The sequence below is a fragment of the Nymphalis io genome, chromosome 23 (assembly GCF_905147045.1).
Source record: "Nymphalis io chromosome 23, ilAglIoxx1.1, whole genome shotgun sequence".
Taxonomy (NCBI): domain Eukaryota; kingdom Metazoa; phylum Arthropoda; class Insecta; order Lepidoptera; family Nymphalidae; genus Nymphalis; species Nymphalis io.
This window is the reverse complement of record NC_065910.1, coordinates 5374567-5503375: the sequence shown is the minus strand read 5'-3', so window position 1 is coordinate 5503375 and position 128809 is coordinate 5374567. Positions and strand designations below refer to the sequence as shown.

Sequence of the window (128809 nt, the reverse complement as noted above, 5' to 3'; positions counted from 1 at the left end):
CTTTTTTGTACCAATTAAAATGTTATCTTTACAAAAATGAATAGTATATAATAATTGCCCACTTAAGACTCGTTTGACTTTTTTGTTCACAGCGATTTGACATACATATAAACATATTAAATCAATTGCTATTGATTGATTTGTTAAAACAAAGAATCGACATTTGTTGTACAGAAAAAATTCACAAGAGACAATTCCATGATATTTTATGTCGAAAATTTGGTAAAATATACGACTATCGCATTGCGTATGTCCGTGGTCTCTTTTGTTTCATATTGTTCTTAGGAAATAATACATTTTATGATCTCTACAAGAGGACGTTACGATTTACGATTGATTCGTATAAAATTTAATGTCACGATTTACCTCATTTTTTAGCATAACTACTTAACTTTAACATAAAGATTTAGAAGAATAATATTATTCTAAAGCATTATTAATACATATAATAAAGCAGTAGAAACAGCGTGTACTGTACATTGAATAAAATTATCAAAAAACGAATGTAAGCGACATAAAAATATCGCAATAAAACCGACATTCACGCGCACAAAGTCTCGTTCACTAACTTATCATTGTTATAAACATAGCGACGAACTTCCGAAAAAGGTATTTTTTTGTTCTTGTTTGTGTTGAGTGAAATAACGTTCGTTTATAAAATAAACTATGTTCGCTAAATAAAATAAATTATGTTCGCAGCTTAAAGGTAGCCTAAGGGCGAATCCCATTTCAACCTACCGTGAACAAATAATATGCCTTTTAACTTTACACAAACAGAAAATTAGACTGAATTATAGCACATATGTTTGTTATGGCATTAAAAATAGAATACATGCATGTTTTTCTTCACCGAACATAATTTAAAGAAAGTGCATGAAAATTAATTTGTACTTATTACTAAACAAGTACAAATTAATAAAAAAAAAATAAAACATTATGTAACATATATTATAATAGCTTTGTGGTTAGGACTAATTAAATTCAAAATATTGAGTATTGAAAGAATAAATTTGGATAACAATTTTTAAAATGCTATCTATAGCCTATTCCAATGTCAGAAGCAATACAGCAGTACTTGATATTGTTGTGTTCCGGCTTGAAGGGTGAGTGAGCCAATGTAATTACAGGCACAAGGGACATCAAATCTTGGTTCCCAAGGTTGGTGGAGTATTGGCTATGTAAGCGATGGTTGTAATGTCTAAGGACGTTGGTGACCACTTACCATCACCACATGATGCCAGCTGATGGTAAGTGGTATATGCTCGTCCGCCTTCCTATTCTATAAAAAAAGACCACACCGTTAATTAAGCATTCATAATTAAATCTAGGATTCTTAATTAAACAATTTGGTTTGACTTTATGTAAAGATAGGACGGTTGCTAAATGACTGTTCTCGTTATTGAGCTCTGTTTAATAAATTAGGTTTTTAGCATTAATGTTTCAATAGTATGTTTTTACATTCACTGTTAATTTTGAAATAAATATAATGGAATTAATGTAATGTTTTGATAAATACATTGAACAAAAACCACTCAAAGTCAAATTAAGCTCTAAAGGCATTATTCAAGGATGCGTGCAGGAACATGTATGTTTGTCCTAATTTGTAATTATCTATATACGTATGTATTTACAAAAACAAAGTAGTATATGTAGAATATCAGTTGTCTGGTTTCCATAGCACAAACTCTGCTTAATTTGGGATCAGATGGACGTGTGTGAATAATGTACCAAAAACTATTATTATTATTAGGATCAAAGAATATCTTTTTATTAATATAAAAATATAAATATACGTGTGGTATATAAATATTGCATTATACGAAATTTAAAAAATTGAAAGGCATAATTTTAAAATACAATTTATATTTGTTGATAAAAAATAATTTTCGTTTTCGTATATTAAGGTTGAAGATAAATTTATTTGAAAAATAAAAATTATAATATATTTATATTAAAACAGTCAATATTATTTAAAAAGAATTCGACGTGGTGATTGTGGCTTTGTAACAATGTACACTTGAAATACGAGATCAGAAAATCGAAGATCAAATTAAATTTCGGTCGACAAATCAACGAGGGTCTAAAATACAGTAACAGTAACAGCCTGTCAACATTCCACAACGCTTTTCTAATGCGGGTTAGTGGAATACATATGTGACAGTATTTCAGATGTTTTCCTTCATCGTCAAACACGAGATGAATTATAATCAGAAATTAAGCACATGAAAATTCAGTGGTGCTTGCCAGGGTTTGAACTCACGATCATTGGTTAAGATAAACATACAATACAATAAGCGCCTTAAATCATAGTGATCGATTGGCGTTTCTTATTTAAATTAATATTAAAAAATATATACCATATACAAACAGCAACCCATTACAGTTAACATCACATAGATGAAACATTCATAGTGTCTGCGTAGTTTCACAAAGTGACATAACGTGTAATGTAGCTCTTGAGACTTAGGCCGCAGCCTCGACGACAGCGGGTTGTGGAGTGCGCACAGTTATAATTATAGCTTCACAGTGTACAACCACACTGTGAAGCTATAATTATGACAAGCCAGCTCTCCTTAAAAATAAACATTTGAACCAACATCTAAAACATTAGCTAAAAGCAGCACTATATACTACATACATATATACTAGCTTCGTTCCGACCCATTTCACACTCATCATCATGTTAAGGGTAAATTAAAATTTCCAAAAATACTTCCTTAGTTACGTTTTTAAATACTTCTGCTTAGTCAGAACAAACAATTTTAATAGTATATCTATTTATAATAATCCGATATATATATATATATATTTTTTTTTTTTTTTAATTGTATAGTGTGTGTAGTTAACCTGAATAATAATAATATCGAGTCCAATTCAAAAATAATAATCAAGATCGGTTCATACATTTTACATTGTTTTCAATCTAAAAGCGTAAGAACAACCTTCAAACGTATCTGGATTTGTGTAAATTTAATGGAATTGCTGCCCAACGTCATGTCATCCATTAAGTCAATAACTCGGTCACGTCCATAATCTCTTCACAGCTGCTAGTTGGTTTTCTTTGGCTGGTTTAATAATTGTTTCATGTTTTGATTAGATCCAATTAGAGCTTTATCAGGCCAAAACTGCCCAGACGATTATCTTATATATTCGTATCTATATAGTTATACCTTTATAAGCAGGTATACCTAGATATAAATGCTATCTCCAATGATAAAAGGTTGATTATTTTTCAGAGATACTGATTTTCAATGCAACGGAGATGTTGATAAATATCGAAATATTTACGAAAAAGCGTTTTTTCGTGTATTGTGATTTTGTAAATGAATTTTTGATATACGAGATATTAGAGATGATAACCGAATGATGATGATGTCCTCCTGACTGACTTCGGCCATGGTGGCCAATCTTATGAGAGATTAACCAACTGCGCAAGACATTATTCGTATAGTGCACAAGTGTTTGCGTTCCGAAGCATTCCTGAGGTTTTTATCGGCACGACCTGGGGCTTGAATCTAGGACAGCGGGCTCCGTGGCCTTATATCTAGCCACTACAGCAACGAGGCAGTCAAATAAAAAACAGAACGGTTTTAAAAGAAGCGATGGTATTCCATGGAGCGGGAATTTTGTAATGACAATATTATTTTTGAATGGCTTATATAAGCCAACCTCTGTGAGTTTGCGGAAATATTAGATTACTAAAACAAAGCCACTTCTAAAAATACACCTATCTAAAAATATTGGTGTGGTATTCTGGCTGTTGTTTTCTTAAATATATGTAATATTTTAGAAATGTTACAAAATTAAACAAAAAATGTTATACAGAAATAAACCGATACAATATATAGTATCGGTTTATTTCTGGCATATCCTGGTTATATATATAGATCTAGAGGTTGTCAGTAGTGGTCACTAGCACCCATAGACATTGATGATATAATAAATAAATTTTAACCATTCTTTAGACCAACAATGCGCGACATGCATTGGGAACTAAAACGTTATGTTTCTTGAGCCTATAGTCTCACTCACTCGCCCTTCCAATAGCTCCACAACAACCCTAAGCTGTTTCGCGGTAGAGTATGTAATAAGTGGGTGTTACCTACCCAGACGGACTTAAAAGGCCCTACTATCAAGTAAACTAAGTATAGATATTATAAATATGTGGAAGTGTTTGATTATTCTTTTTATTTATTGAATAGATAGGCGGTTCATTAAGAGGAATTTTGAACATCGCATTTAAACTTTTTCACAATTTCTTAGCAGTTACTTTATAATTGTAGTAAGTATTCCATTTTAGTAATCCTTTTTTCTGAATAGGAAGGCGGACGAGGCCAGGTACAAACGCCCATAGACAATGCATTGTAAGAAATGTCAACCATCGCTTACATCGCCAATGCGCCACCAACCTTGGGAACTACGATGTTATGTCCTATGTGCCTGTAATTACACTGGCTCACTCACCCTTTAAGGCGGAATACAACAATGCCAAGTACTGCTATTTTGCGGTAGAATATCTGATGAGGGCGTAGTACCTACCCAGACAAGCTTGCACAAAGCCCTTTCACCATTTTGTTTTACTTTCATGTCTCAACTACACAAGCGATTATCATGAAATTTGTATATATGTTGTATCACACAGGTACAGAAAAGGACATAGACATAACACCTTCCCCCCACCGCAAAACGCGGGAACTAGTGGCTGATATTTCTCACAGTGCCAATGTCAAAGGTGAGTCTATCAGGTGTTTTTTCCGGTCTCCGTAAAAACATCAGCTCTTTGATACATAAATATGTATTTGAAAGAGCAAAGGCATGCAAAATACGTTTATGTTATCAAACGATCCCAAAGGAGTTTGTATTAAGTAAACTACCCTGTTGTCCTATTACTTACATATTTACGATAGCCCTCTGGCGATATTTGGTGGAAAATTTGGTTTGCAAACATTTATAGCATATCCCAAAACTACCCTCCAGTGCGAATATAAAAAAACCTGTATATTTTGTATAAGCAATATCTATAATCTTATCTGGTTATTTAAGTTAGAAACGATTTTTTCCGAATAATATATATTCTTTTGTCAACAATAATATTGCCATTCATATAGAACGTCTATGAGTAAAGTAAATTACACATATGCACCGATTTTTTCTCTTTCTGTAATTAGTATTTTGACATTAGAATAAAACTGTAAACAGCGTTTAGTTGACTAATAGTTTAGTTGATTCGAAAAAATACAGATGATTCAAAGTTGGATCGGAATTGAATCGGAAACGTATCGTAATCGTCATAAATTAGTAGAATTCGGCCCCTGGGCCTCTAACCAACTTCATCCTCGTTAAATTTGGATTATACCCTCTGTTACATACTTGTCATATTTATGTTTTGTTATTAATTTAGCTTGTAACCTTCGTAACAAATGAGCTATAGATTCCGAAAATATTTTTTTATTGAAAAATATATGTATTTTGTTGGTTGGTTGGTTTGGTTGTTCGTCTTGGGTCCTAGTGTGATATTATACAGTCTATATCCTAATAAATGAGCTATCTACTGCAAAAAGTTTATAAATAATTTCATAAAAACAAAGAATATTATTCGCGAAGAAAAAAAGAATATTCTATATAATTATAATACCTTGGAACCTTCCAGTTGACCCCATAAGTTTAAAAAAACGATGATGATGATGCACTGCACATGTGCCGGAAGCATATATGACTATAATTCCAATATATATACATATTATGTATAAAGATTTTATGGATTTATTTGCAGTAGTTCACAAGCCCGTTTTATGGAGCTAGATACTTACCGACATATCGGACACGGCGGTGTTACATTTTGTAACATTACTTGAAAAATATAAATAAATAAATTGTTGTTATTGACGAATACTCAGCTATAAGTAGCCTGAGATATTTGACTGGACCCAGAGCACGAAATCTCATTAAAAGTTAAGTTATCAGCGCCGGTTAAGTTGTCAGTGCGAATATGCACACGATAAGAAATTCATATTGCAGATTACAGTCATTTCAATTAAAACCTTCATAACCTACATACAACATGGACGTAAGAATATAATAAACTTTAAATTATATCAAACCCATGAATTTATTACATTATATAATTTATATATACCTGAGTGAATGATCAAGAATGCAATATGTAATTTGACGTTGACACAAGTAATTCTAAGAAAGAAATGTATGTAAATGTATTTCATAAAATAAATTTATAAAGCTAGGCCAGTAGCAAGGGTAATAGTCAAATCATGGTGAATGATATATGGGTCCGTCATATTGAATTTTGAGTTTTATTTTTCTGAACGAACCCTTTCATTTGATACTCTTATTATTATGGTGTATATAAAAATAAATTAAACATTTTCCAAAGAAATCAGTTAAAGATTTGACCTAAAAAAATGAACACACATACAAACATTGCAAAGTAAATAAAACCTTATAAAAACAGCTATATTGAGCAGTATTAGTTAATGATGAAACTTTCTACGCTATTGGTAGAAAGAAAATAAAATTTTAAAATACTGGAACGGTATTTTCGATCTAAGATTCTTTCAATGTTGTTTAGTATTAATAACTTCATTAACATGTTTGATGAAACGTTTTGTTATATTTCTACTAGAATATTTGTAATCCATTCCATATTTCAAATACATTTTCTCGACTCCAGGCGTTTTAAATGTTGAAAGCGCTCCGCCAGAAAAGCGTCTACCTGATTTATGTCTCTAAATAGACTTAAAATAAATATTTTCACAAAAGCCTTCTATAGGTTAAAGCGAAATCTTGGTTTCAGAGTTAATAGTTCAAGACAAGGTCGGACTTAGGGGAGAACAATGGTAGTCTCCAACGGGAATCCTCCGCTATATAATTTTTTTTTTTAGTTTAGTAAAATAAAATAAAATTCTGGTCTGAATAAAAAAATCGAAAAGTTTTTTTTTTTATTTTTATTTTTACCAAGCTAAAGGTCTTCCTTGATAATTTAATTTTCATGTGCTTATATTTGTTGTTAATTTATCACATGATCAGAGGTGGAGGAAAGCATTGTGAGAATATAAAATCTACCTAATGTATGATACGGCGTATTGGAATGGTAGAACGTATATATATATATACAATATATATATTGTATGTATATATATATACAATATATATATATATGTTTATATATGTCTATATATATATATATATATATATATATAATATTACTCTTAAACGAATTGCAATTCGTTAAAAATTATTTTATATACAAAACATAATAAATAGAGATGATACTAAAAATCTCTAAACGTTTTCCGCATCAAGAAAAATATATGAAAGATTACGACCCAATGGAAAGGGACATCGTTAGTACGTTGAAGGGATCAGTCGAACCTCTTTTTATAATATTGAATCTGACTTCATCAATCATGGACAGTTTAAATTGCCTGTAGTGTAATACATGAGCCATTATAACCTTTATAACTTTACGATAGGATTTACAATCGCTTGCACCTAAATTCAAAATAAGAAACGGCATTATGTCATTTTCATAAATCGGTGCGTTTGAGTGATTTATATAACATTTACTCATATGATAGACTCATAAGCAGTATCGTAAGGGAACCACTTTACGTTTATCAATTTCTGAAAATTACAGATTAACTTTCTGTCTGTCCTTTGCGCTTTTACTTCTAACCACTGAACCAATTTTGATGAAATTTCGCATGAAGTATGGATCGTCTTGCTCACGGACGAAAACTAGTCCTTTATAAAACATATCTTATTTAGTACAGCAATTCAATAATGCACATAAACTACAGGTAATAATTTTTAATAATACCTCCGAAGATTCTACTTACTAAATTTCTTCCACAAAATCACCACAAAAGTATCTTGCACTCTTTTTTATTGACGTTCGCATCAAAGGCGACGACCAGTCAAATATTTAAGTAGGCCAATCATCATCGGTTTGCGCTATAATTTACCTGACCTCTTACGTCACAATGCTAACGAAAATATCACTTAAACTTAAAAATAATTACTTTCAATAACTAAATACAATTTAATTTAAGCGTTTTAACGAAAAACCGATAATATGATTAGTCTGAATGGCTTGTATCTGAATATATTTGGTTAGATATCTATCGAAAGTTTCAAAATATTTCATTATTTAAATAGTTTTAATTGATACATTATTAATACAATTTTACAATAAAATCAATTTATAATTAGACTTTTACCATACGAATATTCATAACTGTAAAAAAAATTAAAAGATTGGATTAAACTGATAATGCTAGTGATAGTGACATGGAAAATCTAATAAACATAATTAAATAAAAAATATTAAGACATTTCTATTCACTTTACACGCACACTCACACACACGATCAGTTTTTTTTTAATTTTTATAATTAAGTACTTAACCTTTTTATTTCATTATTTTGTTTTTTTTTTTTTTTAATTATTACTAATATTAAAAAATTGTTTGTAATCAAATCTGCTGATTTTCCCAATGCTAGGCAAAGGCCACGTCTCCTCTTGAGAAAGCTTAAGGCTTACTCGCACATTGACATAATGCGTGCAATAAATATATGATGGATGTGACAGAATTTCATACGATACTTGCAGGTTTTCTCGCGATTTTATCCTTTACCAGTGATCACGACATGAATTACAAATTTGTAATAATTCCGCCTTCGCATACAAACATACGTGACGTGATAGCGTAACAAACGAAGAAACATCTTCACTCGTAAGTGAAGTGGAAGTGCCCCGACTTCGTCCGAGTTGAAGATATATCTTTTGACGTACCAATAATTACTTTTACACGAAAAAAATTGATACCTTTGTTTACATTATTGCAATTTTCGCAGATTTCTAATATTTTTTTAAATGAATCGTGGCCTTTGTTGTTCGCTGATAATATATCTTTCAAAGGTGGAAGAAATTAAAAAATCAGTTAAGTACATTTTGAGTTTCTCCATTACAAACAAACATACAAAAAAAAAACAAATCGTTTCTCTTTATAATATATACATGATTTAATGTATATATAATTCATATATATATATATATATATAAACAAGAGATAATCCGTGATAAAGACAAAACTATTGAGTGGTAAAACTCTCGCTGTATTTTTAAAACAAGTACTGTTTCCATAATAAGATTTATTATCGCTTTTTACGACGAGTTTTTTTACAATAGAACCTCATTTGTTTTTTTTTTTATTTTTTATTGTTCTGCCCATTTGATCGGAGCCTTATGTAAATATATATTTTTAAACTATAGTTATTATTCTCGTATATATATAATATCTAAATCTAACTGTGGAACTAATCCATAAAATAACATTTCGCTTTGAGCTGACTTAGTAATAAGATTAAGAAACTAGAACACCTGCGCGATCAAGCGAAGTGACAGGCGCGATGTTGAGTCTTGTAATGCAACGGTCACATATTTGCATTTATTGTATAGTTATATATCTCAATTTTAGACACATGTCGTAATGAATGATGACTCCATCACTCATTACGTCACGTGTCCGCTCCGCATCGCAGTTGTTTTTTTCTTTCTGTCATAGTTATTTACTACGAAAAACAATACGCTTACTAAGAACGAAAGTATCTTGTGACCGGTGTTGTGACAGTTCGAGAGTTTTGCAAATGCAAACGATTATACGACTTACAAATTCATAACAATATAAAAAAAAGAACTATTATGAAGGTATAAGCCATGCTTATCCGTTGATCTGCTGAGTACTTTATTACTTTAACATCACAACGGTAATTACGCGAGTAGATTATAAATATATTATATACTTCTTTTATGTATATCATATATTATATTTATCGCAACTTACGTTATAAAAAGGCTTATTGAAACGAACTCCACGTAAACCGGTTCTTTAAGCCACTAGAGTTACGAGGAGTTTTAGTGCTTACATGATGATACTTTTTTTATTAGGTAGGCAGACTAAGGAGTTAGCCCCCTGATGCTTAGTGGTCACAACTACCCATATATTATATTAGACTATAACTAAGAAATATCAACCACCCATTACATCGCCAATGGGAACCTTGGGAACTAAGATGTTACACTGAATCACTCACTCTTCAAAACAGAACACACTACTAGGTATTGCTGCTTAGCGGTAGAATATATGTGTCGTTGGTATTCTACCCAGTCGGGTTTCACGAGTTCTAGCTACTGAGACATGCCAGCTCTTATTTTAAAGTTAGCTTTAAATTAGTTTGAAATAGTTACGTTCTAAGGCAAGATGTCAAAGAGTGATTAACATGTAGTGCATGTTTTCCTCCGTAAACTACTCTCAAAGCTAGGTAAGAAGTATAAGTTAAATTAAAAAAGCCGATGTATAACAGATATATATTCCACTCGATCCACATTCCATTCGATCGAGGAAACTGTTGACTTACTATTTGAATGTCAACTCATCGTCAAGTCGTTATTCAACCCTCAACTCTACAATCTTGCATTTGATACCGCAGCACTGGCTTCACTTAATCACCTATATCTGTTTACCACTGATTTCATTCAACTCTAAGCTTTTCATGTCTTTAAAAGTAACGGCTTTACTAATAAATGTTGCTAAGGAAATAATTAGTTAAACAATGCTACAGTCCTTTTCTTTCGAATGTCAAATCAATTATGACAGAAAGAGAGATCAATGTTCCATGACTAAATTATTCATAAATTATTTTTAGTATCCGATTTCCGACATATACGACTTATTTTTTCTTTAGGATAATATTGAATATGGCTTGTAGCTTAAATGTGTTTAATTTCGAAAATTTATCGTAACCTTGTGACACCACCAAATCTCAGTATTATATTTATCTACCAATTATTTATTTTACGATTATTACTTATTACGCATTTTTTTCCACTTGAATCATACTATGTTCTTTTATTTTTTTATATTAAGACAAATGAAATAGACAAATGTTTTTTTATGAAACTAAATTTTAAATTTTAAGCAAATTTAGGATTAACAAACCTTCTTAAAATGAAAGAAGGCCTTAGCCCAGCGGTGGGATATTGACTGGGTTTTAGTATGTGAAGTCTAGAGTAAATAGTATCATATTAACATTGAATTGATCTAAACTTCAAATTTATTTGTATTGGATACAAAATTGCAATCGATATAACCCAAACCAGAACTATATCAACTAATTTCAAATAAGTTTTAAAGTTAAAGCAACTTGACGAACAATGAGCTTAATATTGTAGCTTTAAAGACTTGTTAAAGTTACTTGTAAATACTCGTATTTTAAACTATATTTGAGGGCGATGCTTAGGCCGGCCTGCAAGTTCTGGGGGGTTGCAGATGTCCATGGGCGTTTGACCCCTCTTTCATAAAGAAAAAGTTACTTACGCAGCCTAATGATAAAATTTGATTGTTATGCTGCCAAGCAATAAATATATGCGCCACATCAAACCACCAAGTTTAAACTGATAGAATGATTCACCAAAGGAACGGACAACACGTCTGTGACCACAAGACAATATAAAAGAATTCGCAGTACACCGTCCCTTTTCTTTAATGATTAATATTATACTGAAACGTCATGGGTAGCTTCGTTTTGACGAGACGCCAAACTTTCTACTTTGGTAAATAACATTTTCGTCAGATAAAGAATATATTTACGGTGATTGTTTTAATTTTGTTACTATTAGATTGTTTAAATTAATCTTGGGATAATTCAAGTACCTTTTCGCCCGACGAAAAGAGATGAAGATGAGCTAGTCTTATTAGAGGCGCTACCAACTACAACAGCTATATCAGGATTCGTTAATATTTCTTACAGCGCCAATATCTATGGGTGGTGTTCATCAGGTTCATTTCATTTACAAGATGAGACGAAATAAATAAAAATATATACTAAATATTCTCACTAAAAACACGGATGAAAAAAGAGCCAAATATATTTTTTGTATTTTTTTTTCTAAATTTAATTTACTAGCATAATATATAGGCAATTGCATATAAACATGTAGTGTGTTAATTCATCAAGCCATCTGGTTTCGCAGACAGATAACAAAGTCAGAGGAAACTGCCTGAAACATGTCAATTCAACTAAGACTATTACATAATGACGGAAATTTATCCTGAACTTTGTTATTACTCTGTTCAGACAAGTACATAACGAGATTAATTTAAACTTATCTACCTTGGGTCTAGTGATTCGATTATAAGGCTTCAGAGCCCGAGATTCTGGTCTAAAGGAATAAAACAGTTATTCTCAGTAGAAAACTCATACACACTGATGAGTTGGCAGGGTTTACAATTCAGCGCGAATAGCACGTAAAGCAGTCGGTCCTGCACCTCTCTCCGGTCATTTAGGGTTGTCGTAAGGATTATGAGAGTAATGACATAGACAAGGAAGTTGTGCTTGCACATACACTTGTGCACTTTAATATGTCCTGGGCAATGGGTTTATCGTCATTTTGATGGTCACTGTTCGTTAATTCTTACACAATAGCTGGTTAGAATAGTGAGTTAGCCAGTGGTATTACAAGCACAAAGGACATAACATTCTGGTTTCTAGAGATATCAGCTGACCCACATTTGTCTTTCAATTTCATATTAAAAGAACCAGTGTAATTACAGGCTCCCATGTGCCATATCATCTTAGATCTCAAGGTCATCAGTGGTACATTGGCGATGTAAGGAATGGTTAATTTTTATTGTGCGAATAGTTGATTTTATGGATAATGACTATTTACCATCAGGAGGTCCATTTGCTCGTCCACCTACCTAATTTATAAAAAAAGTCAACGAAATACAAATAACTTTATAACTCCTTGTCCTGGCGTAAAAGGTTTTTCTTGTGAGTGTAAAACGTGAAACGTGAATGTCTAGACGTATTCATCCACAAGAAATAACAAATCGAAAGTCAAAAAAATTGAGTTCTTCGTACCTTTTACTAAATTTAAAATGTAACTAAATTTATTGTAATTAGTTCTTAATTCAATTAGTAATGGGCTTGAGTGAGGCTTTTTGTAATTTTCATTTTAAACCATTTAATTGTTAGTTGTTCTAACGCCAAATTATTTTTCTTTATTCAGATTAAATAGTTAGTCAGCCAGTACAAATAAAAAGAGAAGAATTAAGCTTTACAGTCGAGTAGAGTAAAACATTATAAAAAATCTTGAGAATTTAGCGATAAATATCATATTTGTAATCATTGCGTGGAAGGCTATACAGATGATAAAACAATATATTACAACGAAGTATATAGTATACATGACACACTCACACAAAGGAGCAATGTCCCTCTGCTGGGAAAATGTATCCTCTCCTTTTTTTAGGTAGGTTTGGAGCTTATTCCACCACGCTGCTCCAATGCGGGTTGGTGGAATACACATGTGGCAGAATTTCAGTGAAATTAAACACATACCACATAGGTTTCCTTACGATTTTTTTTCTTCGCCATCAAGCGTGAATTATAAAAACAAATGAAGCACATGAAAATTCGGTGGTATTTGTCCGACTTTGAACTTACGATCATCAATTAAGATTCGCGTTCTAACCACTGGACCATATTGGCTTTGACATTGAGATCGCAATACTTAAAGATCATTTACATTACATTACAAGAATGACTACACAACTATATGTATATGTGACTGACATGACCTACAATTGCAAACAGCAAATACAAATAGGGAAACTAAATTTCCTAGATTCGATTGTTAACAACGAACAAGTGTTTGGTGGAACACACCTCGTGTTTATTGACAAATACCGAACAAAGAGCTCAGTATATAGCAATCTGATAATGCAGGTTGAAATAAATTTAAGAACAATCCCCAGAGTTAGATTACGCAGGCATTGGACTAAGCCTATATTATAAAAGATATTAAGTGGTATTTAAGAGCCGAGATTTCTAACTGGCTGCATTAAATGATTTTCAATTTATTTATTTTTTATAGTATTAATAGACGGACGAGTATATGGGCCGCCTGTATTATATTAAATACCCATCTTTATTATTATAAATCTTTATTCTTAGATTAATTTATCCTATGAATTTCTATACATCCTCTTAAATTTGTAAGAGCTTACCGACATGAAGGTTTGTCAACTTGACTTGTTAATTTTAGTTTTATATTAATTCCTGTTCAATACAGGATATGAAATAAAATATATAATTTATATTTCTAGCATCATTTTAAGAAGCTAAGCTCTGGTATTGCACCGATAAAAAACCCGGCTACCAAACTTTATCAAGATCGTTAGAGTACTTTTTTAAATAGCATAGGATTTAGTAGCATTACTTAGAATACTAAATTATGCCCGTGGTTCTAGTCGTTCACCTACCTAGAGTTTTTTTCATGAAGGAGACTTTATTTCTCATTTATTCATATAAGTATGTCTTCAATTTGTAAGTTATAGAATTATCATGGACAAATTTTGAGCTTTTAAAGATAAAAAAATACTAAAATTAGCTCAATAATTTTGTGGTGCTCAAATAAACAGACTATTTACTGTTCCTTAAAAACAAAAGTCTGCAAATAGTATTTCTTTGAACCGCAAAACTAAAATAGCTTGAACGAATAAAATAATTATTCATTTGTACTTTTCAAGAACAAAGTCGAAGGAATGTTTAATTTTAATCTAGAACAATGCGCAAAACCCCTACAAAGAATGTAGTTTAATGCATTTGGTTGAACTAGAGTCCATTTGTACGTACTGATTTCTCAAGAACCTATTTTTTGGGTTAAGTTACAACAATGTAGATGAATTCAAATAGTTGTATTGAAGTCATCACCGATTCTTTTTTCTCTGCATTAATTCCTGCTTTTTTGGGAAATTAAAATATAATTAATTTAATTACATAATAATTTTTAGTTTTATTTTCGTGGATTATTCGTGTTTATTGATATCGTTAGTTTATAGATTATTAAATAATAAACCGTTTTTGAATGTATATTATAACGCGACGCTTTCTATAAACATTTATAATTTTAAAATTCAAAATTAAATTTCATAATTAATTTGATTTTATCCCTATCAAGCCTGAAAGTTTCTCCAACATCGTTGCCCCTTATATTATATATCGTAACTTAATACAAACTAATGCGAAATTGAAATTGATAACATCCGTTCTCCGTATAATGTATATTGAAACCTATCCTCAATATTTTGGTCACGAACCTGTAGACGGAGGTAATTTTACCCATAAATAATATTTCTGAAATTTAATATACTTCAAAATATTCATTGTATAATTAAAATTTTGTATTTTAATAATAAAGTATATTATATATACAATATCGTATATACAATATCGTCATAGCACTCAGTAAAATTATAAGTTATTTTATTTAATCGAGAAGTAATTGTATCGTAATTTATAAGTTTATATTTTAGTTTACTTTAAGAAACAAGTGAAGGTCAAGATAGAATGAAGGCGTCATTTCCTGCTGGTGGTAATTCTTTGTGCAAGCTCGTCTGGGTAGGTTACCTCACAATATAATATGTCCTTAGCAGTATGCTAATCTCTCTTAAGATTAGCTGCCGTGGCCACGCCGAAATCGGTCCGGAGGACATAACTATTATTATGTGGCTACTAATAAAAATAATCTAAAACTTTCTCCTTATTCCTTTTTTGCTTAAAACTATATATTTCCCACTATAAAAAATACTGTTAGTGCGCCCATACAAAAATAATTTGTTTAACTGCCAAGTTCTTTATTGACGTTGACAATGATATAAATTCAATATTAACGACCTCGAACGCTGAGGTTTTAACAAATGGTGTTTTAAAAATATTAACCTCAAAATTGTTTGTTACAAATTTTTTTGCTGTCATCGACGTATTCAATAATAAAATTAAAAATGGGAATAATTGTGGGGAGATAACCAATCCAAACTCTATCTGATTGAAACACCATTAGGTTTTTTCTGTTAGTAAGAAGGCACAGGAAAATAGACTTATGATAACCTCTTCCAAAATTTTGTAATTTAAGGAAGGTCGAAGAATAAACAGTGCGCTTGTTTTTGCGCCCACACATATTTGCAAAATATAAACATTTGACGAGTCGGTTGGCATGGTTGGTAGATACTTGCCTTTCACGCCGAAAGTTGTGGGTTCGATTCCCACCCAGGACAGACAGTTGTGTGCATGAACATATCTGTTTGTCCTGAGTCTGGGTGTAATTATTTATATAAGTATGTATTTATAAAAGAAAATAAGTATATGTAGTATATCAGTTGTCTGGTTTCCATAGCACAAGCTCTGTACAAGCTTAATTTGAGATCATATGGCCGTGTGTGAAAAATGTCTCAGGATATTATTATTATTATTATATCTAGCTAGTCTCCCTTAGAAATGTCATGACTGAAACCAGTCAGAAAATCATCATTGTAATAATGATATTATATATCAAATTCTTAAAATTCTAATTTCGCATTTACTATAATATCTTAAACGAAGATAAGAAAAATATTTTTGAAGATACTTTTGTAGCTTTAACAACAATGAACTGCTCACTCTTGAAACACAGGCAATACTAATTAAGGTAGAATTAAAATAAGTGGTAAGTACCTACCCAGACGGGCGTTAGCAAAATGGCACAATTTTTTCCAGTTGAATTTTATATTATAACTAGTGTGTTCGTTCATAAAAACTCACAATATTAAATACGCTTTGTTATGCTTTGTTTTTTGAGAGATCCCAGTGTACAATTTTTCATTTTTTATTATATATTTTTTATGTATTTGTGGTTTTAATATACATCTTTGGTTTGTCTGCGCTTAAACAGCACCTAAAAAAGCTAACAAGGCCTATAATAGCCAAGAATAAAAATAAATATTAATATTTTGTGGATTGGTTAAATAAAGAAACATCTCATCGTATAACGAATGGAATAAAATCAATTTATAGGTATTTAAATAAATAAATTTAAAAAACAATTCTATGTAAGGTATTACTCACTTAAAACTTGATCTAAGGTCAAAACTATACTAATTTTTACAACTCGATGTCATAATTTTTTTGCGCTAAATTATTATTAGTCCATTTTAAGAAGATCAGCACATATTATATTTTAAGAATTCAAAATAGCTATATACCTATACCAACAATAGACACAAGTTCCCACACTTTTAATGTCTAAAGAAAGAAATGTTATGCTATTGATACAATGAAATGATCATTTATTATTTTGCATCAATATGTATATACTAACAAATACTAATATTTGTATCGTTAATGTTTTATATATTGTTATACTAGTTTAAATTGATATTTTCCATGCTATTCTGGTGTATGCATCAGTAATTAGAGGAAAATATAAACACTATCCACTAAACTCGTATTTTTGTATGTATTTCTTTTGAATTTATTTTTTATAAACTAAATGAAATAAGACGCACAAATTCAAATTCACTTATGTTTTGTTTTTTGACGAAATTTGTGACCAATGGAACAGTTTTGATTTAAAACTTGGTTATACATACATCGGGCAATATTTATCTGCTATTTTTAAATATTTGTGTGCCGTGTGTTTCCTTGATATACTTGTATATATATTATGTAAGTCTAAGCTAAGCCACAAACAACAGTTAAGCCTTTCCTTGTTTCTAAACAGAAATTAAAGTCGCATTTTCCGGGACTAAGCAAACTTTTCTGTAGTGGTATGTTACGATGTATAGGGTAACAATAATTTATACCACATTTTGCATTCATTGTTTTTTTTTTTCATTTGTTAATTAGGATTTTAAATTTTTTGTTCTGCATTAGAGCCAAAATGGTCCAATTTACAAATTAAGCGGATAAAGTTACATAAACAGACAGATTAGCAAATTAGCCATATAATAATAAGTGATCACTATTTACCATTATATTAATCAAGCCGGAACACAACAATAGTAAATATTGCTGTTTGGCGGTAGAGTATGTGTAGGTGCGGGCCCACAAACACAAATACAGACTACGATGGGCATGTTTTGGAAAAAATTCTGACTTAGACAGTACTCTGTCAATAAAGATTGAACGTTCCTAACACGATCTTAGTAGAATACAAGAATATGCAGATTTTCTCACTTTTTTTCGTAGAAGCACTTACCTAGAATATTTTCCTTATAGTTGGGATTTACACTACAATATCTACATAAGGTATTGGACCTTATGTAAATATTGGCTTAATTAGGTATTAAGCTGTCAAAATACATTTTGACGGTATAGCTTTAGATGTATAAATATATTTAAATATTATGTATTTAATATCCTGCAGGCTGTTGATGTATATATATATTTTTTATTTCAATTCTTAAGTTTTAAGAACAAAGCAAAAGAAGTGCTACTGATATTTTACTGACTCACAGATAAAGTAAAAAATCATATCACCAGCATATTCTTGTCAAAAAGAACTTTGTCACAGAAAGAGTTCTGTCACATTTATATCTGACATGCACTGGGGAAACTTAGAGAGATTACGCTTTAATACTTCCTTCTAATGAGAAGATTTCTAGAAGAAGGCTCAGCGGGACATTTATGTATCATTACACACATCGTAAATAATTAAAAATATTTTAATTTAATTTTAATAAGAAAACAAAAACAAATGTCTCCATTCCTTGACGTAGCTTGTGCCCTCTATTGTGGGCTTCAGCGCTCATCAGCCGTTTCAACATAGTACTAGTTGGTCGGGGGTCTCCGCCTGGGCAGTTTGCGTACATCATGTTACGGTCACAGTCCTAAGGATATAGGATTAGAACATTAGGGTTTAAACTTACAACAAAGACGAAATGTGTATGAATAGTCCTTTTAACTTGGATAGTTTACAAATGGTATTTACCTACAGTACATATCGTACACTAAGTATAGTAGCTGCTTTATTTTCGTCGCAAAAGCGTCACTTTATGCGCAGATTTACTTTAATCTAAAAAGCTATGATGAATTTATTCGAAATGGCTGTATGAGGAACTCGCTTAATCATTTGATGTTTTTAAATGATACTGCTCGCTTTTCTGCGATGTTAAAATGTATGATTAATTGTATACAGACTTTTTAATAATTATGGTAAAATTTGGCACTCACAGATAAATTACGAGTACTGTAAATAATAATTTATCTTTAGTTATATTCCATTTCAAATTAGATCATTGTGAATATTTGTTTTTGTAATACGTAGATACACAACTTTAAGCAGAATTACAGTCGTTGCACATTCCCCGTCTAGATGGGTACAACTTGGGCATGTTGTTGACGTGAAACAATTATTTGGCGCGCCTTGGACGTAAGACCGACTATTTAGTCGGTTACTAAGTAAGGGCTTAAGACGACAAACGGCATGACGCTCCCTCCTACCTTGTCCATCAGTGGAGCGTATACTACATACATATTTATTTTATTAACGATACTCTGTTTTTATTTATTTTATTCCATATTTATTCATTGGCTTTCTATTATTATTTTAAACTAATTTAATTAGGTAGGCAGACTAGCAGATAGGCCGCCTATTTGGGCTACGTTATCTCAACTGACCATAGGCATTGGATTTGTAAGAATCTTAACCATTACTTACATCGCCAATGCCACCAGCCATGAGAGTTAAGATGTTATGTCCCTCGTACACTCTCACTCATTTCAAACTGACACATAACAATAGAGGTATTACTATTTGGTGGCAGAATATATGATGAGTGGGTAGGTACACAGACAAGCTTGCAGAAAATCCTACTACCAAGTAACACGCCAAGTAATTATTTCACTCTCACAAAGTAACCATTAATGTCAATGTTTCACATGGTTGCTGCTTGGAGTCCCGTGACGGCCACATATTTTTTTCTACCTTCACACATCAATTCATTGCATTGCTTGCATTATTACAGGCAAAAGCAACATAATGTTTTTGATACTCGCAGTAATATTATTTATAGACAATCCATGATGTGAACAGTTCTGCTTTTCTAACATAAGTAAAAAATAATAATGTGTACTTTTTAAATTGTATCCATTGGTATATTGTTATAGTTCTAATAACTATTATATTATTCCCATATCTTATTATATTTTACATTTATCAATTTTTTTTAAACATCCGATCATTTGACATATTCAAACAAATTACAATTTTGGGTATAGACCTTTTGAAAAAATAAATATTGTGATTTTTCAAAACAAATCAAGGCATGATCTGTTAATTAGTGCATAATCTAGTTTTATCAAGCATTACTTCCCACGCTGGCGTAAATTTGGTTTTTTGAAAGACAACATTTAAAAAAAAATCTACTTCTTAGAGATATTATCAGTGGCTGTCTGTGTGCGTAGTTGTATGAGTATATGTGTATATGTACACATATAGTGTGCATATAGTATGGGAATATCATGAAGCAGATATATAGATATAATTGTCTTATGTTATATTATAATAGGAAATTCTATGATGACTTTATTGAGGTAGGAAGAGAGATGTGAAAGTCAGAAATAAGACGACAATGACAGAAACTACCGTAACAGCCTGTGAATGTCCCACTGCTGGGCTAAAGGCCTCCTCTCCTCTTTTTTGAGGAGAAGGTTTGGAGCTTATTCCACCACGCTGCTCCAATGCGGGTTGGTAGAATTCACATGTGGCAGAATTTCAGTGAAATTAGACACATGCAGGTTTCCTCACGATGTTTTCCTTCACCGACAGAAACTAAGTTTGTTATAAATAATAGTCACCTGATAAACTCCTCCTTCGGATACAATAACTGAGAACTTCTGGAGTGTGGCCGCTTGTTCTTGTGTACATTGAGTTGGCTTAATGAAAAGCGATTCCAGAGTGCAGCGGCGGAATCGAGATCTTGCGCTAAAATAAACAAGAACTAATTACAATATATAAAAAAAAGTTGTGTAAGTACAATTACAGGCACAAGGAACATAACATCATAGCTCCCAAGGTTGGTGGCGTAAGTAGAAGTTAATATTTCTTACAATGATTATATTTATAGACGGTAGTGACCACTTACCAGTCTAAGTACCTAATACAATAAAAAATTGTTAGTATATATAAGTATGGTCCTTGGTTTTTATCAGCAAGAGATGGTTAAAGAAGTTTGCCAAAACATTTTTTTTATAACAACGAACTGTAGAACAGCAATCTTGATTTAAGGCCTTTGTTTTACCTTTTTAATAAAAATAATTTAGTAACCCGAAAAATATTTACCACGTCAAAGATTATTTATATATATATATATATTATTATTTTTTTTTTTTTTTTTTTTTTTTTTTTTTTTTTTTTTTTTTTTTTTTTTTTTTTTTTAGGAAGGAGGACGAGCATATGGGCCACCTGATGGTAAGTGGTCACCAACCGCCCTTAGACATTGGCATTGTAAGAAATGTCAACCATCGCTTATAGCCAATGCGCCACCAACCTTGGGAACTAAGATTTTATGTCCCTTGTGCCTGTAATTACACTGGCTCACTCACCCTTCAAACCGGAACACAACAATATCAAGTATTGCTGTTTTGCGGTAGAATATCTGATGAGTGGGTGGTACCTACCCAGACGAGCTTGCACAAAGCCCTACCACCAGTAACGAGTAAGTACGAGTAAGTAAGCACGGTTCATATTTATTCCACTCCTAAGTGCTGAACAAGTGACAGTATTTTATTAGACACAGATGTTTCCATAATTTTGTTTCCTTTTGCAGCCTTGTACGAGATAAAGTATAAATAAAAATTAACCACGTGATAACTCAGTGGTACTTGATCGCTGCATTTGAATCCACTATCAACGACTAAGATCCACCATGTGTTACTCTATTATTATAAAAATATATATTTCAACAAATTTTAAATTCCGCTGTTTTAAAATTCAACAAGCTTTACTGTAATTTAACATCATACCAAAGGCCTCATGTTTTATTCAATGCCGGTATTGGTTTTTACTAAAGAGAATTTTGTAGTTTGTCAATACTGTTAGCTTGGATATCGAGCATTTTGACACTACCAACTAAATTCACAGTATATAAAAGAGATTATATATACTTCATTATGAGCTTATACCCATGAAATATCTAGAATAGAATAGAATAGAATATGCTTTATTTTACACCAAAAGAGTTACAAAACCATTTTAAACACAAACACAAAAGAAACGAAAACTATTTTGTACAAAAGGCGGTCTTATCGCTAAAAGAGCGATCTCTTCCAGACAACCTTTGGGTGAAGGACATGAAATAAATAAAAAAAAATAAAGTGCGGCAGATAATAAAACAACACTCTCTGATAATTATAAAGATAAATAATATGCCTTGAGTCGAATTTTAAATGTGTTAATAGTTTGAGATTGTCTTAAGTGGAGTGGTAAAGAATTCCATAGGCGAACTGCTTGGACAGAGAAAGAATTGGTATAAAAAGAAGAAGAGTGAGAAGGAATTTTAAGAATTAGATATCTAGAATATCTACATATATGATAACTGACGGGGATGATATCTATCTTTGGAACTTGGTATTTCGCATTTCTGAATTATGACGCAAGCGAAGACGAAAACTGATATTTTTAAAATGGATATAGGAAATTTTGATAAAATGTACCATCCAATAGTTATAAGGTTAAATTATCATTAACATTCAATAAATTGACACTCTAAGAACTAACTATTCCTATTCCATTGGCAGTGCATAAACAATTGTGCATCGAATTACACTGGCACCTTTATACTTAACGTTTATGAAACAACAGCATATGCTACATTTTTCGCTGGTTCAAGCCCGTTCTTGCTTTACCGTCAAACAACACACACAACTGTATCAAGTGTGTAACTGTATCAAGGGAAATAACATTTTAGGTTAGCATCGCATTGATAGCCATGTAAAAACATTTAATATTTCTTACAGTTCCAACGTCTATTGGCAGTGGTTGCCACTTATCATCAGGTAGCCCACTTACCAGTCTCCGTACCTAATACAATAAAAAAAGGAAAAATATAAAGGTAAAAAGTTAAATAACTAAATAAATAAATAGTGCTGCTCGGTAGATAAGTAACTTCCAATGTGTGTATGTGTGTGTGTTTAAAGTATGTATTTACAGCAACTCTCTATCACCACGTTAAATATCCTTTATAAGCCAAATTAACTATTATTATAAGCATAAATAGACAGATCAACAATATTATAAGAACATATATCTTAAAAAGAATGGCCATAACGTAAATACAAAGAATACCAATTTTAAACAAACAAATAACTTTTGTACTAATGAAATGTTTTAAGTTAAAAAATAATTCACCGGAATTTGTTAAAACGATAATTATTGTTGAAACAATGTGATGTTTTCTCTGGTCGGGTCAATTTTAATTTTTAAATTTATACCTGGACCGATAATGAGAAATCCTTCACAAAAAATGTATAACCTATAGCCCAACCTGGAGATTCACCCAGGACCAATCATTCACTCATGATTTGCAGCAATACACTTATTAGTTCTAGCCACTAACAAAATGAGTAACTCATATATACTGCTCTATTTTTAACATTATTTCATCTAAGTCACGTAAACTATCCTTTAACAGAACACGATGCCAACCAATGGGATCACTACTAACTCAACAATACTTCTAACACGCAGACAGAACTACATAATAGCCAATAAAAGCCAAAATTAAAACATTTATCTTACCAACATAGCTTAAAATGTACTTCATAATGTGTCCATTCTTGGCTAGTATTCTTATACTCTTCAACCGAATTCTTGAAATTAATGTAACAGGTTTCCCAAGAATCTGTTGAACTTTCAACGCAGAGCGCAATCTCATCGTATCCTGAAATGTTGTAGTATTAGCAAATTAAAAACAGAATCACAAATATAACAATGTCATAGAACTTAGGTTTTCATTGTTTTGAAGCCATTTTGCTGGAAGTTAATTTAAGATCTTGTTGATTTGCTAGTAAGAATTGGAGAAAGGCCATGATATTATGATAATGGTGACGGTATTTGAAGCAACAGATATAATAATAATAATGATAGATAACTATTTAGTTATAAGCAAAATAGCAATTAGAATTACCAGGTTAACTTAATTACTACTTTTTTATTGAATCCAAATTAAACTAACTAGAAAAATACAGATAAATCTAATCAACCATAGCAAATAAGAGCAGATTAAATATCTAAACTTGTGGACCTAAATTCGAGCATGTTCGATTTTAGATAGTTAAGCATGGATTAAAATAATCCATACGGCTTATATTAGTTAATACATATTCAGAGATTTCAATTAATGTTTAGAATGTTTGAGCGTGGAGTTTCTGTCTTCTTATTCTTATTTTTATAATAGGCAATGGTTTTTTTCATACAGTAGTATTTTGCCCATAACTAGAATATGTATAAAGTTTATTAGCCCATATTAAAAAGGTGGTTGAAAGTTGAAAAATTCCGAAAAAATTGCGTAAATTAAAGTTGAAATTGAAGTAACATTTTGAATTATTTGCAGCGATTATAAATGATTAACTTTTTTTATTTCATTAAACGTTTCATTTAAAGGAAACAACTACAATCAGGTGAATTGGCAATTAGGAGAAAAAAATCCCTTTTTGCCGGCTTTTAATTTGACATATTTTTCGTAAAAATAAGACTGCTGACTCGTGGATCGTGACGGTACCAATGCCTAAATGTCAATCAAATAAATTAAGGGAAAATTAAGGGAACCGAAATCCTGAATTACCGGAAATTATTTTTGACTATGCAAAAATATTGAACATTCTTTCATAAAAATACACAGTTTATTATGAAAACGGAGTTCAAATTGAAATGTTTTTATTAGAGCCTAGGTATTAATATTGAGGGCACAGTCTTGTAATATGTTGTATGATCTATAAAAATAATCATAATCAAAATTTAAAAATGGTCCCTAATTAGATATATGATTTTGATAGCTGCTAACATGACAAAGAAGATAGCAACAAACAATAAAATCGAGATCAAGGAGTTTATAACTAATTTATTAGATTCATAAGGTTTGACAGTAACAGCCTGTAAATGTCCCACTGGGATAAGGCCTCCTTTTTTGAGGAGAAGGTTTAGAGCTTATTCCACCACGTTGCTCCAATGCGGGTTGGTACAATAAATATTGACATAATTTCAAAGAAATTAGACACATGCAGGTTTCCTCACGATGTTTTCCTTCACCGTCAAGCACAAGATGGATTATAATCACAAATTAAGTACATGAAAATTCAGGGGTGCTTGCCCGGGTTTGAACTCACGATCATCGGTTAAGATTCACGCGTTCTAACCACTAGGCCATCTCGGCTTCATAAGGTTTACTTGATTTAAAACTAAATATTTTTGCAGTATTAGATAAATCAATAAAATCAAACCTACTTATGAGAAACCATTCATCATCACAAATATTGTTGACGACGTGGATGTGGCCTTTGATACTTTCATCGTTAAAATGACTGTCAGTAGCGTCTTTGCAATCTGTGTTCCAATTGATAGCACAATTTGTTAGGTGTCTTATAGCTCTGAGGAAATAAATAAAGGTATTACATATTGACTGCGCCATTCAATAAATAAATAAAATTAAATAATAAATAATAAACAGTAATGAATAATAAGTGCCTATAAATAATAGATATAACGCATAAAATTTACATTGATAATACTCGTACGCATATTACTATTATATACGCACACAAACGATAGGTTCAATCCTTGTTCCTATCTGCTTTATATACGTTTAGTTCCCGAATTTTTCATAAAAATTACTACAATTAGTGAACAGACAATTACTACAAACTATAACTAACTAAAGTGCGTGTGTGCTGTGTAACCTTAAAATTAACTACTGTTGGTGGGTAATGACCGCGAAACCACGCCGTGGAAAACCTCTGCTCGTCTTCTGCTATCGAAGAAAAATCCACTGTTTTAACCACACCCAAAAAACAATATTGTTACAAGTAAATATATAGCATAAATATTAATGTTATTTACTAAATAACACGTATACAAATATTTATTTATCTAAATAATTAAATGAATATATGTTCAATGAAACAATTACTTTTTGGAAAAAACTTAAGTTCTTAAAGGATGATGATAATGAACAAAACGATTGAAAAAAATGGAAAAAAAAATAAAAGATTTGAAACAATAAACGCATATGGAATTTGAATATAAAACAAATATATACGGTTGCAAACGGATTAAAACTTGAAATTGACATATCAGATAAGCGAATTTTTGTGCCTCGAGCGAGAGAGTATTAACAGAGTTACGGTCCTTATATAATATTCATATGTAAAATGTACGCTTACCTTGCGAAGGATATGTACGGTATACATTCTTACACTAGCTTAAAGGTCAAAGAAAAATAAATGATAACTAACCGGCACCAGTCGCTAACTTTCGCAGGGTAAGGTGGAGACATTCTACTTGAATTATAAATTAAAGCAGCTTCAGCTGTACAGTTGACGGCATATTGTGTAAAGTCATCACAGTTTAAATTATAAGGAATAATTTCTGAATCTTTAGATGGAACTGTAACAGGTTCGAATTCATCATCTCCGGATTCTCTTACGGATCTACTTATTGATTTATCATCATAATTTAAATCTAAAACTGAAATTATACTTGTTTAATTAAATAGTATTTACATAATATTAGTAAAAATACGTAAATGACAACAAAACAAATAGAATTAAAAACAGGGCCTACTACACAAAAAACCGAAATATAATTAAATATACTTCATATTTCTGTTTTTTATGTCGCACTTATAAAGTTGCAAATGATGTCCCTGGTTCGAATCAATGCTGGTCAATAAACGATATTGGGTTTTTCTGTCACAAAATTATCATCAGCAATCTTAGCAAGTTGACTGTATAACATTTCCGTGTCTAATGAAGCAAGTCAGCTGTTGCTCTGCGATTGATCTCTATTCATTCGTTTCGATGTCTTTTAATGGGACAGTAAGTAATGGGATATAGAACTGTGGTTACGTACACAATTAGACAAAATAGTATTTCGTAGGTTTGAGTAAATTAATTAGTTGCAATGAATTAAATTCGGGCCAGGCGATCGTAGTTTATTAATAAACATAGGACAACACTTACGCAAGGCACTTATATGATCAAAAAATACTACGATAAGTATTAGAATTTTGATTGTATACATTTATAAGCATTTTATGTATAATACATAGCTTTCTCTCAAATTTGAGATTGTCAATATGATAGATGTCATTTATTTGCATCATATCCTACATAAAAGATATAAAATATGCCAGACAGTTAATGTCGTTACATCTATTTTATAAAATACCTCGCTATTTTAAACTGAATATATATGATTTTTGTTAATAAAAATTAATAATTTGTTGTGAATTGTTATTGTTAATAAAAAGGCAAAACGTATTCGAAAATGTAGATTTTTATTAATTATTTTATTTCATTTAATTTACATAAATTATAAAAACAAACATTATTTTAGTATAGTCTTAAAGGTGGCGCTGCTAACAGAATTCAAATAAAATATTACTTATTGCAAAAAATAATTTAATTTGATTCAGAATAATGATATAAATTCTAGCAGATTTTATTTTGAATATTTTCACAGTAAATTAAATATTTTAATAATAAATTAAACATAAAAAATTATTTAAAAGCTTCTAACGTTTAAATCAGTCTACTATAAATAAATATTAATACCGTCATAAATAATTGTCTATTATTTCAGAAGTAAACAGAAAGTATTGATGTTTCGGTTTTTTTTTTTTTTTTATTTTTTTTTTTTTTTTTTTTTTTTTTTTTTTTTTTTTTTTTTTTTTTTTCGGGGAGGAAAGGCATTTACGCCTGCCGCCGGTCCGGGGGGACCGGGACGGGTATGTGGGACTCACGGGGCAGAAGGCCCCGTCCTACCCACTAAAACCTCCCCGGATTTCCGCCTCTCCGCAAGGCGGCGGGGTCACGGGAACGTTGTGACTTACAACCGCAACCCCGCCAGCGGTCATCGCCATAAGGCGACCCATCTCGAGAGCGCGCCAGGATGTTAGGGCGCGCCTCCCTCCTCTCTGTGCCTCCGTCCTGTTACGTGACGGACTCCCCCGAGTCCGCCACTGGAGGCTGGGCGTCAGGGCTTCAAGCCCCGCGGCGGATCAACAGACTGACTCCGCCGCCAACCACACCTTAACTCTGCGGCAGCGTCCGGCCTGCGAAGGCACGTCGCCGTCGAAGAGGTCTCCTTCTTCGTTGCGGGAGCGAGTCCACGTCGTCCTCCCGCTCCCGCTCTGCCTCCTCCTTTTGCGACATGACGCATGCGCTGAACCGGGACACTGCCGCCCAGATCTCTTCGCTTCCGGCCATCTTCTCGACGACGGCCGGAAGCGACAGGTCTCCACCTACGGCCGTGGATAGGACCGCGCGAGGCTCCGCCCAAGCCGGGCACTCTACGCGCGTGTGTTCCGCCGTATCCACGGCTCCTCCGCCACAATGATGGCACTCCACCGTCGGCTCCCTACCGACCACCTCAATGGTATGGACCACCTATATCTACCACTTATTTGTATTAAATAGATTAGTTATTAAGTATTAAATTATTTAATTGGTCTAAAAACTTTGAATTCTTTATTCCATTTATTTTTAGCAGACTATGGAAGTATTTTTATTTATATTAAAGCCTTAAATAAATACAAATAAAAACTAAAAATAGTTACTGTGTTCCATAAATGTAAGCTTCGATGATCGAACAACCTCATAGCCTTTTTTGTTGGCAAATGTTTTTTGCCAAATGTAAGTCATAATAATTCTAAATTAGTTCCTTGTATTTACATTTGCAAGTCTAAGTGGGTGACTTTACTAGTAAGGCTCAAATAAACGTAATTAAAACAGGATATTATCATATTTTTTATAAGGCTCAAAATAACCAAGAGAGTTAGGGCAGCTAAAGCCACAGAGGTAAATCTCATTACCTGCCGCTTCTTAGCCCAGCTATTTTTCTTAAAATAAATAATTAAAAATGTATACATTTACAATTTAGTTATAGAAATCTTTATCTCTACGGATACTTTAACTTTAAATGTACAAGTTTCAAACATCATTTGATCATTATTTATTATAAATATAGAAAAGTGCTAGCATAAGAAACATCAACGTATTGTTGGCCCAGAGCAAATGTGTCGCATAGCATATGAAAAATATTGCTAAGTTTCAGACAGTTTTCAGCTAGAGGTATTCACAACAAGGTAACGAGATTTTATATGAGATTGGACTTGTGCACATGAAAATATCTGTCAATTATATATATTTGTTTGACATTTAAGCTGTATAGATAGGCCGTCTTTTTCTCTGTTTACGGCACCGTACAATATCCGCGCTCAACTCTCACCGCTATAACTCTCTGTGACCATCGCAAGCGATCCATGTTTGGAAGGATAGCAGATGCCTCATCTGGAGCTTAATCACCGTCCTTCAGATGGTGAAACACGCTCCATAAGTGGGGCCCCAGCGTGGACCGTGTAATAAGAGGACCTCCGTTTTTGATGAAGACTCTCAAGCCCAACATTTATATCCGGTATAGTTCAGTGTCGTCTACTATATATAGGCCATACCTGGTGTTGGAACCCAGGACTTGGATTTGTAATCTAATGGCTGGTCAAATTGTAAATCGTCTCATATGCTGATACTGTCACTCGTCTTCAAGTGATAAATTTGATTGTAACTTCCTTCCAAATGCGAAAAAAAATCCCTCATTAAACTAAATAATCAGATTTATCATAACTAAAGACCGTGGGTTTAAATCCAGGAAGCACCAGTTAGTTTTCATGAGCTTAATTAGTATTTATATAACAATTATTCGGCAGCAAAAAACAAACGGTGTCTTGCTCAGTATTGGACCATTTATTTAATAAATGTTAACTGTGTCTTTCCTTTTAATTGTTATCATTATTATAAACAATAATAGAAACAAACAATACTTAGTATTGTTGTATTCCGGTTTTAATGGTGACCGAGCCGGTGTAACTACAGACACAAAGGACAAATGACATGTTAGTTCTATAGGTTGGTGACGTATTAACGTTGCAAGAAACGGTTAATATTTCTTAAAGTGCCAATATCTATGGACGTTTGTAGACCATTTGCCACATAGGCTGACTGCAGCCTAAATACTTTTAACATTTTTGTTGTAGAACATGTCTCATTTATATGAATATACCTACAATCATCAAAAATAATTACTTCAACCAAAACAATATCTCAACTAAATTTACTCTGAATAATTTTGTCGCTAGAGGGAATGCGTCAGGTAACCGGTCACAGAGTATTTACTGAAAATTCGTTCTCATTGAATTGAAACTTTCCTCGTGTTAATGGATGAGTTAATACGAAGTATGATGATAATAACTCAAATAATGAACATGTATATAAAATTTATGGACTTAAAAATTATAATATTAAAGGACTTCTTTATTTCAAAGTCCTTCTTCAGATTTGCCATTTATTTATTTATCAAAATGAACAAGTAGTAATAGTAAGCGGACCTTATCACTGAAATACACTTAAACCTTTTATCCGTGCAGTGACGGAGAAAGAATACATTTCACTGCCCCTCTCTTTCCCATGGGTGTCGTAAGAGGCGACTAAGGGATATCTGAGCGACCATCTGCTCATCTGGTGGTAGGATGCTAACATCCGCCTGGCTTGTTACCACCGTACGCATGGTGAAAAACTCGTGAAGTGGCTTGCAGCCGCGTTTCGAGGTCAGCCAGCGTACAGCCAGTGCCCGAGCGAGTATTGCCGCGATGGGTGTTGGTCCAGTGGAGACGGCTGTTGAACCAATGCCGGGGGAAACTGTATTGACCTGCCGGACAGGGAGACCCGAAGAAACGGCTGTTCCGCTGGCCGCCCGTGGCATAGTACAGGGGCCCGAGCGTGCCTAACCAGCTCACGAGGCTGCCCCACCAGGCCACGCATAATCTCGGGATGGACCGTCGTGCCGGTTGGTGACCGGAAGGTGGGGTCCCGGCGGCCACTTCCGGGGGGGTTCGGGGGCCCTTCCGTCCGGCGGATCAGTATATTTTCCCTTTTGGCAATCATTTGGGGAAACATGCCTCTATACTTTGCCTACCCCTATCGTGGCAATACGTCGCTCGCTTCACGCCTCTTTTTCATTGATGGGCAAACGCCTTCTCTACTAGATCTTCTGCTGACTTCTCACCCGGTGGAATATCAGGTTGTGGTTCAAGCTCCACTTGGTTCTTCCGATCACGGCCTTATATCTACCAAAGTGCCACAGACCAAGCTGCCGCCATCAGCCGTATGCAAACGTCGTGTTTGGCACTATAAGTCGGCAGATTGGGACGATAATTATTTTATTTATTTATTTTGAACTAATTATACATATCTTAAACAATAAATACTATAGGAACTACATTAGTATAAAACTGTGTCGTAGCTACTATCGCCCTCCAATTCGACAGCACATTTGTTTATTATTTGTTCATTATAAACATAACAATCAAATATCATTTAATTTAACAAAATATACTATATAAATATATACATCTAAATATATATACTATAAGGAAGGGATGGGGAAGGAAGAAAGAATAGGTTAGGTCAATGTTATATTGATCGTATTAGTAATGATTCAGTCTCATCATAGCCCAAATTGAGAAGCCAGTTTGTCATTTGAATTTTACACTTGTAAGTCGTAAGTGAGAAAATATTGTTCTTCTTATTTATTCTATTATATAAAATTCAGCTCTAATAATTGTATTGGTGACTTGCCATCGCTGATTTAAATGGAATGGTCTGGCAAACCCTATCACTTCTGCGTTTGTTAGATACAAACTTATTATAGGGAATATTTTTATACTTCCGAAGAATTGTTTGCAGTATATACAGTTGACGCACTGTGAGAACTTTACAAGATTTATATAGTTCAATTGTAGGGAAAAGGATAGGCTGAGAGATCATAAGTTTTAATAAAAGTCTTTGTGCTCTCTCTAATCGAAGTATATTGATCTTAACAGCACCTCCCCACGATGTGATACAGTAAGTGATATTAGATTGCACAAGTGCGTAATATACAGTTTTTAAAGTCTGGAAACAAACAGATGCACTAAGATATCTAAATACATACATTATTTTCCTTATACGTGAAATTACAGATTGAATGTGATCATTCCAATTTAGCCTTTCATCTATTGTTACTCCGAGATACTTAATGGTCTTAGTGCAAGAGATGTTATTACAGTTGCAAGGAACCTGGTATTCAGAACAATTATGAGCGACTACAGGAAATGACGTAGCCGGTAAAGTATAGCTGGAGCCAAAAGTCATATAATGCGTTTTATCTATATTAAGAGTCAATAAGTTACAGGACAGCCAGTTCATTACGATAGCAAGAGCCAATTCTGCCTTATTTCGAGCATCTGACCAATTCTTACCATAGACAATTAGTGAGGTGTCGTCGGCATATGTTACGATTTTGCAGTTTGGTAATTTAAGCTTGCACAGATCATTAATGTAGACCAGGAATAAAGTCGGCCCTAGAACGTTGCCTTGAGGAACACCATTGAAAAGATCTTCCTCATCACTTACTTGATTATTTATAGAGACATATTGAGTCCGTTCGCTAAGATAACTTTCGAAGATACTTAAGGCCAATCCTCTGACACCAATTCTATCCAATTTCTGTAGTAATAAAGGTATAGAAACGGTGTCGAATGCTTTCGACAAGTCCAGAAAAATGCCAATGGTGTTCTTATTATTATAAATGTTTTGGACCGTGTCGTTAATCATACTCATTACGGCATCTTCCGTGGTTCTGCTAGTTCTGAACCCGTATTGATTATTAGCCAATATGCCGAAATTGTTTAAATAAGAGATAAGCCTACGATTAAGGATCTTTTCCAGTACTTTGGTGTACAGTTTGGTGTCCAGTACAGAAAAAGTGGTCAGGAATGAAATGGGTCTGTAGTTATTGACATTGTCCTTCGCTCCATTCTTATGAATAGGGTGGACGATGTGTGGTATGCGCGATTACTATGCGTCGGTCCCTTAAAAGGAACGTTGCTTCAGTGGGAATGACCCGATAGCTAGTGCCGCTGCTGTTGCTGATGAGATCATGTTAGGAATGGAATACTACATTCCTAGCTCAGATCTCATCAGTAGGGGTACGCGTAACCGTTGGTTCACTCGTGAATGTGCTGACGCTGTATCATCTAAGCAGGCGGCATATCGCGCGTGGATCAACGGCTGCGTTAGCGGGGCATCTAACACTGACTCACTCAAAGCAAACTACAATAAAAATTCCAAGTCCTGTAGGAAGGCATACACGAGAGCGGATGCACAGCGCATTGTACAGATTGGTCATGACCTTATTTCGCATCCTAGGGGCTCCCGTAGCTTCTGGCGTCTGACCAAGTCTGTGCAAAACAATTTCTGCCAACCTTCGCTGCCACCGCTCAGAAATCCGGACGGATCGCTAGCTCACAGTCCGCAGGAGAAAGCCGATCTCCTGGCTAAACTCTTTGCCGACAACTCCGTGATTGATGATTGGAGTGCGCTGCCACCAACAATACCTTCATGTGGCCAGACGATGCCTGACATCAAAATCAGGCAACGTGATGTGCGTGCGGAGCTGCAATTACTTGATATACGGAAAGCTAGCGGTCCCGATGGAATACCAGCCATAGTGCTGAAGAAGTGCGCGGCGGAGCTGTCTCCTGTGTTAACGCGCCTGTTCTAACTTTCTCTCTCTTCAGGATGTGTGCTGGAAGCTTGGAGAAGAGCTAATGTGCAAGCGGTTCCCAAAAAAGGGGATCGGTCTGATCCGGCATCATTATCGACCAATAGCTATCACCTCGGTACTTTGTAAGGTGATGGAACGGATTCTAAACAACCAACTGATCCATTACCTAGAAGATCACTATTTCATTAATTATCGTCAGTACGGATTTCGACCAAAACGGTCCACAGGTGATCTTCTAGCGTACGTAACACACCCCTGGGGTGAGCTATCGACAAGCATGGAGAATCGTTGGCTGTCAGCCTCGATATCTCCAAGGCTTTCGACAGGGTCTGGCACAGAAGTCTTCTCTCCAAGCTGCCGACATATGGTCTGCCTGCTCAGCTATGCACCTGGATTGCCAGCTTCCTACACAAGCGTAGCCTTCGTGTTTTAGTAGATGGTTGCGCTTCACAATTCTATGTAGTGAATGCTGGGGTCCCACAGGGATCTGTGCTATCTCCCACACTCTTTCTTTTGCATATCAATGATATTCTCTCTCTTGGGAACATACATTGCTATGCAGACGATAGTACAGTGTATGGTGGATACCACGGACGCGCAGTGGCTGGGCGGGCGGAAACTGAGGAGAGGCGGGAGAATCTTGTCATTGAACTCGATAGGACGTTAGAGCTAATCGCCAAATGGGATCTGATAATCTTGTCGAGTTTAATGCCAAGAAAACACAGGTATGCGCTCTCACAGCGAAAAAGTCACCATTTTCCCCTCTTCCCTCCCTCTGTGGTACTCCGCTGGTGATGCAAAGCAAAATCGCCATGCTGGGGATTGACGTTCGCTGCGACCTTAGTCCAAGGGATTACATCGAGGCTGTTATAAAAACAGCTTCACGGAAACTCGGAGTTCTGAACAAGGTGCGGCATTTTTTCACGCCACAACAACTGTGCCTGTTAAACAAAACACAGGTACGGTCTTGCGTTGAATATTGCTCGCACCTTTGGGATGGCTCCGCTAAGTACCTACTGGATGCCTTGGACCGGTTGCAGCGACGTGCAGTACGCATTATTGGTGACGTAAAGGTCACAAACACCCTTGAACCTTTACAATTGCGTCGCGAGATAGCAGCACTGAGCGCTTTCTATCGACTGTATCACGACGAGTGCTCTGAGGAATTATTCTCTCTAATTCCTGCTTCCCCCTTCCTTCTTAAGTCCACGCGAGCTGGTTCTCGATGTCACCGCCTAACTGTGACATCAATTCCATCGCGAACAAAGAAATTTGGCCACTCCTTTCTTTGTCGCACTTCCAAAAACTGGAATTCCTTACCAGCTCACGTGTTCCCCTCCTCTTACAACCCGGGTTCCTTCAAATGAGGCGTGAACAGGCATCTTGCGGGCCGGCAAGGCGAAGGCGGCTAGTGCAGAACGTTTTTCCCACCTGTACTGGCCGTCGTCGCGTTTGGACTCTACTACCACTTACTATCAGGTGGAGTAGATTCATTTGCCATCCCGGCGCATATAAAAAAAAACAGATTTTGTCCAATACCTCATACCCTCTATGAGACTTGAAACTTATTTATATTTCATAGTAATTTATATTATAAATATAATTATATGCTTGCAATGCTTTCAGTTGATTAACTACCATCATATGAATGAGTTTCACCGGTCTTTGTGCAAGCTCGTCTGGGTAGGCACTCACCCACTCATCAGATAACATCAGTGTAATTACAGGCACAAGGAACATAACATCTTAGTTCCCAAGGTTGGTGGCGCATTGGCGATGTATGCGATGGTTAAAATTTCTTACAATGTTAATGTCTATGGGCGTTGGTGACCTCTTACCATCAGGTGGCCCTAATGTTCGTCCACCTACCTATACTTTAAAAAAAAATAGTTGGCACTTACAACACCCAAAAAAAACCTTTAACAACAAATAATTAGAATTTTATCATATTTGCCAATTGAAACTGTGATACTACGTGACAAATAATTTTTACAGACACACATTTAAGCATAAGCGAAATTATTTCCAGAAATTATTTCATATCAACAGTTAAAATCAAAACTATTAATATTTTCTACTCGTATATAAAGCGACAATGTTTACATGCAAGAAAATTTCGTGTTGCTTGTAACTTTCAAAGAGGATCAAACGCAGTCACCGTTGGAGTGACATTTGGTAAGCAATGCACGTGTTACAAGAGGCTGGAGTTAAACCTCTTTGAACTTCTAGCGACGTCACTTTACAGCACAACTTTGGAGTTTACTTTTACAGAGATTATTTCTAATAAACTGTTTATTGCTGTTTCAAAAAGTAAAGTGACAGCTGACAGTAAGCACTCCTCTCCTTTAGAGGAGAAGTTTATTTATACCTTATTTAAGGTAATTGATATTGTTTATTTTTCCGATGTATGTAACAATCATAGTAAGATGACCGTTAGTGTTCCCGTTAAATCGATACTCTAGTCAAATATGAAAAAAAAACTTTAGAAATACATAAAATTAAATATTACCTATATTGTTTTTTTATTCAGATATGCACTGGTTTCTTTATAAAGTATCTTAGCTAAATATAGTGAATTTAAATCCGAACATGCATCCATTTATTTTTGCCTTCAAATCTAACGTCCAAAATAATAGGTCATTTGATACTATTCTGCACCCTTAGACACTGTAAAAAGTTCAACCAAAATCATTTTTACAAAAATCATACAACGAACATTGATGTCTAACAATAGATACATTTTAAATTCTATTTCAATGTTAAAAATATTTAAAAATAGAATCATATATATATCAACTGTACGTTTTTAATTCTTAAAAATAGTGAAAGACGATTGAGAAATCTATTTCCTTTTGAAATAAAAGAAACATATTTGAAAAGGCTTTCGAAAGAGTAACAAAGGATTAATGATCTCTATTCCGACCACGTATCTTAATAGACTCAAATACTCCCCGTAACTCGAAGCGAGAATATTTAACAAATAGACGATATAAATATTTCCAAATTGTAATTTGCTAGTGAATAAGTTTATTGTAAAGAAAATGTGTACAACATCGTAAAGTAAAGGCCTGTAGGAGCATTGCATATGCCTTGTAGGAGCGACTTGTATGCCGTGACGGCAAAAGAATAAAAGAAAACTTTTGGCATGACGTTCTCTCATGCCGTTATACTCGATCTATGCCACCGTCCTCTATTTTATTGTACGTTCGATGGAGTAGAGAACGTGGCGCATGTACTGTATAATCTATGTAATCGTAATAATAAGAAAAGGAAAACATATTTTTTTATATTTCTTTATAATTAATTATATTTTTTTCAACACTCATCTATTTCGCTGTCCCACAACTGTCATTTTTTTTAGGAAGGTATTGGTGCAAATGCTATACAAGTAAGGGGATTGGTCACATAGACAAGCACTGATCATTGGTCATATTTATAAGCGGTAGCTGCTAAGCCCTATCATTTATTCTCTATTACTACAGATACTTATAGTTTGTAAGTAACAGCCTGTAAATGTCTAACTGCTGGGCTAAGGCCTCTACTCCTTTTTTGAGAATGTTTGGAGCTTATTCCACCACGCTACTCCAATGCGGGTTAGTGGAACACATGTGGCAGAATTTCAATGAAATCAGACAAATTCTTCACGATGTTTTCCTTCACCGTCAAGCACGAGATAACTTATAATATAAACACAAATTAAGCACATAAAAATTCAGTGGTCCTTGCCCAGATTTGAACCCACTATCATCAGTTAAGATTCACGCGTTCTAACCTATTTATAATATGAATCATTATACTTAAAATTGTAGAAAAAATTATTTAAGTTAGTTAAACGACACAAGACACTCGAACGAATTTGAATAATTCAACTTCGCAAGTTCTTTGATTTCAAAATTTTTATTCACAACAACAAACGAATCACTCAAAGAAAAATAATATTTATATGCGTATCCTTTAGCAAATCTTACTTCATTTTTACACATTCTATCTAAAATATTCCACACGCTTTCGTCAGCAAACTCACTTAAATCCGAAATCCGGTTCGGTAAATTTGCGTCCATCAGGGAGGCAGAATTGATTTGATGGTAAAAATATATCACAATCTACGCTGAGGTGTACCCCTCACGAGATAATATAAGCAATTGGCATCTTTTATATTACTAAGTATTAACACAAAATAACTAACAATATTGAAAAAAAAATGTTCGGGTTTTTATATTAATTGTATAGTGCGAATAATGTTTCTTAATAAATGTATTTAAAAAATTTAAAAGTTCCAATATAGTTAACACTAATTGGAATTGCGATTCATTCGAGAAACGATATGAGCATTATTGCTTCGCTCCACAATTCGGTGCATAATTATTTCTTATAGCGCATCTACATTACGATGTGAAACTCGCCTCCAAATTCAAATCTTTAAGTATTATAGTTTACTTTATGTGTTAAAATATTAAATACATCGTAAAACAAATTCTTATTTAAATATACATAATAAACACCTGTTTGTGAAGCGCTCCAACACGCAACCACGATGAATCCTGAAACAGAATAAGACCTTTGTAAATGAAACAAATATATATATAGAAGAAGTCGAAGTGTATATAATACTATTTCCGGTCATGATTTGTACAGTGGCTATTTTTCATTTTGTAGAAATGGTACTTTTGTGACATCATAATATTTAAAAAAGAGTTAATGGATTTTTTATATGGAACAAACTACGAATACAAGTTTAAAAGCTAGTGACGACGATCTAGGCACCTCTGTACAAAATACAGATCTATTAAATTATGTAAAGGAAGCGAGAACGCGATTATTTTGCTCGGAGACTTGAGAAATTTATACAGCGGACGACTTGTCGAGAAACATTAACATAAAACCAGTGTTTAAATAAACACTATATTAAATTTCAGACAGCGCAGAAATTTGAAACACGTAAAGCCGTTGGTCCTGCGCTTGAACGGTGAACGGAGTCGATCGTGTTGGATTGCCGTCCCATCGGATTATGAGAGCTAGGGAACAGAGCGCACCTGTGTTCGCGCACACACTTGTGCACTGTTCATACAGTTGACTAATCTCTTGAGATTGGCCGCCGTGGCTGACATCGGTCTGGAGGACATTATTATATTAAATTTAAATAAATATTTTTATTCTAATACATTCTTGTTTTATAAGCATATATTTTTACATTACTGTAGAATTATGGAAGAGTGCACTTATACTTATATTAAAAAATGCATATTTACTTGATTTTAGTATATACTACTTTTTATAGCTAGAAGCTTACCTGTTAGAAAATGAAAACCACCGCTCATAATATGCATAACGGAGAGAAAGCATAAGCTTCTTGAAGTTTTCCAAATCATATCGATTAGGAAAAATAATCAGTGACATCTGGTTCAACAGAGATTTCAAAAGGCAGACCTTTTTTTTTATATAGAATAGGAAGGTGGACGAGCATATGGGCCACCTGATGGTCATCTGGTGGTAGGATGCTAACATCCGCCTGGCTTGTTACCACCGTACGCATGGTGAAAAACTCGTGAGGTGGCTTGCAGCCGCGTTTCGAGGTCAGCCAGCGTACAACCAGAGCCCGAGCGAGTATTGCCGCGATGGGTGTTGGTCCAATTGGAGACGGGTGTTGAACCAATGCCGGGGGAAACTGTATTGACCTGCCGGTCAGGGAGACCCGAAGAAACGGCTGTTCCGCTGGCCACCCGTGGCATAGTACAGGGGCCCGAGCGTCCCTAACCAGCTCATGAGGCTGCCCCACCAGGCCACGCATAATCTCGGGGTGGACCGTCGTGCCGGTTGGTGACCGGTAGGTGGGGTCCCGGCGGCCACTTCCGGGGGGGTTCGGAGGCCCTTCCGTCCGGCGGGTCAGTGTATTTTTCCTTTTGGCAACCACTTGGGGAAACACGCCTCCACACTTTGCCCATCCCTATCGTGGCAATACATCGCTCGCTTCACGTCTCTTTTCCATTTCATTTTTCCCAAATGGCGCAACAAAACAGAAATAACGGTCGTACAGCGGTGCACACCCCCACCATACCCTCGCTGTTTGAGGTCGAGTTCTCTAACATCCAAGGACTCCACACTAACCTCAACGCTGTCCACCACCATCTCGAGACAGCACGGCCAGCAATGTTGTTTCTCACGGAGACACAAATACTCCGTCCTGCCGATACCAGCTACCTTAATTATCCCGGCTACACGCTTGAAGAATCCTTCAAAGCGAAAGCCGGAGTATGCTTGTTCGTCAGGACGGATGTTTGCTATCACCGACTGCGCTGCTTGGAGGACCCCTCCTTCTCCATGTTGGTGGTACGTGTGGACCTGGTTCGCCAGAGCCGAGTCTACGTGTGCCTCTACAGATCCCACAATGGTGACTTGGAGACAAGCCGATTATTTGACCATCTTAGTCGGGTGGCAGATGCTGCGCAAGAGCAATTTCCTAACGCGGAATTGGTGTTTTTGGGGGATTTTAATGCTCACCACGAATCCTGGTTGAAATCCCTCAAAACTGACCATGCTGGAAGGACTGCTCATGCTTTTGCTCTCACACATGACTTGACCCAACTGGTTGATCAGCCCACCAGGATCCCAGACATTGATGGGCAAGCACCTTCTCTACTGGACCTTCTGCTGACTTCTCACCCGGTGGAATATCAGGTTGTGGTTCAGGCTCCTCTTGGCTCTTCGGATCACAGCCTTATTTCTACCAGAGTGCCACAGGCCAAGCTGCCGCCACTAGCGGTATGCAAACGTCGCGTTTGGCACTATAAGTCGGCGGATTGGGACGGTATGCGCGATTACTATGCGTCGGTCCCTTGGAAGGAACGTTGCTTCAGTGGGAATGACCCGACAGCTAGTGCCGCTGCTGTTGCTGATGAGATCATGTTAGGAATGGAATACTACATTCCTAGCTCAGATCTCATCAATAGGGGTACGCGTAACCGTTGGTTCACTCGTGAATGTGCCGATGCTGTATCAGCTAAGCAGGCGGCATATCGCAAGTGGATCAACGGCTGCATTAGCGGGGCATCTAACATTGACTCACTGAAAGCAAACTATAATAAAAATTCCAAGTCCTGTAGAAAGTCATACACGAGAGCGGATGCACAGCGCATTGTACAGATTGGTCATGACCTTGTTTCGCATCCTAGGGGCTCCCGTAGCTTCTGGCGTCTGACCAAGTCTGTGCAAAACAATTTCTGCCAACCTTCGCTGCCACCGCTCAGAAATCCGGACGGATCGCTAGCTCACAGTCCGCAAGAGCAAGCTGATCTCCTGGCTAAACTCTTTGCCGACAATTCCGTCATCGATGATTGTAGTGCACTGCCACCTACAATACCTGCATGTGGCCATACGATGCCTGACATTAAAATCAGGCAACGTGATGTGCGTGCGGAGCTGCAATCACTTGATGTACGGAAAGCTAGCGGTCCCGATGGAATACCAGCCATAGTGCTGAAGAAGTGCGCAGCGGAGCTGTCTCCTGTGTTAACGCGCCTGTTCCAACTTTCTCTCTCTTCGGGAAGTGTGCCGGAGGCTTGGAGAAGAGCTAATGTGCAAGCGGTTCCCAAAAAAGGGGATCGGTCTGACCCGGCAAATTATCGGCCAATAGCTATCACCTCAGTACTTTGTAAGGTGATGGAACGGATTTTAAACAACCAACTGATCCATTACCTAGAAGATCACTGTCTAATTAATGATCGTCAGTACGGGTTTCGACCAAAACAGTCCACAGGTGATCTTCTAGCGTACGTAACACACCTCTGGGGTGAAGCTATCGACAAGCATGGAGAATCGTTGGCTGTCAGCCTCGATATCTCCAAGGCTTTCGACAGGGTCTGGCACAGAAGTCTTCTCTCCAAGCTGCCGGCATATGGTCTGCCTGCTCAGCTATGCACCTGGATTGCCAGCTTTCTACACAAGCGTAGCCTTCGTGTTTTAGTTGATGGTTGCGCTTCACAATTTTATGTAGTGAATGCTGGGGTCCCCCAGGGATCTGTGCTATCTCCGACACTCTTTCTTTTGCATATCAATGATATGCTCTCTCTTGGGAGCATACATTGCTATGCAGACGATAGTACAGTGCATGGTGGATACCACGGACGCGCAGTGGCTGGGCGAGCGGAAATTGAGGAGAGACGGAAGGATCTTGTCATTGAACTCGATAGGACGTTAGAGCTCATCGCCAAATGGGGCTCTGATAATCTTGTTGAGTTTAATGCCAAGAAAACACAGGTATGCGCTCTCACGGCGAAAAAGTCAACATTTTCCCCTCTTCCGTCCCTCTGTGGTACTCCGCTAGTGATGCAAAGCAAAATCGCCATGCTGGGAATTGACGTTCGCTGCGACCTTAGTCCAAGGGATTACATCGAGGCTGTTATAAAAACAGCTTCACGGAAACTCGGAGTTCTGAACAAGGTGCGGCGCTTTTTCACGCCACAACAACTATGCCTGCTGTACAAAACACAGGTACGGTCTTGCGTGGAATATTGCTCGCACCTTTGGGATGGTTCCGCTAAGTACCTACTTGAGGCCTTGGACCGGTTGCAGCGACGTGCCGTACGCATTATTGGCGACGTAAAGGTCACAAACGCCCTTGAACCTTTACAATTGCCTCGTGAGATAGCAGCACTGAGCGCTTTCTATGGACTGTATCACGGCGAGTGCTCTGAGGAATTATTCTCTCTAATTCCTGCTTCCCTCTTCCTTCTTAAGTCCACGCGAGCTAGTTCTCGATATCACCGCCTAACTGTGACATCAATTCCATCGCGAACAAAGAAATTTGGCAACTCCTTTCTTTGTCGCACTTCCAAAAAATGGAATTCCTTACCAGCTCACGTGTTCCCCTCCTCTTACAACCCGGGTTCCTTCAAACGAGGCGTGAAGAGGCATCTTGCGGGCCGGCAAGGCGAAGGCGGCTAGTGCAGAACGTTTTTCCCGTCTGTACTGGCCGTCGTCGCGTTTGGACTCTACTACCACTTACCATCAGGTGGAGTAGAGTCATTTGCCCTCCCGGCGAATATGAAAAAAAAAAAAAAGGTAAGTGGTCACCAAACGCCCTTAGACATTGGCATTGTAAGAAATGTCAACCATCGCTTATAGCCAATGCGCCACCAACCTTGGGAACTAAGATTTTATGTCCCTTGTGCCTGTAATTACACTGGCTCACTCACCCTTCAAACCGGAACACAACAATATCAAGTATTGCTGTTTTGCGGTAGAATATCTGATGAGTGGGTGGTACCTACCCAGACGAGCTTGCACAAAGCCCTACCACCACCTTGAAGCACAAGCCTAAAAAATTTAAAAAATTAAAAAATCTATACGCATTAATCATACAACCTCCTATTCCTTTAAATTGGGTCTAAAATCAAAATAAAATAGTTAATAGCTCAGTCCTTACTACTTTGCTATATAAATGTCGCAGGTTCGCCGTTTTTTTTTTTTTTTATAGAATAGGAAGGTGGACGAGCATATGGGCAACCTGATGGTAAGTGGTCACCAAACGCCCTTAGACATTGGCATTCTAAGAAATGTCAACCATCGCTTATAGCCAATGCGCCACCAACCTTGGGAACTAAGATTTTATGTCCCTTGTGCCTGTAATTACACTGGCTCACTCACCCTTCAAACCGGAACACAACAATACTACTATGTTACTATGGACTTTAAATAATTAACAGCTTACTTATAAACGTTGTTTAGCGGGTGATTATTTAAATAATACTGTGTTTTCTCCTTTCGAATGTCAAATCAATAATGACAGAAAGAGAAAATAAGTCTTTTACGAAACAGCTGCAATCGCTTGTACGAGTAAGTAAGGCCGAAAGATGTCAAGCTCATTCACAACAGAAACTTAACAATCAATGTTTATATTGACGTTTTAGAAAAGCTTAGTGAACCTAAATATATTATGTATACGTTTGTTATAGAAATATATATTTCAAAATAAATTATTCATATTTTACCTCATTTTGGTAATTTATTTGATATTACAGTAACAGCCTGTTAATGTCCCAGTGCTGGGCTAAGGCCTCCTCTCAGTTTTGAGGAGAAGATTTTGGAGCTTATTCCACCACGCTGCTCCAATGTGTATTCTACACATGTGGCAAAATTTCAATAAAATTAGACACATGCAGGTTTCCTTACGATGTTTTCCTTCGCTGTTAAGCACGAGATGAATTATAATCACAAATTAAGCATATGAAAATACAGCGGTGCTTGCCCGGGTTTGAACCCACGATCATCGGATAAGATTCACGCGTTCTAACCACTCGGCCATCGTTCTAACCACTTATTTGACATTGAGAACATACAAAACGTAATTTGGATAAGTAAATTTACACGTATTTTAAAATAAATACATGTTTCTTAATGCGATGAAAATTCTTCCATACCATTTTCACGTTCGTTAAAATGCTTAAATTTTAATGGTATATGCGAGATGAGGGATTTCTTTTGATTTTCAGTCGTCAGAGCCGCAGACTTTACAATATGAATTTCAAATTTGTGTACTTAACAGGGTTAATTAGCAACATTCCCTCGCGATGTGATTTTTTGAATACAATAATGAGACGAAAGAAAGAAATTTCGTGGAACGGGTACGAACAATTCATTGTTTCTATTTTCGTCTACAGTTTAAAAAACTCAATGCAGTATTTCTTTGACGAGAAATTAAGTATTTCAATATTTATTTAAGTACTTACATTTTACAAATATCGTCCTCATTTCGATTTCAAAGTAGCAGATACGTCATTTTTTTTTTTCAGCCTTTTTGCCGTCCACTGCTAGACGAAAGCCTCCCCCCATACGTCATATACTCATTTGGAATTTTGTTCGATAGCACGACGAACCGTGTTAAATTCCAAAAAACAATAACGATATATATACAAATTAATTTAGGTATTGACAAATTTTTAAGTTTTGATAAATGGTTTAGAAGGTTTAAACGATTCGATTGTTATTTGATCTAATTTAATAAGAAAACAGGCACAAACTTTTAGTATAAAATCTAAAAAAATAAATAAACAAACACCTCTTCATACTATTAATATGAATTATGATAAAGTAAAATTTCCCCATAATTCAAACATTAATGTTTACGAATTCGTACTCTTCTTAAAATTACATATGGAAATCGAGAAGGATATGAAACGACTTGTTCGTTTCACAATCTCGAACGTGATGCGAATGTTTATTTAGCATTGATTTCTCTTACTAAGCATGCTTTATTTAATTTTCAGACAGTCTTACATGAATCACGATGCTGTTGCTAAATAAAATAGTAATTATACTGTTTGCTATCAGTTTTGCTCATAATTAAACAAAAGGAGTCACAACAAAATAATATAATAAAAAAATGAAATTTATTTGGCGATAGAATAAAATGCTAACTCGAACGATATAACGATAAGTAATAAATGAGTTTTTTTAATTTGTGTTATTGAATAATAAATCCTATCGTTGTAAACTGTTCATCGTTTCAAATTAATCATGAACTAAATGACTAATTTGAAATGTTTATTCAATTTATTTATTTATTTATTTAACACTTTTTGCACAACATATACATAAAATGAGAGAAGTAGGAAACAATCAAAGAAAAAGAAAATAAAAAATGGTGCGCAAAGGCGGTCTTATCGCTTATAGCGATCTCTAACAGACAACCTTTGGTGAAAGAATTTTGTAAGAGAACAGGTAAGTGCATTTACATATAAAAAGGAGATACTAAATATTTAATAGACTACACATATCTACATCCCACTAACCACATATACATACATACATACACACACATACACATATACATTCATACAAATAAAATATATATATATATAATTATCATTTAGCATATACATATTATATATAATTATACATATTATATAAAATTATATATAGATAAATTATAAACCACATACTATTTCATACATACATACATACCTTACTTGGAAATGGACAAATAATAGCTTTTCAAGCGGTATTTAAAAATACTCAATGAATTCGACTGCCGAATATCTGTAGGTAGTGCATTCCAAAGTTTGATGGTTTTTGCAGTAAAAGAGTTACTGTAGGTTTGTGTCCGGCTGCAGGGGGTAACTAGTTTATTATCATCCGAAGAACGCAGGTTGTGTGCGCTGTCGCAACCAAGAAATTTAAAGCGTTCTTTAAGGTAAGATGGTGTGTGATCGATATAAATAATAGAGTAGAGAAGAGATAAGGCGTGTAGATTTCTTCGTAGTCTGATTGGTAGCCATTTTAACTGAGACCGATACTCAGAGACATGATCAAACTTTCGCAGGCCAAAAATAAATCTTATGGCTATATTTTGCAGCCGTTCTAATTTATTTAGGAGGTCTTCAGTTAAATCCATGTAGCAGACATCAGCATAGTCCAGTATTGGTAAGAGGAACGTATTAGCTAAACTGATATTTGCCTTGATAGGCAATAGGTTTTTCCATCGCCTTAAGAAACCAATGATAGCGAAAATCTTACGACTCATTTCAGTGATTTGAGGTACCCAGGAAAAGGAAGCATCAAGAAGTAGTCCAAGATTTCTAACAGTCTCTTGCATGTGTAATATTTGGCCCTCAAATAAGATTGGAGGTAGATGTTTATCTTGGACCCTCGTCAGAAGCTTAATTAATGTTTATTCAATGTTTATTTTGACGAGCCGGTCAGCGTGGTTGGTACTTGCCTTTCACGGCGAAGGTTGTGGGTTCGATTCCCACCCAGGACAGACATTTGTGTGCATAAACATGCATGTTTGTCCTGAGTCTGGGGGTAATTATCTATATAAGTATGTATTTACAAAAGAAAAGTAGTATATGTAGTACATCAGTTGTCTGGTTTCCATAGCACAAGCTTTGTACAAGCTTAATTTGGGATCAGATGGCCGTGTGTGAAAAATGTCTTAGGATATATTATTATTATTATTATATTTATATTTTGTTTGCCTTCATTATAAATTGTTTCGAAAACATTCAATTTCGATATTTAATATTTATCGGGTGTCCCGTGACGGTAATTTTTTTATTTATATTTATTATAATATGTATACATAAAAGTGACTGACAAATCAAGACAGAGCCCAAACCACTTAGGTTAGCACAAGAAAATTTGCACACAGGTTCCTTTTACGCAATAGCTTAGCACTAAGGAAGGATTTTTGAATTAAGCCCCCAAAGCAAAGGGGATGAAATCCTGCATTATTGAAGAAAGAGCTAAGGGCATTGGTATTTAGCCAATCTGAATTATAATATATAAACATTAACGAATACTAAATCTAAGCTTTTCTATGATTTATATAATCCTGAACAGTATAATAAGAATTATTTATTAAAAAAATACCGTACCGTAACCGTACCGTAACAGCCTGTGAATGTCCCACTGCTGGGCTAAAGGCCTCCTCTCCTCTTTTTTTGAGGAGAAGGTTTGGAGCTTATTCCACCACGCTGCTCCAATGCGGGTTGGTAGAATTCACATGTGGCAGAATTTCAGTGAAATTAGACACATGCAGGTTTCCTCACGATGTTTTCCTTCACCGTAAAGCACGAGATGAATTATAATCACAAATTAAGCACATGAAAATTCAGTGGTGCTTGCCCGGGTTTGAACCCACGATCATCGGTTAAGATTCACGCGTTCTTACCACAGGGCCATCTCGGCTTAAAATAAAATAAAATAAAAAAATACCACTTGTTTTAAATTTAGGTATTGGTTTATGTAGAAAGTTAATGTCATAAATATTGCATTACATATTTACAGTTAAGAAAAAGATTATGGAGAAGAGTTACAAGAGACGCGATATGCTAAAAACGTCGTAGTTTCTAATTCAAAATAAACAGTATATTATTAGTTTAAAAGTTTTTTTTCTCATTCTCATAACTCAACATAAATAGCGTTTGTATAATACTTTGTATTTTGATATAAAAAAAGCAAAGTCCCGTAAAATAAACAGCCTTAAAACAGTAATAAGTATTCTTTTCTTTTATTATATCTTTATTACCATGTGGAAAACTTATACCGCTTCGTGTTGTAAGATACCATATTATGTTCTTATCTGTACCCCTGAAAACGTATGTGCAAAATATCATGATGTTAAGTTTAGTTATGACGTGATGTGTACGTGAAAGCAAATAAACACACTTTCGCATTTTAATAAATTTAAAGATAAAGTATAATTCAAATGCAAACAATTACCAAAACATAAAATATGATTTTTTTTTTGTGTGCAGATATTTTATGTCACAACATAGAAATCACTGTAGATGTAGAAATAAGTGGATAATAATTAAGATGAAAATTTTACAAGATAACGCGCAGCATACACAACGCGATATTTTTGTGTACCAATTCATATTAAATAGGATTATACTTCATGACCTAAATCGGCGGTAGAACATGTTTTAAGGGGGCGATATATAATATGTATATAGATATATGTGATTAGTATTGTATATGTAGATGTTAGTTACATTTTGTGTATTAGTAATTTTTGGTAGAGTATTTTGTAAGACCCTAATGCGTAACAAAATACTCTACCAAAAATTTTATTATTTTTATATAATATAATTTATTGTTATCGATTATGCAGTGTCAAAAAATATAAAAAGATTATTTATTTAATCAAAGCTGATAATAATAATGACAATTATCATAAGCAATATTTTTTATTATTGGTGACATTATATTTACAATTCTATCTTATATTATTATTTTACGGCATAGCTAGTATTTTATATATTTAGATTTAAACCTAAAAACCAACCATATTATAAAAATTTAAAACTTGGTCGTTTCTAGTTTCTATTATTATTAAAGTACTGTATCAATTGATTTAGTAAAACTGTAACAAAATTAAATAAATAATTGATGTCATATTAAGAAACCCAACCATGTACATTATTGTTCTTATTTATCTTATACAACGATATGTAAGCAATAATTCACAAGAAATGTTCTTTACTTTGTAAACGATAACACTTCGAGAAAACGTAGCAGAAACTTTTAAATTATGATTTATGTTGCAAAGTTATTTTATTGGAGCGTTTTTGTATCGTAAATTTGGTTCTATCTTTATAAAGGAGAACGACTTAACATGATATTATTTAAATTTTTATTTCGAATTGTATAAATATAAAGAATTGTTGATCAAATCGAAATATTTAGATAAAGAAGAAAACAAAAAACACTTGATATTTTTAAAGTTTTAAATGTAAGCAAACGTAGCGATTAGTTTGGAATTTCAACAGGATGATTTCTATGAAATCTCTTAATATAAATTCGGTAGATACATCAAAGCAAAAAAGGTATGTGGCGTATTTGACGGTTGGAAGTCCACGATAGACCCAACTATCATTTATCTCGCTACAAATTTTTTAATCGTACTGTAATTCGCGAAACAAAACACACTCCATAGAGAAACGAAAATTGCTCTTAACACACCGAACGTTATATTCGGTTTATTAAGAGCAAATTTTCTATTGTGTCAAATAGGTTCTTTAAAGAAAGCTTTTGTCAACCATCGTCTTTTGAACATCGCATTTAAACTTGTTTACAATTTCTTAGCAGTTTTTTTATAACTTTAGTAAGTATTCCATTTTTAGTAATCCTTTTTTTTAGAATAGGAAGGCGGACGAGGCCACCTGATGGTAAGTGGTCACCAACGCCCACAGACATTGGCATTGTAAGTAATGTTAACCATCGCTTACATCACCAATGCACCACCAACCTTGGGAACTAAGATGCTATGTCCCTTGTGCCTGTAATTGCACTGGCTCACTCAGCCTTCAAACCGGAACACAGTACTTGGTGTACTGCTGTTTTGCGGTAGAATATCTGATGAGTGGGTGGTACCTTTGTGCAAGCTCGTCTGGGTGAGCTTGCACAAAGCTCTACCACCGGTACATCCAAAGAATTAGTGCAATCTAATCACAGTAAATTTTAAAAGGAGTGGTAATAATATACTATTTTAAAAGAATAAATGATTTATTTAAAACTGTAAAGTAGTAATATCTTAAAGAATTTTAGGAGCCCACAAAAATGTTATTATATAATTTAAAAAAAATTATGCCGCTTTTATTTTCATAAAACTCGTTAATTTTTTTCTTAATAATCTCCAAAACATGTAAATGGATAAAGAAAATATTAATAATAGACTTAATATTGAAATTACTACGATTAATACTAATTCTAATTCTAAATATTCCGCCCAAGACATGTTAGCGCCAGCTGCACGCAAATGTTTAGCTCCGCCGTGACGTAACACGTGTTCCGTCCACCAGACCGCTCGCTCCAACGGTGACTGTGGTTGATCTTCCATAAGTATTCGTAACCGCACGATATTATCACGATAGCTGCAAAACGTAAATGTCATGTTTATAAAATGACTAGCTAATTGTCCCGGCTTGGCACGGGTAGATAAGAATAAAAATGTATTTTGGATAGTATTTGCGTAAAATCCGTTTTTCGTAAGTGTCTACAAAAAGGAAAGGAAAAGCAATCGGACTGATAGTTTAGGAGATCTCGAGATGAGCTTTATAAATAAAGCTTAATTGTAACAGGCGACAAACTGTAATTGTATCAATAAAACGTAGAAAACGAGCTAAGTCTTGCTTATTGTTTATCGTTTAGATTTCCTTTTTTCAGAATTGCCAATTAACCAAACCAAAAAAAAACCTTGACTAAATAAGGCATCATCATCATCATCATCATATTTAGCCCACATTAATCCACTGCTGGACATAGGTCTCCTCACAGGCGCGCCAATTCTTCCGGTCCTGTGCTAATCGCATCCATTGAGCACCCGCCATTTTTCTAAAATCGTCTGGCCATCGGGTGGGTGGTAAGAAAAATTACATTCCGATAATCTACATTCCGAACCGGTGGTAGCTTTCAATATTATCTGTACAATGACGGTTCGAAATATACTTGGAAAGCCTACTCGAATGAAGTTAACTTTAATCCTGTGTCATTTTGATTTTGTTTTCCGAAGATTATGAGGCCCACGAAAAGGTAAGGAACATAAAATGTGTCTGTGTGAGGGAACATACTTATGTACCATAATGTTACTGGTGGTAGAGCTTTGTGCAAGCTCGTCTGGGTAGGTACCACCCACTCATCAGATATTCTACCGCAAAACAGAAGTACTTCGTATGTTGTGTTCCGGTTTGAAGGGTGAGTGAGCCAGTGTAATTACAGGCACAAGGGACATAGCATCTTAGTTCCCAAGGTTGGTGGTGCATTGGTGATTTAAGCGATGGTTAACATTTCTTACAATGCCAATGTCTAAAGGCTTTGGTGACCACTTACCATCAGGTGGCCCATATGCTCGTCCGCCTTTCTGTTCTGTAAAAAAAAAAATGTCTATCTCTCATAATAATAACAATAAGCTATTAAAAATGAAACACCTGTTATCACTGATGATTTTTTCGATTGCATTCCCGAATTGATTTTCATTTAACGAAGCCAGGTCTAATCGAATTCCGATTTTATGAAGAGCGTATTTTTCAACATTGTACCATTGGTCTCCCAACATTGGTATACCAATGAGAGGCACTCCTGCACTTATAGCTTCATCTGTAGACTGTAATCCTCCTTGAGTTATAAATAGCTTGATATTTGAATGACCTGTGATAAATTTTTTATATTTTATTTATAGAAAAAAATATTTACTAGTTTTTAAGCACTTATTTGACGATCTTATTATTATACCGTAACAGCCTGTGAATGTCCCACTGCTGGGCTAAAGGCCTCCTCTCCTCTTTTTGAGAAGGTTTGGAGCTTATTCCACCACGCTGCTCCAATGCGGGTTGGTAGAATTCACATGTGGCAGAATTTCAGTGAAATTAGACACATGCAGGTTTCCTCACGATGTTTTCCTTCACCGTAAAGCACGAGATGAATTATAATCACAAATTAAGCACATGAAAATTCAGTGGTGCTTGCCCGGGTTTGAACCCACGATCATCGGTTAAGATTCACGCGTTCTTACCACTGGGCCATCTCGGCTTTTCTTATTATTATACAAAATCAGTATTAAAATATTAAAGAAAAATTGTCAAATGTAATAAAAGAACCAGTTTCTTTTTATTTCCGTGTTGTGTGGTTTTTGGACATGTAAATCTTTTACAAACCAAAGTAACCAAACTCTTTTCTAAATTTTGTGAAGTTTGAGATATCTGAATTTTGCGATGTCATTGAGAATCGTGCCGACGACAACACCAAACAAATGTTCATTCATATTGAGTATTGAAACAAATATCTCTGTAGTATATTTCTATAATAACATCATCTATTATCATATAATTATTATTAAATACTTACGAAGAAGATCAGATTGTGGAAGCCATTTGAATATTTTAATGTTATCTGTCTTGCCAGGCAACACGTCCTTATCCCACTTCCACAGAACATCATATGGTAGTTGAGAGAAAACCTTTACGAACATTTCTATTTTGTCAGGAGGCAAAAGAGATGGACTAACATTTGTTCCAAAACTAAAGTAAATAACCCCATTTTTCGATGAATCCAAATAAAGCTGTAAGTCCTGTAAAAAAGCCTTAGTATCATCGATTGAACCTGTTATTATGTCGAAATATTTTCAATCGGTAAGCAGTCTTGCAAATAGGCCACATAACGATTTTTTTATAGTATAGGTTGGTGGACGAGCAAATGGGCCATCTGATGTAATTTACATTAATTTATATTCTTACAATACCAATGTCTATGGGCGTTGGTGACCACTTACCATCAGGTGACCCATAAGCTCGTTCGCCTACCTATTCTATAAAAATGAATGGCATTTGTGACATGACTAATTATTATTAATTTAGCTGAATGCGACAGTCATTAAATTATATTAATTCATATATACTATTATTATGATACAATAAATATACATAATTAATGAAATTATTTGCGACTTTTTTATTATATTGTTACTTACGTTTTATAAGAAGATTTCACGAAATATTTTCTATAGAAGGCTAAGATTATTTGAAACTGAGTAAATATTATTTAAAGCTTATAATATACGTAGTTTATATTAACGAATTATGTTTAAGAATTTTATATATATTCGTTATTCTACTAAGTATAATTAGACTTCCAAATAGAAAGTGAATTCACCAAGATAAATATTATGTAATCACAACGACAGTTACGCAAGAGAGAACATCAAAGTTATAGATATAATAATAGATATGTTACAATATATATAATATATAACAACCAGAAAATGTCTCACTGCTAGGCATAGGAATCTCCTAAGAAGTTTCAAAGTGTTTTGTTCCCATCATCCTACCCCTCTATTTGGTAAGTGGATTTAATAGGTGGTAAAACTTCATCCAACGCAATTAGGCTTTCTCACAATTTATTTTCCACACCAACAAGCACGAGGTACATAAATATAAGCACATACCTAATTATTATAAAATTTAATTGTGCATTTGGAACTACGTCATATACGTGTTCTATCCATTTTTTTATAGAATAGAAAGGCAGACGAGCATATACGGGCCACCTGATGGTAAGTGGTCACCAACGCCCATAGACATTGGCATTGTAAGAAATGTTAACCATCGCTTACATCACCAATGCGCCACCAACCTTGGAAATAAGATGTTATGTCCCTTGTGCCTGTAATTACATTGACTCACTCGCCCATCAAACCGGAACACAACAATACCTATCACTGCTGTTTTGCCGTAGAATATCTGATAAGTGGGAGGTACCTACCCAGACGAGCTTGCACAAAGCACTAACATCTAATTAGACGACATTGGCACAAAATTATAACCACCAATAAAAAAAAAAGTTAAGAACACAACTATACCTGTGGAAGTTGTCTAGGGGGTGTCTTGTGTATTCCTCCCATATAAATAACACTGGATGGCACTGGTTGATTTTCGGTCCAAATCGGATGAACGTTAAAAAAAATCATATGTATATTATTAAATAAATCATTTAAAGACGGAACATCAGAACCGAACATGGACTGCAACACTTTATCGTTATCTTGCTGTATTTGATATAATTCATTTTCAAGCCACCAATGGTTATACATTTGATGAAGCTTCTCCCATTTTGAGAGATTGTACAATCTTTGATGAAATTGTGATGGATACAAAAGAGGGTGTGTTGCAGCTCCAATTAGTTTCAAATGATACTCCATCGGACTCATAGAACTAATATAGATAACTGGCACTTTAAACAAATGTGAAAGTACCAATGTAGGTTGAACACAAGCTTCTAACAATAACAAATCGTATTCTCCATTTTTCTTTTTAATTATATCTTGAATTTCATTTGTTTGAATTTGTAGATAAAAAATTTCGTTTATGAGTCGAATTATTTTACTCATTTGTGTGTAGATATCTTTAATTTCTCCAAAAGATTTACTATGTAATACGTTTTGCCACATAGTGTAAGATAGTTCATGGACGTCTATTTCTGTTAAGTTATTTGGTGCTTCTTTTAGTTTGTACTCAGGATCCGTGGTGACAACTGTTACTTCATGTCCTCTTCTTACTAGCTCATTGGTCAAAGGTCTGAATGCTAATTGATGACTTATTGATGGCGTTGGATATACCGCTAATATTCTTGCAGCTTTTATATCTTCTATATAAAATAAAATTAAAATACTCGCGAACAATAACCTCGCCATGTTTATAGGAGCTGCAAATTCTTACTGATTCAGTTTTAAGTTTTTGCTTGTTGTTTGAATTTTAAATAAAAACAAGTCTTGCGTAACTAATATACTTGTGAAAATATTTATATCGTCATAAATAAAATAACTTAAACAATATTATTTGGTGATTATATATAAATGATTAAAAATAGTATTAACTTAATAAAATATATGGTGGAAATATTAAATATATAAAAAAATAATAGAAAAATATTTATTTCAACATCGAATATCGAATACTTATTATTTAGTTACTTAATTTATATAAAATATAATATTATTTAATTATTTATTATACATTTATTATACATAATTATTTCTTAAGTATTTTAATGTTATTTTGTGAAAATATGAAATTTAGAATCAAGTATCTATATTTTTATTTTTATGGAGACTGTTGATAATATAATAATGATATTTTTTTTAATGACATCTATTTACGGAACGACTAACTTATCTGTTCACAAGATAAGTTCGGTGCTAGTTTTCTCAAAATCTGTCAATTTAGCTTAAAGATAATTAAATAACGGGAGGTCCAAACAATATTAAATTTAAAACAATCGGTATAAGATATTTACCTTGCAGTAAATTGGAGCCTTTATTTAAAGTCAGACCTCTAGCATTACGTAAGTGAAAACTATATTCAAATCCATGCCATAGTTTTTGCGTGATGCGTGTATAAACATACGGACAGACAGACAAAAATTCTAGCCCTTGTTGCTCTAATAAAAACCCCCAAAATTAGTTTTTTTTTTCAATATCAATAATGTACAAATATCCTATAATTATTATATTAATTATATATAAAGTATTAGATAAGCTGTTAATGACCTTGGCTCATAAGATACGAGTCAAAATCAACTAGCCACATCCGGTTCTAGTGTTATTGAAGGACACATTTATACCATAATAGAGATAATTTTACATTTACATTTTAGGTATTTATATTTTAATGGGTAAAATAAAATAAACAATTATCAATAAAATGATGTATATCCTCCTAAAGGTGGAATAATGAACATGATTAGAAGATTTTATGTTATAGAAGTAAAAGTAGGTAAAGAAATGTGTATAAAGAAGATATGTATATAAGATAATATATAAAATATGTATATAAATATATAAGAATTAATTATTTTAGTCATTATCATTGACGTCATTGTTATTCATTTTTTTAGTTTACCTGCAGGTAAATGTGATAATCATTTTTTAACCATTGTACTCGATTTCACTGATTTTAAAATACAATGTACATATAAATTCTTTATTATGTGTATTGGAGTAACGATTTAAAATAAAATGTAAATCCCAGCCAAACAGTTTAATTTTTAAATAATATTGCGTTAATCAATTTTCAATTCTATCTAGTGGCAACACGCTAACCAGCATAGATCATATCAGCATAGAACAAATCATGTTGGAGTAGCTTTTGGAATAGTAGAAAAAAATGTGCATAAATCATGATATTATTAAATGAAAAATGGGGAACATAAATAAAAAAGATGTAAATTATAAAGCTATTGTGTGTACTCAATATAATCACAGTATTATACAATAATTTTATGTGTACCTTATGTACCTTATATAACTAACATATATCAATCAATATAAATCAGTTAAATTGAAAATAGCTTCGTTGTGGTATCAACAAAGAAATTTGAATTGTTATGTTATTGATTTTATTTAGCTGTATGTTATGGAACTCGATTTAAAATGATTAACCAATCGCTTTTGCTTTTTACTAAATTGCCATTAAGCTAGTCATTGCATTTATTATTATAACGATATTAAAAAATGGTACATAATTATGACGATACAGAAAAAAGAATACGAGATAAGGTAGGCAGAGCCTTGCGTATTGGCGGGGGCACCACCGTGCCTCCAGCGTCACTTTTTACGATCTATCATCTGCCCACTCAGCAACCAATCCACCTATCAACCGATTTACCGTCATCCATGTACATTGCCAGGCCATTCACCCATTCACTCAACCGATGATGATAAAATAAGTGGCTATAATTAATAATATAATAACCAAATTTTTTTCTTTGTTACAATGAATAAAGTAATGTTTTATTTTTAATATCAATTAACTATAATTAAAAAAATATATTAATGTTGCCAAAGTTTAGCAACTTGAATTCAATGTCAATATCATAAAAACTAACTATAAAAAATACTATACTACTGGCGGTAGGGCTTTGTGCAAGCTCGTCTGGGTAGGTACCACCCACTCATCAGATATTCTACCGCAATACTTGATATTGTTGTGTTCCGGTTTGAAGGGTGAGTGAGCCAGTGTAATTACAGGCACAAGGGACATAAAATCTTAGTTCCCAAGGTTGGTGGCGCATTGGCTATAAGCGATGGTTGACATTTCTTAGCCAATGTCTAAGGGCGTTTGGTGACCACTTACCATCAGGTGGCCCATATGCTCGTCCACCTTCCTATTCTATAAAAAAAAAAAATTCAACGGAATTAAATTTAATTTTTTATAAATTTAAGAATAGTGATTGTTTACTTATTACATGGCTTCACAATGTTGTTATATTAAAGTACAGGTACAATAAGTAATATGAATATCCATGACTTAGCTGTCCCATCGCCCAATGGACTGCCATAGCTGTGTTCCGCTTTGAATGGTAAGTTTAAATACAAGAACAGGAGACATAACATTCTAAAACCCAAGGATTATTGGTGGCGTTAGTTCTATTGTCGAAAGTTACTAGAGGGTTGCCCATTATATAACTCGATTGCTTTCATTTATTTATGTATTACGATAGTTACACCATTAACTAATTATATCGTAAATATGAAATAAATTAAAAGTAAAAAATAAAACAAGTAACTTATACACTAAGAGAACGATTAATGAGATCTTTAGAAAGTTTAACAAAATTTGTTATTAAAAAATATGTCGATTTCTTATCATATATTTCAGTCCATTGGATGACAAGTTATTGAACGAATTCATGAGTCTGTTGAGGGGCGCGTATTTATCTAAATTTGTTCTTGAGGTCGAATGCAAAACGATTTTTTAATTTTATGTCTTGGAATAATACGGGGAACTGCTAGGTTGATTGCTGATTACTAGAGTAATTCAGGCGATGATATTTCACTGTGAACCAGTTTATATAAAAATAATATCAGTTTATAAATAATAATTCTTATAATAGTTTTTAAAAAAGACTTACACATAATGATTCATTTTTTTTTTGGTAACTTACATGATAACCCAAATATTTTTAAATGCAATCACATGATGAATATATAATTTGCTATAATATTTATGTTAGGCGAATTTAATGGATTGGTTCTTGTAGTATAAATGAGTAACTTTTTTTGTTTTTTAAGAATTGTTTACGGTAACCGAATCACATACACTATTCCCACTACTCGTATAGATGTCGTAAATCAAGGCAGCGACAGAGTATTAGACGCTGCCAACTAACGCAAGCGCAACTACTTTACTACACTTGAACAAGACGTACAATAGTATCGTAGTAAGGATCAGAGAATTTTGGAACTAGAGATAGACATCCAATCTAAGTACGAGTATATGAGCATTATTACTTAACGTTTTATACATATAACGCTTTATTGTATTGGTTTTATAAATGTTTAGGTTTTCTCTTGCAGTTTCACTTGGTACCTAGTGTATTCGGTGACGTAACTTCATTTCAAATAACAAATACACACCGAGGTTCGTCCCAGTCTTCTGTTCGGAAATTGTATTGTGGGTCTCGTATATTCGATACATATATATAAAGAGCCTTTAATTTTAAAAATACTCAGACAAAGTAGACTTATGAAAATATGTACAATCTAGAAGTTCAGTGTATAAATTACTCTCAATAACGAGTCTGTACTTCGTAGAATAGAGTAAACTATAAACTTTACTTTGGGTAGGACGTCCAACTTAGTGTTTGCTTTTAGTCCACCTTTATACTAATGACATAAGGTTGATATTGGAGTGTCGATTGGACTTTATAGTTTGGTTTACGTAGTACAATGTCTCTCAATTGTATGGATTAACAACTGGCACGAATGTGAAAATTATATTAGTGTGTGATGAAGTTGAAGCTTGTGTGCGTGTGATCCAGCAAACTAATGCAAATTTAATTGCTTTTGTGTATTAAAGCTGGAGCGAAGATTGTTATGGATAAATTTGTTTATTATCCTAATGTTAAAATCAGAAGAATAAATAAAAAAAAGGGTTTGCATATTAACTTAATGACTTACGAACGAAATATTAACAATCAATCAGAAAAACGCGATGGCGAAGAATTCAGTGCGGGGGCTCAGTTACGCGGATATTGCAATTTTGAGTGCAGCCTCTGTAGTTTTAATATTTATTGTACATCATAACTTGGGTCCATATTTCCTTAGTTAGGGCCGACTAAATAATAATGTCCTTTAGACCGTTTTATACCATGGCAGCCAATCTCAAGAGAGATTAGCCAACGCAGCCAAAGCGAATGACCTAATTTTACAAATATTACGAGATATTTAAATGAACGCAAGTAGTGTTGTACTATGATTTATGCATTTATATTATTTTATGATCTTAGCACTGCACTGTATGGGTAAATAGATCGATTATCGAATGTTTATATCTAAACAATCTAATTTATTAAAAAATCACTGGAGAAAATATATATTTTAACCGTACGAAAACGGAACGGGCAGCTAGTTTGATGATAAATTATAAATTAAATATCTAATTAATATCTTTAACTAACATTTCTAATTAATTAACTAAACATGTAAACTTAAATACCAATTTAACTTTACTTCCAAAGTTATCAAATAATTATTTAAATTGTATGTTGTGTGTATTAATATTTAGTTGCGTAATTAATTCCTGGGCACGTTATGATCTAAAGTTTTACGTAAGCGTAAAATAGACAAAATCGTTAACATTACTAGTGGCAGAGCTTTGTGCAAGCTCGTCTGGATAGGTACCGCCCACTCATCAGATATTCTACCGCAAAACAGCAGTACTTGTTATTGTTGTGTTCCGGTTTGAAGGGTGAGTGAGCCAATGTAATTACAGGCACAAGGGACATAACACCTTAGTTCTCAAGGTTGGTGGCGCATTGGTGATGTAAGCGATTCAGTCTTCTATCGGATACATTTTGGAGAATGTGCTCAGGAATTACAAGAACTGATTATTCCAGCCCCCTTTTACTATCGAACAGCCAGGCCAAACGCGACCAAAGCGCTATAGGTACACAGTGGAATCCCCGCCAACGTACGAAGCGCTTTGAATCTACATTCATCATTCGCGCTGCGAAACTATGGAATGCTTTGCCTGAGTCCGTATTTCCTGATAGGTACAATGTTGGTGTCTTCAAATCCAGAGTAAACAGGTTTCTTATAGGTAAGCGTGTTACATCTTAGACCGTGTCGATGCTTAACATCAGGCAAGTCAACGGTCAAACGCTGGCCTATTAATTGTAAAAAAAAGCGATGGTTAACATTTCTTACAATGCCAATGTCTATGGGCGTTGGTGATTCTATAAATATGATATTAGTTAGTATATAACTAACTAAGTTCTATAATTATTTATATATATATAATAGAAATAACTAAGTTTTGTTTGTCTGGCTGTTGTCTACGTAAGATATTAACTCTAGTGTAATGGTTGATTTGCTAGTGTTATTAGAGACTTAAGGGGCATATCATCTTATATTATATATCCGTGCCGTTTGATGGTTTAATAACAAAAAACCAAGTCGTTAATATCTACAACACATGGACATTGCTTTCATATAGTGCCGAAATTGTGGGCACTTTCTATTGCTAACATATCTGCTAGGACTGCTACTAAATTAGAAAAAACATTTATCTTATTAGTTTGAAAATAGTAAGTTACTTTGTTATTTCCTAATAAGCGATACATAAGATTTATATAAAATAAAAACCAAAGAATTATTTTTTCAAGTAAACTTACTTGAATAAATAAATAGAAGCACTTTTGAAACGAAAGCATTAAGTTAGAAGTAAAGCTACCATCGGTTTTTAATAAAATAAACGGCAAGAAAGTTACATTGTTTTACCAATTTAGATATTTATGTTAATTAAATACAATTAAATGATTAAGTATCCTGTATTAAATCAACGAATACTCAATAAAAATCTTTTTGATCTAAGTCTTGCTAATTATTTAAATATTTAAATTACTAATATATTCATAAAATAATTATACCTTTTATATATTTAAAATATTATTTTTAGAAATAATGTTTAAGCAAAAAGCGATATATAAATTATATAGAAATTACTTATAATATCTAAAATATTAATAAATTTGAAGGTTCAATTAAAAACGAATGATAACGGACATTAAATTTTTTATCAACAAGAATTGTTTCCGATATCGAACATTTTAGGATCACGCAATTTACATTCAATCATTACGCATATCAATAGATTAGTTTAGTTAGTTTTTACTTTATTTTTTGCGCATAATAATTTTGAAATGATTCTTAATATAAACACAGTAACTACAATTAATACAATAAAAACAATAAATACTACTGATAGCACAATTAATACTAATTCTAATTCGAAATACTGAGCGTATGAAATATTAGCCGATGATGCTCGAAGATGTTTCGCTCCACCGTGTCTTATTGCATATTCGATCCACCATACAGATCGTTGTAATGGCGCTTCTGGTTGATCACGCATTAGTTCACGAAGCTTGATAATGTTTTGACGATAACTGAAAATAAGAATATACGTTTTAGTTGTATCGTTCAATCGTTCATTTCAAATTACAAATGGTAACTGCAGTAGTTAGTGACAATTTGTAAATTATACACATGGTTAATAGAAATTCTTATCATCGTTAAATCAATAAATGGTTCGCCAATTAACTCGTAGTAAATATTGCGAATATATTTGACCATATTATTTCTAACAAAATCAACGTGAACACATTAGGACGATAATGTTGATAAGCTGGAAATATAATATTAAATGCTTATTCTGTCAAACAACAAAAATAATAATAAAAAAATCTTAAAAAAATATAAGCTGAAGTAAATAGCCCGTGCGTGACAGATGATCTATATTAGTACATTTTTCAATTTAAATAATAATAATTACCTTTCATCATTTATAACGGTCTCAATGGCGTTTTTAAATTTATCTTCAGTTAAGGTTCCAATTTCAAGATTCATACCGATTCCATGTTTTACATACTTCTCTGCGTTATACCATTGATCTCCTAACATCGGTATAGCAACGAGAGGAACTCCAGCAGTTATAGCCTCATCAGTGGATTGAAGTCCAGCTTGCGTTACAAACAGTTTTATTTTAGGATGTCCTGTAAAAATAAACCGTTTTTGATATGGAGAATGTTTCACACAAATTATTCTTATAGTTTCAAAATACTTACTTAATAGATCAGGCTGTGGGAACCATTTAGATATTCTGATGTTTTTTGTCTTGATTGGCAGCTCATCTTTGTCCCATTTCCATAAAATATTATAAGGTAACTTGGAAAGCACATTTGCTATTACTTTAACCTTTTCTTCGGGCATCATGCCTGACAACACATTTGTACCAAAACTGACGTATATAACACCTTGTTCGGATGAATCCAAATAAGTTTTGAGATCCTGCATACACAAAGATTTAAGTTAATTTAAAAAATACTTACAACTGAATCTTCAAAAATAGTAACCCGACATTACAAACCTCTGGTAATTCCTTTTCAGGTAACTGATGAATTCCACCCATATACACAACACCAGGTGGCACAGGCTGATTGTCTGCCCAAATGGGATGGATATTTAAAAATAACATATGAATATTATCATATAATTCCCTTAAAGTTGGCACATCTGGGCCAAAATTCTGTTTCAAAATTTCATGTTCATCTATTTCACCCAAATAGTTTGCGTATTCAAATGAAAAGTGTATGTACAGATTATATAATTTTTCCCAGAGAGTAAGGTTATAAATTTTTTGTTGTAAAGTAGATGGATACAATATTGGATGTGTTGGTGAGCCCATTACGTCATGGTTATTAAATATAGCACCAAAAGAACTCACTAAAGCAATTGGTGCTTTAAATATATATGAATAAATAAGCGCGGGACGAACAACAGCTTCAACTAAAATGATATCAAACTTATTATTCTTATTCGATATCAACTCTTGAAGGTCCGGCGAACTAAGCTGTCCCAGAAATATGTATGAGAAGAATTTAGATCCTTGTCTGAATTCTGTAAATTTTGGGATTGATTTCTGTTCTACCTTAAAGTTGGCTTGAAACGCCTTATGCCAAATTGCATAAGATACATCGTGAGTATCGATTTCTGTCAAATTAGCAGGAGCTTTTCCTTTAGGGTAAGCTGGATCTGTTGTTATTACTGTCACTTCATGTCCTCTTTTAACTAGTTCTTGAGTAAGCTTGCGAAATACCACTTGGTGGCTAATGGATGGAATCGGAAATACTCCTAGTATTTTTGCTGATTGCGTTACCGTAAAAAGACACGTGAAAATAAATATAAATGTCTTTAAAATCATTTTCAATTAGAGCACAATTGTTAGACGACTTAACGAGCTAAATAATTACACAATAGTAAATTCATTACATAAAATCGTTATCTTTTGATTGTGTGTTATGTGAAAGATAATCTTTGCATTTGAGTGTGCCTGCTATACATATTTTTAATTTCGAGACGAGCAAATGGTCTAGATGCAGTAGTTCTTACACCATAATTGCACAGCCAATATTTGACTGCAGTTACACTGGTTCATTCGCCCTTCAAACTGGAACTCAGCAGTGCAAATGGTACTCCAATTTGGCAAGGCTAAACGGGTCATGTGAAATCTGAACTACCTAACTAATTTGTTTAATTTAAAGTATGTCAACAATATTATATTTAAAAAAGATTTAATATTTATATACTTATCAGGGATAACACGGTATCTTTAATGACGATAACATATTTTTGAGACCATCAATAATGTTCAATAACCTTGTTTTTTGTTTTTTTTGTTTAAAAATAATATTAGCTTATAATGTAATAAAAAACGTTGCTGTGTATTAAGCCTGAAGGCGATTATATTTTTCTCGAGGTGTATTAAACGACGAGGTATGTATAAGCAAAAACTCGTTAGTTTTTTAATATCCTTTGAAAACCAACCGCACTTAATATTTTTTGTTGTATGATAATTCCAAAAAAACTAATTATTTTATCCTTGTAGATTTCGGTTAACGATTATGGTCTAGCTTACTTTTAAGATCGTAGAATTCCGGCTCCAACAACTGAAAAGTTGTTTTTCTGAGAAATTATCTGTAAACACCTGTACATTTAATTATAATTGTCGTTTAATAATACTATCTTTATTTTATAGTATTAAATGAGCAATTTATTTTGTTTATTCAAATATAAATTGTAAATTTTATCATTTTGGATAAATTTCGATAAGTATAATTCGTATTGTCTCCTAGGAACATAATTTAGAAGCAACGTTACAGAACACTATAGATACACAGTGGACGATTTAAAATCAAATTATACCGATACATAGATTTTAAAAGAAATGAATTTTGTTGTCACTGGTTCGATTGACATTCTAGATGAACGTGACGAGAATAGCAACGCTTGGTATTTCATCGGCGAACATTTGTTGCATTTATCTGCAATATTCACTATATAACTTACATTTAATTTTTAGTTACGTAATGACAGCCTACATCAAAGTATCTTGCAGTCTGTTATCAGTTTCTAGCACACAAATCATTTACTTCGTATCTATGAAAATGACAATACTATCATAAATATAAGGTTTTCACGGTTATCTAGCGTGGATGTTTGCTTGTGACAATGAGTTTATTATTATTATTAAACAACTTTATTGCAACTTTATTGCACTCACAACGAAAAAAGAAAAGACAAAGATAAGTAAAAAAAACAAAAGAAAAGAGAAGCCATGTAAATAAAATTGTGGACCTCAACAGGATGCGTGCAAGGCCGGTCTTATCACTCAAGTAGTGATCTCTTCCAGACAACCCTGTATTAAGATGCTGTCAGGACCTAACGGGTGAGTGCATTGAACATACATATATAAATGTAAACAATACAAACACAAAGATACATATACTATACATTTATAAACCATACAACATATATCAATACATATATACATATATCTATTTACAATACAAACATTTATAACATTAAGAGTGGACAGATGAAATGCGAAGGAAGTAAATAGGTTACAGAGATAGGTAATAGTTTTTAGTACGAATTTTGAAGATAGAAATTGAAGAGGATTGACGGATATCTGATGGAAGTGTATTCCACAGTCTTACTGCCTTTGTCGCGAAGGAGTTAGCATATAGTTTAGAGTGACATATAGGCAAACTTAATTTGTTGTCACTCTGGGAGCGAAGATTAAGTTGAAGAGTTGAGTCCGAACCACGTAAAGTAAAGCATTCCTTCAGATAGAGAGGAGTACAGGGGTGAAATACATAGAATAGAATAGAGGAGAGAAAGAACATGTAAGTTGCGGCGATCTTTGATTGTAAGCCACCTAAGGGTAGAACGATACTCTGAAATACGGTCAATTTCTTCTGTCGAAATATAAACCTTATGGTAACATTTTGCAGGCGTTCCAACTTGTTATTAGTTGTTGCTACTAGTTCCTCTGACAAATCAGGGTAACACGCATCCGCATAATCCAAAATTGGGAGCAGAAGGCTGAAAATACTTCTTGCTATTTAGCAAGCAGTATTTTGGTTATAGAGAATGGATTGTCGCGAATATTTTACGGCTAATTTCAGCAACCTGTGATCGCCAGGTAAAGGAAGAATCCATGAAAACTCCTAGATTTTTAATTACATTGTTATTAGGCAAAGTCATCCCTTCAAAAATAACATCAGGTAGGTCAATTTTGTCAAATTTACAAAGTTGCTTAGGGGTGCCCATAGTGCATAATTGTGACTTACTGACATTTATTGATAATTCAAATGATTTACTCCAGCAGGTAATAATTTTAAGATTAGAGTTTAATTTAGCTATAGCATCTGCAATATTCTCATTTGGTGTAGTCAAATAGATTTGCAGGTCATCGGCATACAGGTGAAAAGGGACGGAGAGAAGATTGGTAACAGTGTTGATGAAGATAGAGAATAAAAGCGCCGAAAGTACACTACCCCGGGAAACACCGGCACTGAGACAGCAATACGATGAGAGCCTATCTCCAGCATGTACACGCTGTTGGCGTCCATATAAATAGGTTCGGAACCACTCGTTAACATCTGGAGATATGTTGAGTGAGTCCAAAAAAGCTAGAAGGACATCAAATTCAACCGTATTAAACGCGTTGCTGAAGTCTAGTAAAGCTATTATACATATATTGCCTTTGGTCTTGTCATTAATAACTTTAGTAAGTGCCGTCACAGTACTATGTCCCGAACGAAAACCAGACTGGAAAGGGCTTAAGATATCATGGTGTGATAGGAATAGAGTAAGCTGAGAGTGGACAATACGTTCAAAGACTTTAGACAGAAAAGGAAGAATACAAATTGGTCGATAGTGTGAAGGTGTTGTAGGGTTTCAAAGTTTAGGGATAGGAATAATATGGGCAACGTGCCAGGTACTAGGAAACGTTTTAGAGGATAACGAGAAGTTAAATAGATGGCAGAGGACAGGTACAACTTTATTTAGGACCAAGGTTATAATTTTTCTGCTTATACCGTCACCACCCGTCGCGTCAGATGTAATAGCGGACACGTGCTTTATAACGTCGTCGTTGGTGACAGTACTGAAGAAAAACATGGGATAATCAGATTTTACTTGTGCACAAGATATGCTATAGTTTCATATTTATAGACGTTATTGAAATTACCTAAGTTAGAAAAGTGACAGCTTATTCTGTCTAAATCCATCGTAAGAGATATAAGATATGATAGTTTTTGATTCGTCCTATTCCCAGAGATTCTAAAAATCTCCATGTACCACTGTTTGCTATCTACAATTACAAACAGTGGTACGTACTATAATTATTAACTAAGATTATTGCTAATGCTAGACATTTAAACAAGTGAGACTACATTAATAAAAATAAAACAAGAAATAAAAATTTGATATTTTTTGATATTTCTTTTGGCTCTAGCAGCTTGACTGTGCTGTACGCTCTTGATACTTACTGGGACTTGCCACAGTATTGGCTAAATTAGGGGTGTTACTATTAGCGATGGGGATCTGGTCTTGAGCACTATTTGCACCTAGGATTGCAGTGATTTCAGCCATCGAGGTGATATATGATGAGGTCCATCTGGCCCAATTATAATTATTTGCCCCTCTTAAGTCCAGCATTTAGAAATACCGAAGGTCTGCCTTGCCTTTATAAATGCCTCGTGTCGACTCTTGGTCAGGAACTCAGAGAGTGTAATTCCTGTATTTTTAAGGTTTATTTTGGAGTACCAAACCTTATTACGTAAAGACAGCTCCTGGAATTTAATAAGAAGAGGCCTTGGTTTGTCACTTGTAATATGACCCATACGATGTCTGCGACTAATGTCAGTGGAAGTAAGCTGAGGCATTTTCAGATGCTCCGACAAGGCTTTAATGGCTAGAGTAGTCACATTTTCTATCTTCACTTCTGGAATACCATGCAACAAAAGTATTTTTCTCCTGATTCGCATCTCTATTTGTACTACTTGATTGGAAAGAGCTTTTATTTGCTGTTGAAGACTTTCTAGAGCAGACATGACAAAGCCACGGAAGTTGTTGAATTGAGCTGTGATGTTAGCAGTTGGGCTTGATGCTGGGTTAACAGCTTGCATATTATGTTGGAATTCAGCCATTTTGTTGTTAAAATGTAGTGCTAAATCATCCATAGATTGATTAATGGATTCCATTACTAGTCTAACTTAACAGTGATAGTGAAAGTTGATGATTTTAATTTGGATATTCTGTGTAATGTGTGTGAAAGGAGTAGTACTGGCAAGTTTGACGATTTTTAGTGCATACTAATAAATATTTAAAGCTTTTATAGTAGACAATTTTATAAAATAAAGAGAGACCTCATAAAACTGTGTTACTTGTTATACAGCTACCCGTAGAAAAAAAAGTTTTTTTTTATACCATAGGTAGACACACAGGTAAATGGCCCACCTGATGGAATGCGGTCACCGCGGAAATGCCCATAGATATTGGCATTGTAAGAAATGTTAACCATTACTTACATCGCCAATACGATATCAACCTTGAAAACTAAGGTGTCCCTGACGTTTCGCTGCCTCACTCACCCTTCTAACTTACAACAATAGTCCCTCACAAACTCAAAACTAACATTTCACCTAAACAATTCAGTTTTTTATCTGTTCTCATATATACTTAAAAATTACTTATTAATATAAACTGTTTTAATATAAACTAAAAATTTAAATTTAAAAAAAATTAAAAATTACTGATTTAATATAAACTGTATCGATCGCGATTAATATAAGCAAGTTGTATTACTCTTTTTTTTTGTGACAGGCCTTTCAAAAAGATATTAGATGAGAGAAGTTAGATATATTTTTTTTCTATTTGTGCCAACTTGAGAAGGGAATACCATTATAACTAGGAATTTTTGTTGTTTATTTTTATAAGGGTTCATTTTTTCTACTATTTTGCCATAATAATATTTATATATAAAAGTTGCTTTAATAAAAAATTATATGCACAGACTTCAGGTAAAAAAAGAGATTTTCTATTAAAACATTTTAATAATAATAATATTAATTATCAAAAATTCTATTAAAAATATATTTAACTAACAATATACAAATATAGGCATATTACAAAAATACTTAAATCTACATGTAAACCGTTCAAAATTTATTTTTCCCTAGCTTAGTTTAAGACAAAATAAGTAAGTCTTTGGAAATATATGCAAAAATGTGACAAACAATGGCACGATTACAATATCTCTGGCACTTTAATCTGGCTATTAGATTAAGGAATATAGCTGGAAAAGGTAAGATTTTATTTAGAAGTTTAGTCTCATTTTACAGCTATAAAGTAAATTACATTTATAGGCGATTGCCTATGAATGTCTTACTAGTCGGCTAAAGCCTCCTCTTGTTTTTAGTTTTCCTCACGATGTTTTCTTTCACCACCGAGCACGAGATGAATTATAAACACAAATTAAGATACACATAACATAAGATAACATAGATTTGTTACAAGGAATTACCGGTAAAGGGTTTCTTTTTCCAATCACTGGGCCGTCATGGCTTGCACATAGTTTGTCAAAAATGCGGACGTCTGTTTTATAAATTATATTTAAATTTTCGATAATGAAACTGTGCAGAATAGCTTCATGAGATATACATACATATAAATATAATATAATTTACTTAATGTAAATATAATATAATTATTTTTCACAGATTTCTCATTGTGATTAGACTTAAACTTGAAAAATTGAATCAACTTGACCTTGAATTTAATCTTTTAAATTTAATTAATTTTAATTTTCTTTTTACCGCGCAGTAAATTCAAAAAAAATCTTATTATAAACACAATAACTACAAGAGATAAAATTAATGCAATAAAAACTACTGACAGAACAATGAATACTAATTCCATCTCGAAATACTGAGCGAGTGAAATATTAGCTGTTGGAGGACGTAACTGTTTCGCTCCACCGTGTCTTATCATGTATTCGATCCACCATATGGATCGTTGTAATGGAGTTTCTGGTTGGTCACGCATTAATTCCCGAAGCTTGATAATATTTTGACGATAGCTGAAAATGATAATTAAGAATATTCAATCATTAAGTTAAACTGAAAATTGTCATATACAATCGAGTATATACTTAATTGATTTGCGCTTAATTAATCTGTGCTTGAGAATCAATTATGTTGACATGTTAATTACATTGCTTAAAAATAATTGTGACAGTTGCACAAAAATAATTTTATAGTCACTTGACTAAAACTTATTTTATTTACAATTAATAATGTATTCACCTTTTATCATTGATAACTGTTTCAATAGCATTCTTAAGTTTATCCTCGGTTAATGTTCCAATCTCAAGATTCATACCGATCCCATGTTTTACATATTTATCTGCGTTATACCATTGATCTCCTAACATTGGTATAGCAACGAGAGGAACTCCAGCGGTTATAGCCTCGTCAGTGGATTGAAGTCCAGCTTGGGTAACAAACAGTTTTATTTTTGGGTGTCCTGTAAAAATGAACAATTTTTGATATAAAGAAGATTTAGACACAAAATGATTCCTACAGTTTCAAAATTTTAACTTCATTTTTCAGACTTTTCTTTCATTTTTACATGTTAGCTCCAACATATTATTTCAACCTATAAAATACATAGATCATCGAAATACTTACTTAGTAGATCAGATTGTGGGAACCATTTAGAAGATCTGATGTTTTTTGACTTTACTGGCAGTTCATCTTTGTCCCATTTCCATAAAACATTATAAGGTAACTTGGATAGCACATTTGCTATTACTTTTACCTTTTCTTCGGGCATCATGCCCGATAACACATTTGTACCAAAACTAACGTATATAACACCTCGTTCGGATGAATCCAAATAAGTTTTGAGATCCTGTATACACAAAGATGTAAGTTACATTAAAAATACTTACAACTGAATCTTTAAAAATAGTAACCCGACATTACAAACCTCTGGTAATTCCTTTTCAGGTAACTGATGAATTCCACCCATATACACAACACCAGGTGGCACAGGCTGATTGTCTGCCCAAATAGGATGTATATTTAAAAATAACATATGAACATTGTCATATAATTCACTCAAAGGTGGCACATCTGGGCCAAAATTCTCTTTTAACATTGCATTTTCATCAGCCTCACTCATATATATTTTGTATTCTAACGAATAATGTATGTACAAATTATTTAACTTTTCCCAGAAAGTAAGGTTATAAAGTTTGAATTGCATCATTGTTGGATATAAAATAGGATGTGTCGCTGAACCCATGACGGCATGGTTATTAAACATGGCGACTAATGAACTTACCAAGATAATCGGTGCTTTAAATATATGAGAATAAACAATTGCAGGTCGAATGGCAGCTTCAAGCAATATGATGTCAAACTTATTGTTCTTATTTGCTATCAACTCTTGTACTTCAGGGGATTTTAGATGTGTGAGAAAAATTATTGCAGGCATGTCTGTCCTTTGTCTAAATTTACTTATATTTTCGTTAACCTTGTATTTATTTTGTAAGTTACTTTTCCAAGTTGAATAAGCTATATCGTGAATATCGATCTCTGTAAGGTTTGCAGGCGCCTCTCCTTTTTGGAAAGCAGGATTCGGCGTTATCACTGTCACTTCATGTCCTCTTTTAACAAGTTCTAGAGTAATCGCACGAAAAACCACTTGATGGCTAATAGAGGGCACTGGAAATACTGCTAGTATTTTTGCTGATTGCGTCACCGTAAGCAAATACGCCAAATATAATATTGACGTTTTCAAAATCATTTTCGGTTCGAAAGATGTTATAAGACTAACTAACAACAGCTACACACTAAATATTTAAACTAAAACCTTAAATAAAAAAATATCTTCTGATAACGATTTTTGTTACATTACCATACTATCTTTGCATTCGAATTTACTTATATTTTAAATTTATTTATATGAAAAAAATCAGATGATTCAATTTACTGCTTTATGAAAAAAAATTGTTATATTGCTATAAATCATTTGCAATACGTTGGTTAAACTACATCAACTATAAAGTGATCAAGATTTGTGTTTTATTAGATTTGTCTAGATTAGTTCACAAATTTAAAAAAAAAAAGAAAAAAGTGTAGGTCAATATAAAATAAGAGCTTTTTTAAATTACAACGAACGCACCAAAGTTTTTATTATTTTTATATATTGAAATGTACAAGGTCGATAACGTAAATATATTTGATGTTTTGATTGGTAGCATGAGTTTCAAATATTTTTTTTACAAAATCATGTTTACGATAAAAATAAACATACTATTATTATGACTTTGCATTATATTTTAGACACACTAACTTAAATATAAAAAAGAATAATAATAATATAGTAGTTCTCAGTGCGAGTTCATAATATTTTAAGCTATTCGTTCGCCGCACTTCTATTTTCGGCTGTGTTTTCGTAGATGTTTTATAACTTCTTCAGTTTACAGTTTATGTTTTATACTAATATTTATACCGACTTAAAGCCAGTTAATTCGCTGCGTTAGCCAATTATGAACATCTCATTACATTCAACTTCGTCGTATTTAAATAAGGTAACAGTGAAGGCCGATCATTCATTTATTCACAATATCCACTCAACTGCTCTCTGTTTATTAAAATTGAGATGAATGTGATATTTTCAGTGTTTAATTATAACTAACCTGTGGTTTTTAATCCTTCTTATTTTTAGTTCACGATAATAACTAACAAGTTTACCTTTTTTTTATCGAACCACTCTTGTAATCTTTATTTTATTACAATACTTTGGCGATGCAGTAATACTAAACAAATGATTAATTATTGTACGTTACAAGTGACGTGCAATCGGTTTGTGTTATATCGGGTAAATTATCTATGGAGATCTAATTATATTGGGAGAAAAAGCGTAGAATATGTGAATAGGCTTACATATTATTATTAAACGATAAAGATTTTTGCGAAGTTTAATTGAAAAAATCAATTGAAACAATTTCTTAAATATAAGCTAGTATGTATACACTCATATAACTAGCTGCTCCAGTTGGCTGCACTGGCGACAAGCGTTACTGCCCATTCTCTAAGGTAGATACATAAGTGTGTCATTTGTACCTTTTTTTTCACGCTGTAGAAACCTTCAGAAAGGTACCCAGCTCCCATGGGGGGATTGGGTTATGTGGGATTCTTACCCACTAAAACCACTGCGATGGCCGTCCTCGGCACGGATCGGGGAGGCTGCGGGATCGTGTAAATATGTGTCATTTGTACCTACTCTATCGTGATATAATGCGACAAGATAACGTAAGTATGTTCGTTTCCCAAATTATTGCCAGACATTATCAGCATAAAAAAATGAACAATAACCGTGACTATACATTTTCATGTGTTTTGTTGCGTAATCCGCGGGCGATTTGAATGGAATCCGATCTTTTGGAACCGACACACGCGGTGTCGGACAGTAACGTCGGCAAAATCGCTTCGATGCCTCGTATAACCTTGTAACTTCTTTATTAATGTGGAAAAATCCTTTTGTTTTGCTACAATTTTATTTGAGACATTTATGTCTATACAATATTTTTTGTGATAAGATTATTATTATATTAGAGTAAAAATAAAAAAAAGTAAAATTCTAGTCTCCTTCATCTTCCATCTTTGCATCTACGAAAATAATCCGTCACTGTATATCACCTAGACATCAATTTTACGAATACAGCTTATCAAACCTAGCCTACCAACCTAGCCTGATTGTATATTCTAATAAAAACCCAATAGAATAAAATGAAAAATTATTTCTTATTATACATTTTTATAAATTACTTTAAATGCAAAGTCTTTCATCGATCATATTCTATAAAACCTGATATCTTGCATCAAGTCGCAAATATTTCATACTTCAATTTACAAAGAACTAATCAAACTAAACAGTATCGTATATTGTACGATACGTACGTACCTTATTGATATGATATATTTAATCAAGTGTCTCAGTTTTTGCTACCAGATTGAGATGCAATTTCCTCTATCTACCTCGTCGTCTTCTCCTTATCTCGCTTAAACAGTTTTGATGATGCTAAATTATTTTATCAGTTTTCGATACAACATAGTACGATTACGTAATCTTATGGAGGAGCAATCAGAGACTCCGCTGGAACGTTCTGTGTGGTGGACGGATTACGTTTTACGTCACGGAACCAAGCATCTGCGTGCCGCTAGTGCTAATATTTCTAGAACACAATACTATGAGTTAGAATTAGTATCTTTAGTTTTATTTTTAGTTTTACGTATCATAATAGTAGTTACCGTATCTATGTTTAAAATAATTAAATACATCAAAGCATACTTTACTAAAATTTACTAAAACACAAATTCTTAATTTTACTTATTATTTGTATTTTATTAGATATTTTATTGAAATAAAATGTTGTTTTAAACGTTCTAAATTATGCTATCGTATGTCTTATACCTGCCTGCCCACTTCGGATGTAAAAGAATTGTTTTTTTTTTTGTCAAAACCATCATGCAACCTTATTGTGGTACCATCTACTGGGTTCAATGTAAGCCACAACTAACTCACAAACACACAAACAATAATTCCTAAATCAGGGTCATACATACGTACAGAAGAATTATGTATGTAACTAGTGGCTATTTCATAAGGAGAACTTGTTTTTCGATAATTAAGCGCATACAACATTACACTCCGTTGTTTTTTAGTTATTATTTTGGTTAAATTTCGAATCTGGTTTTAAAAGTTACATTTACTTATTACCAGTGAAAAAAGTAAACCAACTGTGTAAAATTATAAATAAACTCTCAAGGATTTAGATGTTATAAACAAAAACATTATCAAATAATTCTAATAACTCAATGTGCTTATGACCTACGACAACTCGCACTATCGAGACGCGATTCAAAATCGCGCTTCATCGCTTTAGTGTTCTCTGCAGTGACGCATATTAATAGTGACTATTCCGCAAAAGCGCTAATATCACTCGTCCTGTTATGTCATCGCTGCGCTTCATCGCTTCAAGAAACGAAACTAGCCTAGCACAACAAGCAAATTGACAGCGCTAACGTGCTTTTAAGTAAGCTCTTAAAACGTTATTTTGTTTCTTTACGTTTGAATTTTTAACTTATTCACTCAAACAGTAAATATTTTTATTAATGAAAATAGCTTAATACATACCGATGATGCTGATTGTTATTTATTATATAATATTATTAGCCATTAATAACAAACCCTAACTCATTGCAATAAGATCGCATTACTTCCTATTACTTCATACGTAAAACAGAATGAATACACCAAATATGACGAAAAATTGTGCAGGTTGTTCTGTAAATCTCGAAAGGAATACTTGGCTTGCCAGAAATGTAATGATTTTCATGATATTATGTGTGCTAACTTAACACCTAATAAATTTAGTTTAATGAGTAAAGAGCATAAAAACACCTGGATGTGTTCGTCCTGCCTAAGCAAAGTACAAAAGCGTGATAATACAAACACACCTGTTCGCATCAGTAGCTCTCAGCCATCAGACATCTTGCTCTTACATCCCGGTACTGAGTCTTCTAATGTTACCACCCGTAATAAAAAACGTCAAGGAGCTCTAGACAACCAAATAAACGCGGAACCAAGCCTTGACACATTTAAACGGCACTTAAAAGCAGACGATGAACCTAATTCTCCTATGATGAACTTATCTAAGGATGAAATTCGAAGCATATCGAGGGATAAGTTACCAGTTTTTTTTCTTGTTTCTAAGAGACTACTAAAATATAGATGCAAAAAACAATAAACTAAAAGAGCGAGTAGAGCAACTAACGATTTCTTTTAATTTTTTTGAAGAAAAATATGAAGAACTACGTACGTATTGATGTAAACAATAAAAATGAATCGTTAAAGAGATTAGATTCCGAAAACAAAGAATTAAAAAATACTGTCGTGGACCTCAGCGCTAGGCTTACACAAATGGAACAACATTCGAGAGCTAGCAATATCGAAATTCATTGTATACCTGAACACAAATCAGAAAACCTTGTTACGGTCACAAATCAAACTGCAAATGTATCAGAATATAAATTAAATGAAACAGATATTCATTTATGTACAAGAATATCAAAAATAGATAAAAAACAGTTCCAAGCCACGCTCCGTTCTTGTAAAGTTTGCTAGCCCGAGAATTCGTAATGGTTTTCTAGCATCGACAATGCTCTTTAACAGGAAACAGAAAGATAATAACGAAAAACTTAATACAATGAAAAACATAATATCTAGGAATATCAGGTGAACGGAAATCTATATATGTCATGGAGCACTTGTCCCCGGCTTTGAAATCTCTTCATGCAGCTAGAGCAAAACCTCTAGACCCGGACAATATACCCCCAATATTTTTTACTAGTTGTGCAAATCTAAGCCGAGATGGCCTAGTGGTAAGAACGCGTGAATCTTAACCGATGATCGTGGGTTCAAACCCGGGCAAGCACCACTGAATTTTCATGTGCTTAATTTGTGTTTATAATTCATCTCGTGCTTAACGGTGAAGGAAAACATCGTGAGGAAACCTGCATGTGTCTAATTTCATTGAAATTCTGTCACATGTGTATTCTACCAACCCGCATTGGAGCAGCGTGGTGGAATAAGCTCCAAACCTTCTCCTCAAAAGGGAGAGGAGGCCTTAGCCCAGCAGTGGGACATTAACAGGCTGTTACTGTTACTGTGCAAATTCTATATGTTGCCCTTTACACCTAATTTATAACGCATCATTGCAAAAAAGTATTTTTTATGATAAATGGAAGAAAGCAAGAATACTACCAACTCACAAAGATGGAAAAAAAGAATTTGTATCTAACTATCGGCCTATATCAATCCTCTCTACGATGTCAAAGATTTTTGAGTCACTCGTTCACCATTCATATTTAATCATGTTAAAAATCTTCTTTTTCCCTATCAATATGGATTTACGCCTAAGAGACCAATACTAATTTACTTAACTATGTTTCCCATCTTATTGATGCTGATGATCAAAACCTGCATGTAGATGTAGTCTACACTGATTTCTCCAAAGCATTTTTATTTATTTATTTAACACTTTTTGCACAACATATACATAAGATGAGAGAAGTAGGAAACAATAAAAAAAAGAAAATAAAAAATGGTGAGCAAAGGCGGTCTTATTGCTTATAGCGATCTCTAACACCTGTGGTGAAAGAATTTTTGTAAGAGAACAGGTAAGTGCATTTACATATAAAAAGGAGATACTAAATATTTAATAAACTACACATATCTACATCCTACTAACCACATATAATAATACATACATACGTACACATACACATACATTATGTATGTAAATATATAAATATTATATCCGTATCCGTAATTCCGTAACAGCCTGTGAATGTGCCACTGCTGGGCTAAAGGCCTCCTCTCCTCTTTTTTGAGGAGAAGGTTTGGAGCTTATTCCACCACGCTGCTCCAATGCGGGTTGGTAGAATTCACCGTAAGCACGAGATGAATTATAATCACAAATTAAGCACATGAAAATTCAGTGGTGCTTGCCAGGGTTTGAACCCACGATCATCGGTTAAGATTCACGCGTTCTTACCACAGGGCCATCTCGGCTTTTTTTTATTTATTTATAATATGTATATGCTATATATTATATAGCATATACATATTATATATAATTATAGAGTATAAAATTATATATAGATAATTATAACCTACATATTATTTCATGCATACATACATACCTTACTTGGAAATGAACAAACAATAGCTTTTCAAGCGGTTTTTAAAAATACTCAATGAATTCGACTGCCAAAGTTTGATGGTTTTTGCAGTAAAAGAGTTACTGTAGGTTTGTGTCCGGCTGCAGGGGGTAACTAGTTTATTATCATCTGAAGAACGCAGGTTGTGTGCACTATCGCAACCAAAAAATTTAAAGCGTATGATGATGTGTGATCGATATAAAGAATAGAGTAAAGAAGAGATAAGGCGTGTAGATTTCTTCGTAGTCTGATTGGCAGCCACTTTAACTGAGACCGATACTCAGAGACATGATAAAACTTTCTCAGACCAAAAATAAATCTTATGGCTATATTTTGCAGCCGTTCTAATTTATTTAGGAGATCTTCAGTTAAATCCATGTAGCAGACATCAGCATAGTACAGTATTGGTAAGAGGAACGTATTAGCTAAGCTGATCTTTGCCTTGATTCGCAATAGGTTTTTCCATCGCCTTAAAAAACCAATGATAGCGAAAATCTTACGACTCATTCCAGCAATTTGAGGCACCCAGGAAAAGAAAGCATCAAGAAGTAGTCCAAGATTTCTAACAGTCTCTTGCATGTGTAACAATTGGCCCTCAAATAAGATTGGTGGTAGATGTTTATCTTGGACCCTCGTCAGAAGCTTATTACTGCCAAATGTAGCCACTTGCGACTTTCTCTATTATTATTATATATTTATTTATTTCGAGACGAGCAACTGGTCTAGATGCAGTAGTTCTTATACCATAAATGCACAGCCAATATTTGACTGCAGTTACACTGGTTCATTCTCCCTTCAAACTGGAACTCAGCAGTACAAATGGTACTGCAATTTGGCAAGGCTAAACGGGTCATGTAAAACCTGAACTACCTAATTAATTTGTTTAATTTAAAGTATGTCAACGATATTATATTTAAAAAAGATTTAATATTTTTATACTTATCAATGATAACACGGTATCTTTACTGACGATAACATATTTTTGAGACCATCAATAATGTTCAATAACGTTGTTTTTTGTTTAAAGATAATTTTAGCTTATAATATAATAAAAAACTTTATATTTTGATGTGTACTAGCCTGGAGATGATCAAATCCATCTCAAGGTGTGTTATAAGCAAAAACTCGTTAGTGTTTTAATATCCTTTGAGACTTAATTTAATATTTTTTTGTTATATTTTTAATAATTGAAACCATCAACTAAAACACGAAGGCTACGCTTGTGTAGGAAGCTGGCAATCCAGGTGCAAAGCTGAGCAGGCAAAATTTCTGTGCCAGACCCTGTCGAAAGCCTTGAAAATATCGAGGCTGACAGCCAACGATTCCACATGCTTGTAGATAACTTCACCCCAGAGGAGTGTTACGTACGCTAGAAGATCACCTGTTGACCGTTTTGATCGAAACTCTTACTGACGATCATCACTTAGGCAGTGATCTTCTAGGTAATGGGTCAGTTGGTTCTTTAGTATCCGTTCCATCACCTTACAAAGCACTGAGGTAATAGCTATTGGCCGATAATTTACCGGGTCAGACCGATCCCCTTTTTTGGGAACCGCTTGCACATTAGCTCTTCTCCAAGCCTCTGGCACACATTCCGAAGGGGAGAAAGTTGGAACAGGCGCGTTAACTGGAGACAGGTCCACCGCGCACGTCTTCAGCACTATGGCTGGTATTACATCAGGACCGCTAGCTTTCCTTGTATCAAGTGATAGCAGTTCCGCACGCATAACGCGTTGCCTGATTTTGATGACAAGCATCGTGTGGCCACATGAAAGGATTGTTGGTGGCAGCGCACTACAATTATCGATCACGGAGTTATAGGCCAAGATTTTAGCCAGAAGATCGGCTTCCTTCTGCGGACTGTGAGCTAGCGATCCGTCTGGATTTCTGAGCGGTGGCAGCGAAGGTTGGCAGAATTTTTTTGCACAGATTTGGTCAGACGCCAGAAGCTACGGAAGCCCCTAGGATGCGAAACAAAGTCATGAATCTATACAATGCGCTGTGCATCTGCTCTCGTGTATGCCTTCCTACAGGACTTGGAGTTTTGTTGTAGTTTGCTTTCAGTGAGTCAATGTTAGATGCCCCGCTAATGCAGCCACGGTTACACGCGCGATATGCCACCTGCTTAGATGATACAAAATCGGCACATTCACGAGTGAATCAACGGTTACGAGTACCCTTAATGATGAGATCTGAGCTAGGAATATAGTTTTTCAGTCTTTCCCAACATGATCTCATCAGCAACAGCAGTGACACTAGCTGTCGGGTCATTCCCACTGAAGCAACGTTCCTTCCAAGGGATTGGCTGTAGCTGGTATCGGCAGGGCGGAATATTTGTGTCCCCGTGAGTAACAACATTGCTGGCCATGCTGTCTCGAGATGGTGGTGGACAGCGTTCAAGTTAGAGTTGAGTCCACGGATGTTAGAGAACTCGACCTCAAACATCGTAGGTATGGTGGGTGTGTGCACCGCTGAACGACCATTATTTCTTCTTTGTTGCGCTACGTGGATGCGGATGCGGATGGGCAATGTGTGGAGGTGTATTGCCAAAAGGGAAAATACACTGATCTGCCGGACGAAAGGGCTCCCGAACCCCCTCTGAAGTGGCTGCCGGTCACCAACCGGCACGACGGTCCACCCCGAGATTATACGTGGCCTGGTAGGGCAGCCTTGCGAGCTGGTTAGGCACGCTCGGGCCCCTGTACTCTGCCATGGGCAGCCAGCGAAACAGCCGTTTATTCTGATCTGCCTGTCCAGCAGGTCAATACAGTTTCCCCCGGCATTGGGTCAACAGCCGTCTCCACTGGACCAACACGTATAGTGGCAATGCTCGCCTCGGGCACTGGCTGTACGCTGGCTGACCTCGAAACGACTGGCTGACACTTAAAGAGTTTTTCACCATGGATACGGTGGTAACAAGCCAGACAGATGTTTAGCATCCTATCGCCAGATGAGCAGATCAACCATCTGCATCTGCATCTCAGATATACCTTAGTCGCCTCTTACGACACCCATGGGAAAGAGAGAGGCAGTGAAATGTATTCTTTCTCCGTCACTGCAGGGATGAAATATCTGTAAACGCTTGTACACTTAATTATAATCGCTATAATTAATAATCGCTAATATTATCTTATAGTATTTAATGAGCAATTTATTTCGTGTATTCAAATACAAATTGTAAATGTTATCATTTTGCATAAATTTCGATAAGAATAATTCGTATTGTCTTCTAGGAACATAATTTAGAGACAACGTTACAGAACATTATAGGTACACAGTCGACGAATTAATATAAATTATACAAATAAACAGATTTTAAAAGAGATAAATTTTGTTGTCACTCGTTCGTTTAACATTCCAGATGAACGTGACGAGAATAGCAACGCTTAGTATTACATCGGCGAACATTTGTTGCATTTATCTGCAATATTCACTATATAACTTACATTTAATTTTTAGTTACGTAATGACTGCCTACATCAAAGTATCTTTCAGTCTGTTATCAGTTTCTCAACCACACAAATCATTTACATCGTGTCTATGAAAATGACAATATTATCATACATATATCCAGCGTGGATGTTTGCTTGTGACGATGAGTTTTTTTTATACTATAGGTAGACGCACAGGTAAATGGCCCATTTGATGGAAAGTGGTCACCGTGGAAATGCCCATAGACATTTTTGTAGAAATGTTAACCATTACTTACATCGCCGATGCGATATCAACCTTGAAAACTAAGATGTCCCTGACGTTTCGCTGCCTCATTCACCCTTCTAACTTACAACAATAGTCCCTCACAAACTCAAAAACTAATATTTCACCTAAACAATTCTGTTTTTTTATCTGTTCTCATATATACTTAACAATTCGATTTTAATATAAACTGTATCGCGATTAATAAAATCAAGTTGTTTTACTCATTTTTTTGTGACATTCCACAGGCTTTAAAAAGATATTAGATAAGAGAAGTTAGATATATTTTTTCTATTTGTGCTAACTTGATGAGGAGGGAATGCCATTATAACTAGGATTTTTTTTTTCATTTTTGTATGGGTTGATTGTTTCTACTATTTTGCCATAATAATATTTATATATAAAAGTTGCTTTAGTAAAAAATTATATGCACAGACTTCAGGTAAAAAAAGAGATTTTCTATTGAAAACATTTTAATAATAATAATATTGACTATCAAAAATTCTATTAAAAATATATTTAACTGACAATGTACAAATATGCCTAATTACAAAAACACTTAAATCTACATGTAAACCGTTCAAAATTTATTTTTTCCTAGCTTAATTTATCCGCCACATGCAGGTTTCCTCATTATGTTTTCCTTCACCACTGAGCACGAGATGAATTATAAACACAAATTAAGATACATATAACATAAGATAACATAGATTTGTTACAAGGAATTACCGGTAAAGGGTTTCTTTTCTAATCACTGGGCCGTCATCGCTTGCACATAGTTTGTCAAAAATGCGGACGTCTGTTTTATTAATTATATTTAGGTTTTCGATAATGAAACTGTGAAGAATAGCTTCATGAGATATACATACATAATATAATTTACTTAATGTAAATATAATATAATTATTTTTCACAGATTTCTCATTGTGATTAGACTTAAACTTGAAAAATTGAATCAACTTGACCTTGAATTTAATCTTTTAAATTTAATTAATTTTAATTTTCTTTTTACCGCGCAGTAAATTCAAAAGAAATCTTATTATAAACACAATAACTACAAGAGATAAAATTAATGCAATAAAAACTACTGACAGAACAATGAATACTAATTCCATCTCGAAATACTGAGCGAGTGAAATATTAGCTGTTGGAGGACGTAACTGTTTCGCTCCACCGTGTCTTATCATGTATTCGATCCACCATATGGATCGTTGTAATGGAGTTTCTGGTTGGTCACGCATAAATTCCCGAAGCTTGATAATATTTTCACGATAGCTGAAAATGATAATTAAGAATATTCAACAATTATGTTCAGCTAAAAATAGTCATATACATACGAGTATATACTTAATTGATATGTGATCTGAATTATATTTACATGTTTTTTACATTGCTTAAAAACAATTGGTTAGAAAGTAATAATTTAATATTTTAATTAACAGGATGACATTTAAAAAAAAATCATGCAATTCATAGCCCGTTCAAAAAACAAAGTGAAATAAATACTCTATTTAATACAACAAATATAAATATTCACAATCAAAATCAATTCCTAGAAGTTATTTAGTTCCAAATCATTCGTTTGTTCGTATTATATTTACTTGAGGTTGGCGCAGTGTAATAGCGGCACAAAAATAATTTTATAGTCACTTGACTGACACTAATTTTAATTACAGCGGTTTTTATCGGCATATTTCCTACTCAGTATGGCTTTGAGACATTTTTACAGTTTAATAAATTAAAATAATAAATAAAATATTCACCTTTTATCACTGATAACTGTTTCAATAGCGTTTTTAAGTTTATCCTCGGTTAAGGTTCCAATCTCAAGATTCATACCGATCCCATGTTTTACATATTTATCTGCGTTATACCATTGATCTCCTAACATTGGTATAGCAACGAGAGGAACTCCAGCGGTTATAGCCTCGTCAGTGGATTGAAGTCCAGCTTGGGTAACAAACAGTTTTATTTTTGGGTGTCCTGTAAAAATGAACAATTTTTGTTATAAAGAAGATTTAGACACAAAATGATTCCTACAGTTTCAAAATTTTAACTTCATTTTTCAGACTTTTCTTTCATTTTTACATGTTAGCTCCAACATATTATTTCAACCTATAAAATACATAGATCATCGAAATACTTACTTAGTAGATCAGATTGTGGGAACCATTTAGAAGATCTGATGTTTTTTGACTTTACTGGCAGTTCATCTTTGTCCCATTTCCATAAAACATTATAAGGTAACTTGGATAGCACATTTGCTATTACTTTTACCTTTTCTTCGGGCATCATGCCCGATAAGACATTTGTACCAAAACTGACATATATAACACCTCGTTCGGATGAATCCAAATAAGTTTTGAGATCCTGTATACACAAAGATGTAAGTTACTTTAAAAATACTTACGACTGAATCTATAAAAATAGTAAACTGATATTACAAACCTTTGGTAATTCTTTTACAGGTAACTGATGAATTCCACCCATATACACAACACCAGGTGGCACAGGCTGATTGTCTGCCCAAATGGGATGAATATTTAAAAATAACATATGAACATTGTCATATAACTCACTCAAAGGTGGCACATCTGGGCCAAAATTCTCTTTTAACATTGCATTTTCATCAGCTTCACTCATATATATATTGTATTCTAACGAATAATGTATGTACAAATTATTTAACTTTTCCCAGAAAGTAAGGTTATAAAGTTTGAATTGCATCATTGTTGGAAATAAAATAGGATGTGTCGCTGAACCCATGACGGCATGGTTATTTAACATGGCGACTAATGAACTCACCAAGATAATCGGTGCTTTAAATATATGTGAATAAACAAGTGCAGGTCGAATGGCAGCTTCAAGCAATATGATGTCAAACTTATTGTTCTTATTTGCTATCAGCTCTTGTACTTCAGGGGATTGTAGTTGTGTGAGAAATATCATCGAAGGCAAGTCTGTCCTTTGTCTAAATTTATTTAAATTTTCGTTAACCTTGTATTTATTTTGTAAGTTATTTTTCCAACTTGAATAAGCTATATCGTGAATATCGATCTCTGTAAGGTTTGCAGGCGCCTCTCCTTTTTGGAAAGCAGGATTCGGTGTTATCACTGTCACTTCATGTCCTCTTTTAACAAGTTCTAGAGTAATCGCACGAAAAACCACTTGATGGCTAATAGACGGCACTGGAAATACTGCTAGTATTTTTGCTGATTGCGTCACCGTAAGCAAATACGCCAAATATAATATTGACGTTTTCAAAATCATTTTCGGTTTGATAGATGTTATAAGACTAACTGACAACAACTACTAGTACTAAATATTTAAACTTAATCCTTATATATAAAATATCTTCTGATAGCGATTTTTGATACTATCTTTGCATTCGAATTTACTTGTATTATAAATTAATTTATATGACAAAATCAAATGATTGAATTTTCTGCTTTATAAAAAAAGTATTTTTTTTATATTGCTATGAATCATTTGTAATACGTTTGTAAAACTACATTAACTATAAATTGATCAAGTTTGGTATTCATTACATTTATCAAGATTAGTTACTTCACAAATTTCAAAAATGAAAAAAAAAATGATTAGAACAATATAAAATAAGAGCTTTTTTAAATTACAACGAACGCACCTAACCTTTTATTATTTTTATATATTGAAATGTACAAGGTCGATAACGTAAATATATTTGATGTTTTGATTGGTAGCATGAGTTTCAAATATTTTTTTTACAAAATCATGTTTACGATAAAAATAAACATACTATTATTATGACTTTGCATTATATTTTAGACACACTAACTTAAATATAAAAAAGAATAATAATAATATAGTAGTTCTCAGTGCGCGTTCATAATATTTTAAGCTATTCGTTCGCCGCACTTCTATTTTCGGTTGTGTTTTCGTAGATGTTTTATAACTTCTTCAGTTTACAGTTTATGTTTTATACTAATATTTATACCGACTTAAAGCCAGTTAATTCGCTGCGTTAGCCAATTTTGAACATCTCATTACATTCAACTTCGTCGTATTTAAATAAGGTAACAGTGAAGGCCGATCATTCATTTATTCACAATATCCACTTAACTGCTCTCTGTTTATTAAAATTGAGATGAATGTGATATTTTCAGTGTTTAATTATAACTAACCTGTGGTTTTTAATCCTTCTTATTTTTAGTTCACGATAATAACTAACAAGTTTACCTTTTTTTTATCGAACCACTCCTGTAATCTTTATTTTATTACAATACTTTGGCGATGCAGTAATACTAAACAAATGATTAATTATTGTACGTTACAAGTGACGTGCAATCGGTTTGTGTTATTTCGGGTAAATTATCTATGGAGATCTAATTATATTGAGAGAAAAAGCGTAGATTGAATATGTGAATAGGCTTACATATTATTATTAAACGATGAAGATTTTTACGAAGTTTAATTAAAAAAAATCAATTGAAAGTTTCTTAAATATAAGCTATTATGTATACAATTATATACTCATATAACTAGCTGCTCCAGTCGGCTCCAGGTATATACATCAGTGTGTCATTTGTACCTACTTTATCGTGATATAATGCGACAAGATAACGTAAGTATGTTCGTTTCCCAAATTATTGCCGGTCATTATCAGCATAAAAAAATTAACAATAACCGTGACTATACATTTTTTGTGTTTTGTTGCGTAATCCGCGGGCGATTTGAATGGAATCCGACCTTTTGGAACCGACACACGCGCGGTCAGACAGTAACATCGGCAAACTCGCTTCGATGCCTCGTGTAACCTTGTTACGTGTTTATTAATTTGGATAAAAATCCTTTTGATTTTCTACTATGTTATTTGAGACATTTATGTTTATATCATAATTTTTGTGATAAGATATCACCTATACATCAATTTTACGAGTACAGCTTATCAAACCTAGCCTACCAACCTAGCCTGATTGGATTTTCCAATAGGAAGAAGAAAACCCAATAGAATAAAATGAAAAATTATTTCTTATCAGACATTAAAATATTCTATAAAACCGGATATCTTGCATCAAGTCGCAAATATTTCATACTTGCAAAGGACTAATCAAATTACCAGATATCAATATGTACATCATCGTATATTGTATGATAATATGTACAAATCCTATTGATTTTGAAAACCATTATTACTTTTACTAAAATACTCCAATTGATCCAAACATCTTTGCTGTATAATGACAACGCGTGACAAGCGAGTCAAGTGTTGGCATATAATATGTATTCAGCATAGTAATGGACAATTTCGTACTTTATTTACGCAGCAAGTGCTCGGATAATGTTGAAAAGGTCGAGCTGAGCTGAAACACATATACATAATAGAATCTCATTAAATGTAATATTCCTTGTAATCACGGCAGCTTAAATGCAATTATGATATATAATTAATATAAAATATTTCTGTTTATATCTTATAACCTTATATCAGTGCTATCTCATGAATTTTGAGATAGTCGTATAAAGACGAAGGAATCAGATGCTATCTAGACAATATACTGGTGGTAGGGCTTTGTGCAAGCTCGTCTGGGTAGGTACCACCCACTCATCAGATATTCTACCGCAAAACAGCAATACTTGATATTGTTGTGTTCCGGTTTGAAGGGTGAGTGAGCCAGTGTAATTACAGGCACAAGGAACATAAAATCTTAGTTCCCAAGGTTGGTGGCGCATTGGCTATAAGCGATGGTTGACATTTCTTACAATGCCAATGTCTAAGGGCGTTTGGTGACCACTTACCATCAGGTGGCCCATATGCTCGTCCACCTTCCTATTCTATAAAAAAAAAAATTAAAATGGTGATAAAAAATTTTTTCTTAATTTTACTTTGCTTAAATATAAATTATACTTTGTGCTCAAAAATTTTAGCAGTGTTTCCAACGCCTTCCATAAGCCACCAAATGTCGTTTAGACCTCTGATAAATGAGCTGGTAAGAAAGGGTCATGAAGTAACAGTTATAACTACAGATTCTGAGTACCCACCAGGTCAAACCAAATAATCTAACAGAAATTGACGTCCATGATGTATCGTATAAATTGTGGAGAGAGGAATTCGCAAAAGCGCCTAATGAAAAAACAGTTGATATAGTTTCTCAAGTGAGAACAACGCTTCAAATACTATTGAAACTCGTCTTAGCTCAATTAGAGACGAGAAAAGTTCAAGATCTTATTAAGAAAGGGAATGGTGAATTCGATTTATTATTTACAGAAGCTTTTGTCAAGCCAGCATTAATTTATTCATATTTCTTTAAAGTGCCAGTAATACAGATAAGTTCGTTCGGTGGCCTAAGTCACAACTACAAAGCAGTCGGTGCCTTGGAACACCCTTTCTTGTTTTCTTCAGTATTGCAACAAAGATATTATAACTTAACAAAATGGGAGAAAATTAATTTTTTTTTAACTTATTGGCAGCTCGAGAAAGTCTTCGACCAAGTTAATAAAGACGATAAAATTTTGCAAAATATATTTGGTTCAGATTTTCCAACGTTGAATGAATTGTGTGATAACATTCATATGCTATTTTTAAATAGTCATCCTGTTTGGTTAAACAACCAACCAGTACCACCCAATGTCATTTATATACGCGGTATGGACATAAAACCACCAAAAAGATTATCTAAGGTATTTTACTTTATCAATTATAGCTCGCACCACTGTAATTGTTCTAATATTCATTAAGACCTAATTTACAAACACATTAGACATTTTTCTAAATTTCTAAAACCGTTCATTTCTAAAACCATTTTCATACAGACAGTGTTGCCCAATCATAATATAAAAAAATCTTCGACTCGGTATTAACTGGACTGGACATTTTATCCTGCGACTGTAGACTATATTTTACTCTGTATTATATACTAACACCAGGTGGACAGGCTAAACTCCTTAATATTTAGCCGGACATTATTTTAAAAAGCGAAACATTTATTCCCATAATCGATATGAAATGTTCCTTTTTTTACAGGACCTTCAAACTATACCAGATACGTCGAAAAACGGTGTAATTTACTTCAGTTTCGGAACAAGTATCAATCTCTCTTTGATACCTCTAGAAAAAATATAAATTTTCATAAAAGTTTTCTCACAACTAAAATATGATATTATATGGAAGTGGAACGATGACGTCTTACCTGGAAAGTCAAAAAATATACATACATTCAAGTGGCTTCCACAAGCCGATTTATTAAGTGAGTTAGTATTATATGAAAAAATGGTGATAAAATACCCAAATACCAATTATTTCGATATAATTAATGATTTCGAAATGATCTTTGTAAACAAAACAAACAAATATATTTATCTTGCTATAAGTTCTCTCTTTAATCTTTTTTTTTTAGCGATAATTATTCTTACTAATATTATAAACGCAAAATTGAGTTTGTTTGTCTGTTGCGTTATCACGTCTTAACTACTTAACCGAATATCATTCTAATGCGTTTTCAGGTCTAAAGAAAAGGATGTAGGTTAACTAACATCTTCTGATCTCACATCCAAGTGAAACCACAAGCAGAAACTACGATTTTTACAAACAAATATTACAATACAATTAGTATCGAGCTCAATTATATATACTGTGCTAATACATCGCACGACGGTTACTTGTTCATTGCATTTATTTGAGAATCTTATATTTTTAAAAGGTTTAGTTTAGATTGTGATGTATAAAAATCAATTTGTATGTACAAAACGAATGTTTTGTACAAACGACGTAAATGAATATGGTCTTTTAATAACAATTAATATTGTTTGAAAAATAATATTTTGGAAGAGTCGAGATGGCCTAGTGGTTAGAACGCGTGAATCTTAACCGATGATCGTGGGTTCAAACCCAGGAAAGCACCACTGAATTTTCATGTGCTTAATTTGTGTTTCTAATTCATCTCGTGCTTGACGGTGAAGGAAAACATCGTGAGGAAACCTGCATGTGTCTAATTTCATTGAAATTCTGCCACATGTGTATTCTACCAACCCGCATTGAAGCAACGTGGTGGAATAAGCTCCAAACCTTCTTTTCAAAAGGGAGAGGAGGCCTTAGCCCAGCAGTGGGACATTAACAGGCTGTTACTGTACTGTACTGTAATTTTGGAAATGATATTTTAGAAATCTAGATCAACTTTATCATATTATATATGGCCCATGGTATCCTTTAATCGTTTTGGTAGTATTCATTTAGAAAGTGCCATAAAAATAAAAACCGTGAACATAAAGATATAGCTTCTGTTCGTCTTGAAACTATATCCTACCACTAATTGCAAGTCTCATAACAAACGGATCATTACTTAGTTTTTAAGATAATTCATGCATTTTAATTGTTTAATTACTATAATTCTTGAACATATAAAACATATATGTACATTTCGCAATTTATTCCAGAACAACCGAATATAAAATTATTCATAAATCAGGCTGGGCTGCATTCCACAGACGAAGCTATTAGAGCTGGCGTACCTTTAATTGGTATACCAATGCAAGTGGATCAGTGGTACAATGCTGAAAAATACGTTTATCACAAAATTGGTATACATCTCGAAATGGCCACATTGAATGAAGATGTATTAAATGATACGATTGCACAAGTTATTAGTGACAAACGGTATATTTTTTACTTTATCCAATTTGCACTAAAAATCTAAATCTGTTGCTTGTAGGACATATTATACATATAAGTAATTAATGCCGAGATGGCCTAGTGGTAAGAACGCGTGAATCTTAACCGATGATCGTGGGTTCAAACCCGGGCAAGCACCACTGAATTTTCATGTGCTTAATTTGTGATTATAATTCATCTCGTGCTTGACGGTGAAGGAAAACATCGTGAGGAAACCTGCATGTGTCTAATTTCACTGAAATTCTGCCACATGTGTATTCCACCAACCCGCATTGGAGCAGCGTGGTGGAATAAGCTCTAAACCTTCTCCTCAAAAAGAGGTGCGGAGGCCTTTAGCCCAGCAGTGGGACATTCACAGGCTGTTACTGTTACTGTAAGTAATTAATAAAAATGGTAAATTTTTAATCGCGTATAATAATTGATTTCTCTTACTGACTGATTTACATCTCTCATTAATTATTTTGTGTAATAGTAGTGGATAGTGGAAGCTCATTTTAATATTTATCTAGAAAATGACACATTGTAAGTTTGATGAAGGATATCCAAAGAAAACGAAATGAACATAGAAAATCAAATCATATCCTATTAATAATAATGTATCTTATTCATCAAGTGTGTCAGTTTTTGCTACCAGATTGAGACGCACTTTCCTCTATCTACCTTGTCGTCTTCTCCTTATCTTGTTTAAGCAGTTTTGATGATGTTAAATTATTTTATCAGTTTTCGAGACAACATAGTACGATTACGTACTCTTATGGAGGAGCAATCGGAGACTCCGCTGGAACGTGCTGTGTGGTGGACGGATTACGTTTTACGTCACGGAGCCAAGCATCTGCGTGCCGCCGGTGCTAATATTTTTATGAATATATACTATGAGTTAGAATTAGTATCTTTAGTTTTATTTTTAGCTTTATGAATCATAATAGTAATTACCGTATCTATGTTTAAAATAATTAAATAAATAAAAGCATATTTTACCATTAAAAGCAAAATTTCCTAATGTCACTTATTATTTGTATTTTTATTTGGATGATTTTATTGAATTTTTATTGCACATTTTATTGAAATAAAATGTTGTCTTAAGCTTTTATACATTATGTTATAGTATCTCTTATATAACCTGCCTGTCCTGATTTCGGGTGTAAAAGAATTGTTTTTTTTTTTTTTTTGTCAAAACCATCATGCAATCTAATTGCGGTAACACCCACTGGGTCCAATCTAAGCCACAACTAACTCACAAACACACAATATTCCAAAATCTGCGTCATACACACGTACAGAAGAATGTAACTAGTAGCTATTTCATAAGGAGGACTTGTTTCTCCAATAAAATACTTGTTTCTCCAATAAAATATAAGTTATTAAGTCATTGAGTTGATGAGTACACCTCCTTACCGCTTTATTTAGGTTGTCTAAAGGGGTCGCTCTTTTAGCGATAAGACCGCCTTTTGTACATTAATAGTTTTCGTTTTTTTATGTTTGTGCTTAAAACTATGGTTCTGTAACTCTTTTGGTGTACAATAAAGCATATTCTGTTCTATTCTTTTCTATCTTTACATATATAAATATTAATGTAATTAATTTTTAATGTATAATTATTATATTTATATATTTATCAATAAGTATTTATTATATTATATTTTTTATCGAGCTAATCGTAAGATGTAGTATCTTGGGTTACTTGAATAAAAATACATTCCATTTGATATAATACGCAATCATTTTTTTAATTACCGTAAAATTAAGAGCAAGAATGCTAAAGATTATTGTCGTCACGAGGATACAACATTTTTGATGCAGACAATAACTGGCGACAATATAAATAATAGTATTTGATACATTATCAGCAGACAATATTATCTTGTAGACATGTAGGATAAAATATGCAGTCACTTTTAAATAATAAAAACATTCAATGAATCAGCGAATGCATATATATCTGTATATATTTTTAGAATGCAACAAGTGGTTCCGGTGTTGAATTAAAATTGTTTAAAGTTCGTTTCTTTCGAACTTTGTTACAAACATACACAATTACGGTGATTACATAAAAATCTAAATTTTAATATACAAGATTAATTAAAATTTCAAGTAACCACACCGATCCGGAATGACACACACGACACGACATAGTTATTTAAATACTGCATGAGAATCAAAGAATGCTAATACCTCGCTTTTCTATCTTATATTATAATCTTTTATATCAACTTTATTAAATCAAGCACCTATTACGAAACCTAACTATTACGAATATTAATTATATATGTGATGTATATATAATGCGCTCGCCCGTTAGGTCCTGCGTGTATCTCAATGCAGGGTTGTCTGGAAGAGATCAGTACTTGAGTGATAAGACCGCCCTTTGCATGCATCATGCTGAGGTCCGCAAGTATGTTTATATAGCATGCTATTATTTTTATTTTTTATTAAGTAATAGTTTTTGTTTTTGTTTTCCTTTTTTTTTACTTCAGTAACAGCCTGTTAATGTCCCACTGCTGGGCTAAGGCCTCCTCTCCCTTTTGAGGAGAAGGTTTTTTTACTTGTATTTGTCTTTTTATTCCTTGTTAGTGAAATAATAATGATTCTTCAGACGAAACACAAAAAAACGACTAAGCTGGGGCCTTCTTATCTTATTAAGCTAGTATAATAATTGATAAAACACCAAGACATAACAGTTACAGTATAAACAAATAATAGATATTACTAAACGCATCATTATCGATAAAGGTAAGTGGTCTAGTGACTGAACAGGTGTACAAATTTTACAAGATAAACAAGGAAAATACAAATTGTATCTTTCTTTTCAGTGCCGGTGTTATGATAGTTTGATATAAACAAATGTCTTAATTATTATTTATATACTTCCAACTTCCAAAATCCGGGCGGCTACTGAGAATTTTCTGACAGAAAAACCCAATAACATATTACTGGCCCGACTTGGGAATTGAAGGCAGGACCTCCGGGTCTATGGCGTTACATCTAGCCACTAGGCCAACGAGGTAGTCAATCATAGATACAGAAAAGTCAATAGCACAATAGTTTACGGGCCACCTAGTGCAAGATATAACAGTCGCGGTTTCGATCCTTACCACTTGGACTATTGTCACCACCGCTCCTAGCACAAGCTTTACGTTTTACTGGAGGGGTAAATATACCCTGGGGGGCTTAAAGACTCGGGGTTTATTGACAATGGATCTGTCATTTGTTCTGAGTTTATTATTCGAAATCGTCAATTAATATTAAAAGAATAAAATATACTTTTTGGCTTAGCTACAAAAAATAATAATTATTAGCTTAATTTTGGGTTTAATGTTATATATGTTTCTCTTATCAACGTGGTACCTATTGATATTTACAAGCGCGGTTAGAATTTAACTTATGCCACTTAAAGTTAATTTTGTTATTACAATTTTTTTTTTATATTAGTTACCTTTAAAGTCGGTCTTCATTGTTAAACAAAAGGCTTGCCTTGCTTTATTCCATGTTTATTCAATTGCTTAATTTAATAATAAACTTCTCCAATAATTATCAAATTCTATTTTTTACAACTGTTGGTCGTCCTTTGAACTACGCTTAATTTTTTACAACTACACGTAATGTCTCACTTATTCGTCGAAGTATTATGTTAAGTGTTATGTTATGAATATTCATGAGTAATAACAATTATAAATAGGTATATATATATATATATATATATATATATATATATATATTCAGACGTGGATTTCTTACACTATTTGTTTAGATATTTATCATTAAAACAATAGAATTCTTATCGGCACTTAATATTAATGAAATAATTACTATTAATACTATAAAATCTACTTAAGATGCGTCCCAGCTTACGTGTGTATTTAAGATTAAAATAATAGTAGGAATATGATAAGAATATTATATATAAAAATAAATCAGTGTATTTAGAACTTGTTTTTTTAATATATCTGTAAAATTGTGAAAAATTTGATGAAAAAATGACATTTATTTGGGTACAGTTTAATTTTTATTAAGCATAAGTCCTATATTGTATGTCGTGTATCGTCGTAATTGCTATCCTAAGAGGACTCGGCCATAAAAGTAAATAAATAGCTAAGTACTTACCTGTTGCAAAGCTTCCCATTTTGCGAGAAGAGTTTGCATCGAGTATTGTAACGAAAAAACATGTTTGAGCATCCTGTTGATGCGCATGCGACAATTTATGCACCTCAACATCATCAACTAAAACGCAAATAATAATCAGATTGTTCGGAGAGTAGCGCAAAAAGCGAGTAGGCGAGACCGAGTACAGACGGGTCGTAACAGCAAATAACTAAAGCAAATGTCGTCTGCGATTTGAAACAATGATAATGTCACAATAAAAAAAACGAGCGTAAAAACAATCACAAACTATTGTCTAATATAAATAAATTCCATCCATCCATTTAAACTTCCGTAAATGACGCGCGAATAAAAATCGTCTCTTTTAACAATTAAATAATACTGTATACTGGTGGTAGGGCTTTGTGCAAGCTCGTCTGGGTAGGTACCACCCACTCATCAGATATTCTACCGCAAAACAGCAATACTTGATATTGTTGTGTTCCGGTTTGAAGGGTGAGTGAGCCAGTGTAATTACAGGCACAAGGGACATAAAATCTTAGTTCCCAAGGTTGGTGGCGCATTGGCTATAAGCGATGGTTGACATTTCTTACAATGCCAATGTCTAAGGGCGTTTGGTGACCACTTACCATCAGGTGGCCCATATGCTCGTCCACCTTCCTATTCTATAAAAAAAAAAAAATACTATTGTCCTGTATTAAATTATATTTTTAGAAATGAAGTTTCTGAACTTTCAAATAAATTATTTTTTAATAACTGTTTCTATCTGTCTTTTACAGAATCACCATTTACTAATAATATTTTTTATTTGCACACGACTTTTTTTTTAATTAATTTATATATGTAGTACACGAATGAATGCGGTGGGGGCAAAATTGGGCATTGATATTTTCATTTAAAAAATAAAATAAATAATGCCGTTTTTAACTTTGCAATTACAATAAAATTAAGTTTAAGTTTAAAGAAGAATTTATTTCTCATAAAGAATTACAGAAATTCACTTACATGAGAAAGTTACAAACTAATATAAAAATCTAAGCGTACAGTGTTACAAAAATTCATAATAAAGAAGGTATATATAGAAATTTTTTCTTCTCGATCGACGAGCTTGTTAAACATATCGCCCGCCGTGTCACCTCAGGAATACAAAAGTATGGATGCGGCATATTTAATGAAATCTGTTCATCATTTTATTTTATTATTATTATTTATTTTATTTTTAAATATATATTTTCCTTATTTTCCATTTTCTTTTTTTTTCATTTTTTAGACAGTTTTTTTTTTGTTTTTAGAATTTTTTAAAATTATTGTTTTATCATTTATATATATTTATTGTACTATGTTGTTTGTTATATAAAATCTTAGACGTCTTTTGAAACTTGCCATAGATGTGGGCTCTTTAATGTCTCTCGGTAACCCGTTGTACAGCTTAGCTCCCTCGAAAGTAATATTTTTTTTTCCGTAATTAGTTTTAGGGCATCCCTAGAACTAATTACGGAAAAAAAATTTTAATATGGCAAGGTAATATGATCTAAAATAAAATTTCAAAATACATTTAAATAAATATTATGTTTTTTGAGTACTTTTAATTAAGCGGTGACTGAATAGCCTTGAAATAAATTGCTTTACATTTACATATTTAAATGTGAATAGAGATTTAATGAATCATTTCGTATTAGCAACCTTTGCGAAGATGACGACAGTGATATTTTTAAGTACTTTATTTATTTTAAACATAAATGATATAAGTGCTGTAAGAATATTAGCAGTGTTTCCCACGCCATCGATTAGTCACCAAGTTGTGTTTCGACCTCTGACACATGAACTAGCAAGACGAGGTCATGAGGTCACTGTTATCACCACCGACCCCGCTTACCCGCCAGGACAAACTCCAAGCAATCTAACAGAAATAGATGTACACGATTTATCATACAAATTGTGGAAAGATGAATTTCGGAGTAAATCCGTTGGATCAAAACAAGACATATATAGTCAAATAAAAAAAATATTTTTCGTAATATTTAAGCTCGTTACGTCTCAAATAGAAACAAAAGAAGTTCAAGATGTTATTAAAACGAAAACATTCGATTTGTTGCTGCTGGAAGCTTATACAAATCCAGCGTTAGTATATTCACATTTTTTCAAAGTACCAGTGATACAAGTCAGTTCATTCGGTGGATTAAATTTTAATTATAGAACTGTTGGTGCCTGTACTCATCCAATGTTATATCCAACACAATTACAACAGAAACTTTATAATCTCACGAATTGGGATAAACTCCAGAACTTATATAAACATTGGTGGTTTGAAAATTTCCAGTGGAAAGTGGAGCAAGAAGAGAATAAAATGTTGAAATCGTTATTCGGTTCTGATTTTCCATCGCTATATGAATTAAATAATAATGTTCATATGCTTTTTTTAAATGTTAACCCAATTTGGGTGGACAATCAACCAGTGCCGTCAAATGTGATTTACATAGGAGGAATACATATGACAGAACCTAAAGAATTACCAAAGGTAACCAATTAATACCGTAATTTGATACTTTATATTATATTTTTTGTTTTTTTTTTTTTAAATTATGTAGCTATTTCAATACAGCTGATATTGAGTAATATTTAATGTAATCGAGTTGTGCCAAGAGAATACATATTATTCCTTTAATGTCATTTAGATTCGTCAACAGCTGATTTGCCATAGCGCTTTGCATGTATGAATATTGTTATATAATACGTACATGTAATTGTAATCTATATAATACTTGTAAAGCTTGCAGGAGTTGCCCTGTCTGTGTATTTGGTTACTAATGACATAACATAATGGATCAAATATAAACAAACGAAGAATCAAATGTTGAAATATTTAAACTACGTAGAACATTTTCTGTACTTTTGTATTTTATATTATTGTTTAATTATTACAATTCAACAAAAATAAATTTATTCTACCATTTAAAATGAAAAAAAAAACATTACAGTAGAGGTTAGAAAAGAATAAAAGAGCGAAACGACGATACATTTATGATTCAATTTACAGGATCTACAGTCGTTTCTGGATTCTTCTAAAAATGGTGTCATTTACTTTAGTTTGGGAACGAATGTCACACCTTCTGTTTTGCCACCGGCGGTGATACAAATGTTTGTGAAGGTATTTTCACAGCTACCTTACAACGTTTTGTGGAAGTGGGATAAGGACGTGTTACCAGGACAGACGAAGAATATTAAAATATTCAAGTGGCTGCCACAGTCAGATCTCCTTAGTAAGTTTATAGTTCAAATACCTTAATATTGTTCTAAGTATATTATCTGAAACTAATTGATAACTTGAAAGTACTATTGAATTCTAAGTCCTATCACTAATCCCTTCAATTGCAGCTTAATCCACGTACGTACAAATAAAAAGACTCTTATTAATTAGTCAAACATCCCATATACATTGACGCTGTAAGAAATATTATCCCTACGTCATTACGTCATACATACGTCGTATACTCCTTTACGTCATTTGTACCTTATCACTTTTTTTTTTTTATTCTAAAAAAAAAGGGCTTTTTCGCATAAGCGAACATGCCGCCCTGGTTGAGAATTCTTAGGAGGGTACAAAATATAATATATTAAACTTAAAAATACCTTAATTAATCACAGATCTAAGACTTAATTTGGACAACATTTTTGCGAGATTTGACGTCGGATCTGACAGAATGACATTGCATTGTTCAACAGACTTTATATCCAAATTAAGTCTAGTTCTAAGAGATTCGTTCTGAGCACATTCCATCAATACGTGCAAAAGATCATCAGGTACATTACAAGTTGAGCAGTTTGGAGAAGTTGATTTCCGCATCAGAAATGCAAACTTATTGCATGGGATGTGCCCAGACCGAAGCCGCAGAATTAATTTCGTTTCATTAAAATTCATGTTACTATTCTCAATCCAAGGATATCTGCATGGATGAGGCTGGATCGACCTTATCACTTACTTAAAACAAATAATAATATATCGCTTACTAATGAAATTTTAAGTAGACATTTAAAAAACGGTCTTGACTGACTTTCTGAAAGATGTTTACTAGAGAGAAAACATAAGATTAAATCATTAAATTAAATCGCGTTATATTTATGTAAATTATATCCTTAATATTTGAATTTAATTATGACTACCAGCAACAATGATATATTAGGCAAATGGTCTAATAATAATAACTTACGACGTCCATTAAAGAATTTTTTTTTCTTATCGATCGATACTAAAACAAAATAGGCAAACAAAACAACGATAACCTTTAAATATATTTTTATAATCGTCAGAATTATTCAGATCCCCATTGGCATTGAAATGTTAACAAATTGTCTCACAATATAATTCTTTATTTTTTTTATATTGGATGAACAAAGATGTAAAAATAAAATAATTTATACTTCGTTTATTCTCAACAAATAATGTTTATTCACGAAAAGCAATACAAAAGAAACAAATAATACTAAAAAATATAAGCCTGTAATATTAAATATCACTTACAAAACGTACTATGTATTTGGCGTATTGGGTCTATTTATTTCGCTCCATTTATATTACATTATCATTCCAGAACACCCAAATATAAAGTTATTCATAACTCAAGGCGGTCTGCAGTCTACGGATGAAGCAATAAATGCTGGAGTACCACTCATAGGTATTCCGATGCTAGCAGATCAATGGTACAATGTACAGAAATACCTACGTTTTGAAATTGGAATTCAACTTGATATCACATCTGTAACCGAAGATGAATTCCGAAATGCCGTTGTAACTGTTGCGGGTGACAAAAGGTGATTTTTTATTTAATTTTATGGCATTTAAAAATTTAAGAGTTGCGTCATAGATTTTTACTGTAATAAAATAAAATATTTAATAAGTATGATTTGTCGTTTGGTAGAGAATTGTTGCTTCGTGGTAAGGTCGCCACTGCAGTCACTTGGCTTAATGACATAAACTGACGTGAATTTCAAGTATTTTTATATAATTAGAAACTTTAATTTTTCATTTAACTTTGTCTCTATACTTTGAAATCTTATAAAAAATGGATAAGTACTTATAATTCGATTAAAGTCTATAAAGATGATGAAAAAGCATGAAAATAAAAATAAAAAATAATTTAATATTATTATTCCATTGACTTTCTTGGTGGTTTTCCTCATACTTAAAAGTTCATAACGTTTTAAAAGTACTTACAAAAATAAAGTTGACTAGAGAATATTTTGATTTTGATAATATTTACATAATTGTTGACTACAATTAATAATTAATGATAAAAAATTTAAATTGTCTTTACTTGCAAGAGTTAAAATTTGTATATTAAATATAGATAAGTATTGAAAACTGCACGGAACTAAGGCAAACAAATGACAAATCTTGTAGGCTTTTCTGGGTTAAACGATGACTCACATAGTTTTCACACACAAGAGACACACAAATACATAGCCTATTTCAATCACAAGAGGAGTAAACACAACTAAACAATTACTTGATATAATTGGTATTTATTACGGATTTACTATTTTCCTACACACTATTTTCCTACACTACGTTTCCCTAAGCGTGGTCTCCACTCCAACACGTGTCGGCTCCATCGGCCATTAATGCGCCTGGAGACATGACCAGCCCACTTCCACTTCAGCGAGCTAATTCTAAGCGCGATGTCGGTGACTTTAGTTCTCTGGCGAATGTCCTCATTTCGGATTCTATCTGCCAGAGAAACCCCAGGCATCGCGCGTTCCATTGCTCGCTGAGCGACTCTAAATTGGTGGACCAGTCCTACGGTAAGTGTCCACGTTTCGGCACCGTAAGTCATTACAGGTAGGACGCACTGATTGAAGACCCTGGTCTTAAGCGACTGTGGGATCGACGATTCAAAAATATGACGTAACCTCCCGAATGCCGCCCAGCCCAAACGTATTCTTCTTTTAGCCTCCTTCTCAAAGTTGTGCCGGTCAAGTTGTATAGTTTGGCCCAGGTAGATATATTCCTGCACAACTTCAAGTGGAGAGCCATTTACGACCACTGGTCTCGGGGATACATGACGGTTTGCCATAATTTTGGTCTTTTCAATGTTCATCCCGAGACCTACTTGTCTTGAAGAATCGCTCAGGCTGTTTAGCATCTCTTCCAAATCCTGCAGAGTCTCCGCCATGATGACAATGTCATCGGCAAATCGCAATTTGCCGACGACAATTTCAATCGAGCGTCTTGAAGACGTCCTCCAATGCATTGGTAAAGAGTTTCGGTGATATTACATCTCCCTGTCTTACCCCGCGATGCAATTGGATTGGTCTTGTGCTCTTATCTTGTACTTGGACGGTCATGGTTGCGGCTTCGTACAAACACTTCACCACCTGGACATACCGACAGTCAATTAGGCATCCCTGCATGGATTCCAGAACAGCCCAGGTCTCGATGGTATCGAAGGCTTTTTCGTAGTCCACAAACGCTAGGCATAGAGGCTGATTATATTCCTCGGTCTTCTGTATTATTTGCCTTAGTGTGTGTATGTGGTCTACGGTACTGAAGCCTTTTCGAAACCAGCCTGTTCCACGGGTTGGAAGTCATCGAATTTTCGGGCAAGACGATTCCTGATTACCCTCGAAAACAATTTGTAAACATGGCTTAAAAGTGAAATGGGGCGGTAGTTTTTCAGAAGAGCTTTATCGCCCTTCTTGAAAAACAGCACCACCACACTTCTGCTCCATGTCTTCGGTGTTATACCATTGTGGAGAATAGTTAAAATACACTTATATTATTTGTACATACTATTATCGTCATTTCCATAATACCCAAATTATTGGAACTTACAACAAACGAACTTTCATTATATTAACATTAGCATATCGGTGAAGCGAAGCCACAAATCTATCCCCTACGACAAACCAGCGCACCGCGCCTAAAGAAGTTTTCACTTCAAACAAATGTTTTTATCTTTCAAATAGAATATAAATAGATCCCCTTGTGGTGTGAATAATAATTTATATTCATTAACGACATAATAGTCTGTTAAGAAACATATCCACACACGTTTAGATAAATAATTTGCTTGTGTAATATAGTCAAATTTGTATACAATTCTCTAAAAAATTTTTTACAAATTCTATTTTACTTTTCTAGATATCGTGAGAATATAATAAGACTGCGTATCCTTATAAATGATCAACCCCAGTCACCATTGGAGCGCGCCGTCTGGTGGACGGAGCACTTGTTACGTCACGGCGGAGCTAAGCATCTGCGAGCCGCTGGCGCTAATATATCGTGGGTAGAATATTTGGAACTCGAATTAGTTTTTATTTTATTATTATTATTAATTTTTGTTTTCACTTTAATATATGTATCTATTTGTATGTTATGGAACTTTATAAAGAAATACTTTAGGGTTGATATTAAACGAAAGGTGACTTAGATTGTATGAATTAATTTTGTGTTTTTATAAGTATCTACTATGATGTATTATGTATGTATATTAATAGATAGGTTTAGTTATATACGTTTAATTATTCTTTTATTTATCTGTGATTTTACTCAATCAATTAACAGCCAATCGTGGTCCACTGCTGAACATAGACGTCTCCCAAAGTGCGCCAAAGCTCCCGGTCCATGATTAATTCCCGGTGATTGTACTCAAATTTCATAAAATCTAGATAACATAAAAAATACATTGAAATCTAAAACCATAATTTGTAATTACAAACAGGTACATTTATTTTTTTATTAAAAATTTTCGACGTCCGGTAGTTGATACTCCTCTGCCCCCGATAGCACAGTTGCAAAGTAGCAAAGTTGACGGACCATGCCTGAACTGCTTGGGTTCCCCATCTAATATAATAGCTCCTGCACAGACAAGTCTACCTTGATATGATGTAGTCGAAATCTTTCGGGAGAACATCATCATTTTGTTAATAATATCAAATAGTGAACTGAATGTGAATATTAGACGCGAAGCGTCTTATAATAGGTTGGCAGATTTTTGTTTTTTTTAATATTTTCTTCCTTCAGATAATATAAAATGTATAACATATTAGTGATTGAATAAAAATATAATTGTATGAAACATTTGTTTCATTAATTAATAATTAGAAACAATCATCGGGTTTCCAATCATATTTTTATACCAACTCAATGTGTGGCAGCACTGTGCATCAAAAAAAAAGATCTCAGTTTTTAAATTCAGAGATACGCTAGCTGAATCTATAGATTCGTAAAAGTGTTGTGTATTTGTATCACCATAATTTGCTATGTAGTAGTCATTCTAAATACATCTTGGTTTATATTCTGATTAAACTAATTACTTATTTAGAAGAATCTTATTGTAATATAAATGTGATATAATATATTCGATTAGGTAGGGTGAACAAAACATATACCTATATTTTGCAAATATATATATTCAACGACCGTAAATATAGTTATAATAATAATATCCTGGGACATTTTTCACACACGGCCCTCTGATCCCAAAATTAAGCTTGTACAGAGCTTGTACTATGGAAACCAGACAACTGATATACATATACTATTTTTTTTTTGTAAATACATACTTATATACACAAACACCTGTGTTTGTGTATACAAGTATGTATATGTCCTGACAGACATGTCTGTTTGTCAGGACATATACAAACACACACAACACAACACAAATATCTGTCCTGGGTGGGAATCGAACCCACAACCTTCGGCATCCACCAACCACGCCAACCGGCTCGTTGTGCGACTGTAAATATCTCCTGCATCCAGCTCTTTAATTCCACTAAAGCATAATTCTCACATTACTCAACATTATCATAATCAACATTGTTTCTCCAAATATTGTTACTATTGAAAAAATATATATGTATACGAAATATTTATTTTGCAAACCGTATTTATTGAGTCAAGTCATTGTCAAAATCTTTATTTAACAAAGAAGCATTACATAGAGTAATTTATATTCAATGTCATATCAATGACTTTTAATATGAGATTCTTATTCGGATCTCATAGTAATTATACTTAATCATAGTTTTTTTTATTTATCTATTTAAATAACAATACAAAAATTAACATAATGATAGCAGCTAAAAAAATAAGGTTTATACGTGTGCTGTCAATGGTCAGAAAATAAAATATGAATAATAATAATATATACTTGTATATATGTAATTTAAGATAATCCACTATCAGACAATCATTAAATAATAAAAATTGTAAATAGCGCTTGACCTACGTCTTCGCTCGCGTCACTCAGCATTGTTCTCTTAGAAACCAATTTCTAAGCTCTCTTCAAAAATGAAGGGTTTCCATACAAAAAATTCATTCCCTTTTTCACTACTTTAGGAGTTACATTTTCAAAAATCCTTCCTTATTAGTTAACGGGAGTTTAAAATAAAAAAATTAATTGTTTTGGTTTCGGTACCAAACAGCCATATTATCTTAAAAAAGGACAGTTATTTTGTAATCAGAGACAGACACATTAATTTTTTTAGAGTATACCTTTTAATTTAATTTATTATACACCTATATATTATACACACATATATGTTAATAAATTTGGGGTAATTTTTAATCATTCAACAATAGATCCAATGTCTTGTCGCTTATTTCATTAAAACAAAAGAAGAATTTAAAATTTGAAACTATAGAAATGATTTCATATAAAAATCTCATAATGTTTGTATGTTAATTTTATATTTTTGTTCGTCTCAATTTTAAATGCTTACAAAATGATTAACAAATAGTACCGAAAATTACTGGTGGTAGAGCTTTGTACAAGCTCGTCTGTGTAGGTACCACCCACTCATCAGATATTCTACCGCAAAAAAGCAGTACTTGGTATTGTTGTGTTCCGGTTTGAAGGGTGAGTGAGCCAGTGTAATTACAGGCACAAGAGACATAACATCTTAGTTCCCAAGGTTGGTGGCGCATTGGTGATGTAAGCGATGATTAACATTTCTTAAAAAGCCGATGTCTATGGACGTTGGTGACCACTTACCATCAGGTGGCCCATATGCTCGTCCGCCTTCCTATTCTATAAAAAACAAAAAATAGCACAGTTGTGAGAACAAAAGACTCTTTAGCGAAGATTTTGAGTTCAACCCCGTTCAAGAAATCTCCGCTGATAATTATAATGGTCGCCATGGCTGAAATGATCTTCGAGTTTTGTGCCTTTTTTCAGAATAGCTATTGATTTTGCTTGGTAATACGACCCTTGTCAAATTCCAGTATAAAAATGTTATATTTTTTTTTGTAAGACAAGCTTATTTTCCTCATTTATATAAGGTCAACCATGTTATTAAAAGTATGACTGTCTTAGAATAGGTTAATATAAAACAATATATCTAAATCGTTATAATAATACTAGCTGTATGTCCTGACTTCTTAAGCATTATATAATGATTTTATCTAAACCTATTTTTCAACCAATGAATTATAAACATTCGCAAACCGATCTATTAGCTATTATAGTAATGGCAATATGAGCGCGTGTATTATTTTATTTAAGCACCTCATAATGTTTTTTGAACTACCGGTTCGAATTGCAGTGTGTAAAAGTAAGTTATTTATTTTAATAATTTGTGACCAGTAAACTGCATTTGTTATTTTTAAAAATATAAATATATCGTGTCGGTTACTTTTTTGTAAATGTTTTGGAGATCTTTCAATTAGATCTATAAAACAAAATATAATAGTTTTAGCTCCGTAAATTACTATATTTACATTTTTTTTTTTTTTTTTTTCAGCCTTTTGCCGTCCACTGCTGGACGAAAGCCTCCCCCATAGAACGCTATATATTTACATACTATATTATAATATATGTTTGACATGCAATTATAAATTAAAATAATTTAGAAGTTTCATATTAATTTGATTAGAATATTTCTGTGACTTGTAGTAGAGCCACTTTTTCTTTAATCACGGAGCAAGGGGCGATTTGTTAAGAGAAGTGCTCACCTAGGTCACGAAAAAGTTCCCCAACAAGGCTCAGGTGGAATATTCCTCCCACACCATGGAACTTCATCCCCACAGATCCTTATTCTGGGCCACTAGCAGCGTCTCCTCGCTCCCTGGGCGCGTAGACGAGGGCCTACGTGCCCAGTTATATCTCACCCGACGCTCCGCAATTTCGGGCGATAAATACATGTAATAACCTTACTTAACATTGATACCTGACTGTACGTGGTCCTCACCATACATAACCATTGACACTGTAAAACTCGATGCTAACAATGGGAAAGATGAACACTAATTACACAGACTCATAAACTCTTCAAGCTGAAACAAAGCCCACAAATCACAATCGAAATATACTTTAGTCGAGTAGGCCCTTACAAGCACTTTCGGTTTGTCGATTCGCAAAAGCTGCCATCGGTGCGGAGTGATTCTAATTAAAAACGGTTGGTTTGTTATTAACATTCTTAATTTAAATTTAGAAAGATTGACATGACAGAAAAACGTATTCAGGGAGACGGAATGAATCAGAGGGGAGAGGCAAAATATTAAGAAAATAAGAATAGTAAGTATTGCTTTTTTGGTATTTGCGGTAGAATATATAATGAATGAGTGGTGGTAACTACCGTTTGGATTGGCACAAAGCCCTGCTACCGAGTAAAGTAAGTTTCCTTTTATGTCTATAGTTTTTTTTTTATATGCGCTGGGATGGCAAATGACTCTACTCCATCTGATGGTAAGTGGTAGTAGAGTCCAAACGTGACGACGGCCAGTACAGTCGAGAATAATGTTCTGTACTAGCCGTCCCTGCCTTGCCGGCCCGCAAGATACCTCTTCACGCCTCGTTTGAAGGAACCCGGGTTGTAAGAGGAGGGGAACACGTGAGCTGGTAAGGAATTCCATTTTTTGGAAGTGCGACAAAGAAAGGAGTTGCCAAATTTCTTTGTTCGCGATGGAATTGATGTCACAGTTAGGCGGTGACATCGAGAACCAGCTCGCGTGGACTTAAGAAGGAAGGGGGAAGCAGGAATTAGAGAGAATAATTCCTCAGAGCACTCGCCGTGATACAGTCGATAGAAAGCGCTCAGTGCTGCTATCTCGCAACGCAATTGTAAAGGTTCAAGGGTGTTTGTGACCTTTATGTCGCCAATAATGCGTAATGCACGTCGCTGCAACCGGTCCAAGGCCTCCAGTAGGTACTCAGCGGAGCCATCCCAAAGGTACGAGCAATATTCAACGCAAGACCGTACCTGTGTTTTGTATAACAGACACAGTTGTTGTGGCGTGAAAAAACGCCGCACATTGTTCAGAACTCCGAGTTTCCGTGAAGCTGTTTTTATAAAAGCCTCGATGTAATCCCTTGGACTAAAGTCGCAGCGAACGTCCATCCCCAGCATGGCGATTTTGCTTTGTATCATCAGCGGTGTGCCACAGTAGGAGGGAAGAGGGGAAAATGGTGACTTTTTCGCTGTGAGAGCGCATACCTGTGTTTTCTTGGCATTAAACTCAACAAGATTATCAGAACCCCATTTGGCGATGAGCTCTAACGTCCTATCGAGTTCAATGACAAGATTCTTCCGCCTCTCCTCATTTTCCGCCCACCCAGCCACTGCGCGTCCGTGGTATCCACCATGCACTGTACTATCATCTGCATAGCAATGTATGTTCCCAAGAGAGAGCATATCATTGATATGCAAAAGAAAGAGTGTGGGAGATAGCACAGATCCCTGGGGGACCCCAGCATTCACTACATAGAATTGTGAAGCGCAACCATCTACTAAAACACGAAGGCTACACTTGTGTAGGAAGCTGGCAATCCAGGTGCATAGCTGAGCAGGCAGACCATATGCCGGTAGCTTGGAGAGAAGACTTCTGTGCCAGCCCCTGTCGAAAGCCTTGGAGATATCGAGGCTGACAGCCAACGATTCTCCATGCTTGTCGATAGTTTCACCCCAGAGGTGTGTTTAGCTAGAAGATCACCTGTGGACCGTTTTGGTCGAAACCCGTACTGACGATCATTAATTAGACAGTGATTTTTTAGGTAATGGATCAGTTGGTTGTTTAGAATCCGTTCCATCACCTTACAAAGTACTGAGGTGATAGCTATTGGTCGATAATTTGCCGGGTCAGACCGATCCACTTTTTTGGGATCCGCTTTGCACATTAGCTCTTCTCCAAGCCTCCGGCACACATCCCGAAGAGAGAGAAAGTTGGAAAAGGCGCGTTAACACAGGAGACAGCTCCGCCGCGCACTTCTTCAGCACTATGGCTGGTATTCCATCGGGACCGCTAGCTTTCCGTATATCAAGTGATTGCAGCTCCGCACGCACATCACGTTGCTTGATTTTGATGTCAGGCATCGTGTGGCTACATAAAGGTATTGTTGGTGGCAGCGCACTACAATCATCGATCACGGAGTTGTCGGCAAAGAGTTTAGCCAGGAGATCGGCTTTCTCCTGCGGACTGTGAGCTAGCGATCCGTCCGGATTTCTGAGTGGTGGCAGCGAAGGTTGGCAGAAATTGTTTTGCACAGACTTGGTCAGACGCCAGAAGCTACGGGAGCCCCTAGGATGCGAAACAAGGTCATGACCAATCTGTACAATGCGCTGTGCATCCGCTCTCGTGTATGCCTTCCTACAGGACTTGGAGTTTTTATTGTAGTTTGCTTTCAGTGAGTCAATGTTAGATGCCCCGCTAACGCAGCCGTTGATCCACGCGCGATATGCCGCCTGCTTAGATGATACAGCGTCGGCACATTCACGAGTGAACCAACGGTTACGCGTACCCCTACTGATGAGATCTGAGCTAGGAATTTAGTATTTCATTCCTAACATGATCTCATCAGCAACAGCAGCGGCAGTAGCTGTCGGGTCATTCCCACTGAAGCAACGTTCCTTCCAAGGGACTGACGCATAGTAATCGCGCATACCGTCCCAATCTGCCGACTTATAGTGCCAAACGCGACGTTTGCATACCGCTGATGGCGGCAGCGTGGCTTGTGGCACTTTGGTAGGTATAAGGCCGTGATCCGATGAACCAAGTGAAGCTTGAACCACAGCCTGATATTCCACCGGGTGATAAGTCAGCAGAAGATCCAGTGGAGAAGGCGCTTGCCCATCAATGTCTGGGATCCTGATGGGCTGATCAACCAGTTTGGTCAAGTCGTGTGTGAGAGCGAAAGCATGTGCAGTTCTTCCAGCATGGTCTGTTTTGAGGGATTTCAACCATGATTCATGGTAAGTATTAAAATCCCCAAAAACACCAATTCCGCGTTAGGAAACTGCTCTTGCGCAGCAACTGCCACCCGACTAAGATGGTCAAATAATCGGCTTGTTTCCAAGTCACCATTGTGGGATCTGTAGAGGCACACGTAGACTCGACTCTGACGAACCAGGTCTACACGTACCACCAACATGGAGAAGGAGGGGTCCTCCAAGCAGCGCAATCGGTGACAACAAATATCCGCCCTGACGAACAAGCATACTCCGGCTTTCGCTTTGAAAGATTTTTCAAGCATGTAGCCGGGATAGTTAAGGTAGCTGGTGTTGGCAGGGCGGAGTATTTGCGTCTCCGTGAGAAACAACATTGCTGGCCGTGCTGTATCGAGATGGTGGTGGACAGCGTTAAGGTTAGCGTAGAGTACTCGGATGTTAGAGAACTCGACCTCAAACAGCGTGGGTATGGTGGGGGTGTGCTCCGCTGAACGACCATTATTTCTTAGTTGCGCTACCATTTGGAAAAATAAGAAAAAGAGACGTGAAGCGAGTGACGTATTGCCACGATAGGGATGGGCAAAGTATGGAGGCGTGTTTCCCCAAGTGGTTGCCAAAAGGGAAAATATACTGATCCGCCGGACGGAAGGGCACCCGAACCCCACCGGAAGTGGCCGCCGGGACCCCACCAGTGGGGCAGCCTCGCGAGCTGGTTAGGCACGCTCGGGCCCCTGTACTCTGCCACGGGCGGCTAGCGAAACAGCCGTTTATTCTGATCTCCCTGTCCAGCAGGTCAATACAGTTTCCCCCGGCATTGGGTCAACAGCCGTCTCTACTGGACCAACACCCATCGCGGCAATACTCGCTCGGGCACTGGCTGTACGCTGGCTGACCTCGAAACGCGGCTGCAAGCCACTTCACGAGTTTTTCACCATGCGTACGGTGGTAACAAGACAGGCGGATGTTAGCATCCTACCACCAGATGAGCAGATGGTCGCTCAGATATCCCTTAGTCGCCTCTTACGACACACATGGGAAAGAGAGGAGCAGTGAAATATATTCTTTCTCCGTCACTGCACGGATAAAAAAGTTTGTGTAACTACAAAGTAATAATCTTTATTAAAATTAGAAGCAACTTGCTTTTTACATATACATATAATTTCACCGTGAAATATATTAAGACCTAATTAAAATTATTTGACACGTATGAAAAACGTTACTGCCTCTGATTATTATAATTGAATTTTCTTGCAGTAATAAAATAAATTCCTTAAAACTTTAATTCCAAGAACCAACCAATATATCTCTTTTAAAATTTAATGTTACAGTTTCTAGAATGTTAGTGAGAAATAACACAGCGACCAAGCAAGTTTTCTGTAAGACATGATCACATAACACAAGCGTTTTGTTTTAAAATTAAACTTTACTTATGTATTTTACAAAATATTTTGATATTTTATATTATAATGTGTGGGGTTTTAAATTTTATATCGATTGCCTACGGGCAACGCCTTTGTAAATCCCACTACGGTTATGATTTCGAAAATATCACCAATTTAAAAACAATTAAAAAACAATTAGCTTGCTGCTAATTGTTTTTTAATTCCTATTACTATTACTTATATTTATATTAGTACATTATAGTAAAGAAACAGCTTGTGAATGTCCCATTGCTGAGCTTGGGCTTCCACTCTTTTTGAGGAGAAGGAGCTTATTAAAACAACGCTGCTCCGATGCTGGTTGGATACATATATGTCAGAATTTCATCTGAAATAATATGCAAATGTAGATTTCCTCACAGTGTTATTCACTGTGCTTGAAAGGAATTATACACACAAATTAAGCACATAAAATTCAGTGGTGCTTGATTGGATTTGGAAACATAATCTTCGGTACTTGAAAAAATAATAAGAAAAAAACATGTATATGATTTGCATTTAGCATAATCTAAAAAATGTCTCAATGAGCATTTCATGTAATAGTAATAATAATAATATACTGAGACATTTTTCACACACGGCCATCTGAACCCAAATTAAGCTTGAACAGAGCTTGTACTACGGAAACCAGACAACTGATATACTACATATACTATTTTTGTTTTGCAAATACATACTTATATAGATAATTACACCCAGACTCAAGACAAACAGACATGTCCATGCCCACAAATGTCTGTCCTGGGTGGGAATCGAACCCACAACCTTCGACGTGAAAGGCAAGTGTCCACCAACAACACCAACCGGCTCATCAATTATTTAGCGTAATCTAAAATACATCTCGATTTGAGTATTTTATATAAATGCTTATAATCCCATTAAAATTGTCTAGATACGTACCCTTTTACTTACTAGAGGTAACATTTCGTGACAGAAACTTTTACGAAATTCTTATATGAAAAGCACTTTACTCACGGCTTCGCTCGCATCATCGTTAAGAATTGCTAAATACCGATTTCCTTATCCGATCTTTCTTCAAATATAAAGGATTTTCACCTAAACCTTGTTAACCGTAAAATTTCAATTTTTTTTTTGGTACTAGCCCCAGTACTTTGTGCTGTGCTATATATCATACCATACTCAGTCAGTTATTCTTTTATAAATGACTGACTCAGTATAATATATATATAAGAAGACAACTTGTTTTGTATACAGATACTTTTTTAAGATATTGTGACATATATTTAGTTTTGTAGTAATAATAACTTCACCAAAATAATTTATTTATTTTACTATCAATTTGTCTTATTTATAACTGACATTTAAATATCAATTTTTGTTTACTATTTATTGATATCGAGTTGTTAAAGTTATTTTCACGTGTTTTAATATTGTTTCTAAATACTTAAGTAATTTTTAAGAAAAACATCGTGAGGAAACCTGCTAAAAATGAAAATGTGTATCGGCCAATCCGCATCGGAGTAGCGCCGTGAAGTAAGCTCCAAATCTCAGCCATTAGACATTTACTTTACTTTTACATATTTTAAGAACACAACTGCGTAAGTGAAAGAAGTATTTTTGAAAATAAATATGCTTAAAAATATATGTGTATATTTAGATATGCAGCATCAAATAAAATTCCAAACTTGTGTAAAGATTGAGTAAGTAGGTAAGTAACAGCCTGTAAATGTCCCACTGCTGGGCTAAGGCCTTCTCTCCCTTTTTGGGGAGAAGGTTTGTAGCTTATTCCACCACGCTGCTCCAATGCGGGTTGGTGGAATACACATGTGGCAGAATTGCGATGAAATTAGACACCGGTATGGTTTTCTCACGATGTTTTTCCTTCACCAAAAAGCACGAGATGAATTACAATCACAAATTAAGCACATGAAAATTCAGTGGTGCTTGCCCGGGCTTAAACCCACATTCATCGGTTAAGATTCACGCGTTCTTACCACTGGGCCATCTCGATAAAGATTTAGTGATAAACTTTAACTTGTGAAATGTGTCAGGCGCCTGATCGCAATAAATAGCAATAACATTTTATAATTTAAGTGATGTTATGAGCAAAAACTGGTAAGCACTAGCTAATCTTTCCAGATTCATATGAGTAAAATCAGTATCTACATAAAATGTTTATATCATAATGCATATAACTATTGGTAACCGTGACGTTCAGTAAAGCACACAGTCGGTATGTCTTTTTTCGTAACAACCATCGTCATATTTCAGCCAATTTACACAAAATATTAATAAATTTTACGCTTAGTAATTGACGAGGAAGGCTCCTCGTGAATTACTTCGTCCATTGGTGAAAACCGTATAAAAATCCGTTTAGTAGGTTTTGAGTTTATCGCATCCAAAATGAGAAAAATTTAGACAAAACTCATTGTGAGTTTGATCAGCTTACAGTACAAAGTAACACCGTTTTTCAGGCGTTCGCCTGAAAAACGGAAAATGAGACAGGGGTCGAACAGATTCATTTTGTCCGAATAACAATATATTAAGAAAGTTTTTTTTTCATATGTTATATTTAATTACGAACATGTGCGGTGAGGCAGCATCGAACATTGTTATTTGGGGAAAAAATATTTTGTAATGTAAAAACACAATAGAACACATATTGTGTAGGATACATTACGGCGTACGTTGCAATCGCGTTATCATAACCTTTATCGCTGAAAAACTTTGTATCTACGATAAAACTCACGCTATTAAGAGCGCACATAACGCAAGCCAAATATCAAAAAAATACCCGCGCGTTCCATACACGCCACTTTCGGTACGTGATCCTTATTTTTGTATAAAATATATAGACGGTTGGGTATATCGGCTACCTGGTGGCAAGTGGTTCCTTAAATCCCTAATATATTACCGACTGCCTCATTGGTCTAGTAACTTGATCTAAAGCCGCAGACCTGGAGGTCTGAGGTCGGGTCAATAAAAAGTTATTGGGTTTTTCTGTCTCTCTAGAAAATTCTCAGTAGCAGCCCGGAGTCTGGAATTTGGAAGTGTGTACACTCCCGTGCCTCGGAAAGCACTTAAGCCCGTTGGTCGTGCGAATCTCTCTTGAGATTGGCCACCGTGGCCGAAATCGGTCTGGAGGACATTATAATATATTACAGGAGGGCATTATAATAATTACACAAAGCCAACAAATACCATTTCAAATACACCACACATTTCTATTTCAAGTGTAGTCATTAGTCATCAAATATATTGTGTTTATCTAAAGAAAATAATTCTTTATTTTTTAATTTTAATTGGTATTATATTATTGATATAAATAAAATGTAAAAACAAAAAAAATCTGTTCTTTTCATTATCTAGCGTACAATATTGTAATTGATTTGATAATTTGATTTGTATATAACATCCAATTACGAAATAATAAGGGGTTATTTTTATTCATTTTCACGTAACCGAAACCAATGTACACATATATATATATATATATATATATATATATATATATATATATATATATATATATATATATATATAATAATGAATATTATCGTCTAAATATTGTTGATATATATTATATATATATATATATATATATACATAGAAGTAAATTCAATCAAAACTATTAATTTTTTATTTACCGAATCAACAATATTTAGACGATAATATTCATTATTTGTTTTCTTAAAATATATGCAAAATAGGCATACAAATGTAATCGAAATAAAAAAAAACAAATAACACTAAAAAAGACAATAAGCATGATTTTTTATTTTATTTTATTCAGAAAAAATAAAAATCTATTTGAAATATATGACGCGATAATAGTTCCTAAACGCATTTATGTGAAATCATAATAACGCCTATATTTATATTTAGTATTTAATAGAAGGAAAGAAATAAAATGTTTTTCCGCCCGCAGCTTCGCCCGCGTGTGAGAGAGATGTAGTGTACTCTAGTCCTTTTCTGTGCCCCTGTTAAAATGTATGGAAAATTCCATGATTATCATAACATAACAAAAAAAACCTATAAACTACCTCACTTTCGCATTTGTAATATTAGTTAGAATTATATATTTTTCTATTATTTATTATACAAAGAAAAAACTGTACTTTGATACTTTAAATTAAACAATTAATGATTTAATATTATAACTATAATATACGCACTAGAAATAAACAGATACTAAATAAATTACAAAAGAAATTAATTAAAAAAGACATAAGACCCGTTAATCGTGCAAAAAACTAAATTACATATAACTAATGATGATTTGAAATATATAATATAAAGATATATAGTTAAGTACTTACCATGATGATGTACCAGTTATTCCCGTACAGATGACGGTGACTGGAACTTATAAGTAAAATTAAGTTGACGTTACACAGGAGCGCTGATTGTTGCTTCAAATAATGTTCAGGCGCTCGAACAATTTCTTATCTAACATCTATATAAAATGAAAGTGTATGTCTATGATTTCAAAATAACTGACTCTTTTTAAATTAAAATTTGAGGCTAAGGCTGCTATGAAAATAATAATTGAAATATTTTTATGTGTAATTCAAATATGCGTTGTGTACATTAAATATCTTAGGCAATCCTTATCCTAAATTCAAATGTCGACAAACTCCCGTCCCCGTGGAAATTAAACTCAAATAGGATATTCGTATGTAACACGGCTATGGATCCAAATTCAATTTTGAATATATTTTAAATAACATATTATATATTTTGTTTGAAATAATCCATTACTATAAATATTATACATACGTATTTAAATAATGACTTAAACTGGTACTTTGGGCAAGCAATTGGTGTTGAAATTATATTAATTGCGAGGAACAATATAATTGTCAAACAAAATATAATATAACATACTGGATACTGTATATCGTTAATTGACTTCCTGGTTGGCCAAATATAAAGAAGATATCATCATCATCATATTTTGAATTGAAATTAGACTGTGAAGAATATTTAAAGACACAATTTTTGGTAATAACTAGCGGAACAATTTTGAATGGAAATCAAAATACTTTTTCAGCTGGTTTGTGTTCAATTAAAACTATTAGACTCCTACTATAAATCAATTATAAAAAATAAACGTATAAAGTAGCACGTAAAAATCCCATTGCTGGATGAAGGGCTTCTTATCTCTTTAGCAGCAAGTGTGGAGCTTAATACCTCACGTTAATCCAGGGCGGGTCGGGGTGTATGGATGTGGCCGAAGGTGTTACGTGACACTTGTAAGTTTTGTGACGTTTACCGTTCAGCTGTAGTTTTCTTAGATCTGAACTCGTAACCATTGCATTCATATGCTTTGTCCACTGACTCACCTCGGGTGTATTACACCTAAATGATTTTTAATATGTATAGTAAACGAATAAATATATGTATTTATTAAATAAGTTAAGTTGCTATCCTGATTTATATGTACTTAAATATAAATTCGAAATATGATGTTAGTTGACTAATCTAAATATTCGCTGTACGATATGATGACGAGCAATTAATTTTTTTTTTTTTATAGAATAGGAAGGCGGACAAGCACATGGGCCACCTGATGATAAGTGGTCACCAACGCCTTTAGACATTGGTATTGAATGTCATCCATCGCTTACATAGCCAATGCACCACCAGGAAACCTTGGGAACTAAGATTTTATGTCCCTTGTGCCTGTAATTACACTGGCTCACTCACCCTTCAAACCGGAACACAACAATATCAAGTATTGCTGTTTTGCGGTAGAATATCTGATGAGTGGGTGGTACCTACCCAGACGAGCTTGCACAAAGCCCTACCACCAGTTAAATAATGAGGATACCTAAGAGAAAAATTGGAGAAAAGGACTTGACTAGTAACCAATGAGATCAGATAAAGTACTTGAGAATACAAAAAAATTGTCTTCTAAAAATAAATAAGAACAATTATTTTTTAGTATAAATTTTCTACCTTTCATTTTGATCATTTTCTTTTGACTTTATATTATCTTTAAATACGTATTTCAAAATTAATTAAAATGACTGGACACTTGTGAGGAGATATATAAGAAGAGAAATGCCACATGCTTTTAGACGTCGTGTTTTTTCTATAAATGTATTTAGGCCTATTTTATTTTTATTTTAGTTTTAATTATAGAATATATGGATAACTATTATTGTAAAAAGAATTAATTATAATAACAAGATAAATAGATAAAATTAAAGGCACAAAATTCAACATTAGTAACAATCAATAATATCTTAGAAGTTTCGTTGTCACAATGATGATGTAGATATGATACTAGGTATAACTTTTAATTAATTTATTTTGTGAAATAACGATTTAAAACTACCTACCCGTAAGAATCTATTTAGTAAGTCTTTAAATGTCCCATTGCTTCTTAGAATATTTCGAATCTATTCGCGACGCTGCACCAATGCGGGTTAGTGGATACAAATATGGCTTTTGTTTTGTTTATCGACACATACAGCTTACTCACTATGTGGAATACATTACTGATTCCTGGTTTGAATCTGTTCCCTCTCGGCATAAGTCCATATAAATAAAGCATATTTGCTATTTTAATTTTGAATCGAAATACCAGTCTATATCCACCTCCCCGCATTAAAGCAGCATATTGGAATAAATTCTATAATAATAATAAATTCTATACCTTCTCAAAAGGATAGCCTAGCAGGAGGACATTTTCAGGCACTAACTTTACTTTATTAACAGTGAAAGTGTCTTGTCTTACCGTTATTTGGTCATTGGCTCGTCTCGCTCGCTCACCGTCGTAATCGGAAAAAATGGTATATGTTAATTTCCAATTGGATCGTTAAGCAACCTTCAATAACATATTATCTAGTTTAATATGACGTAATATAAAAAAATACAAATTAAATTTAAAACAAAGCTATAAAATGTAATTTTAAATGGAATATTTTAAAAGAAATTAAAAAAATATTCGTTTTATTGAACGAAACGGCAGATTCACCGACATTACTTACCTGTATTTATTAGGGTCGCCCTTTAAAGGGTCGGAGAAACTTAAGATTTTATACAAAAACAGTAAATAACAGTTGCGCACGCTTGAATAAAATTCCCTTTATTTTCCTAAAACTAAGGCGAAGTTCAAAACTTTGTACGGTTAACATTATTACATTCAGCTCTAAGTCGTTTTGTTACAAAAATAAGCTAATGTTTTACAACGAGTACACATATACATCGTATAGAAATCGGATATACGTTTATGAAAAGCCTTTTCACAGAAAGGCAGCTCAAATTATTTATATTTAAAAATCACAATAGCTTTTGTTTTAAAAAAAACTTTTCCTATTATTTTATTTATCAGAATATATCAGAATATGCATTGATATTCAAGTAGATGATATTTATAAAAAAAAATGAATATTAATGTTTTTTACGAGTAAACGAGCGGGTGGATCACCTGATATTAAGTGATTACTGCCCCCTGTCATTCGCAGAACCAGAAAAACTGGCAGTTCGTTGCTGGATTTTTAGGTATCACTTCATCCGTCTCATGAATAATCCGATATTGTAATTTATTAAACTAATATTATAGACTTTATATTATAAGGTAATAGTAATCATTACATATCATTACTGCTAGATAACTCAGTGCAACCACTCTGTGTTGGAGTTACTATCACAGTATTATACAAACGGGCTATATAAATAGTAAACTAGTTTTCGCCTGCGTGTTAGCTGGAAGGCAGGTGTTGGCCCTATATCTTTTTCTGTCCCCCTCAAAGTTTGAAGATGTAAAAGCGTTTTGTTTTTCTTTAATTTTGTTAACATAAATGTGGGCATTTTTTTAATAATTTTCTCGTGAGTGAAGTGTAACGTCTGGCCAATTTCAGGAACAAGTCAAATTTATCGGACATACCTCAATTTCTCCAACTTATGAACAAACACAGATACACACTTTATTCCCTTGCTCTAATAGTCCGAGGGGCAATCTGACGCAACGAACTGGACTACGCGTATTTTAAAGAACGAGCTTGTCAACATTTCCATACTTCTATCTCCAGGCTGTTTGTAACTTCCGATTTGTGGACGAAACAAAACAAACAAATGACATTAATATTCCAGAGTTTAAACGAGATACGGCTTTAAGCTTGTCACAAATGCACGATGTAAAGCCCTACTATATTTACCTTCTAATACGAGTACATCTTCACCTCCCTCGACGATATAAATTAAGAGCGAAACAAAAACGTCTTAGACGATAATTAATTAATTTCAAGTATTATTAAGTAGCGTAAGCAGCTTAAGTTTCATATTATTAAGGAGATACTCGTTAGATAGTGAAAGGGAATCATACGTTTTAAATAAATCAATAATAGAGACACGATGGTCCAGTAGCCCGAGCCCAAACAAGCACCACTGAATGTACCGTGCTTAATTTTTGTTTTATCAACATATCGTGTTTAGTGATAAAAAAAACCTCGTGAAACCTCATGTGTCGGGTGACAATCGGCCACATGTGTATTCACAAGCCCGCATTGGAGCAGCGTCAAGGAATAAGCTCCAAACCTTCTCCTCAAATTACTGTAGGCCTTAGCCCAGCAGTGGGACATTAGATATAGATCCCATAATCGAAACGGCTTAAGTTTAATAGCTTTATCGTAAGTTTGTATTTCTGCTATAATTTCAACTTTTATATTTTTTTAATCTATCTTTGTTTGACTAACTGACATATCAACGTAAAGCACAAACTATTGGGGCTGGCGACATGAACATTTTCATAAGGGTTGCTTTTACCACAGTAGGTTAACACTAAGGAAGGATTTTTGAACATTTAACCCTTAAAGTAATAATAAAGGCAATATTACTATGAATGTAAATATTAATAATAATAAATCCTAAATTTTTGAAGAAAGAGCGATGGAAATTGTTATTTAGCAATTCAGAATTGTGAATTGCAAAGTGGGCAGAGCGCTAGTATTTAATCAATAGTTTATACCACCAGACTTATAACGCAATTTCGATGTTAACCCTTGCAATAGAAAAAAATACCTATTTACTTTAATGAAGGTCATTAAATTGATTACTAAAATGTCTAAAGTTTTATTTCGAACATGTATCCAACACACCATGTTTAATCATTAGAATCAACTTAAATGTTATCGTAATGCGTCCGATTCTTGGAATTCTAAACTCATACTACCCTTCTTTACTTTTAGAGCCGTTATATTTTCGTAGTAGGATGCATTTCTGTATCGATTTGTATTTAGTACAAGAACATTAAATTCATGCCTGTCATGACAATTGTCTAAATTGAAAGCGAGTGACTACGAAGCGCATACTAAAAGCTTATCCGAAAGGTGCTGCGATATTTGGTTACTATATATATATATATTGGTTTAGTATATTTATATTATATTATTATTTATATTATATTTATATATATATATATATATATTGGTTTAGTAGTTTTTTTCAGCTTTTACAAAAATTTCTCTTTTATAGACTCGTTTTAATCATAATAACTTAACAATAGAATTAAACATATCAACCTTATTGTTGAAAGATTGCAAATATGTATATAATGTAATTATAAATAATTGTTGTTGTATTGGTGTTGTAATTAAAATTGAAATTATGTATGAAATCACCAAGTTATTTGTTATGTATGACAAAACAAATAGTTTGGTACAAATTATCTGTTTTGAAGACGGAAGCCGGTAGGTTAATTAACACCTTAATGACTATTAATAAACCTGTACAGTTGGGCCCATTGGATTTCAAAATTATAATTTTGTTATATACTCAATTAAACTTGATTATATACTCAAGGGGCGCAAGTCAGTTGGGCTGTACATACTAAAGCACAAATGTACTCTCTATTTCTTCACTCTCATAATATATTAATAATCTTATCAGTCATAATCAGCCTCTTTTAAATAATAATCACTAAAAATTTCGAAAGATTGCTGTTGAAAATGACCACGAGCTTGTTCGAAATCACATCAAGACGAACACTCACTTTTTAATTTCAAGAAGACTTTCTTAGGACACAATGCTTAGATTGCCAACTCGAAAACTAGACTGGCCGTGTTGGATTATATTATTATCGAATTATTATGAGATCAAGGTTTAAGCGAGAAAAAAACCCATCATCAAGACTTGCATAGTGAAATTTTCATTTAACTATAGCTTTTATATTGTTTGTTATTAATACTAGTTTTTATATCTATATCATATGTTGCTTATCTTATATATATTTGGGTATATATTTTTTTTTATTTTTTTTTTTTTATTTTTTAGAACTACCAACAAAAGATACAATAATTCGTGTACAGCAGTAATTTTTAGTAATACATTTCAATTGTTCTTTTACTTACAGGTAATTACAGCATGCAATTTGTTATAGGCAATCATCGACTAACAGAGTTACATTAATAAAAATAATAGATATTCATTTGCGTAAAAAAACATGCTTACAAAATACAGGATTTATCTTAATTTATGTAAAAAATAAAAATTGTAAAAAAGGAAAAAAAGCTAATAAAACTATATAAGAATTCCATTGAATAATCAAAGTAACAAAGTAATGGTGTCAAAAAATTGTTCACAAGTATTTAAAAAAAAAATTTCACGATATAAAATAAAAACACAGAAAAAAGCAGATAACATAACATCATAACTATTTATTTATATTCTATGCAAAGTGTTTTAGATGTGAGGCAATTTTATTTTTAAAGGAGTAGTTACTATCATGCAAGATGTCTAGTTCATTGATACCAGTCGATAGCTCGTTATACATCCTAGCTAGTCTGTTTATTGGTGAATTTTTTCCTAGGTTGGTTTTTTGTTTAGTTGTTACAAATAACGGTGACTCGTATCTAGGTATTCTGAAAGGCACGTTAAAACCAATCATAGAGAGGATTTGTGGGCAATCAATTTTATTATTTAATAATTTGTGTAGAAACGTTAGATCTAAAAGTTTTCTTCGACAATTCAAAGACAGTAAGTGGTAGTTATTAAGTCGGTCCTGGTACTGTTCGCCCCTCAAGTTATTAAATCTATAATGTAAAAATTTTAAAAACTTCTTTTGCACTCTCTCGATTGTATCAATATGAATTTTATATTGAGGGCTCCAAACAACAGAACAGTATTCCAGTTTACTTCTAACCAAGGAGTTGTAAAGAGTTATGATTGTATATGACTTATGTAGCTCCTTAGAGTTTCTCAAAATGAATCCCAATGACTTGAATGCGGATGTTGTAATGTGTTCGACGTGAGTATTAAATTGAAGCTTCGAGTCCAAAATAACTCCTAAATCTCGAATAGTTTGCACCTTGTTTATAGTAATACCAGATATATTGTACGCACTTTCTATAGTGTTTCTTTTTCGTGTAAACTGAATATGGTAGCACTTCTTGATGTTTAATTTCATTTTATGTAATTTGCACCAGTTTTCAAGGCGATCAATATCTTCCTGTACTATTGTCACGTCATTGTGAGTTTTAATAGTCTTTGTTATTTTTAAATCATCAGCATACAAGTAGGCTCTAACGTGTTTAAATATTAAGAGTAACTCGTTTATAAATATATTAAAAAATATTGGACCTAGATTTGATCCCTGTGGTACTCCTGAATGTGCAATGTATGGAACTGACTGATATCCATCAATAACTACTGTAGATGGGCGTGCGTTAATATAAGAGGTGCACCACTTTAGTAAGGTGTCAGTTATACCGAACGATCTCAATATCTCCAATAATATAGAGTGATTAACCGTATCAAAAGCCTTCGAAAAATCTGTATAAATTGCATCAATTTGTTCACCCTCATCTACAGCTCTAACTGTTTCTGTAACAAAGGTGACAAGGTTGGTATTAGTAGATCTTCCTGATACGAATCCGTGCTGATTACTATTTATATGGGATTTAAGATAATCTGCTAAATTATAATGTTTTCTATTAAAATAAATTAAATGGCTTTCGAAGACCTTTGCCACAGCTGACAAGATTGATATCGGACGATAATTTTCGACGGAAGCGGGATCATTGCTTTTAAACACAGGTACAATTCTCGCCTCCTTCCAAACTTGTGGAAATATTCCTGTATTTAAAGATGTATTAAAAATGAGATACAATGGAAAAGATAAAGTAGACGCACACATTGAAAGGAAGTAGGGAGATATGTTATCTGGTCCTGCGCCTTTATTATGATCAAGCCTCTTTAATTTTTTTTCGATGTCGCCTTTTGATAGGTATATATTACCAACGTAAGTTTTGGGATCAGGTGCACAGTAGTTTGATGTGTTGTCATTTACATAGACGGAGGAAAAATACGCTGCAAAAATATTCGAAACATCTTGTTTATTTTTTGCTTCGACATTTCCATAGACCATCGATGTAGGGTAGGCGCTAGAATTTTTACGCTTGTTTTTGAAATGCGTCCAAAAATACCGAGGATTCTTCGAGATTGCATTTTCAATCATCGTTATGTAATTGTCATAACAATGTTTGATCAATTTGTTACAGTCTTTTCTTAGGTATTGAAATTCTATTTTATCCAATGGGTTGTTATACTGTTTTAATTTAATATGGAGCTTATATTTTCTTTTTAGGCATTTTATTAAGGTGGGTGTAAACCAAGATGGATAAGACTTTTGTGACACAGGTTTTTTCGGGACGTATTTATTAATAGTTGTATATAGTATGGTATAAAACCTATCTACCATTTCATTAACATTATCGAGACAATCCTTGAATTCTTGAAGCCAATCAACATTGTTAAGAGATGCCAATATGATGTCATAATCGGCTTTAAAGAATTGATATTTGTTTTTTGAATTATTTTTTGAAGAGGGAGATTTCGAAGGTATTTTTATAATTACATCTAGAGGAGGATGGAATGTATCGATTTTACGTAATGGAGATAAGCTCTCATTTACACTCATCATGTCCCGGTCACAGAGAACATAGTCCAGCAAATTGTGTTTAATATTTTTTACGTTGTTAAACTGATATAGCGAATTAAAGTCAAAAAATTCCTTAAATATATTTTTAAGCGATGAGTTATTTGAATGAGTGTCAGGGATCAGCACAGTATTTGGTTCATTCCATGCTAATCCGGGTAAATTAAAGTCTCCAATAATTACCGTAGCGCAGTGGTCGCCATAATTATTAGTTATTATATTACTTGCCTTGTCAATAAATACTTCTAAAAAGCTTTGGTTTAAAGGAGGAGGAAAATACACAGCACAAAAGTGTATTTTTGTTAAGTGATTCCCAGAATAGATTTCTATAGAGACCCAGAGATCCTCACAATCGGTCTCCAGCTCAAAACACCGACGCGATGGAAAGCTTTTTGAGATTGCTATAAGGACACCACCACCAGTTTTCTTATGAGAGTACTTGCATGTTTCTCTGTCACGCCTATAAATAAAATATCTATCATCAAATATTTCATTATCAGAGACATTGCTGTTAAGCCATGTTTCGGTTAAAATAATAACATCATAATTATTACTTAATACTTCGCGATTTACATCTTGCAAGGTAGTATTTATACCCCTAACATTCTGATAATAACATAATAACGAATCGTATTTTACAAATTATAACCAACTCTTTTAATTAAGAAAACATACAAAATTAATATTACGATAAATTCTTAAGAATATCAATATTTTTTACATAAACGTATTCCGTATTTTCAGTTTTGCGCATATATACTCGTCCATTCTTCACCCATACATAGCGGTATCCAATTTGTTTTGACTTTAAACGTGCTTCAGCATGCAGGGCTTTTATGTCAGGAGGAAGATGTTCACATACATAAACAGGTTTTTTGTCCCCGCTAATTCCTAGGTGACTCGTATTCAGTTTTTCTTTGTTATTGCCCGCTTTTTTATTAAATGATATGACAGCCGCCAAAAAACTATCTCTAGTTCTTATTGTACTAAATTTCACCAGAACCGATCTTGGGCGTGGGCTATCCTTATTGATTTTCATAATCCTCGTACAAGTTTGTATGTCATTATCGTTTAAGTTACATTTCACGGTGTTAGCTATTTGTTTTACAGTAGTTACAAGATTTTCTGACCTGAATTCTGGGATGCATTGTATTTCTAGATTATATGCCCTAGATTGTTGTTCAAGTAATGCGAGTCTAGAATGAAGATTTGAAATGTCAGAACGTAACAACTTATTTTCATTCTCAAGAGACTTAATAATTTGTGTTTTACTGTTCATTTCCTGCTTTACTTCTTCAAATTCTTTTTCCATGAAAGTAATAGACGATGTTATGCTAGACATGTTTTCGAGTACCTCATTGATCTTTCCATTTATTTCATTCATAATATTTACTTTAAATGCATCGATTATACATTTAAGTTCTTCTCGAAAGATGCTTCGTACTTCATTTAATGTCTCATCACTTAATACATTGCTAGCGTTGCTTGTTTGTATGCGCCTAACCGTAATATTATTTGATTCTTGTGGTGAGATATTGCTCGCCGGTTGTCTCACTGGCGTATTTGTATTATCGCTCTTAGGTCTCGAGCAAGTCGGACAGAGCCAGGAGATTTTGGAATGCTCTGTCAGTTCAGCATACGATGTTTTAGTGGTACTAACACAAGCATAATGATATTTCCTTAGACATATCTGACATTTGATTATTTCTACTGAATTGGGATTTCGTAAACAACATTCAAATTTAATTTTAGAAGACATTATTTTAAAGTTTAGAAGTTTCTTTTAATGTATTCAAGAAAGATACAAATTTTATAAAAATTTATTCAGTTCAGATTTGGTAAGGATTAGAACCCTGATCAGTCGTCTTAGTATAGCTTGAGGCGGCCGTAAGTACCATTAGACCAATCTTTACTTACGTGAGTGACACCAAATTACAGATACGTTTCATCAGTTTGTCGATAGATGAAATCGACATAACTTTGTTATTAAGTTACCGGCCATGTAATAATAAGTTCACCCACACTTATAAAATGTTCACTCACTAATTAATTTAGTTCGATACACATTTAATTTCCTGTAATGCACTAAAACTGAGTTCTTTGAATATTGCTTTGTAATAATAATTAAATCCACAGTTCACATTTAAATCCTTAGCACTTTAATTAAAGTTTAACTTAACTTTAGTTACCACATAATCTTATTGTCGTCTATATACACTTTAATTGTTCTTTTACCACGAAATTAATGAAGTGTAACCAACAATAACGATAACACACATTGTTTGAGATGTTATTAAAAAAGTAATGCAACTTAAACTGTTAAAAACTAATAAATTTTAATTTAAAACGACATAATATGCGGAGTCGATGTTTATTAAATCAGAGCGCCCTCTGTACTCTGAAAAATATATATATACATATATATATATATATATATATATATATTTTATAGAATAGAAAGGTGGACGAGCATATGGGCCACCTGATGGTAAGTGGTCACCAAACGCCCTTAGACATTGGCATTGTAAGAAATGTCAACCATCGCTTATAGCCAATGCGCCACCAACCTTGGGAACTAAGATTTTATGTCCCTTGTGCCTGTAATTACACTGGCTCACTCACCCTTCAAACCGGAACACAACAATATCAAGTATTGCTGTTTTACGGTAGAATATCTGATGAGTGGGTGGTACCTACCCAGACGGGCTTGCACAAAGCCCTACCACCAGTAACACAAAGCCCTACCACCAGTATATATATATATATTTCAATACGTTGTTGTGTGTATATAGTTATCATTATATACGACATTTCTGAGCATATATATTAATAACATTCATTTTATAATTTTTCGAAATGTACACGTTAGCGCTTTATTAATATCATGTCTTTTGTAATATTGCCTGGAAGAGATCGTTCTGTGAGCGAGAACATATTAATACTTAGCATTGAAGTTATTTTTACTCTTGATTTACATCATTTTTAAATCAATTTATTTTAAATCAATTCTATTGTTAGGTCTCAGTGTGTTAAAATAATAAACAAAGCTTCAAATATCTCTTTATTATGCACAACTTCCATCCATATTCATCTTTTATAATTACAATATTAATATCAGACAAATTGAATACACGACAGGTTAAAATATATAATTATGTCTTATACAAGTTTATATACGAAATAACTAAAAAAAATCACGAAATATTAAATGTAAATATATATTCTTTATGAAGTTTAATGAAGGTTTGCTGAAATTAAAAGAAACAATATTTTCAAAAAATATCAATTGAAGTTTTCATAAAACAGTTGAAGTAATTTCATTTCTACTACAGTAGTTATTTTAACTTTCAAATTAACCAACGAAATTGAAAATTTTATTCCGACTAACGAAACAAAACAATTCTCTCCTTTTGAAGAATCATATATACATTGTAAATGAATTACTTTAATTGTATTAATTTAACATTTTGTACATTTTAACAGTATTTATTCAGTACAATGATTTTTGTAATATACATATATATTATATAAATAACATTTAAAACAATTATATACATTACACAATTACTCTATCTACAATATTATTTACAACGAGCATAATTATCGCGTACATAAATTTTCAATTACGATGAATTTTTTTTTAAGTATTAAAGTCTCAATCTTCGCTATGGGATATAATATAATAATGTATAACACGGTTAAATTTAATGTAAATGAATATAGTTCAAAGTATTGTTAAATAGAACCCTTTAGACTTAGATGGTATAATCATATAATATTCCAGACTATTATATAATCTTATATCTCGAGATATTAATATTATATCCCACAATAAAACCAGCTTTAAAATAATTTGCTTTAAATAGCGGACGTTTAAATTTTACATATAACGTAAATGTATTAAAATGGATTATATGTAGCAACTATTCATCTATTTCACGGCTGTTTAATTATTAAATAATAAAATATTGATAATGAAATACAAACCAATATATTTGTCTATATCATTATTAATTCTGAACCCAAGGTTGTTAGATCGAGTTTTCTATTAAAATAAATTAAATTAAGCATGTAGATTGAATGGTACAAATGATATTACTATATAAATTATATAAATATAAGAAATTTCAATATTATAAATATGTAGGTTTTTTTAAAGACAGTTTTATAACTTCCCCGGTCGAATAACGAGCCAACAAAACAATTGTCTATTCGCACTTTGGAATGACATACGAGCATTGTTTTTGTCCGAATGAAAAAGAATAATACAAAAATATACAACAAGTAAAACACAATTTGGAAAGCGAAATATTATATTATTAACAAAGCCAACAAATTATATATTTTTAATTGAATTACGCATTTCTGCATCCAGAAATCACCAGATGTTTCAACACGAAGTCATTGAACTTTTAAAACTGCAATGATATGGAAATAATATTCTATATAATAAATTTAGAAAATATTTTTTAAATAAATTACGTTTTTCTTAAAGCAAGGCGCTATTGAAGTTTATTAATCTGTTCTAACACTTAATAACTCTTCGCATTTTTCAAACGAAGCGAATGGTCCAACTGTATTTGATCACTCGACTTTACGAAGCGATAAATGTTCATAGCGGGCAACAACTTTCGATAGCGCCGACGCGAACAAACACAGAAAATTTCACTGAACCCAGGGTTGCCATGTCGAGTTTTAAAAATAATTGAAATTAAAAAAAATAGTATGAAAATAATTTGTTAGCGCTTTTTATACCATAATTTTGAAGTATAAGTAAATATTTTTTAAAGTTCAATTGATCTCAACCTTAGATCAACATGTGTTATAAGTCGCAAAGCGCTATGTAGTTTTGTCGAAAACTAAACTCGGAAACCAACGAAAAAAACTGACAGCCAACTTTACCATAAAGTTGCTAAGTTTAGTTTAGATTGCACATCTTACAGTATAATATTTGTGGAAATTTTGCGGATTTTTTTTATTAACAAATTTTTGCTCTTAAAAATATAAATAAAAATATATTTAATTGGCGACATGTTAACATTTGAATCATTATAATAAAATAATAAACTATGGTACATTTATTTAAAGAAAGATTATTATTACAATTACTTTTGTATTGGAAAAGTATGAAAAATAATCATCTAATCTAAAGAATCTTAAGTAAAAAATACTAAACATTACTAGAAGTCATCCAAAACTAATCTGATATTTGAATATCAGATTAGTTTTATATTAATAGTTATTGTATATATTTTAATAATAATAAACTTTTGCAAACTAAAATTAATAAAATTATTTAACTTAATATTTATATACTTTTTAAATCATTTCGTAATTAGTTTTTTTTGTGCTTAACATATGCAAATGTGACTAAAATGCAACTTGCAAAGATTTCAATACATGATTTACTCATGTATAATAATAATGATTAACAGCCTTAGTCACAAACGTTGTTTTGAGGGTACGGTACAGTAACAGCCTGTTAATGGCCCACTGCTGGGCCTCCTCTCGCTACTGAGGAGAAGGTTTGGAGCTCCAATGCGGGTTGGTAAAATACACATGTGGCATAATTTCAATGAAATTAGACACATGCAGGTTTCCTTAGGATGCTTTCCTTCGCAGTCAAGGACGAGATGAATTATAAACACAAATTAAGCACATGAAAATTCGTTTTGGGGGTAATTAGTTAAAAAATCTGTCTTGTTCTTTCGAATGACAAATCAATAATGAAAGAAACAGTTAAATCACTGTGTGATATTGATACTACTCGATTAACATACTTTCGTTATTTTCATATTATAATTCATTTTAATATTGAAACTGTTCAATCAACAATAAATAACCATCCGTGCTATTATAATAGTTTGAATCGCGATCCCCTTAATGGTAGATTTGATAAGAAAATAGTTACATCATTGTATACTCAGTAGCAGTAACAGCCTGTAAATGTCCCACTGCTGGGCTAAGGCCTCCTCTCCCTTTTTTGAGGAGAAGGTTTGGAGCTTATTCCACCACGCTGCTCCAGTGCGGGTTGGTAGAATACACATGTGGCAGAATTTCGATGAAATTAGACACATGCAGGTTTCCTCACGATGTTTTCCTTCACCGAAAAGCACGAGATGAATTATAAACAGAAATTAAGCACATGTACATTCAGAGGTGCTCGCCCGGGTTTGAACCCACGTTCATCGGTTAAGATTCACGCGTTCTTACCACTGGGCCATCTCGACATATGTATACTCAAAATACTACTAAATTTGTCGTAATCAGCATTATGTATTAATTGTATAAACACAACTTTAAATGTAATCAACTCAATCATTTGAGTCGAATTAACATTATACATATATTTCATTTAATTAACAACGTAGCACTACCGTATGAGCACATCTGTACTTTGAACAGTACACACACCGTTACAGCTTCCTAAAATTTAATATCACGTTTTTTTAAACTTTTAAATCAACGTTTATGTAACGTTTACTTGAAAGTCTCGTGAACGTTTTTTCCCTTTTAATTTCACTGGGCAAAGGAAAACGAGTCAAGTTATATTCGTTGAAATTCAAAGTTAATCTCGGGTGGAGTGAGTTTCATCGTAAACAGTTGCAGTTAGACGGCTATGTGAAATTTATACACGTTGTTCTTGAGAAAACAATGTGAAGCGGAAGAAAAACGAACGTTGTAAGATAGTGTTATGACACTTTACATTTTGAAATGGAAGACGCCGTTTTAGCAATAAAGTTGTTCCGTACCAGTTGTAGAATTTTTAAATTAAAAAAGTTTTTTTCGACGAGGAAATATTTGACTTAAACCAAACACGACGCAAGTTTATTTTAAGCAACCGTTTAGTGGTCATTAAAAAAGATTTATCGCAAAAGTTGTTCTTTTGAGCTGGTACCGTCAGCAATGCGATTGGTGTCCAAGTGTCAGAATTTCAACTGACACATGCGTTTT

At 33.7% G+C, this 128809-nt stretch overlaps 5 protein-coding genes and 1 pseudogene across 6 annotated transcripts; 2 read left to right on the top strand and 4 right to left on the bottom strand.

Annotated features, from left to right (window-relative positions):
- Positions 1-18070: 18070 nt before the first annotated feature.
- LOC126777454 (uncharacterized) lies at positions 18071-44460 on the bottom strand. Its single transcript, XM_050500462.1, has 7 exons — positions 44439-44460; positions 26349-26580; positions 25342-25484; positions 23638-23779; positions 20697-20823; positions 18613-18727; positions 18071-18096 (listed from the first exon to the last, which is right to left on the bottom strand). The coding sequence occupies exons 1-7, from the start codon at positions 44458-44460 to the stop codon at positions 18071-18073; spliced, it is 807 nt and encodes a 268-aa protein (XP_050356419.1).
- A 4217-nt stretch (positions 44461-48677) lies between these two features.
- Positions 48678-54397, bottom strand: LOC126777453 (UDP-glycosyltransferase UGT5-like). The gene is made up of 5 exons (XM_050500461.1): positions 53567-54397; positions 52057-52279; positions 51141-51360; positions 49857-50087; positions 48678-48735 (listed from the first exon to the last, which is right to left on the bottom strand). Exons 1-5 carry the CDS (start codon positions 54395-54397, stop codon positions 48678-48680), a joined length of 1563 nt encoding a protein of 520 aa, XP_050356418.1.
- A 6350-nt stretch (positions 54398-60747) lies between these two features.
- LOC126777520 (UDP-glucosyltransferase 2-like) lies at positions 60748-63016 on the bottom strand. The gene is made up of 4 exons (XM_050500560.1): positions 62133-63016; positions 61831-62053; positions 61539-61758; positions 60748-61152 (listed from the first exon to the last, which is right to left on the bottom strand). The coding sequence occupies exons 1-4, from the start codon at positions 62964-62966 to the stop codon at positions 60864-60866; spliced, it is 1566 nt and encodes a 521-aa protein (XP_050356517.1). The 5' UTR covers positions 62967-63016; the 3' UTR covers positions 60748-60863.
- A 5898-nt stretch (positions 63017-68914) lies between these two features.
- On the bottom strand, positions 68915-83944 carry LOC126777451 (UDP-glycosyltransferase UGT5-like; the record flags this gene model as incomplete). Its single annotated transcript, XM_050500460.1, has 9 exons — positions 83450-83944; positions 83053-83251; positions 82752-82974; positions 82368-82587; positions 81599-81879; positions 70103-70953; positions 69802-70024; positions 69418-69637; positions 68915-69191 (listed from the first exon to the last, which is right to left on the bottom strand). Coding segments are annotated over exons 1-9 (2919 nt in total), but the record flags the coding sequence as incomplete, so codon positions are not given.
- Positions 83945-86613: 2669 nt separating this feature from the next.
- LOC126777602 (UDP-glycosyltransferase UGT5-like) lies at positions 86614-90206 on the top strand (annotated as a pseudogene).
- A 4832-nt stretch (positions 90207-95038) lies between these two features.
- LOC126777522 (UDP-glucosyltransferase 2-like) lies at positions 95039-101325 on the top strand. Of its 2 annotated transcripts, XM_050500563.1 has the most exons (4): positions 95039-95867; positions 96387-96609; positions 97939-98158; positions 100488-101325. In XM_050500563.1, the coding sequence occupies exons 1-4, from the start codon at positions 95043-95045 to the stop codon at positions 100774-100776; spliced, it is 1557 nt and encodes a 518-aa protein (XP_050356520.1). In that variant the 5' UTR covers positions 95039-95042; the 3' UTR covers positions 100777-101325. The 2 variants fall into 2 exon arrangements, with proteins under 2 accessions (XP_050356520.1, XP_050356521.1); XM_050500564.1 differs by lacking the exon at positions 100488-101325 and having other exon boundaries at positions 97939-98162.
- Positions 101326-128809: the final 27484 nt, after the last annotated feature.

Coding starts and splice junctions, on each gene's coding strand:
- LOC126777454 (XM_050500462.1), bottom strand. CDS start 44,460: ATGAGGACGATATTTGTAAAAT. Junction 23,780..25,341: donor TGATGAATGGTTTCTCATAA/GTAGGTTTGATT, acceptor ACAACATTTCAG/GATACGATGAGATTGCGCTC. Junction 18,728..20,696: donor CCGAAGGAGGAGTTTATCAG/GTGACTATTATT, acceptor CTATATCCTTAG/GACTGTGACCGTAACATGAT.
- LOC126777453 (XM_050500461.1), bottom strand. CDS start 54,397: ATGGCGAGGTTATTGTTCGCGAGTATTTTAATTTTATTTTATATAGAA. Junction 52,280..53,566: donor CCCCTAGACAACTTCCACAG/GTATAGTTGTGT, acceptor GCTTTTTTACAG/GACTTACAGCTTTATTTGGA. Junction 51,361..52,056: donor TCCACAATCTGATCTTCTTC/GTAAGTATTTAA, acceptor AATTTATCACAG/GTCATTCAAATATCAAGCTA.
- LOC126777520 (XM_050500560.1), bottom strand. CDS start 62,966: ATGATTTTAAAGACATTTATATTTATTTTCACGTGTCTTTTTACGGTA. Junction 61,759..61,830: donor CCCACAGCCTGATCTATTAA/GTAAGTATTTTG, acceptor TTATTTTTACAG/GACATCCTAAAATAAAACTG. Junction 61,153..61,538: donor ACCGTTATAAATGATGAAAG/GTAATTATTATT, acceptor TCTTATTTTCAG/TTATCGTCAAAACATTATCA.
- LOC126777522 (XM_050500563.1), top strand. CDS start 95,043: ATGACGACAGTGATATTTTTAAGTACTTTATTTATTTTAAACATAAAT. Junction 96,610..97,938: donor GCCACAGTCAGATCTCCTTA/GTAAGTTTATAG, acceptor TTATCATTCCAG/AACACCCAAATATAAAGTTA. Junction 98,159..100,487: donor ACTGTTGCGGGTGACAAAAG/GTGATTTTTTAT, acceptor TTACTTTTCTAG/ATATCGTGAGAATATAATAA.